Here is a 119,790-nt window from a genome sequence, read left to right as displayed (position 1 = left end):
GTGCACCCTTGGTAGGAATGTAAGATGGTGTGGCCATTATGGAAACCAGTGTGGTGCTTCCTCAAAAAAAAAAAAAAAAAGAATTACCATATGATGCGGCAATTCCACTTTTGGGTATCTACCCCAAAGAATCGAAAGCAGGGTCTTGAAGAGAGATTTGTACACCCGTGTTCACAACAGCATTATTCCCAATAGCTAAAACATGGAAGGAACCCATATGTCCATTGACAGATGAGTGGATAAGCAAAGTGTGGTCTCTCCATACAATGGAATATTATTCAGCCTTAAAGGGGAGAAAATTCTGACACCTGCTACAACATGGATTAATCTTAAGGATTTTTATGTTAAGCGAAAGAGGCCAGTTACAAAAAGACAAATGTCATGTAATTCCACTTAATGAGGTCTCGGGAGTAGTCAAATTCACAGAGACAGAAAGCGGGATGGTGATTGCCAGGGGCTGGAGGAAGGAGACAATGGCAGTTGTTGAATGGGTACAGAGTTTGTTTTACACGATGAAATGAGTTCTGGAGATGGACGGTGCCGGTGAAGCATAACATTAGGAATGTATTTAATACCGCCGACTTTACACTTAAAGGTGGTTAAGATGGTAAATTTTATATTAAGCCTATTTTGGCACAGTAAAAAAATGGGGGAAAAAACCCCTGACAGCTCATATCCAAACTACAAAATGAATGCCTATAAATCAGTAAGAAAGAGAAAATCCCATAGAAAAATGGAGAAAGAAACCCAAAACATTGCATATGCACTTTGCTGAAGGGATTCCAAATAGCCGAAGTAATACCCTATTAGTAATCAGAAAATGCAATTTAATATAATGCTCACATTAGTCAAAATGCAGTTTAACACAATGTTTATATTAGCCCCAAAGTGGAACATTCAAATGCCTGTGAATGGATAAATTGAAGTATAGTCGTACAAAGAATACGACACAAACAATAAAAATAAACGAACTATAGCCACAACACTATAATGTGGATGGATCTCAGAAACATAATGTTGAGTCAGAAAAACTCAGATGCAAAATAGTACGTACTGTGTGGTTTCATTGACAGAAAGTCCCAAAACGGGCAAAAGAGAAACATATACTTAGGGATTCATACTTCATTGATAAAACTATGAATAAAAGCAAAGAAATGATTACAACAAGAGGACAGTGGTTACCTGGAGAGGAGACTGGGAAAGATTGTGATTGGGAGGATGAATGTAGGGGTCTTTTGGGGCCTGGCGATGTTCTTTTTCTTTACCTCCTGGTGGCTACATTGGAGTTTCACTTTTCCTTACGTGTGTTATATTTCACAACAAAAATGTTTCTAATAGCAAAAAAAAAAAAAAAAAAAAATCCTTGCTCATTAGCACATTGCCTAGCACACTGGAGTTTCCTAATAAAGGTTTGTTTATCTTCTACTGTACAATAAAAAGGAAAAGTGAACTTATATTATAAATCGGTACATACAAATGACAAAACCGTGTTCCTGGGGAGAAAAAAATGGGCATCAGCGAGCTATTCTGTGGCCTAAGCCCCACCCTCTCCTCCCGTACCCCTCCAGGGAGATCCTGGGCAGACAGAGGATTGATGCAGTCTAGAGAGATGGATAGATGGACAAAGGGTCTACTTTCAGACATGGACAGTGCTATGGACAGGCACTGAAGAAAGGATGAACTTGGATTGGAAATAGCTATCCTTGAAAATCGTTATCACGTTCACTTAGGAGGAATGGAAGCTAATAATTATATAAGCATCCCTCCCTCAGACAAACCAGAACCCCAAATTAACTTAATTTGTTTATATGAATGCCTTTAAATAATGAGGTACACAGCTCCCGCCCCTTTCTTGGTACGAGGGGAATCTTTGTCACATTCATCTGTACTTGTTTCTATTTTTGCACAATCAGGGTAAGATTAGAGCCTTGCCGGATCTCCGCAGAAAGATGAGTTTGATTCAAACACGTGCAGAATGCAGAGAGCAATGATTTGGTGACTGGTTCAGCGCATCTGTAGGACTGGGGAATTGGGTCACCTCCTTGCCAGCACAAACCCTGGTTAATATTTGTCACAGATGGGCACTTACTACAAGTCTTTTTTTTTTTTTAAATAATTAGTGCAAGAGTGTGTGATTCATGAATTTTCCAGCGAATTCCTTCAGCCTTTCCTCTTGTTAGGAATCCTCTGTCTTCCCATTAGAGTCAGTATGTGCTTAGGGAATCAAAAACCCAACTCTAAATTATTGCTATCAGTTTAATCAAATCAGAGCAAATGTTAGTCTGTTGCCCTCCTTCCCCCATTAGCCATGTGGGGATTGTTCAGTTTTCTTCGTATTAGGGAGAAAGCCCTACTGTGTGTAGTTTGGGCAGGAGGCAGTGGCCCAGTTCCCATTACAAAAGTCAAAGTAGCTTTATCTTCTCCTCCTGTTGTCCCCTGGCAGCTAGGGCTTGGGGCCTGGTCTAGACTCAGTCAATTGGAAACTCTTTCTGGTGCTTACGATGTTGAGACGTACAGACAGATGGCGGTAAGTCCTAGGGGAGCAGGGGTGGCCTCCTGGCCATCCTGGTTCTCATTAAGAAAAAAATCTGCTCCTTGGCTGTTCAGATGTTTTGATCACTGCCCATATTCTATCATGAAATCTAGCAAGGATTCTGTGACACCGCCCCCCCCGCCCCAGAAACTCTTCTAATATATCCCATTTTTGCTTAAGTTACCTGTAGTTGTTTTTGACATTCTGGCCAAAGTATCTTTGCTTTGGATTTTGCACATCGCTGCTCTCTTCCTTAAGTTAGGACAATAGGAAAGTAACCACATGCCTTTCACAGTGGCTTTCAAATGCCAGCCTGTATCAGAAACACCCGGAGCATTTGTTCAACGGTGAATTGTTGGGTCTACCTTCTGAGTTTCTGATGCAGTCAGTCTGGGGTGCTGCCTGAGAATTTGCATTTCTGGCGATGCTGCTGCTTCGGGGACCACACTTTTGAGAACCGTTGGCCTAGAATACGGGAGAGCTCCCTCCGACCCTGTCCAAAAACTAGCAACAGTTTTTAGCCAATAAACAATGATTCAGGGTCTTACTTGGGATTTCCTTTGGTTTGTTGATTTCCCTGGTTATTGTTGCTTTTATATTGCAGAGGAGATACAACAAACTTGGGGAATATGTCTCTTATTTTTCTAGACCAATAGAAATCATGAGATTCTGAGGGAGTAGTAGACCAGAAGTCTGGGTATCACCTTTGTTTATTTACTGTGAATATGTCATATCTGAATTCTTAGAAATGAGGTTATTATATTCTTACTGTCTTAATTACTTTTATTAAGATAGTCAACTTAATTGTTTAAAACACTGCTCATCTAGGTGGGGACTACTCTGTAGACCAAACTACATTTTTAAATGTATAATAGTTCAATCATTTTCTCATTTTCACTATGACCTTATCTGTTTCTGAACATAGACTATGGGGTTCAACTAGGATCTTTTTTTTTTTTTTTAAAGATTTTATTTATTTGAGAGAGAGAGAGAGCAGGAGCAGGGTTGGGGGGGGGGGCAGAGGGAGAGGGAGAAGCAGACTCCCCGCTGAGCAGGAAGTCCAAAGCGGGCATGGCTCTATCCCAGGACCCAATCCCAGGACCCGATCCCAAGACTGGGAGATCATAACCTGAGCCAAAGGCAGATGTTTAACTGACTGAGCCACCCAGGCACTCACAACTAGGATCTTTAAAGAAATTAATTTTTTAGAATTATCCCTAATTACTTGGCCACATATATTTGAAGAAATAATCTAAATCTCAAATAATTCCACAGCCATAAAACACCAGCACATACCTATTAGGATGGCCGAAAGGGAAGACAGTGACAATACCAAATGCCGGCAAGGATGCTGAGAAACGTTGATGGTAGAAAAGTAAAATGCTGGGGTGTCTGGGTGGCTCAGTCAGGTAAGCTTCTGCCTTTGGCCCAGGTCATGATCCCAAGGTCCTGGAATGGAGCCCTGCCTCAGGTTCCCTGCTCTGTGGGGAGCCTGCTTCTCCCTCTCCCTCTGCCTGCAGCTCCCCCTTGTGCGCTCTGACTGTAGAAAGAAAGAAAGAAAGAAAGAAAGAAAGAAAGAAAGAAAGAAAGAAAGAAAGAAAGAAAGAAAGAGAAGAAAGAAAGAAAGAAAGAAAGAAAGAAAGAAAGAAAGAAAGAAAGAAAGAAAGAAAGAAAGAAACAGAGGGTGGGAAGGAGGGAGGGAGGGAGATGGAGGGTGAGGGAGGGAGGGAAGAAAGAAAGAAAAGATAGAAAGAAAAAAAGGAAAGTAAAATATTATAGCCACTCGAAAAAAGTTTGGCAGTTTCTTAGAACACGGGACGTGTAATTTCCATATGACACAGCAATTGTACTCTAGGGCTGTTATTCCAGAGAAATTAAAACTTATGTTCACATAAATGCCTGCATATGAATGTTCATAGTAGTTTATTTATAATAACCAAAAATTGGAGTTAGCCCAGGTGTCCCCCAGTGGGTGAATGGTTAAACAAAAGGTGGAATACTACTTAGTAATAAAAAGGAACAAACTATTGAAACACGTAACAATTTGGATAAGTCTCCCTGGGGGAATTATGCTGCCTGAGAAAAACACGTTCTAAAAGACTATATTGTATATGATTCCATCTATGTAACATTTTCGAATTGGCCACATTTTAGAAATGGAGGCTAGATTAGTAGTTGCCAAGTGGTGGTGGTGGGACGAAAGGACATGAGGATGAGGAGGCTGTGGTGTTTGTGTGTTCAGTAGTTTGTGGTGCTGGACACTTGAACCCACACAGGTGTTAAAAATGTATAGAACTTAATACACATACATATAAATCCAAGTAAAACGGGAAATCTGAATATCGTTGGATTGTATCAATGTCAATATCCTGGTTGTGATGTTATACTATAGTTTTGTAAACTGTTACCATTGGGGAAAGGGCACAGTGAACAAGGGATCTCTGTATTATTTCTTATAGCTGCATGCAAATCTATGATGGCAAGAAACATTTTAATTTAAAAAGATCCTACCGGGGAGCCTGAGTGGCCCAGTAGGTCCAACTCTTGATTTCGGCTCAGTTTATGATCTCAGGGTTGTGAGATGGAGCCCCATGTGGGCTCTGTGTGGAGTGTGGCGTCTGCTTACGATTCTCTCTCTCCCTCTCCCTTTGCCCCTCCCCCACTCATGCATGTGCTCTTTCTCTCTCAAATAAATAAATTTTTAAAAAATCCTATCAAAGATAATAGAGTCTATCAATGATAATAATAGAGTAAGACTTGCATATTGGTAATATTAAGCTTAGGGTGTAATTAAAGGCTTCTGGGCATAGAAGGATAAATAAATGTGCTAATTAATCACAATTTTGTATAGCTGGTTGTTTTAGAAACTTGAGGTTTGGGTGAAAAGCAGAAGAGGCCCAGATCCTAGACCTAGGAACGATCTTAAAGGCTGGTCTGTTCTAGCCACTGGCCATAGAGGCACCAGCTCACGTCCAACAATGTACTCCCGAGAGGTATTTGGTATAGCCACCAGGGACCCTCTGCACAATATCCCCGGTTTCCCTAGGGTATTAGCACTAGTAGGTTTGGGGGAAAGACTAGCGTATGCATTTTGCATGTACTAATAAGAACTGCCATTTACCAAGGGCCTGCTCTAGGTGACTGCTAAATCCACATCTTATTTAAACCTCACAATGACTTTGGGTGAGAGGCACTATTATCTCCATTGTACGGATGAGCAAAGTGAGGCTTGGTGAATTTCATTAACTTGCTCTGGCACGAGCTGGTAACGTGGTGGAGCCAGAGTAGAGTGTGGGTGTGTGGGGGCCACAGCTGTCCTCTTTTCAGGATGCATACCCACTGCCTTCCAAAGGGGCTTCTATTGTATTAGTCCCTGAACACACACATATGGGATAGTCCCAGTGTGATTTGCTTGATCATTTCCTTCAGATTAGGAGTTCTTAATCTAGGGGCTATGGGACCTTACAGGATCCACGAGTTGGTTTCAGGAGATCATGAGCCCACTGAAATTGGACATAAATTTGGTGCATATTTGCACATATGAATTTTTCTGGGCAAAGGAGCCATTGTTTCCATCAGATTCCCTGAAGAGGTTTGGGACTCAAAAGATGGGTTGAGAACCACTGCAGTTAGATCCAAAGAGAGATTTTTTTACAGCCCCCCCTCCCCCCGCCCCGCACCGGAAAGGTGTTTCAAATGCCCAATAACACTGACAAAGGCAAGTGATACATTTGGGAGAAATAAAATAAGCTGCCAAACGCTACACAGAAAGCAGGGTCAAAACTGCTCTTTTGTAAAGTCATTGCAAAGAGGATACTTGAAGACATTCACCAAATTTCATCTGTCTCAGCAGAATTGTTAAACACTTCCCATCTACTTGTTCCATATATCTTTAGAAGACAGTATTTTTTGACAAATTTGATACACTATGAAAGGATATCAACGTACCTTAAGTTCAGGATAAGGGCTGGTCCACAGGCTTAGCACAAAATTGTGGCTGATGAATTTTAGGTGGCCCAATACCTTCTATCATCTTTATCAACCTTTTAAAAAGATTTATTTGAGAGAGAGAGAGAGAGAGAGAAAGAGAGAGAGAGAGCATGATCGCCTGCGTGCAAACACAGGGTGGGGGGAGGGGTAGAGGGCGGGAGAGAGAACCGCAAGCAGACTCCCTGCTGAGCCCAGAGCCTGATGCCAGGCTTGATTTCATGACCCTGAGATCAGGGTCTGGGCCAAAGGCAAGAGTCAGATGCTTAACTGACTGAATCACTGAGGTGCCCCTCATCTTTATCAACTTTTTGATAATTGAGTGTGCAGATAGATCCCACAGCTACGATGTTACTGCACTTGAACTGAATTCTGTGCGGGATAACATTCATTTTCACGCCTCTGCACAAGCCCTTCCCTCTGCCCACGGTGCCCTTGTCGGATGAACTTGAACACTGCATTTAAGTCCTGGATGGAGGTCTTCTGTGACTCTTCTGTGAGCTTCCGCCTTTCTCCTCCCAGGCAGAACGGGCCTGTCATCTACGTTCTAGCCCTCAGTACGCACCTCCGTCACTTCGTCCTTGTCAGTGGTTCCTTGTCTGTTTCACACAGGCCACTGAGCCTCTGAAATGCTCTATCCGTGACTTATTTATTTTGTATTCCTTGTCCCTAGCCTCATAGTAGGTGGCTGGAGTCTGCCGACGAAACAACATTAGCTTCCATTTAGGAAGGCCCTCCTTTGTGCAGGCTGTGTTGAAGGACACCGTTAGGTGTATCTGGTTAAATGACAGCGACAATTTCTTGTTAATGAGTAAATGAAATGCCTTTCAGTGACCTCCAGAAGTGATCTCCTGACTCACGGGTTGAGGAAACAATTAGGAAAAGGAAGGCCCAGACATCTAGGCAGGTAAGAAAACAATGAGGTTAAGAAATGGAAGGACTTTAGGTGAGGAACAGCTAGGGATCAGAACAGGGGCCAGCACTCAGCTAAGCAGAGAAAGAGAGGTTTAGTCTGGTTGAGAGAGAAGGGACTTCTTGAATATGGGAATGAAGAGACGGGAGAGATACTGGGTGGACTGAAAGAATGGGGATCACTGGGGGCAGGGGTTAGAGACTCTAAATGGATTTATTCAGACCCCAGGGACTTACTCTTAGTGACAGCCGCCTACAGAGTAGCATCTAGTTTCTGGGTCTACTGCTCTGTTGCTTAAACATAGCTTGTATTCTTGGGTATTTCACTAGAATTACTGAAAGTCTGAGCAGCAAAGGGCCATAGAAATGATCTGGGCCTGTCTTTTTTTTTTTTTTTTCTTTTTTAAGATATATTTATTTATTTATTTACTTACTTGAGAGAGGGAGAGACACAGGGGAGAGGAGGAGAGACAGAGAGAGAATCTCAAGCAGGCTCCATGCCTAGTGCAGAGCCGGACGCAGGGCTTGATCTCACAACCCCAAGATCATGACCTGAACTGAAATCAAGAGTCAGCCACCCAAGTGACTGAGCCACCCTGGGGCATGTCTTTTTATTTGACTGAAACAGGCAGCTTTGTACCCAGCCCAGGAGACACTCCGATCTCACTGGGTTCAGCCTGAGGCAGGGAATGCCCCAGGGACAGGGCTCTATTCTGAAGACTGTGACCCCAGGAGAGGTCCCTGACTGCGGGGGTGGGGGGGGGGTGGGGGGTGGGGTGGTGGTGGCTGCAATGGCTCAGAGCCTGGTTTCCTTAAGATACAAACCAAATAAAGGCTTTCAAAGAATTAGGTAGTTGGTCAAAAACAGCTTTGGTAAACAAGCCCAGCTTTTCCTCTTTATTAACATAGTATTTCCTCTCCATTACAGGTTAACAAAGAGAGGAGTTTGTTTGCTGGAGAAAGCCTAACGAGCTTTTAGTTCTACCCAGCAACTCTGGGAGGAGGGGAAATGATAGCTTTTAGTTCAACTCTGCAAGTCTGGGAGGTACGGTGTTAGCAGAAGGCCGGAGAGCTGCCTTTTTGTTGTTTTGAATTGTATACAGATTGGATAATAGCAAACATCTACCTCTCAACTTTATCCCCCTCTACCATCTTGTTTACCTTGTCCATATATGGCACTTTCCAGCGATTCTGGCAACTCTTTCACGGGTCAACAGAGCGCACTAGTTGCACAAGAAAACACCTAGGGGACTTTGTGTCTTTGGGGAGTCCCTCCATCGAAATTGCATTCTCTAAAAGCTATTTGCCGCCCCCCCAAGTGTTGCATGACTATTTGTGCAAGGTGCTTGGTGTGTAGTAACAAGCCACGGGTTCACGTAATCCTCTCTTCAATAGCTATCGGGGGCCCAGAGGCTCGAGAGAGACCTGGAAAGTCAATTCCGTCCGCGTCTGCAGACCCGTTCCCTTGGAGAATATGGAGAAGACCGAGGGCGACGGTTCGCGGGCCCGAATGGGGCCCCGCACCCTCGCTTCCCCTTCCGCGGGCCTCCGGGGCTTGCTCCGCTCCCAAACCGGGATCTCCTGCGCCCGGCACTCGGCGGGAGGAAGCGGGAAGCCCGGGCCACAGGTTCCAGACCCCGCGCGCCAGAAGCTGGGCCGGCAACGTAGCCCCGCGCCTCGTCCCGCCCCGCCCCGACGTGCCCGGGGGCGCGCGCACGCACGCAGGCGCGGGGGCGCACGGCGCGGGCGCGCGCAGGGCCGGGCCGGCACGGCGGCGGGAGCGCGCGCGGCTCCGGGAGGCGGCGGCGGCGGCGGCGGCGGAAGCGGCGAGGGCGGCGGGCGTCCGGCTCTGAGGAGGTGGTGGTGGCGGCGGCGGCGGAGGAGGCGGAGGCGGCGGCTCTGGACTGGGCTCGGCTGGGAGCGGGCGAGGGTCGGGGGCGCCGGGTCCAGCGCCGATCCCCTGGCTCGACCATCCTCCCGCCGCCCGGACGCCTGGGCCGCGGAGTTTGTGTCCCGGCTCGGACCCCGGCGCCCAGCCCGGAGCCGTAACCTTGAGGCGGCGGCGGCGGGGCCGGGCCGGGCCGGGCCGGGGGGCGGCGGCACTGGATCCGCGGCTGCCCGATCGTTGGCGGGAGATGTCGAACCCCGGGACGCGCAGGAACGGCTCCAGCATCAAGATCCGTCTGACAGGTACGGCCGGCGGGAGGCCCACCCGCCTCCCACCGCCCCCCCCCCCGCCACGGCCCGGCGCCCCTGGCGCCCCGCACCGCCCCCCCCCAGCAGCCCCGGAATTTCCCGCAGAGCGTCCCGGTGGAGTGGCCCTCCCCCACGCCGGCCGTTGTCCCAGGACCTCGTCACCCCCCTCGGCGAGTGCCCCTCGCTCCTCGTTCCCGGCCCCGCCCCCTCGCTGCTCCCGGCCCCGCCCCCTCGCTTCTCACCCCCCCAACCCCCCCACGGTCTCTCGCTTCCCTCCTTCTCCCCCCACCTGCCCCGTCGTGTCCCCCCTCCTGGCCCCCCGCCCGTTTTCACCCCCTCCGTCCTGGTCGCTCCCCTCCCTCTCCCTGCCTCGTTCCCTCGTTTCTCCCCGTGGCCCCGCCCCCCGCTGCTCAGCCCCCTTCCTCCCCCTCGCTTTCTTCCTCTCCCCTCACCTGCCTCCTCGCTTTCCCTCCTGGCCCCGCCCCTTGCTCTCGGTCCCGCCCCTCTCTTCTCACCACCTTCCCATCCTCTCTTGCCTCCGGGTCTCTCCTCCGACATGCCCCCGCTCTTCTCCCTCCTGTCCCCGCTTCTTACCCCCTCCCCCATACTCTCTACCTTCCTCTCTCTACCCACCTCCCAACTTACCCCCTGACTTCTCCCCTCCCGGCCCCGCCCCTTTATTCTCCCTAGGCCGGGCTCCCTCACTTTCCCCCTAAGCCCCGCCCCTCATTTTCCACCTAGTCCCGCCCTCGCTTATCTCGCAGCCCCGCCCCCTGCTTCTGTCTCGCTGCCTCCACCCTTTCCTTCAGCCTCGAATTCCTCAATCCTATCGTGTCGCTTCTCCCGGTCCTGTTCTCCTCGCTTCCCCTCTGGTCCAGACCTCTTCAGTCTAGTCCACTTCCTTTCTGCCTCAGGCCAGGCCACTATCTACTCTTGACTGTGCTTCTTCAGTTCTTTCTGCATTGCACTTTACCAGCACCGCGCCCCCCAGCCCCGCAACATCCTTGAGCCCTGAGTAGGGCTGAGGGTCCCCCCGCCCCCCACTGGAGGCTTTGGCAGCTGCACTAACGCAGGCTCCTTGATTCACTCTCATTGAGTCTTCAATGAAGTGCCCGTGTCTCCTAGGAGGCTCTGTAGTGCCACCTTGAAGGGTGAGCGCCAAGCTGTGCTGCGGGCCGGCGACGCGGTGGTTTGGCTGAGTGTGGATGCCCGCTGTCTGCTGGAGGCTCCCCTCGCTGGCGGGCCCCGGAGATGTGACCCTGCGCGGGCTCCTCAGGGCTGGGGTGCTGCGGCCTCGCCTCCCAGTTGAAATTCATACCTGAGGCCCGCTTGTAGGGCTGCAGAGACGGTGTCCTGCCGGGGGACTTTCCGAACTCGAGTATTTCCCCAGAAACACTGCCTGCTCGTTGGCGGGAGAACGGAAAGGAAATAAAAAGTTCAGGCTGATTCCTGTCAGGGGGCTTTCCCTTGGATTTTTCTGTTCAGTGGCCAGGCTGGTGAGGACTCCAAAGTCAGAGTCCGGTCAGATCCTTTCAAAGAGCCAATGAGCATTTTGGCACTTTATGGCAGATGCGTAGCCCTAATTCGTCGGTAATTCGTGGGTGATCGTTTTCAAACTAAAGTTTCTTTGAAACTACATAGTTGTTGCATGATTTATTTTTTTTCCAAGAAAAGGGATATATATGTATATTTCTTCTTCTTCTTCTTCTTCTTCTTCTTCTTCTTCTTCTTCTTCTTCTTCTTCTTCTTCTTCTTCTTTCTTCTTCTTTCTTCTTCTTCTTGGTATAAAGATGTCAGATTAGGTTACGATAAGATAATGTGATCCGATAATGATTTGGACCCAAATCCAGACCCTGGTTTTGTGAAGTAACCGCCATATATCCCAGGGATCTTTGCTTCTGGAGGAACATAATCCTTTATTCAGGGCTAGTAGGAAATGCTTCTCACTATGCAGATACAGTATATAACATTGTTATTTTTATGGTTACATGAAAGCCATGTTTTTGACTTTGTAATGCTTGTAAAACTTTAATTCCTGACAACTTTAATTTGATTCTCATTTACAGTGTAATCTGTAATTGACATCAGATTGGTTTCATTTTTCTTGTTAAAAGCAGAAGTAACTGATTTCATGAGTTTGGGTAGAAATGTGATTAATGTTTCAGAAGGAAGAGGTTTTAATTACAATATTTGTGTCAAGTGTATATATATGTATTAATCAACCCTAGTTGGCAGGTCTGGGCCTTTCCCTTGTGAAAGGGAGGGCTTGGTTTATTCTCCCAAATTAATTTTGGATTCAGAAATTTAGATGCCAAAGATATAGAAATGCTTTGAAGAGTTTTGGATGGCATTTGATATTGAAGGATCAGGTGATGAGTGTTATTTCCAAAGCCCCTTTTCCCTTCACCCCTGTTGGTGTCATTGAGAGTCTGGGATGATCTGTGGGTGTGGTCATCCCTGCAACAGGAGTTTAGCGGTGATTGCAGACGCAGGTGACCAGCATGTGTTATCTTTTGAATGTTAATTGATGCTGGAACCAGATATTTTGTTGTAGTTAGAGTGGGTTTTGGCATCATCTTTAAGGTTGTCGGGGAGTTTGAAATCTCTTCGCTTCTGGCGTGTTGGGTAGCCGTCTTTCAAAAGTTGTATACTCTTGTTACAGGTTTCAGAGTTTAGTACTATGCATGATATTTGAAAAAAAAATTTTTTTTAAATCTAGGAACATTCCAACCAGTCAGTAATATCACACAGGGCATAGTAATATCACACAGGGCATAATTCAAGGCAACATCTGAAGACATTGGAGTATGAAAGAGCCTTTAGAACTTTGGGGTCCACAGTTGTATTTGGTGGTGAGTAGAGCATTGGATTTAAAATTAAGAGACGTGATTTTGGTCAGACCTACCATAAACTGCATGATATGGAACAAATTATGTAACCTTGCTGGGTCTCCGTTTCCTCGCATAAAATGAGATTTCAACTTTATTGTAACATTCTTTGATTCTCTTTCTCATTTTGGCTACCTACTTATTCCAAATTACGTGGGGGTACTCATGCTTTCTGTTATTGAATCTCAATGCTGGTTTTCAGAAATTTGTGTTAAAACATAGCACTTGTGTTTGATTTACGAGAAGCGTTCATTTTGTGTATTGATTAGGCATATATTTTTCCTTCCTGGTGAAACCCTTTCTGTTTTTGGAAACTATTGGTTGGTATGTGGAACTGCTTCGGAAGCCTGGCCTACGCAGTAAAAAGAATATTTGAGTCTTTATACTTAAAAGAATTTAACTTTAATGAATGTCTTTGTGGTATTTTAACAGGAATATAGTTTTTTAAAATAGTTTCAGTAGGTTTGGGGCGTAATATGTGCAAAATCAAGTTATCTTAAAGAGCATTATCTTGCAGACATTTAGAGTTCACTGGCAAATCAAACACTTTGGAGACATTTTTATTTTAAATTCAAGAAGGATTTGCAAAAACTTTGTTCTTATGTGGTACGCAGATGAATCCCAGATACGTTATTTAGGCCACTTTGGGTAAAAGAATGGAATTTTGAGCTCTAAGGGTTCCACAGTGCTCTTCAAGCAAATTAAATTTTATTCTAATGTTAACCAGTTAGTTGAAATGGCAAATGCCTATAAACTTTTTTTTTGCGTTTTTATGCCTTGAAATACTCTCAGACCTCCTTGTGTTTTTATAGCTTCTGGAGCGTGACTGCGTGTTGCGAAGAGAGAAAAATTCTAATTCCAAGTAGAGGGGGGAAGAGACCTTCCTTGATAACATGTGGAAATGGAGGCTATTTTTAAAGTTGTAGCACATGGGAAGTAAGGCAGACTTGGGGGTTTGGCCATCCAGATGACACAACTTGAAGAGAAATAGTTGTATTAATAGCTGTTAATAACCCTAATTTATCAATAACAGGTGGCCTAATTGATTTGGACTAGTTCGGTTTCTTGAAAGGTTAAGAAAGCTGTTAAGTGTTGCCTTTGTCAGGTTATGCCAGCAGGGAATCTGACTTATGTAAGGCAGGCAGAACTTTTGGTTTTAACAACCGTTACTGGGATAGGACGGAGTAAGTCATTGGTGTTTTAGCCATGAGCTGCCCCTGAGTTTCTGAACATTTCCTTCAGGGTCAGCCTCAAGCTTCTGAAGGTACAGTCAAGGCACTTCCTCGAGCTGAATTAGCTAAGGGTGTGGGATGGGCTAAATCAAGTAACTATTGCAAAACTTCAGTTTTACTCTAAAAGAAATCACATTCTGTCAAACAGAGGTTGTATTACTGATTTTATTTGTGATTTGATCACATTTGGGTTGTCTTAAGGGACAACCTTTTTTTCCCTCAACTCCATTTTTTTTAAAGCTTCTTAACCCACCTAACTGACCTGAGCAATGAATTATTTTATACACTTTCTTTCTTTCTGTATCTTTATAGCAGTTGTAGTGAAATCCAACTAGAGTTCTTGCCTTCAGGTCTAGCTATTTGAGGTCAAAACTCCTGTTTTTGCAACCATGAAAGTGGTGTCTGAACTTCGATTTGTTCCTTCTCTTCTACAAATTTTCATTTTCTCTGTTCAGTCACGTTGTCGGGTCCTAGTGTAGAACGCTGGGTGTAAGGGGAGGTTCTGGGGGCTGAGTCACTCGGGAAGTTTTTCCTCATGAATAAAAAAAAAGAAAGACTGACCCATAATATTTCAACATCAGCTCAATGATCCACTTAACTAGACTGGCTGTTTTGTAACATGTTTGTGGGCACTGGTTAAAAGTTAAAAGAGCTGAATTGTGCATTTTATTGAGTGCCAAGAGCAAAGGGGAAGTTCAAGAACCTTCCGAAATAGATGAAATAATTTAGTGTCTTGGCAATGCTCTGATTTTCTGGTTGAGAAACCCTAACTTTTAGAATTCTTATTTGGATCAAATTTTTGTACTTTCAAAACTGTTTTAGAGGTTAAGTATTTTTAAACAAATAGAGAATTAAAAATATGTGGCTATTTATTTATTTATTTCTGTCCCTGAACAACTTAAGTGACTGGTTTGCTTGTTGTTCTGTAAGTGAATTTTATTGAGAGAGAGGCCCTAATTTAAATTGGCTTGTCGTCCACTGCACGCTCATCCTAGCTGACCACAGTCCCTAAGGCATGCTACTTAGAGATGAGCTGGAAGAGCTCTGTTGAAAAACAAAACAAAAGCACCTCTCCGCGTGGAGCAGGCATATCTTCTTTTTAAAATGTTAGAATTACTGTTGTGGCGACAGATGCAATTTAATCCATTTGGATATTTAAACTAAGTGGAATGTTGTTTCCATACTTCTGGATTAAAGGGAAAAAAAACCCTTTTATTGTTTTAAAACAAGGCGTAGATAATGTACCATCACTGTGTCTGGCGATGCGCCCCACCTAATTCCAGCTGTGTTCACCTCCATCGCAGCTGAAAGGAATTCTAATTGGCTGAGGAATGTCGGCAACATTGTGTATCACTGAGCGTGAACCTATTGTGCTGGCTGCTGGGTGATGCATTTCAGATGTTTTAAGCTCCTGAGTCCAACTTGGAGGTTGCTTTCAGGAGTCTGGAAGAGAACATCGTGAAGCTTCGGGTTGGAGACGGCAGCCTGCTTTTTTCTTTGTATGTTGGGCATTTGCTAAATTCTCTAAAGGCCGTGGTCCTTTCTTGTGGCTTAAACCCTGGGTTGGGAGTCAGAAGGTCTGAATTTGATTTCTAGCTCACCAAAGTGCCACAATGGGGAAAAGGGGTGGGTGGAATTAGAATCTTTTAGAGACGCAGTTTCCCTATCTGTGATGCGAGATACCTGCCTTTTCATGTCGCACAGGGACTAGATGTGGATTAAATATTTTGAAGAGTAGTTATGAATTATTTATAGAGTAGCGTGGTGTAAATACACAGTCATAAGTTCCTGTTATTTCTTATTCCTAAATAATTATGTAAATGACACTGAAGAAAATCTATAAAACCTATTGATGAACATGAAAAATATACTCAAGAACAAATTGTTAAATTCTCTGTGCACTCGGGGCGCCTGGGTGGCTCAGTCGTTAAGCGTCTGCCTTGGGCTCAGGGCGTGATCCCGGAGTCCTGGGATCAAGCCCCACATCAGGCTCCTCCGCTGGGAGCCTGCTTCTTCCTCTCCCACTCCCCCAGCTTGTGTTCCCTCTCTCACTGGCTGTCTCTCTCTCTCTCTGTCAAATAAATAAATAAAATCTTTTAAAAAAGCAAAAAAAAAAAAAATTCTCTGTGCACTCAGAAAGTTCCTTAGCGAAATAGCGTTAGAAGCCAAAGCCAGCATCATCTTTAGTTGTGAATCCTTGGAAGCATTCCCATTAAAATCAGGGACAATCCTGGGATGTACACCGTCAAAATTGTTATTAATTAGAGAAAGACATCAGAAAGCAAATTTGCTATTATTTGTAAATGATACGATTTTGTAGCTTTAGAAATCTAAAAGAATCAGCTGATAAACAATTATAAACAATTTTAAAAACTTAAGCATTTGGATAGGAAATTTCTCCATGGAAAAAGAAAATGGATAAAAATTAATATGCAAAGACAAACTAGGGGACACAATTGCAATCTATGTGAAAATGAAAGTCTAGCTTCCTTAACATATTAAGAGCTTTCAAAAGCAATTAGGAGTAGGCCAACACCCTGTTTGCAAAGAATATAGACAATTCGCAGAAAAGAAGAAAAAATGGATTTCAAACATGCAAAAAGATAGCCAGCCCTACATACCAAACAAGATACCAGTTAAAACTAGGGGTGCAACCGTTTCTCATTTAGCAGATTGGCAGAGACCAGAGAGTTTGAAAATATGTTAGGGATGACAAAGGTGTGGGAAAGCAGAAACTCTTTCTCACTGTTGGCTGAGAAATATAAAATCACACAATAAGGATGGCAGTTTGGTACTATCAGATAATAAATGTATATCCCCTTTGATCAAACAGTTCTGCCTCTAGGAATTTTTTTTGTTCTAGATACATTCACACGTTTGTGTTAAGTCTTATATGTAGCCGGTACCTGGGTGGCTCAGTCAGAAGAGCATGAGATTTTTGATCTTGGGGTTGTGAGTTCGAGCCCCACTCACATTGGGTGGTGAGATTACTTAAAAATGAATAAGTAAATAAACTTTTTTTTTTTTAAGATTTTATTTATTCGTTTGACAGAGAGAGAGACAGCCGGCGAGAGAGGGAACACAAGCAGGGGGGTGGGAGAGGAAGAAGCAGGCTCCCAGCGGAGGAGCCCGACGTGGGGCTTGATCCCAGAACGCCAGGATCACGCCCTGAGCCGAAGACAAGCGCTCAATGACTACGCCACCCAGGCGCCCCAATAAACTTAAAAAAAAAAAGTCTTATATGCAAAATTATGGCAACATTGAGATTATGAAAGACTGAAAACAACCTAAATGTGTATCAATACAGCACTAAAGAAATTACGTTATATCCCCAGGGATGTGTAGCTGTTTAACAGAATAAGATAGTGCTTTATATATATATATATATATATATTTTAATTTATTTATTTTAGAGAGAGAGAGAGCATGAACAGGGCAGAGGGAGAAGAGCAGACTCCCCATGAGCAGAGAGCCTGATGCAGGAGTCGATCCTGAGACCTTGGGAGTCATGACTTGAGCGAAAGGCAGATGCTCAACTAACGGGGCCACCCAGGCGCCCCGATAGCGCTTATATTCTGATATGGAACAGTTTCTAAGATATATTGTTGAATGGGGGGGAAAGATTCAAGAGAGTGAATATTGTACATAATGTTTGAGTAATAAAAAAATAAGGGAAATTTATATAGATCTCTTTGTATGGAACATTACTACAAGGATACCTCTGAGAATACTGATTGTGATTTTCTCTGGGAAGGAGAACCAGGGCCTGAGGATCCAGGTGAGAGGGACATCTTCTCCCTGTATTCCTCTTTGTATTGTTTGATCTCTCCCCCTCTTCCTCCTTGAGAATAGATTGCTTTTCAACAATTAGAAATGTTAAAAACAAAGAAGCATCTACAGCTCTTAAGAATTTCTTAGAGGGGCGCCTGGGTGGCACAGCAGTTAAGCGTCTGCCTTCGGCTCAGGGCGTGATCCCGGCGTTATGGGATCGAGCCCCACATCAGGCTCCTCCGCTATGAGCCTGCTTCTTCCTCTCCCACTCCCCCTGCTTGCGTTCCCTCTCTCGCTGGCTGTCTCTGTCTCTGTCGAATAAATAAATAAAATCTTTAAAAAAAAAAAAAGAATTTCTTAGAGCAACAAGTACGTTAATTGCCAATAGTAATTGTTTTCAAATGTAGGTTTCTGAAAATTCAAAATAATTGTGCCAAATATATTTTAAAAGGCTTAAATTGCATCTGAAGGCATATATCCATGTTTAGTGTATTTCTTCACAGGAAGATTCCTGGGTTCTGGAGAGTAAAAAATATTCTGTATACTTTGTAGATCTCAACAAACCTATTTTCCCAGAGAATATGTTTATTCTGATACTTAAACACCCCCCCCCCCAAATTGTTCCAGCATCATACTAAGTAAGCCCAAATGATTCTCTCCAGATTCAGAAATCGGGCCTTCCTGAAGCCTGCTTTCTGTAGTGAGTCCTTTGAAAGACTGGGGTCTTGGTTCTTAGCAATAGTGCTGGTTTATATCCTTTATTTGGAATGTCATTTGGGGTTATCTCTGACCTAATTTTAGAAAATGACCTCATCCCCAAAGTGGGGGTAAAAATGGTAGCTTGCATAAGCCATTAACAATAACTTGGAATTTTCCCCAAGTATTTATAATCAGTATGTTTGCTGTAAACTTTTTGAAAGGGCTCGTTTATTAATTTTAGCCGTGCCTGAAAAAGAAATATGTGCCTGTAAAAGTAGGAAAAGTTGTAACCACCTGTAATGTATTGCCTTTTTGTTCTCCTAGATCTTTGGGGTAAAAATTCTAAGTTTTACTGAATTGCGTTTCTACATATAATACCTACAAATTATGGATTTGAGGAGTGCTCAATGCCTACTCATACACAGCAGTGATAGTAATGCCTTCTCCCTGTGTGTCATCATTTTCCAGAGTTCTCCTGCCTGTTTCCTCACTGGAGCCAAGCTATCAAACCAAGCTCGAAGAGGGCGGTGTGTTTTGTTTTGTTCTCTGTGTGTTTTTATTTCTAGGTTAAAAAAAAAAAAACAGCATGGAATTTGTTTTACTCTTTAAAAACACATTTTGCAGGACAGGAAAGGATAGTTTCTCTTGTCCTAAATGGATAATCATACCATGTGCAGTTACGGAAATACTTGGAAGCACACTTAATCCAACTATAAGGAATTCATATCTTTACAATAATCAATAGTTGTGTGTAGGAGAAGGCCCACACGTCCTCATTGGACATTGATTTAACTTGTCGTAGCCTTTTTTTCCTCCTTGACTGTGCAAGGTTGAGAAGGTGGCATTTCTCAAACATGCCTAGTAGACACATTAGGCTTAATGTGTCCCAAACAATCTTCCTGATTCCCTCCTCCCCAGAAGCCTTGCTCTCCCCAGTCTTCCTCGCTTCATTAAATCTACTCAGTTGCTCAAACCAAAAACTGAGACCTGTTGTCGTTCTTCGTACCTAACTTCTCATCGGTCCTCCAGCCCTCTTGACTCTGCCACCACAGTTAGTCAGGAGCGTGTCTTCTCTTCATGCCCGTTGCCTCCCTCCTAGTTCAAGCTGTGACCATCTCTTGCTTGGACAGCTGCTCCGTGCCCTGATTTGATTTAAATGTCACTTGCCTCCAAAACCCTCCTGCTACAGCATCAGTTCTTTCTCTCTTTCAAAGATGCTCAAAGATTAATTATGCAAGTCCTCATTCTGGCTTATTCTAAAGGGGGAGCTGGAAAGCGCCAGCATTGCCCTTTCTCCTGGCTAGTGCAGCTCCTTCACCCTCCACTTCTGTGTTCACTGCCTCCAGCTTCAGCTCCAGGATCACTGGTGAGAATGGCTAGTTGTCTTTGTCAGGGTGCGTGGAGCTTCTCATGGTCTGATGATTTAGGGACAGCCGATGACAAGTTTAATTGTGCGCAACCATGGAGGGAAGTCAGGAAGCCAAACTGAAGACTACTCTTTGAAAGTTTAGAATGGGAGATACATAGTCTTCGTGGTTCACAGCACCTTCCATTCTCTTGTACAGGAACAGAACAGTGGTCGCCTCTGGATAACTCGTGATTTTTATCCTCCTCACCCCCCACCCTGCAGTCATTCCCCAAGATGCTCTGATCCTAGTCTGCCCCGTCTTAGTTAAGTGACATCATCGACCGGGTAGGGTGTTCATTGAATTTTATCCTGCTTCCCTTCTTCAGCCAATTTCACATTTTTACTTCTGTCTTGTATTTACAATCCCATACTTCGTGATACTGATTTTTTTTATTAGTAAAAACAACAACAAAACCAACAACAACAGCAACAAACCCAACAGGATGCTTTCAGATGTAAGTAGCAGAAACCCTAGTTTAAATTGGTTCAGTAGGAAGCATTTTATTCAGTAAGTTAACTGAAAAGTCCAAAAGCAGTTAATAGCGTGGCAAGGACCCAGTTTCTCTTTGGTTCTGAGGGCTGTGACCACAGAGCCATTCTTGGCTATCTCTTTCTCTTATGATCAAAAGATGGCTATTAGAAGCTCCCGTGGCTATTTGCTTCTAGCTGTAACCAGCAGAAATGTTAAAACTCCACTTTCCCAACAGCTCATTGCTGGAGTGGAAGTCCTGGAGTTGAATCCTGTTGTTGGGTTGGCCTGATTTGGGTCATGTGTCCATCTCTGAACCAACAGCTGTGGCAAGGATGATGGGATGTGCTGCTTGGACAGTTAGGATCCATCTTGGAATCTGGTAATGGTGTTAGTCCCACCCAACATGGAGGACTGGGACAGTTTGAGGGAACAGAAAAATGGATGCTAGGAAGACAACCAACAAGTAACTAGACGATACCATTAAAAAAAATTTATAATGCTAGCTTTGTGCATGCTGAGTGTGAGGATGATAAAGCTACCATTTAATGAACTTACGAAAAAGAAGCATGCTTTCTTTGTAGTAGCGTGAAGCAAAAGATGTATTTTTGTAAAGATGCCACATATTTTTCCTGAGAGTTAGGATGGTAGCTTCATATGTAAACTTACCCCAACAAACATCCTTGTTGATTTGTACCGCAGAGAACGTTTCTGGATTGTTTTGTAGTGTTGTTTTATTTGGGACTATTTCAAAACTAAGATTAAAACAAAATTCAGGTACAGATTCTAGAAATTCTTATGTCATTTCTCTAGAGATGATAGGGTATTTTTGAGAGGGGAAAAATGCATGTTAATTGTAATTTGAATTGAGGATGAATAGAAAGAAAAATTGTTTTTATACAAGTGTATAATTTTTTTTAATGATAGGTGATTACCAAACCTTCTTTATAATAAAAGCTTTGGATTAATATGCATTCTTGATACTTGGAGCTCTGTATTTTCTTTGCTCTTTTCCTAAAAAACAGCGAGGGGGGCTTATAAGATGCTTGCTGAGCTTTGAACCCATGTTCCGAGGAGAATATTTGGCTCTCTCAGACCTCCAAGTTCTTTCCTCTGGAGTCAGCCAGGTGGGGTGGTGAGGAGCTGGGCTGAAGCCAGCCTGTGCTTTTAAATGAGTGACCTCATCTCTTAGTTTTCTCAGCTAAAAAAAAAAAGAAAAGAAAAAGAAAAAAAAAGAGGGTGGGAAATAGTTGGAGCCACTTTAGAGTTTGTGGGTATTAAATGAAATAATCCACATACAGTGTCTGGTCCATTGTAAGTGTTCAGTATATGTTAGCTAATATTAACATTGTCATATTTCAGTGAATCTAAGATGACCTTGATTGAAAGTCACACCAGTGTTTTATGTACCACTAAAAAAGAAACACCAGTAATTACACTATAATGTGATTCCTTTGAAGATTTCAGAGATGTTAAAATCAGAAAAAATTTTAGAATCAATGATACATGGTATTATGGCTGCCTTTGACTTGCAAGTCCTCGAAATTGTTTGCATACCCACAAATGAATGCCATCTGTCTTCAGTTTAAACATAATGCAGTGTGACCTGAAGTTCCTTTTCATTTTTTTTTTTTTTTTGTCCTAAACGTACGTTGGTGTTGGTCTCCCGTATTGCAGTATTGGCAATTTAATAATTGCTAGTTCATTCTGTAGGTTTAATAATGGCTTATATAAGACCCGTGGTGGGCTTGGGAACTTTGATAATTTGCTTTTCTTCAGCGAATTAGAAAAAAAGATTGAGACATGTTTTTGGAGATCATTAATATTGGTTGAATAAAGCTATTTGAAGTGAAAGGTAGGTGAAATGATAGCACCCGGAACCTTTCAGAGCACCCAGGTTGTTGGCAGAAAGCCTGCTTAGGGAAACACCTTTCATACACCCAAACACATTCAGTTTAGAAGGCGTAATGTTGATATTTGAAAGCAATGCATGGTATTTGATTTTCCACTGAAATTTAAATGTGGAAGTATATTGTAAAACTTGAGCGATAGTCACAGGCTATTTAAGTACCAACTTAGTGCAGTAAAAAGTCACCATGTAATATGCTAAGTTGGAATTTAGAGTAAAATCCATAAGGATAGCACATAGCCTTGATAGCATTCTGTTTCTCTTGGAGCCTGATATTTCGGGTGTTGTGACGGGTGTAGTAGAAGCCTGTTTTGGCTCTTTTTTTAGACCTGTTTTTGATACTAAGGTTGAAATGAATTATGGAAGTCTTTTTGGAGACTTGACCTACCTGTTTACTGCATTATTTATGGCTTGCTTCATCAGCTGAATGTCAGCGGGATTCCACTTTTGTTTAAGACAACTACAGGAGAGAAGCAGATGTGTCTTTGGGTTACGTTGTCATAAGCCCCAGAGGCTGTCCCCTGGCACATCTGGCACATGAAGTATGTAAATATTATTTGAGGGTGTTGATTAGGATTTTGGAAGAGATGGTCTCTGTGCATCCCATATTTTAATGCATTCTGAGATAGCGGTGCTGTTTTCTTTTTGGAAACCCAGATTTGGTTGCTGTATTTTGCATAGGGTTCAGCCTAGCAGTAGGAAAAAAAATACATTTTTATTTCAGAAAAGGAGTTTTACTTTAGGAAATGGTACCTACATTGAAATAACAGGAAAATTATTTCCAAAAGGAAACCGTTTATCAACGTGAGCACTTTTCTTATCACATGCACAGTAGCATTGTTTATGTTTAGAATAGACAGAAGCCAGTCAAGATCTCTCAGCAAGGCTTTACAAAAGGATACGATGATGTCAGTGTTACTCCAGGTGTTTAATTTCAGGCAGTATGAGTCAAAGGTTTGGTGTTTCTTAGAATAGATGGAACTTTATTCAGAAAAAGCAACCCAGGGGCGCCTGGGTGGCGCAGTCGTTAAGCGTCTGCCTTGGGCTCAGGGCGTGATCCCGGCGTTGTGGGATCGAGCCCCACATCAGGCTCCTCCGCTAGGAGCCTGCTTCTTCCTCTCCCGCTCCCCCTGCTTGTGTTCCCTCTCTTGCTGGCTGTCTCTCTCTCTCAAATAAATAAAATCTTAAAAAAAAAAAAAAGTACCACACCAAAAAAAAATGGAAGCATTTGTTTAAAAAAAAAAAAAGAAAAAACAACCCAGCTCATTAATTTGAAGTGTATACATCACAGTCTAAATATTTCAGTAGAGTTTTTAAATAGATGATGTATGCATATGATATCAAAGGGTATTCATTAAAAATAAGTCTCCTATTCCCTGTCCCTTGTCAACCAGCTTGGCTCTAGAGAAGTTAACTATTATTATCATGGCATTACTAGTTTCTCTTGTATTCTTCCAAAGCTTCTCTGTTCCCTTCCTTTTCTCCGTCTCTCTAACACAGGTGATAGCATATGATGTGCACCGTTGTGCATCTTGCTTTTTCACATACCGTAGATCAGGGATTGCTCCGTTTTCATACACCCACAGCTGCCTCTGTAACAGAAACCTCTCTGCTCTTCAGAAGCCTTGTGGTTAGGTGGGACCACATGACTAGTCCTGGCTAGTGAGCTGTGAGAAGTGATTTGTCCCACGGTGGGGCTGAAGCAGTAAGAGCCTCCAGCTCTTCCGTGGAGCACTGGGAACTCTGTGGCGTATGGTGGAGCCTTTATCAGCCTGGGTCCCTGAATGATTATGTGGCCCCTGCCCCCCCCCCCACAATGACCCAGCCTATGGTGGATGTGTAGTGATAGCAGGGAATAAACCTGTTATGTTAATTTGTTTCTGCATCATATCAACATTTCCTGATTGACGTTGCGTATTTCTTTTTAACAGCTGTGAAATGCTGTTAAACGTAATACCAAATAAACCCAGTTCAGATTATCTGATAGCTTAAGGACAAAAGGGCATCTCATTAAAGAATTATCATTTTAAAGAAATATCAGAGAAAAACGTTGCCCCCCAGTGTGTTACTACACAAATGTAGCATATCTATTTTTTTAAAAGGAATATCTATCTGTTGAAAAATGTGAAGGAAGGGGCGCCTGGGTGGCTCAGTCGTTAAGCGTCTGCCTTCAGCTCAGGGTGTGATCCTGGCGTTCTGGGATTGAGCCCCACATCAGGCTCCTTCGCTATGAGCCTGCTTCTTCCTCTCCCACTCCCCCTGCTTGTGTTCCCTCTCTCGCTGGCTGTCTCTATCTCTGTCAAATAAATAAATAAAATCTTAAAAAAAAAAGTTTAAGAAAAACATGAAGGAGAAATAAGCACTGTATTATTTTAGTGACACTTCATTCTTTAAATTATAGTTCATAATTTTTGCATTTGAATTTGATATTAATTTTCTAGTCAGATTATTTCTAAAGGGGCCATAAGCACCAAAGCCAATACGCTGCATTATTCAGGATTGAGCACAATGCTTAAGAGTGTTAAGGATGAGAGGAATGTTACAAAAATAGTATCTACCGGGAACTTCACAGTACAGTAGGGAGTGAGACAGTCACTAGAAACAGTTGAGCATTTAAAAAAAAAATTTTTTTTTTTAAAGGTGCCAGGTTGAAAAGAGAGCTCCTTGTGGGCTACAGAGGTCTGGCTGCTGGGGAGGCCGAATTTGAAGTGGCTCTGGAAAGATCTGCATGGGGAGAGGGTAATAGCACGTGCAAAGACGGGATGGGGCAAGAGTGTGGGCAGACAGAGGGAACAGAGGACCCAGGCTTCAGTGACAGGCCGAGGGGTCTGGGTGGCAGTAGAGAGATTTGATCAGACAATTCTGATTTTAGAGGCCTGCCCTGTAGGAAGGGGCTCTTTTGTGCCCAGAGGGGCAGCACAAGATCCAGTAAATGGAGTAGTGTAGTGGCTAAGAGCCAGCCACGCTGGAGGCCTGTGTTCCGGTTCTAGTTTTGCCACTTTCTAGCTGTGGAAAGTTCTAGAAAAAGGGTACGCAGGGTAAGTGCTTAGAGGGGGTCAGTTGTGATGCGTCCGGTGCTTGGCTGCTATGGGAGGGGAACTTGGTAACAGTGAGAAAGAACTGTCTAACGAGGGATTAAATTCGGCCGCCTCACAGAGTAGTAAGTGTTGTGTGTGACTCTGTTTATGCAAATGCTGGATGATCATCTCTCTAGGGGCTTTACAAGGAATCCTTTGTTGGGGCCAAGTTTAGACTAAATGTCTACAAAGTTTCTTTTAACAAACATTTATTGCAAAACTACTAAGTGCTAGGTTGCCTGGCAAGTAACATACTGGACATCAGGAAGGGGATAGAGACCAGATGAAGGAAAATACTTGTTATTTATCCAGTCTGTGCATTATTACAAAGTTAACATCAGATTCCCTATTTGGCCCTAGAAAAACCCTTCCAATTAGAAGGGATAAGAAGTGTCTATAAAGCAAGTTAAGTGATGTAAATACTAAATGACGTTGGACATCCTGATAAAATGCAGCGGGAAGGCGGCCTTAGCCCTTCCTCCGATGTACCCACTTTAACATCTTGCTGGTTTATTGCAACATGCTTCCTTAAGACCTTCTTAGAAGTTCTTTTTTTTTTTTTTTAAGATTTTATTTATTTATTTGACAGAGACAGCCAGCGAGAGAGGGAACACAAGCAGGGGGAGTGGGAGAGGAAGAAGCAGGCTCATAACGGAGGAGCCTGATGTGGGGCTCGATCCCAGAACGCCAGGATCACTCCCTGAGCCGAAGGCAGACGCTTAACGACTGAGCCACCCAGGCGCCCCCTTCTTAGAAGTTCTAATTGGAGCCCAACTATGGCTCTTCCAGTATGATAAGTATGATAAGTTGGTGTTTGTGTAGTGATCCTCCCCCCCCCCCCTGCTTTCTGGACACTGAGACTGCTTCCATTCACAGTCAGGTACTGTTTAAAATCTTTTTGTGGGCAGGGGCGCCTGGGTGGCTCAGTCGTTGGGCGTCTGCCTTCGGCTCAGGGTGTGATCCCGGGGTCCTGGGATTGAGGCCCGCATCGGGCTCCTGTGCTGGGAGCCTGCTTCTTCCTCTCCCACTCCCCCTGCTTGTGTTCCCTCTCTCGCTGGCTATTTCTCTCTGTCAAATAAATAAATAAAATCTTAAAAAAAAAATCTTTTTGTGGGCAAAGTAAGGCAAACGTAAAGTGCATAGGAGGAAATCACTCGAGCTGGGGAGGCAGGTCCCGTGGAAGGTCCAGTCCCCCTTCCCCTCCCTTAGCTCTGCCCTGGATCACGGATGCTGGGGCTGTACAACCTTCGCAGCCAGTCTGGAGTCTCTCCAAAGAGATTCTAGAATGAGAGTCTGCCAAATGCGAGCTTTAAGCTTTAGTGTTGGGATGTTACTCTTTGGAGTGCCCCTTCTGCCCTTTGGCTCTTTTTATGGAAACTAGGTCGGGTATACAAACCCCATACTGTAGCGTTCTAAGGTGAACGCTAATGGTTGGTTGACTGTGTTTTAGGATACACCTGACCTTGGTTTTCCTGTCCAGCTTTGCTGCTCAGGATTGGGGGTCCCTGTAGGCAATAATAATGAAGGTATTTGTCAATTCTCGAGGCTTTTATTACTCACCAGGCAGGCACTATGCTAGGCACGTTTCATGCGTTATCCTCTCAATAAACTTACAGAGTAGGTGGTATTCTTGTCCCCATTTTGGAGACTGTGGAGTCAGTTCCACCACGCACCTGTGTCTTTGGGCAAATCATGCATTTCAACTTTGGGCAAATCATGCATTTCAACTTTAAGCCTCAGACAATACCTACCTCGCAAGGTGCTTGTTACAAGGAATAAATGAAGTAATTCGGCACCCAGCTGTTTCCCAGCATTTGATAGGGTCTACCTTGCCAGAGGCTTCCCTCAGTATCTGGCAAGTGATTAAAGTGAACTGCTTTGGAAGTTACCTTTCTTCTTACTTTATAAGTTGGTGTAAACATTGTTTCTGAATCTAGTTCTTTTCTTTTTTTAATCTCCAAATTAAAACCGTCATTAGACATCATTCAGTTAGGAGCTCTCTTTTTCAATCAACCTTTCCGCTTCAAAGGTGGTTTCTGGAGGGGGAAGACGGCACTAGCATTATTGTGACAAAGATAAGTGACAATATAAAAAGGAAAGTGAATGTTCTCAAATTTCCACCTCCTCTTACCAATTTAATATTTATTTTTTATTGCTATTTCTGACTTGGCCTACATTCCTATTATTTACTAAAAATCAGAATAAACTGTGTCTTACTATACATCACGTGTATATCACTGAAACATTACTCTGTGATTACAGTTCCACTAAGAAGATAAATACAGTTGACCCTTGAACAACACGGGTTTGGACTGCATGGGTCCACTTACACATAGATTTTTTTTTATATATATATAAACGCAGTACTGTAAATGTATTTTCTCTTATGATTTTCTGAATTTTTCTCTAGCTTTATTGTAAGAATATAGTATGTAATACATATAACATTATAAAATATATGTTAGTTGACTGTTTATGTTATCAGTAAGACTTCCAGTCAATAGTAGGCTGTTAGTAGTTATGTTTTGGTGGGAGTCCGAAGTTATACACAGATTTTCTTTTTTTTTTTTTTTTAAGATTTTATTTATTTATTTATTTGACATAGAGACAGCCAGCGAGAGAGGGAACACAAGCAGGGGGAGTGGGAGAGGAAGAAGCAGGCTCCCAGCGGAGGAGCCTGATGCGGGGCTCAATCCCAGAACGCTGTGATCACGCCCTGAGCCGAAGGCAGACGCTTAACGACTGAGCCACCCGGGCGCCCTATACACAGATATTCAACTGCACAGGGATGGAGGGTTAAGTGCCCCTACCCCCAAGCTCCCTGTTGTTCAAGGGTCAACTCTAAAATTTTGGTGACTTCTAAAGGTTTGAACTTTTTTTTCTTCTTTTTTTAATGAAGTAGAGTTGACACACAATATTACATTAGTTTCAGGTGTACAACATAGTGATTCGGCAACTCTATCCATTACGCTCAGCTTCCCACAAGTGTAGTTACCACCTGGCACCAGACAGCGCTATCACAATACCATCGACTCTATTCCCTAGACTGTACTTTTAGCCCCATGACTTACTCGTTCCTATACCTCCCACTCCTCTTCACCCATTTTCCCCACCCTCATCGCCTTCCCTCTGGCAACCATCGGTTTGTAAAAGTTTGAACATTCTTCAGGCTACCCCTGTGATATTTTTCTATTGGGATTGGTCCCCAGGCCTCCTCACCACCCACTCTCTGTGGAAGAATTTTATATTCCATTTAATAGTGCCGCGAAGCCATGTGAACTCACGAACCAAGTTTAGGAGAGAATTTGCTAGTATAGATAATTGTGGGGCCTTGGAGACATTTTGAACAGTACCCAACTATAACACCAGCGATTGTCCAAAAGACTCAAGGGAAATGATGTGAAATTATGATTATGTAAAAAGAAATACAGTTGTTATCGGTGTGACTGAGTCCATCTTTTAGGTAGTGCAGGGCTAATAATAAGGACATTAACATTTCAAAAACACTAAAAAAACGAGTCGTTGTGGCTGTTTCTTTGTGTCCTGACAGCGGCAGGCAGCTACCGAGGTGCCCTCGTGGGAAACGTGCTCAGTCAGGGGAGGCTGCTCCCTTCCCGGCTCCCCGATTTCCACAGGGAGTGAGTGCTGTGGGGAGCCCCCTGGAACAATAGTTTCCCCTGAAGTCTGAGGAGCTTGTTCTTGGGTGTGGTGCTTCCCTCCACGACTGTACAGTTGCCAGACGGCAGTGATTTTATCTCTCAGCAATGTTCCAGGAGGTTTTCGTGAAAACATTAAACTGCCTGCCCGCCTCTCAAACGGAGTTTGAAAAGAGGTCTCTTGGGGGAGGACAGACCAAGTCTTCTAAGTGGTCTGTGATCCAAAGCATTTCCTGGGGTACGTGTTTATCAAGGCTGAGCTTTACTTCCAAACTAAGCTTGAGAAGAATCTGGGAATGTTTCCCAGCTGATTGGGGGTGGGGAGAAGAGGAGGATGCAAGCCTGAAAGAACAGAGAAATTTCACTCTCGTTTTTATCTTTTACACAGCTATCTGCCGAAATCTGTCTATGGATATTGCAAAATAGAATCTTTCGGGAGTACGAAGTAGGATAGGCTGTTCAATGTTAATTTTTCTTTTAGTTTTGAGAGAGAGAGACAGAGAAAGCGGCAGAGGGAGAAGGAGAGAGCGAATCCTCAAGGGGACTCCCAACTAAGAGTGGGGCCCGACACGGGGCTCAATCCCAGGACCCTGAGATTTCCTGATCGGAAATCAAAAGAGTCATTGAGCCACCCAGGCGCCCCTGTTGAATGTTAATTTGAAAATTATATATAATTTAATTTTATTTGGGGAATGGAACTTTGGAAAGATTAGCTTTTATTTATTTATTTTTTAAAGATTTTGTTTATTTGTCAGAGAGAGACTGAGAGAGAGTGAGCGAACAAGCTGGGGGAGAGGCGGAAGGAGAGGGAGAAGCAGACTCTCCCCCGAACAGGGAGCCTGATGCGGAGCTCGATCCCAGGACCCTGGCATTATGACCTGAGGCCAAGACAGATGCTTAACCTACTGAGCCACCCAGGCATCCCGGAAGATCAGCTTTTAAATGGATCAGACTTTACTCTTCAAGGTGGAAAAAAATGCAGACAAAAGAGCACTGTCTTCCTGTTAATTGCCGTTAACCTCAAGTTACCCTAGTGCTTTTGCTGTGCCTCTTAGAGTTCAAGGTCTCAATTGACACATTTGGGAAGAGTGAGGTGTTGGGGAAATAGTAGCACGAAGCTGATGGTTTTTCCTTCCTGTCTGACTCGGCGTTAGAGAACTCTTTTTAGACAATATGTTGATCTTAATACTTCAATGCTGGTTTTATGTCATTACAGACATTCTGGTATATAGAGCAGTTCCTTGCTCTCTTAGGAGAAATCTTTTAAAGAAAACCTGTCTCCCTTATATCTGTTTCTTACCCTAAAAGTTTTTGTGGTCACTACTCCTTTTTTGAGAATTCAGATGTTGGTGGTACCAGAAGAAAATTTCTTTGGCCTGAATGATGCCAGCTTCACTTCCCTCAATGATGACACATTCACATGTATTTTAAATTTGTTGCTTTCCCCCTCACTGTGCTGCTGTGCGTGTGGGTTCCGTAGCTGGAGAGGCTGGTATTGGTGGTGAAAGACTTCGATCTAAATTTAGATTCTTTTCAGAGGTTTCATAGAATACTTCCTTAAATTAAGTCACAGACCGCAAAAGCAGCTGCTATGTGGGGCTTCCAGGTTTGGTGGTGGCTTTTTTTTTTTTCCCCCCTGCTCTCTAAATAAAGAAGATGGGGCAGGAAGGGACTGGCTGTCACTCCCAGCTGCTTGGGGTGGGGGGGGGGGGTGGGGTGGTGGTTCTGCCATTGTAGCCAGAATCACTAGCAGCTTCTGTAATGAATTGAAGGCTAAGGGGACAAGATTTGATAGTAACCCGACAAAAATGGAAAACGGTCACCACTCCAAGGAAGTAGGGCTTAAATAAGCACTTTGTTTGGGTTGTATTGTAGGTGGTAGGTAGCAATGGGTAATGATAGGACTCTGTTTGTCCGACACCTGTCAATGTACCTGGAGACTTAGAAGCCGTGAGTTAAAGCAATGCAGTTAATTTTTAGGGAGAGCGATACAGTTGGAAGATCTTCAGAGTCCAGAGAAAGTTGAAAGTGGGGCGTTGATGACAATCATGGGTGCATTACACCATCTCCCTCTCTTTCCTGGAGTACGTGTTTTCACATCCTTTCAATACGAACGCCCTTACCTGTCAGTGCCCACAGGCCGGTGACTAGAGAGCTAGATCTCAAGGGGGAGGAGGGGGAGCCAGGGAGCCTGAGCACTGCGTGCTGGGCAACATACTCAGACAACCTTCCAGTTTCTGCTGTGGAAACATCACAGTATTCATGTGCCCTTATATTTGCGAATGGTGTGTTTGTATTCTAAAACAGTATTCCAGTACCTTCATGGTTAGACCAACATGGAGAATCTCATTCCCGGCCAGTGTTTCTCCCCCAGCATGGATCAGCAATCTTCCCATGAGCATATTTTCATTATATAATCACCCCTTTATTTCAGTATTTCCTCTTTTAGAAAGGTCAATTTGGTTTTTTTGGCGTGAGGGGTGGTAGGGTGGGGGTGGGGGAAGTATCTGTACCTGGTGCAACATGTAAGTTGTGTAAGATGGGTTATTTTAAAAAGGAAGTCTTTTCACACCTGCCCCTAGCCTTGAAATTCTCTTCCCCAAAGACAGTCCAGTGGTAACACTTTCTTGTTTATTTTTGCAAAGATGTGTTAGATAAAAATGCTTATATATTCTTCTTTTTCCCTACCCCCCTTTTTGAGGGGGAGCATAGACTCCGTTCTGTACCTTGCTTTTTTTACCCAATAATATATGTTGGAATGCTTCCATATATATCAGTATATAGAGAATTGCCTTTTTTTTTTTTTTAAGATTTTTATTTAGAGAGAGCATGTGCGCATGAGCGGGGGTGGGGTGGGGATGGGAGGTGGAGGGTCAGAGGGTGAGGGAGAGAGAGACTGTCAAGCAGACTCTGTGCTGAGCAAGGAGCCGGACGTGGGGCTCAATCTCATGATGCTGCGATCATGACCTGAGCTGAAATCAAGAGTTGGGTGCTTAACGGACTGAGCCACCCAGGTACCCCCTTCTTCTTCTTCTTCTTCTTCTCCTTCTTCTTCTTCTTCTTCTTCTTCTTCTTCTTCCTCTTCTTCTTCTTCTTCTTCTTCTTCTTCTTCTTCTTCCTCTTCTTCTTCCTCTTCTTCTTCTTCTTCCTCTTCTTCTTCTTCTTCTTCTTCTTCTTCTTCTTCTTCTTCTTCTTCTTCTTCTTCGATTTTATTTGTTTATTCGACAGAGATAGAGACAGCCAGCGAGAGAGGGAACACAAGCAGGGGGAGTGGGAGAGGAAGAAGCAGGCTCATAGCGGAGGAGCCTGATGTGGGGCTCGATCCCACAACGCTGGGATCACGCCCTGAGCCGAAGGCAGACGCTTAACCGCTGTGCCACCCAGGCGCCCCTCTTCTTCTTCTTTTTTAAGTCGAGGTAAAAGTCATAGTGCCTGGGTGGCTCCGTTGGTTAAGTGTCTGCCTTTGGCTCAGGTCATGATCCCGGGGTCCTGGGATCGAGCCCCACATAGGGATCCCTGCTCAGCAGGGAGCCTATTTCTCCCTCTCCCTCTGCTGCTCCCCCTGCTTGTGCTCTCTCTCTGGCTCTTTCTCTCTCTTAAATAAATAAAATCTTTTTTTTTTTTGAAGATTTTATTTATTTATTTGACAGAGATAGAGACAGCCAGCGAGAGAGGGAACACAAGCAGGGGGAGTGGGAGAGGAAGAAGCAGGCTCATAGCAGAAGAGCCTGATGTGGGGCTCGATCCCGTAACGCCGGGATCACGCCCTGAGCCGAAGGCAGACGCTTAACCGCTGTGCCACCCAGGTGCCCCAATAAATAAATAAAATCTTAAATAAATTGAGGTAAAAGTTGCTATGTATAATTCAGTGGCTTTAGTATATTCCCAGTGCTGTGTAACCATGGTCACTATCATAGAATTCCATAACGTTTTCATCATGCCAGAAAGAATCCAATACTCACTCAGCCATCACTCTCCTTTCCCCAACCCTAGCCCTGGCAACCACTAATCTGCTTTCCATTTCAATGAATTTGCCAATTCTGGGCATTTTCTAAAAATGCTGTCCTACAATAAGTGGCCCTTTTTGTCTGGCTGCTTTTGCTTGGCATAATGTTTTCAAAGTTCACTCATGTTGTAGCATGTATCACTACTTCACTCCTTTTTATGGCTGAATAATATTCCATTGTATGGATGCACCACATTTATCCATCAGTTGATGGACACTTGGGTTGTTCCCACTTTTTGGCTATTATGAATAATGCTGCTATGTGCAAATTTTTATGTGAACATGTTTTCAGTGCTCTTGGATATATACATGAGAGTAGAAATGCTAGGTCTTATGGAATTTTATGTTTAAATATTAAGGAACTGCTAAACTGTTTCCCACAGTGGCTGCACCATTTTACCCTCCCACTAGCAGTGTATGAGGGTTCCAGTTTCTCCACATCCTAGCCAATGCTAATATTTTTTCCTTTTCTTTTCCTTTTCCTTTTCTTTCTTCCTTCCTTTCTTCCTTCCGTCCTCCCTCCCATCCATCCATCCATCCATCCATCCATCCATCCTTCCATCCTTCTTTAGAGCTACTGGTATAGATGTCCTAATGGGTATGAGGTATTATCTTGTGGTTTTGATTTGTATTTCCCTAATGACTAAAGATGTTGAGGATCTTTTCATGTGCTTATTGGTCATTTTTGTATCTTCCTTAGAGAAATGTCTATCAGTTGGGTTGTTTGTCTTTTTCTTTTGAGTTATAAGAGCTTTTAAAATATATTTTGGGTACTAGACCCTTATTAAGTATATAATTTCCAAATATCTTCTTCCAATCTATAGGTTGTCTTTTCACTCTCCTATAGTGTCCTTTGATGCACAAATTTTTAAAATTTTAATAGTCATTTATCTTTTTTTTTTTTTAATTTCGTTGTTGGTGCTTTTGGTGTCATATTTAAGAAACCACTGCCTAATCCAAAGTAATGAAAAATTTACCCCTATGTTTCCTCAAGAGTTTTACAGTTTTTGCTCTTACATATAGGTCCTTCATTCCTTTTGAATTAATTTTTTGCATACGTTGTGAGATAGGGGTCCAAATGTATCCTTTTGCAAGTGGTTATCTAGTTGTTCCAGTGCCATTTGTTGAAAGGACTATTTGTCGAAAGCCCCTATTGATTGGACTTGGCATCTTGTCAAAATCATTTGACCATAAATTTATTGCTGTATTTCTGGACTCTCAGTTGTATTCTGTTGATCTAGAATGTCTCTCTCTCTTTTTTTTTTTAAAGATTGTATTTATTTATTCGGCAGAGATAGAGACAGCCAGTGAGAGAGGGAACACAAGCAGGGGGAGTGGGAGAGGAAGAAGCAGGCTCCCATTGGAGAAGCCTGATGTGGGCTCGATCCCATAACGCCGGGATCACGCCCTGAGCCGAAGGCAGACGCTTAACCGCTGTGCCACCCAGGCGCCCCTAGAATGTCTCTTTTAATGCCATTTCCACACTATATTGATAACTATTGCTTCTTAGTAAGTTGAAATAGGAGAGTCTTCTAACTTTGTTCCTTTTCAACATTGTTTTGACTATTCAGTGTTCCTTGCAATTCGGTATGAATTTTAGGATGAGCTTGTCCATTTCTGTAAAAAGGCACTTGGGGTTTTAATAGGGATTGCTTTGGGTCTGTAGATCAATTTGGGGATTGTTGCCATCTTAATGTTATTGAATATTACAGTCCATGAACAGGGATAGATATTTATTTAGGTCTCTTATAATTTTCTGTAACAATGTATTATACTTTTCAGTGTATAAGTCTTGTACTTTGGTTAAATGTATTGGCAAGTATTTTGTTCTTTTTGATAAGGTAAAATGGAATTATCTCCGTAACTTTATTTTTAGATTGTTCATTGCTAGCGTATAGACATACAATGGATTTTAGTATGCTGATCTTGTGTTCTGCAATTTGGCAAAACTCATTTATTAGCTTTCATAGTTTTTGTATGGATTCTTTAGGGTTTTCTGTAGATAAGATTATGTCACTTGTATGTGTGTGTTTTCATTTCCAGTGTGGATGCTTTTTATCTGGCAAGAGCAGACATTCTAATCTTAGTCCTGTTATTAGGGGGAACCATTCAGTCTTTCACCACTAAGTATGATGTTAGCTGTGGGTTTTTCACAGATGCCCTTTATCCTGTTGAGGGAGTTCCCTTCTGTTCCTAGTTTGTTGAGTGTTTTTTCTTTTTTGGTTATCATGAACCAATATTGGAATTTGTCAAATGCTTTTTCTGCATTAATTCAAATGATATTGCAGTTTTAAAAATTCTCTTAATATATTACATTAAGTGAACTTTTTTTATTTGTTGAGCCACCCTTGCATTTCTGGGATATAAAACCCACTTGGTCCTGGTATAGAATCCTTTTAATATGCTGTTGTTTCAATTTGCTGGTATTTCATTGAGGATTATTTGCATTTATATTCCTAAGAGATATTGATCTGTATATCTTAGTCTGACTGATTAAGGGTGATATAGGCCTCACAGAATGAGTTAGGAAGTAGTCCCTCCTCTTCTATTTTTGAAAGAATTTATGAAGGCTTGGGTTAACTTTTATGGAACTTCCCAGGGAAGCCATCTGGTCCTGGGACTTTTCTTTTTGGGATGTGTTTTGATTCCAGAATCTTTACATGTTCTAGGTTTATTCAGATTTGCTGCTGCTTTTCTAGTCCTTTTCGGTGGTTTCCGTGTTTTTAAGATTCTGCATTTCATCTAGGTTACCTAATTTGCTGGTGTACAGTGGTTCATAGCATTCTCTTATCCTTTCATTTCTGAAGATCAGTAGGAATGACCGCACTTTAATTTCTTATTTTAGTGATATGAACAGTCTTTTCCATTGGTCAGTCTGGCTAAATGTTTGTAGCTTTTTTGATCTCTTCAAAGAACCAACTTTTGGTTTTGAGGATTTTGTTTGTTTTCTACTTCACTTATCTCTACTCTGATCTTTATTGTTTCATTCTGCCTGCTTTGGGTTTAGTTTGCTCTTCTTTTTCTAGTCCCTTTAGATGGACAGTTAGGTTATTAATTTGAGATCCTCCTCTTTCAATGTAGGCATTTACAGCTATCAGTTTCACTCTTTGCACTGCTTTTGCTGCATCTCATATGTTTTGATACGTGGTATTTTTATTTTCACTTATCTCAAAGTATTTTTTGTAATTTTTTCTTGACCCACTAAGTTTTTTTTTTGTTTGTTTTTAAGAGAGCATGTGTGAGTGTGGGATGGGGGAGGGACAGAGAGAGAGAGAGAGAGAATCTCAAGCCCCCCCATTTGGGGCTTGATCTCATGATCCCAGGATCCTGATCTGAGCCAAAATTGGATTCTTAACCGAATGAACCGCCAGGCACCCCATTGACCCACTTGTTTTTAAAAGTATGTTGTTTAACTTCAACATATTTGTGAATTCTGGATTTCCTTCTGTTATTGATTTCCAATTTCATTCCACTGTGGTTGGAAGAGATACTTTGAATTATTGCAGTCTCTTAAAACTTGTTAAGACTTTTTTATGGCCTAATGTATGGTTAAATACTGGAGAACGTTTCACATGTACTTGGGAAGAATGTGTTTTCTGCTGTTGTGAATGTACTGTGTCTGTTAGGTCTAGTTGGTTTATAGTGTTAAGTCTTCTGTTTCCTTGTTAATCTTCTGGCTAATTGTTCTATCCTTCTTTTTTTTTTTTTTTTTGGTCTAAAATGTTCCCTGGTTTGGATGATATGGTCACTGGATATGAAACTTCTTTTTTTTTTTTTTTTTTTAAAGATTTTATTTATTTATGTGACAGAGAGACAGCCAGCGAGAGAGGGAACATAGCAGGGGGAGTGGGAGAGGAAGAAGCAGGCTCCCAGCGGAGGAGCCCGATGTGGGACTCGATCCCGGTACGCCGGGATCACGCCCTGAGCCGAAGGCAGACGCCTTAACGACTGCGCTACCCAGGCGCCCCTGGATATGAAACTTCTGACTGATGTTTAAGCCATCTTCTTGGGTATAGTTCTAAGAAATTCTAAAACGTAACCTCTGGGATGTTAGCTGTGTCACCATGTGGGTAAGTCATACAGAGAGAGGCTAAAGTCTGGGGTTGAGGTAAACAGAAGGGCCCGTGACTGAGGCATATGTAGCTATGTAGGCATAAAACATAAGGACCTTCATTCGACATATGTTGTCACATGATGTGCACGCGTACTTCCAGACGTGCACATCTCTAAAAAGATATGTTTCTCTTTTGGGTGTTGTTATACTTTATTAAAGGAATGATTCTTTTCAAGATGAGAGATTCTATCAATCTTTTAAAAATTGAAAGGCTTGGGTGCAAGGGCGTATCAGGGGATGCCTGGTACGGACCGGTTGTCGAGACTAGCACAGCAACAACGGCCAAGTGTGTTTTAAGCTGCTACCAGTGTGTGAGTTTCACTGCCGTTTGATTAGCTCTGTTCTGTTAGTGCCTTTCACATACTTTAAAGGGATAGTCTTAAAACTTTTGAGTTTGGAGATGTCTGTTATGAATGATTTTTTTTTTTTTTAAAGAAGACTGACTTTTGAAAGTGTTCTCAGGCAAATTCGATTAACGACCTCACTTTTCCTCCTTGTCACACTTTTGGTATATTTGTCACATGTTTTCTGGGACAGGTGTAGGTAAGTGCAAATAAGTTTGCTGTTGAGGGGGACAATCAAATGTCTCACTACCCCGGTGTTGTTACTAATGCTCAAAAGAGCGAGTGAGATTTCGTTAAGGGTAACCTCTTTTCTCTGGGAATACTATTTGGTGCCACTTTGGAATAGGCTTTGGGAAGGCTGGGACCAGCTTAATATTGCTTGCTTCCTATAACTGTATGCTGTTTGGCACAGGCAGCCCTGCAAATGGAACAGAAAGATCATTTCCGGTGGGGACTGTTGGAGGTCGTGTGTACCTAGATTTCTCTGTATCCGAGAATAGTCGTTTTCCTGTTGTTGCGTTAGGTGCAAGGGATTTCCAGGAACTCTTAGTGAGTGTGGGTTATAAGGAATCAACCAAGCCCCATTAGAAAGATCTCAATGTAGGTTTTATATTTTTAAAAGCGAGGGGTACCTGGCTGGCTCAGTCAGTAGAGCATGTGACTCTAGATTTCGGGGGTTGTCAGTTTGAGCCCCATGTTGGGTGGAGAGATTACTTAAAAATAAAATCTTAAAAAAAAAATAAAGGTGAGGCTTTAGTTTTCTGAAAAGAATGCGTTCTTTGAGGTGTTCCCACTGGTGAGGGCTCCTCATGGTGGCAGAGGAATTAATGGGTCAGGTGGTGAGGGTGGGTCTCAATTCTCTTCCTACAGATGGCACGGGAGAGCTCCTTCTGTGTTTGATCCGCAGGTGGTGTGGGCAGCGAGTTGCCTTTTTTGAGTCTTACTTCTTTTGGTGATGCAGGAATGTACCTTTCCCCAAAACTTCGCATGGAATCTACAGTTCATTAGTTCTATTTGGTTAATGATTATAAGTATGTGGATTTCTTCCTAGCATTTTCCACTAATGCTTATCCAGTATACGAAAAACACAGGGGGAATATTTCATCTTCCCTGCAGCAATGAGCAGGTAACTCAAAAAATGCAAAGAGCTTCTTAGCTTTGATTTAGCCCATAAATCACTTAAGGAAAACCAATAGAAGGAAGACAAGAGCTGCAGAAGGCAATGGGATTCTTGGAATGAGAGCTGGCCACCTGTCTGATTTGCCTGCAGTTATTGCCCTCACTGCTTCCTATAGTGGCGGCCAGAGTTTAGGCTTTTTCTTCGTGGTTCATGTGACCTCGTGTTGCCCGTATTTACCAAATATTTTAAATAGTTTTCCAGAAAATTTCCTTGTTCATTTCCACAGTGTGCACATTCAGACCATAAAAGGACCTATTGAGACACATGTTAAAATCCCACAAATGATAGTGTCTCTTAACGATAGGTTTTTAGATTTTGATTTATGGGGATTTTGAGTGGTTTAATGATAGGCTAAGTTTTTCTAGATCTTTGATATTTCCTGATTTGCTCCCTCGGGATAGTCTGTCTTCATAGACTTCAACACCCTGATTCCCTTCACCTCAGTAGTCATTAATGGAGCAACTGCTTTTTGTGATAACTTTTCTCTGTACGGTGGAGGATGCCAAAGAAAAGAAGGGAATTTATCAGATGTAGTCTCTGCTTTCTAGAATCTTAACATTGAGAAGAGAAGAATTGGGAGGAAAACTAGCAGATTGCAATACATGCCCTTTGGGAGGCAAACAGAATCCCAGGAATATGGGGACAGGCAGAGTCCGTCATTCCATCTAGCGGGCTTGAGGAAGGTCTGTGGAGGATGTGGTGTTTGAGCTTGCCATTGCATTACTGGGTGGAAATAGGCAGATGGGTGATGGGTTTGAAGGGGATTTTAAATAATGGAAATCGCTTGAGTGAAGACTTAGGAGGGGAACGGCATATGGCATTTGTTGGAGGAGGAAGGGGAATGATACGGGCTTCTGGGTACTGGGATCATAGTCTTAGTGGGAGAAGCTGTAGTAGAAGATGAAGTATTTATGGGAGCCCATCTGTGTGGTAAATATCCTCTTGCCATTTACATATCAATTTTGATACCAACATCATAATAATGACAATGTAATTAATATATGATCACAATTTAAAAATCTGTTCTGAGACAAAAATCAAGAAGCAGTATATATGGTGGTTGAGAACAGAGATTTTGAAGCTGGATGGCCTGGGTTCAAATCCTGGATAGCTGTGTGACCTTGGGCAAGTTACTCAGTCTCTCTGATGCCTCACTTTCCTTGCATATGATGTGGGGATGATAATAGTACTTACACATTTATTGTGATGATGAAATGGCTAATAGGTAAAGTATTTACAACAGTGCCTGGCATATAGTAACATGGTATACGAGGATTAGTAATTATTATTATTAGTAATGATAGTATTAGTTTTTGCAATTTGATTTTTTCCCCCTGAGAAAGATTGGATTATAGAATCCAGTCTTTATATACTCAGTGTAATTTTGCATGAGTGAAATTGTAGCATCCCAGGCCTATAAATACATGAAGAATCTCATAGCAGAATTTTCATTGGAATAAAAAATTCTTTCAGAGAACTTTTGTGCTTTGCATTATAGCTGTCTGGCTTTATTGACTGCTTCTGGGGACTTAGCTGACCTGGGAAGGTTTGTTGGTTGTGTACTCGTGTGTGTGTGTGTGTGTGTGTGTGTGTGTGTGAGTGAGATGGAATAGTATAGGAAAGAATGAGGTCTTGTATATCAGTAAAATGTTTTGGTTACAAGCAACAGAAATGGACTTCGGCTAACGTAAGCATAAGAGAATTTATGCTTTATGCAAAAGGTTGTTGGGAACTTGTGGAATGGCTAGAAGGCTGGGCACCAAACTTGAGAGAAAAGACAAAAACTAAGGTAGCTCGGGTGGCCAGGGGGCACATCAGTCGTCTCCTAGGCTAATGGCCCGGTCTGGGTGTTTGTCCTGTCGCTGTCACCGAGCCTTAGAACATCTGCCTTCCAGCCATTCCTGGTCCTTTCGTGTAAGTGCCCTGTTGGAATAGCAAAAAGATTGGAGGTGGTTTAAATGCCTGGCTGTAGGGATCAGAATACCTTGTGGAACAGCCGTGTAACGGAATGACTTGTGGCCCTTAAACATTTTATAGAGGGATGTTTAATGACACGGAAACTGTTCACACATTTTATTAAATGAAAAAGGCAGGTAGCAAAACTGTATGGGTTGGATCATTATACTTAAAAATTGGATGGAGGAGCTACTATTATTCCTGCTGGACAGACAGGCATAGAACTACTGTTGCCCCTGGTCACTCCGCCAGGAAGTAGAAGGGGCAGGACATGAAGCCGCGAGTGAGGCTCTGGAACCGGGCCCTCAGCCGCTTCACGGCTCGCTCTCTGACATACCCAGAAAGGCTCCATAGGAGAACAGTAGAGGAGATTATACGAGGTGCTAAGATTATGGGCGCTTCGGTTCCTTACTGATTTCTCTGTTGAGCATATGTTACTTCTATAGTGAGCAAACCGATGAAGTTACTATAAAAATGGAAAGGTTTGGAATACTTCTCTTCCAGTTGAAAAGTTGCGTCTAGAGGTATCCACTGCAAATTTCTTTCTTTTTTTTTTTTTGATGTAATAAGAAATCCTGATAATCACCTCCATTAAGAGATGAATATCCTCGGAACTTGTATGTGGCATGCAGTGTATATTTACCATTAACTGGACAAGCGATTGCCATCATCAAAACCAGAAAACGTTACTGGGATTTGAAACCCCGTGGTTGCTGCATTTTCAGGATTACATCAAAGCATTGATAAAATAGTTTGTGTTTTAAATGGAAGATTTAAATCTGTGAAGCTTTTTAAGATTTGTGTTTGTCACGTCTTGGCCTGAGTTTCTCGTTTGTAGTCTAGTTATGAAAAGATTCTGGTTTCCATATGTATATTTAAAATACTCTGAGTCATGGATCCAAATGAGTAATAGACATTATATCTGTATTAGATTTCTGCTTTGTCATACGTCCGCATGAAGCCAGTGCATTTCTTTTGGTACTTGCAGTGGCAAACACATTGAATGGGCAAAATGGCATTCATTTTAAATATTCTTCCTGCTGTTTTTTAAAATTAATTTTCAGAAATGATTGTATTGGAATGAAAATGTATGTTTGATCTCACAGGACGCTTAGGGAAAGTGGCCACGTGTGTACGCGCACGGGCGGGTGTGTATATGGTGCTGTGAGTGGCGTATGCACATTGATTGTGAGACGCGCCATTATGGGCGCCCCTAGGCGAGACAAAATGCTGTGAATTAAACAATGACAGAGCTTTCTTTTTTTTTAATTTAATTTAATTTAATTTTTTTTGTTTTTTATTTTTTTAAAGATTTTTAAATTTATTTATTCGACAGAGATAGAGACAGCCAGCGAGAGAGGGAACACAAGCAGGGGGAGTGGGGGAGGAAGAAGCAGGCTCCCAGCGGAGGAGCCTGATGTGGGGCTCGATCCCATAACGCCGGGATCACGCCCTGAGCCGAAGGCAGACGCTCAACCGCTGTGCCACCCAGGCGCCGCTTTAATTTTATTTTTTAAGTAGGCTCAACATGGAGCCCAACACAGGGCTTGAACTCAGAACCCTGAGATCAAGACCTGAATGGAAATCAAGAGTTGGACGCTTAACCAACTGAGCCACCCAGGCGCCCTGTCAGAGTTTTCTTACTATCTGTCATTTTTATTTATACTCTTGCAAGGGTAACTTACTTAAGTATAGCTTTTTATTATGTAGTATTCTTGTGCATTATAATTAAAAAGTATAAGCAAAACAGATGAAAGAAATCCAAAAATATCTTCACATTGTGTCCATCTCTCATGAATCAGCTGTTTGACATGGAATCAAAAATATGTATGTATTTCCATATACCGTGTCATAAATAATGTTGACAGAGCACCTTTTTTAGAAGAGTGGGCCATTCTTAGCTCTGTAAGTTTTTAAAAACCACTGTATTGAGATACAATTTACATATCATGCAATTCACCCACTTAAGTGTAAAATTCAGTGGTTTTTGATATATTACATTATTAATTTTTAAAAAATTATAAAATACATATATAACAATTTACCATTTTAACCGTTTTTAAGTATACAGTTCAGTGGCATTAATTCCATTCGTAATACTGTTATAACTGTCACCACTATGTTATCTCTAAAACTTTTTTAAAATCACCCCAAACAGATGTTCTGTAACCATTAAGTAATAACTACTTATTTCCCCCTTCCCCAACCTCCTGGTAGCCTCTCATCTACTTTTTGAATGAATTTGCCTGGTTTAGATATTTCATAAAAGTGGAATCATACAGTATCTTTTTGTGTCTGGCATCTTTCGACTTAGCATAGTGTTTTCAAGGTTCGTTCATGTTGTGGTGTGTGTCAGTTTCTTTCTACGTTATGACGTTCTATGCTGTGACTTCATTGCACGGATATACTATAATCTGTTTATCTGACACCTGGGCTCTTTCTACCTTCTGGCTGTTGTGAATAATGCTACGATGAACGTGGATGCACAAATATGTACTTGAGCCCCCACTTTCAGTTCCTTCGGGTGTATACGTAGGAGTGGAATTGCTGGGTCATATGATCATTCTGTGTTTACCTTTTGTTGTCTAAGTTTTAATGCTGGTACTTTTGATCTCCACACACGTACAGGCAATGACAACTAAATCCCACCTGTCACTGGCTGGTTGTAAGATGCATCTTGATTTCAGAGTGGTTAAGATGCAGGACTTAGAATGATGAAATACTGTATTTTGATATTTCATAAAGCTGGATACCTTTAAGGAAGTGGTCGGTCAACATGTCTCTATTAGAAGATTTTCATCTGAATATATTCTTAAAAATCATTTGTTAAAAATACAAGTTCTCTGTTATAAAGGAATACATCTTGTTTGTACAACGTTTGGGGCAAAACCCAAGAAAATAGGAAGGAAAAAAATAACCTGCCTACACTCTCTTTCAGAAATACTGCTATTAATCTTTTACACTGATTTTATTTCTCAGTTACTTTTCCAGACATACATGTTTTAGTTTAATTCTTCACCTTTAGGATCCCTGACAAAAGTCATATATATTCAATTTTGAAGTTATGTAACATTTGCTGTAGAAAGTGAAAGCTGTCTGCTTGTTGTTCCCCTCCCCCATGCTCTTGCCCCTTTAACCCATAAGGTAACTTGGTATATGAGTTAGAAATGGGAGCCTACAGATTTTGTTCTATGCCTGTATCAACATTTATTACTATCATTTTATTGTCATTGTATTCCATTGTCATGGGGTCATACTAACATTTTCTAATTTGTTTTCCAAATTAGAAACAGATCTACTGTATACATAAGGAGCACTAACAATGTCATTTTATCCTTAATTAAAATTTTTACTCTTAAAAATTGAATACCTGCATATGGTAACAAATAAAATACTAAAATGGTACAGAAGAGATTCGGTTGAAAAATTGACAGTACCTTTTCTGGCCTTTCTTCACGCCCCTGAGTTTCTATCTTTAGTTCCTTCGGTAACTCCAGATAATACAAATACGCTTCTCAGTGTTTACTTAATTTTGCAGAACAGTGTGACTCTGCTGTGAGAACTTCCAGGTTTGCCTAGATTCTGTTAGAAGGTAGCTGGCATCTGTGGTTCTGATTTTCCATTACTGCCCCCTACCCGCTTTTGTTTATATGGGTCACATCTGCTGGTCCAGCAACACATAGTCTCCTCCATTACTGAATTTCCGCCAGATCTGTTTTTCCCTATACCTTGGTTTCTTTCACCAGTGAGTCCAGGAATTTACCCACCCCACCCCCTGCCACCATCTAGGGTGCCTTTGTTGTAATATTGATATGACTGTAGTAGGTAAATTCTCCCTCAAAACTCCTAAGAGACAGATGTATGGGATGTTAGTACTATGTACAAAGAGTAGAAAAATATTGAGATGATTCTGTTAAAATGTTAGTGCGATTTTAGAATAAGATCTAAAAATGTCAAGCTCCTGTTTATAGAAAATCATATTCTGCCTGTATTTTGTGCAGAGTGTAGATTTAAATGGAATCAAAATTCATAATCCTAATATGCTCCTAAAGGAGCTAACTTAGGATTCTATCTTTTTATTTCAAATACACACCAGAAGATATGTACTTTTATTCCCCTCCACCCTCCCCAGTATCATATTAAAATAGTCCTTAAGCTTGTCTAGACATGGGAATGCAAACTAAGAAAAACGAAGTTACTGTATATTTTTGTATATATTATTTTCCCCCTTTAATGTGAGATTAAAACGTTTGGATCTTTAGATGTGGAATTCCCACTTGTATTACAAAAATTGATGGCACATCATACAATAAATAAATCTATTGTATTTCAGTTTGAGATTTAATTGTGCATGTCTCCTGTAGTGTATTCATTTGTATGTTTATTTATTTTTTATGCAATTTTTTTTTTAAGATTTTATTTATTCATTTGACAGAGATAGAGACAGCCAGCGAGAGAGGGAACACAAGCAGGGGGAGTGGGAGAGGAAGAAGCAGGCTCCCAGCGGAGGAGCCTGATGTGGGGCTCGATCCCATAACGCCGGGATCACGCCCTGAGCCGAAGGCAGACGCTTAACCGCTGTGCCACCCAGGTGCCCCTCATTTGTATGTTTAAACCTCTACTCAAATATGAGCCAGGAACACAGTATCTCAGCTTTTAAATTCGTGGAAACAGCATGTTAGCATTGCTGGAACATGCTTACCACGACTTCCCTCCCCACCCCCACCGCCAGTTTCTTTAAGGACATAATAATAGCATTGCTCCTTATCAAGAATCAGGTTCATAGGGGCGCCTGGCTGGCTCAGTCAGTTTAGGCAGGTGACTCTTGATTTCGGCTCAGATCATGATCTTAGGGTCCAGGGATCAAGGCCCACGTTGGGCTCCATGCTTAGTGGGGAGTCTGCTTGAGGATTCTTTCTCTCTCCCTGTGCCCCTCCCCCTGCTCAGGCTCATGCTCTGCTCTCAAATAAGTAAATAAATCTTAAAAACAAACAAAAAAAAAAAGAATCGTGTTCATAGGTATCTTTTCAGAAGATTGAACTGAGTTCTAAAATGAAAATAAATGGCTGGAAAACTTGCACATGGTTAAAAATTGGATACCTCTTCGTCTAATTATTTTTTAAAAAGTCTAAAAAGTCACTTTACTAAGTGAAGAGTTCTTTTGCCTGCCAGATTTATCTCTGGACTTGGTTTCCTGGATTTGGGTTTAAGATTCGATGAGTGTTATGATGTGTCTCTCTTTGACTCTGAATATTCTTGTTGCTTTAGGAGTCTATCTACATTTCTTCTCTGCTCCACATCCTGTGGTCTTCCTTGTCCACAAGCTCAGTCTCAATTTGATCATTGATACAATGTGTCTCATAGTAACTTATCAACTGTTACTGGGAGCTAATAATTGTCATTCTAACAAAGATACAAACCTCATTCAAATAAATGTGCTTCTTTTCACGCATCACCTGGGAAGGCTGGATATATATTTCTATAATGTTTGGCTCAGAACTTGCAACTGCATTTTTTTTTAAAGATTTTATTTATGTGACAGAGAGACAGCCAGCGAGAGAGGGAACACAGCAGGGGAGTGGGAGAGGAAGAAGCAGGCTCCCAGCGGAGGAGCCTGATGTGGGACTCGATCCCGCAACGCCGGGATCACGCCCTGAGCCGAAGGCAGACGCTTAACGACTGAGCCACCCAGGCGCCCCAGCAACTGCATTTTTAAATGGAGGTGCTTGTTGCTCTCTTCCTTTCTTACTAGATAAAATACAACATCTTTCCAGCGCTAAATTCATAGATATTCTGCCATCTGGCCTGTTGTTAACGTCAGTGTTTTTAAGTGAACATTTGAGTATGTTAACCTTAAAAATAAAAGTCATTTGTTTTACCCTCAAAAATAGTTTTGTTTGGTAATAACAGAATTGCAGTGCAGGGCAAGCAAGCGATGATAAAACCACAGGCAAGTCCAACAAAGGACAAGAATGTTATTTTATGGAGAAGGATGAGGAAGTTGAGAAGGGGGTGTTTTGGACAAAAGTCCAATGGAGAAAAGCAAGAGTTCAGAGTGATGGTGGTTTCTCATTGGCTGAGTTGCCGGGATTATTCATTTCTTGTAGGGGATGCAATGTACCTTTCAGTATCAGGGCGTATAATTGAGGATTCTTTCCTGTTAAGGATTCTTCTGTTCGGAGTCCGTAATTGACAGTGAGTGGTATGTCTCCACCTTCCAGCCTCCCCTCCTGGCATCCTGAGTCTGCTTTGGCTGGGTTTCCCTTTATTAATTTTCACAAGTATTTATAAGCTTCAGTTATTACTAATGATCCTAGACCAGTTGTTTAAAATACAAGGCAGAGACTCTCAGTTTCAAGCATTGTTTCCTTCAGTCCCTCGGAAACCATTCTGGTTTAATTGTTACAGCTCTCGTTTTCACCATGTGCTTTTCCCCCTTTGGTGTGAGTTAGCCCACATCCTTGAATAGCTCTAGACTTCATAAAAACAGAGTCTGTGAATCACAGTGAAGAGATTAACCTGACAGTTTTAAGATCAAATCCATCTTATTGTATATATTTAGGAAGAGTATAACACCTTGGCATTAAATAAGGATTAAAATCTTCATGGAATGTTATCTCTATGCTATTCAACCCACCTTTGTGACAATGTTTTGGTTCAGTATTTTTCTAAATAATTTTTAAGCTGATTGAGTACACGGGTTATTTTTTGCCTCTATTAACAGGTGCCAGTCAAATTGATAAACAACAGGGAGGTATAGTCTCAAGAATAAATACGTGTGTAACAGCTTTATTAAGATCTAATTCATACACCATAAAATTAACTCTTTAAAAGTATACAGTTCAGTGGCTTTCAGTATATTCAGTGTTGTGCAGCCATCACCACTATCTTCTTTTATTTTTTTTATTTTTTTTTTATTTTATTTTATTTTTTTTTAAAGATTTTATTTATTTATTCGACAGAGATAGGAACAGCCAGCGAGAGAGGGAACACAAGCAGGGGGAGTGGGAGAGGAAGAAGCAGGCTCATAGTGGAGGAGCCTGATGTGGGGCTCGATCCCATAACGCCGGGATCACGCCCTGAGCCGAAGGCAGACGCTTAACCGCTGTGCCACCCAGGCGCCCCTACTGTCTTCTTTTAGAACAACTTTTTCTTTCTTTTTTTTTTTTTTAAAGATTTTATTTGTTTATTTGACAGAGATAGAGACAGCCAGCGAGAGAGGGAACACAAGCAGGGGGAGTGGGAGAGGAAGAAGCAGGCTCATAGCGGAGGAGCCTGATGTGGGACTCGATCCCGGAACGCCGGGATCACGCCCTGAGCCGAAGGCAGGCGCTTAACCGCTGTGCCACCCAGGAGCCCCTAGAACAACTTTTTCTTAAGTTTTTATTTTAATCTCCCAGTGCTCGTCATGACAGGCGCATTCCTTAATCCCCACCCCCTATGTCACCTGTCTCACCACCCCCCCACCTCTGATAACCATCAGTTCTTTATAGTAAAGAGTCTGTTTCTTGGTTTGTCTTTTTTTCCCGACTTTGCTCGTTTGTTTCTCAGATTCCACATATGAGTGAAATCACACGGTATTTGTCTTTCTCTGACTAATTTACTTCACACAGCATTATACTCTCCAGGTCCTTCCATGTTGTTGCAAATGGCGGGGAAAAATACGGAACATTTCACAAGTGTGCATGTCCTCCTTGTGCAGGGCCCATGCTAATCTTGTCTGTATCATTCCCATTTTATTTATTTATTTTTAGAGGGAGTTCAGGTACGTGGTGAGGGAGAGGGAGAGAGAGAATCTTAAGCAGGCTCCACGCCCAGCACGAGCCCCACTTGGGGCTTGATCTCACGACCCTGAGATCATGAGCTGAGCCAAAATCAAGACTTGGATGCTTGACTGATTGAGCCACCCAGGTGCCCCAGTATCATTCCGATTTTAGTGTATGTGTTGCTGAAGTGAGCTCAAACATTTTCATTACTCTAAAAAGAAACCCTGTACCCATTAGCAGTCGTTTCCCAAACCCCCATCCCGAGCCCCTGTCATCACTAATCTATATTCTGTCTATATGGACATCATCTATTCTGGAGATTTCATAACAATGGAATCGTACAATATGTGGGTTTTTCTTTCACTTAGCATAATATTTTCAATATTTCATCTGTGTTGTAGTATGTATTAGCACTCCATTCCTTTTCATTGCTGAATAATATTCCATCGTATGGGTCTACCATATTTTGTTCATTCATCAGTTGATGGACATTCGAATTGTTTCACTTTGGGGCTGTTGTAAATAATGCTGATGATAAAAATTCATGTACCAGTTTTTATGTAGACCTGTGTTTTCAGGTCTCTTGGGAATATACCTAAGTGGGGAATTGCTGGGTCCTATGCTACTCTGTGTTCAACATTTTGATAAACTGCCAAACTGTTTTCTGAAGTGGCTGAACATTTTACAGTCCTACCAGAAAAGCCTAAGTGTTCTGGTTTCTCCACATCCTCACCAGTACTTGATATTGTCATACTTATTTTAATCATCCTAATGGGTGAGAAGTAGTATCCAACTGTGGTTTTGATCTGAGTTTCTCTGATGACTAATGATGTCGAGGATCTTTTCACGTATTTCCCATTTGTATGTTTTCTTTTGAGAAAAATCTCTTCAAATCCTTTGCCCATTTTTAAATTGATTGCCTTTTTATTACTGATTTTTAGGAGTTTTAAAAACATTTTTATTGAAGTATACAATGTTACGTTAGTTTCCGGTGTACAATAATCCAGCAATTCTGTACATTACTCATTGCTCACCATGATAATTGTAGTTACCATCTGTCACCAAACAGCATTATTAGAATATTATTGACCCGATCCCCTCTCTCCTGTGCTTTTCATCTCTGTGACTTATTTATTTTATAACTTGAAGTTCATACCGCTTAATCCCCTTTATCTTTTTAAAAAAAATTCTCTTTATCTATAAATAGATATAAAGATATCTATGTCTTGTATCCCTGTACAGAAAAGGGATTGTAGGACTTTTTAAAAAAATATATTCTTTATACAAGTCCCTTATCAGATATTTTCCAATAGTTTTGAAGTATTCTATGGATTGTCTTTTTACTTGATAGTGTCCTCTGAAACACAAAACTTCTAAATTTTGATCAAGTACAATTTATATATTCTTTTTTGTCACTTATGCTTTCGGCATCATATGTAGGTAACTGTTACCAAACCCAAGATCATAAAGACTCAACGCTTATATATTCTTTCCGTAAGAGTTCTATAATTTTAACTCTTGCGTTAACTTTGCAAGGTCTGTTTTGAATTAATTATTATGTACGGTTTGAGGTAAGGCTGCAAGTTTGTTCTTTTGCCTGTGGATATTTGGTTGTCCCAGCACCATTTGTTGAAAAGACTATTCTCTCATTAACTTATTGTGCACTCCTTGTTCCCAACCAGGTGACATAAATGTAAGGGCTTATTTGTGGACTTCCAATTCTCTTTCATTTACCTATGTATGTCCAGCCTTACGCCAGTCCCACATCATCTTGATTACCATAGCTTGGTTGTGAGTTTTGAAATTGGTAAGTGTGAATCTCCATCTTTATTCTTTTTCTCTCAAGATTGTTTTGGCTTCTGAGTCCATTGAATTTCCATACAAATTTTAGGATCAGCTTGTCAATTTAGGCAAAAAAAACTACCACCGCCACCAACAAAAAAAAACCCCAAAACCCCAACTCCCAAAAAACCCCCAAAACCCAGCTAGAATTTTGAAAGGGAATGCATTGGGTAGATGCCATCTTATTTTAAGTAGTCTACCAAGTCTTGACTATTCATCGCATTCAACTTCTGGAACAGGTCTCAGGTATTGGGAGTATTCATTGAACATTTATATCTTGGTGGGTAAGTCAGTGCACATCCGAAACTAGGTTATTTGGAGAAACACTGAACTGGCACGATCTATATATTGAAGCCCTTGCTTGGTTTCATTATTAAAAATGTATATGTGGCATCCTGTGGTCAGCGTATTGGCTTTGCAGGTTTTTTCAAAACTCTTTCCACCAGTGTTTTGAGATCAGTGAAAACGTGAGAACATGAAGACAAAGCGAATCTGTGAGAACCCGGGTTCTTCAGGATCTTAGCTGTGTTTTAGAATGGTGTGAAAGGTGTTGGTAGTTTTAGCAGAGGGTAAATGGTGTTGTGGCAACCCCGCCCCCCCATCACCTCCCCTCCCCGGCCCCAAATCTTGAGGAAGGAGTTGTCTTAGAAAGCAGGAAAGCACTTTGTAAGAAATTTAGGTGTTTTTCTGTCAGGTCAGTCCAGCATTATTCTCTTGCTATACGTAAGGCACTGAGCTTGCTGCCTCGGGGCGGAAATCAGGCGAAGCCCTCCTTGGACTATTTCAACAGCCTCCAGATCAGTCTTCTTGCCTCTTCCCGTTCCTTCTCATTTTCTACTCCAGTGCCAGAGTTTATAGCTTCCTAAAAAAGCCAACCTGATCCTGTTTGACTTCTCGTTGCCTACAGGGTAAAGTCCAAATTCCTGAGCAACTGCAGGTGAGACTTTTCTAGTCTGGCCCTAGCTCTTTCTCTTCCTGCTAAACCAGACATCCCTTAGAAGCACACCCCTGGCCCTGAATGCATGTGCCTCTCCAGCATGTCCTCTCCAGCATGTCCTTGTCCACGTCCCTCGTCCACGCAGAGTGACGTCCCCCAGTGCCTCCTGCCTGGCAGGGGCTAGTCCCTCTTTCTCATCTTCCTATGGCAGGGTCTGCACAACCTTATTTGTATTCTGCATGTCCTTGTCTTTGCTGCTGCTAAAGGTGAGAGGCAGAGACTCAGTCCCCTGTCTCCCATGGCGCAGGGCCCGGCCAAAGCAGTTCTTAAATGTTACTCTAAGTGAATGAGGTAGAGTACCTGCTCAAAGGACCCCATAATTCAATGCGCTGGGAAGACATGCAAAGGGCTGAAAATCCCTAATACGTGGCTGGATGGAAAACCATGTATTATGCGGCTAAACTCTGCAGTTTCTCTGGACCGGGTATGGTACAAATATAAATCTGTCCAGTTTTACTCAGCCACAGAGCTTAGTGTTCCGTGCACTTTCTAGGCTCACTGTGTTGTTTTCTGGGGCTGTCCCTTGTCCAGTAAAGCTCCCGGCAGAGCATCTGTGTGACGAGGGGGCTGATGTGTGGTAACACAGGACAGAAATAGACATCAATTAGTGGTGAAAACAAGAAAGTGGACTCTTCTGTATTATAGGCCGGGTCATGTCCTATCAGATTTTTAGGGACTGTTCCCTCTATGTTGTGAGACCACCCGGCACACCGTGTTTGCTTATTATCTAGTTTTGGCGCGCGTGTTTATAAACAGGGGTCCGTCTAATGCAGCTGCTTTTTGTAATGACCATAAGATGTTCATTTGGGACTAATAGAGTATAGTTTCCCCGTCCCCACCTCAGTTTCTGTACCTTACCAAAAATAACATAATTATCTGTTACAGTTCAGACTTGAAGATCAGCTTGAACTCCTGAATAGAAGGGGAAGAGGGTACATTTCTTTTCTTTATTCTTGTAGTAAATTTAGCTTTATTGTATAATGACTTTATAAAATTTCACTGGTTGGAAACTTTTTTGTGTTTTGATTTATGTCTGTTTTAGACAGAGGCGTCTGAGGATGGTAACGATGAAAAGTGTCCCGGGGGCTAACTCAGGTTTTGTCCAAAGAGACCTTTACTTCATCTTGGTTCTTAAAAGGTACTTTTTGCTGGGTAGAGAGTTCTAGGTTCGCAGTTATTTTCTCGAAGATGATCTGTTGTTTTCTGACTTCCCCCATTGCTTTTGAAAAGTCCATTGTCAGTACTCGGAAATGAGTAATCGTTCCTTTTTTGTGGCCACGTGTAAGATTTTTCTTTTTGTCTTTCGTTTCCTGCAGTGTCACCGTTATATACCCCCATGTGTGTTCCTTTTATTTATTCTGCTTGGGCTTTCTGAATTTATGGGTTGATGTTTCTCATCACTTCTCGAAAATTTCCCAGCCAGGATCTCTCTCTCATTGTTGCCCCATCCTCTCTTACTCTCCTTAACATGGAGTTTCTCTCTGTAACTGTTTATTTTGCTCTTTTTCCAATTTCTTAAGGTATAAAGTTGGATTTTTCATGTGCGTCTTTTCTAATAAAAATTTGTATATGTGGCATTTTATGGATAACTATCGTGACCTCTGGTTATTTATTTTAAAAGGTGCAAATTTGTTTTTTGTGTATTTAATCACAAGAAACTAGCTAATGGACATGTGTTTTTTCAGATTCCCGTGCCAGTTTTTCCTATTTTATTCTTTTTTATTTAGTCTGATTGGAAACAGCCTATCACATAGCTTGAGTTGAAAATTTTAAGCCAGATTGGTTAAGACACTCTTTGGACATTGAGGCACAGAACAGAAGATACTTTAAACCTTCTGTTACAGTTTTTCTTAGTGGCTTAGGTTTGTTAGTGATTTTTGACAAATTGTAGAAGTGCTGCTTAAATTAGAGTTAGTGGGTATCGATTTCTTAATCTTAATGTGTTTACCTAGTCGTGGGTCCTGTGCCCACTTTTACAGTATGGGGTATCAAGTCCCAGAAAGTGACTAAATTTCAGTTTCCAGATATGACCCCACTGTGTCCTTTACATTAGAAAAATAGAGAAAAAATTTCTAAATTTCCTTCTAAGTACTGCTTTAGCTGAATTCCACCGATTTTGATATGTTAATTTAAAATTTTTCTTTCAGTTCTAAATGTTCTTTAATCTCCCTTAAGATGTTCCCTTTCACCCATGAATGATTTACAAGTGTGGTGTTTACTCTCCACGTGTTTGGAGATTTTCCTGTTATCTTTTTGTATTGCTTTGTAGTTGAGTTCCCTTATGATTAGAGAACATAATTATACAATTTCAATTTTTACATTTGTTCAGATTTTTTCATGAAGGTTCCATGTGTGTTGAAAAGAATGTGTCAACTGCTGTGCTTGTGTGGAGTGCTGGGAAAATGTCAGCTGATGTGGTTAGTTGATGGCACTCGGTCCTCTCTGTCTACCAGTTCTGTCGATTACTGGGAGAAGTGCTGAAGTCTCCAGCTGTAATTTTGGATTTTTCTATTTTTCTTTGCAATTCTGTCAGTTTTTGCTCCTGTGTGTTTTTGAAGCTCTGTTGTAAGATTCATGTACATTGTTACGTCTTCTTGGCAAATTAACCCTGTTGTCATTATGGAATGTCCCTCTTTATCCCCTCTGGTTTTCTTTGTTTTGAAGTCCACTTTGTCGAATGTTAATAGAGCCACGCCAGCCTTCTTACAGTGTTTGCATGGTGTATCTGTCTTTCCCCCAGGTGAGTGGCAGTTTTCCTTGTCCCTAGTACACTAATTCTGGATTATATCCCAAACATTATGAATGTTCTGTTAGGAGGCTCTGCATGTTGTTCATATCCCGTGGTGAATGTTGATGTGTGTGTTTTAGCAGGCATTGACCTCCTTGGGTTTAGGGTATGTGTTCATAACCTTTGCAGTGTTATTTGTCTCTGACCTGTGTGCCACTGGTGGCCCCCTGGAGCGTGGCCAGCGGTCTACCCCGTTGTTCAGGTGTGCCGGACGTGTGTATTTGAAAGTTGTCACTAGTAGTCCAGAATCAAAGGCTTGAGATTTTCTTGGTCCCCAAGCTCAGAGGAAGCTGGGCACTCTCTGAAGTCCTACTCCCAGCCTGCTGCCTTTCGAGGGCTAGCCCAAATGGAGGTACCCTTCATCAGGACCCCGTCCTTGGCAGTTAACAGATCCCAGCCCTCATCCCCCAAAGTCCTAAAAGGACACCTCTTAGCAGATGACTGGAGGGCAAAAGGCAGCAGGACTTCCTCGTTCTCTCTAGGGCAAGTACTGACCGGAAGCTGGGTTCAGTGCCTCCTCACTACCGTGTTAGCTATTAGCTTTTATGGTTTCCAGCAGACTGACCGACCTCATCTGCCGTTACCAGGGGCTGGAAATCCTGGCAGTTTTTAGATCAACTTTGTGAATCAGAGGTCGTTATGGATTGCATTTTGACCCTCCCGTATTCATATGTGAAAGTCCTCAGCCCCCCTGTACCTCAGAATGTGGTTTCCCATGTAGAAATAGGGTCATTGCAGACACAGTTAGTTGAGATGAGGTCATACTGGAGTAGGGTGGACCCCTAACCCCATTGTGACAGGTATCCTTATCAAATGGGGAAATTTGGATGCAGACGAGCAGAAAGGGAGGATGCCATGTTTACATGAAGGTGGAGGTTACGAGATGCATCGTCAGTCCTCCAAGAACACCAGCGAGTGCCAGCAAACCACCAGAAGCTAGGAGAGAGGGGAGCCGCGGATTCTCCTTCACAGCCCTCAGAACGAACCAACCCTGCCTGCACCTCGATCTCGGATTTCGAGTCTCCAGAAATGTGAGACAAATCTTCTGTGGTTTAAGCCCCCCAGCACCTAGTACTTCATTCTGGCAGCTCAAGCAAACTAATGAAGAGATGTTCACTTCTCTAAGTTGAGATCTTTAAGAAAACCTGTTCCTTTTAGGTCCTGAAGTGTAACTTTATTAAGTACCTGGCCCATTGCCTGTGCCTAGAAGGTAGGCACTTGAGAAATATTTGCAGTTCTTTCTACTATAATGAAATATTTATGTTCTTGGAAAGTCTTGCATTCTGCAAATCACGCACTTAAAGTAGTATCTTACGGGAGCAAATAAGGTTGGGGCAGATCTCTCAAAATCTACACAGCTTGGTAGCTACTAGCAGAAGCAATAATTGGTACCTCAGGTGATTACCTGGACCACGTAGGCGCACATCTCAGTGTGGCTGGACATTGCTGAAATGGCTATTAAAAGTATACAAGGACAGCAAAGTGGAAATCCTAGCAATGCTTGCATTGGTGCATGGATGGTGTGTGTTGAGTTCTAAGCCAGTGGGGTTGCCATTACAGGGGGCCGTGACGGAAGCCAGAGCCACAACCCAGCCGAGAGAGACCTTGGTGCGGCCGTGACTGCACCTGTCCAGGGAGCGAGGCCTGGGTGCGGGCTCCCTTTTGCAGCTTGCTTCAAATACAGCTTCTTGCGAAGGCCAAGTTAGGTAATGGGCTGGTTTTTTCTTGCCCAGGATCTCACATAATTCCATTCCCTCCACTTCTTTGCTTTGGAAACTCAACAAATGAATCAGCGAGACTTCCATGCTGTGCTGATGTCATTCCCGCTTACCAATCAAACATGAGCTCATCTGTGTTACAGAAACTCCCAGCAGAACAGATGGTATTTGAATTGAATTGAATTCCCCTTTGTATTCTTCAAATTCACCTGTTAGTCTCCTGTGCAGCTGCTTATGTTAACGTGACACGGATTTAGTCAGAGCTGTATTTTAAAAATTAGTTATGGCGTTATTTAAAAATTGATACAAGTATTGCCCTCAACTAACTTGTTCAGTTATAACATTCTCCATTAGTGGGAGATATTCTCTTTATGATCCATAAAGCTATTCATTGTTCTTATAAAGCGGTTATTTATGAATTTTTTGGGTTTTTTTGTTTTTTTACTTATTGTAATTTAATTATTATTCCTTCACTGTTTCAATTAACTGAGTGTGCGTGCACACAAATAATGAAGAAAATGTCTTCAAGAGCAGCTCTTTACATGAGGGGAAAAGAAATCAAACTCTTCAGCTCGGCATGAAATGATTTTTGCATGAGAATTTTAGGAATGAAATTGCAAAAACTCCTCAAAATTTGGGTGCCTTTTTTGCAGGGCTCTGGCAATTTGGTGATAATTTAATGTCATGATAGGGTGTTTGCTTTGTTGTATTTTATTGAATGTGGGGGGAGTAAATTCCAGGGCAATCTTTGTTTTCGAAACACAGTACCTCTCTGTCGTGGTAGTACTGTCCACCTTCTCTCCTAATTGCTGTAGCTAGAGCCGAAGACAGAGAGGAGATTGGCTTTGCAAGGAGAGGAGAGGAAATTTGACAGTTATTGAGGAGGCCAAGACTGAAGGAGCTTTAAATTTGATTAATTCGTAATTCACTTTTGGAAATGTTTTCTGAGCATAGAGATTTCCAAGATCCCCAAAGCTTATAATTTTGGAAGTAGGAAGGAGCAGAGAGTAACAAGCTTATGGTTTTGGTGTGTAGCTTGCATTCCCTCCTCACCTTTTTTGAGCAGATTATTGGGACGCCATGTTTGCTCTACCTTTTCTTCATTCTCCTCTTGTTCTTTCCTCCACCGGTGCCCACCCCAGCCTCCCACCAGTGTGTCTGATGGGCGGTGTGCGAGTGGCCGTGGGAGTGAAACCGTCTGGGGAGGGTATGTGGATAGTATCTGAGGTGTGGATAATACCACTGGCCCTGCCAGTGGAACGAGGCCTATCCCGTCGTTTCCCGTTATTCATGGTAGCTGTGTTCTTGGAAGTCTCCAGGAACCCTGAGTTAGTGACCCGTGACCCTTTGCTCCTAAGGAATACAGAATTTGGTTCCTGTGAACTTCTGGTCATGTTGTCGTCAGCTGAGCAATAGCATGTTTCATGTGTGCTCCTGTTTAAAGACACTGTATCTAGTATGTATTAATAATAATGGATAATAACGCTGATTCATTAGCATTTAACTTGTGGCCAGCAGTGCTGTAAGTCAGGCCTGGACGAAGCTGGTCTAATTACATGTATTTTTTCTGCGAGGCACATCATTGCCAGGGAACACTAGGCAGCACTTCAACACTAGGGGCTATTTTAAATAGCAAAATCACCAACAAAAAGCACAAAAATGTGGAAAGGAGTCACTAAAGAGACTGCAAAAAGCATACTCATTTGTAGCATGAAAGTTGAAAGAAGGGGGCAAAATGTCGCCTCGTTCAGCCACAGCCAGGAGTGTGTACATTGGGTACTCGAGTTCTTTTTACTCTGCGCGTGTCTGTGAATGACCGGGAAAGTGCCAGGAGTCTTGATTTTGGGGTTTAATTAATTAATTAATTAATGAGAGAGCGTGAGCAAGCAGGGGGAGAAGGAGAGAGAGAATCTCAAGCAGACTCCTCATTTAGCACAGTCTGACTTGGGGCTTGATCTCAATGACCAGGAGATCGTGACCTGAGCCAAAAATCAAGAGTCGGATGCCCAACGAACTGAGCCACCCAGGCACCCCACAAGTAAATTTTTAAAAAAGTAAACGTTATACCCAATGTGGGGCTTGAACTTAGGACCTTAAGATAGAGAGTCACATACTGTACTGACTGAACCAGCCAGGCACTCCAGTAAATTTTACCAAGTAGGCAAATTCACAAATACAGAACTCATGACTAATGAGGACCAACTGTACTTGCACGCCTGGGATTGGGTCCTGACCCCACCATGCAATACAAGTATTGTTATCTTAAGCCAGTTAACCTCTCTGGGTCTGTTTTCATATTTGTAAATTGGGGATAAATATTACTTACATCAGAAGTTAGTGAATTTAAAGAGTAAAGTTGCTGTCATATTGCCACATATACAGTAAGCCCTTGATAATTAGTGGTGTTGGTAGTAATTAGTAAGACAAGTTAATACTGATAGCAACTGTCTTTATCGAGTACCTATTCTGATGTTCACGGAAACCCTGAAAAATAGGAAATATCATCTCTGTGGTACCGATGAGAAAGGCCCAGAGAGGTTGAGTACTTTGCTCCATGTTATCCATCTGCTAAATAGCTGAGCTGCAGTTTGAGCCCAGGGCGTGATCGTTTTAAGTGAAGAGACATTATATACGGCATCAGGTCCCTAGTGATCCAGCTGGGATCTGTGTACATCCCGGTGAAGTGTGGAGGGGGTCAGGCAAAGAGGACTGTGTTGGAAGGGCCGGAGCTTATGCTTCCTGCCCAGAGTGGGAGAAATTAGGGTGAGATAGAGCCCAGAGTGACCCACATAACAAGTCTTGGGCTGCAAAGGATAGAATTTTTTTTTTTAAGATTTTATTTATTTATTTGACAGAGACGGCCAGCGAGAGAGGGAAGACAAGCAGGGGGAGTGGGAGAGGAAGAAGCAGGCTCCCAGCGGAGGAACCTGATGCGGGGCTCGATCCCAGAACACTGGGATCACGCGCTGAGCTGAAGGCAGACGCCCAACAACTGAGCCACCCAGGCGCCCCTGCAAAGGATAGAAGTTTAACACACATTGCGGTAGAGGCCGAGGGACGCTCCAAAGAATAGAGGCCTTAACTAGGGTTCAGCTGGCAGGAGGACCTGGGCAGGGAACACTTACATCTGAGGGAGGTGATGACTTTGAGACTCTTTGGTCATCTTTGTAGCTGTCCAGAACTGGACTTGTAAAGAAGAGCACTTACAATCGCTTCTCCATGTGTACTGCTGGCCTTCGTAAGCCCTCGTATCTGTAGGAAAGTGAGCACGTAGGGAAAGCCCTTTGTGTCTCCAGTGCTCCAGATGACTGGCTTAAGAGGTATTTTCCTCAGTCTTCTTTCAGAGATGGGTTCTTTATTTTTTTTGGATGGTTCTGGAGAAGGGCTTCCCATATTCACACAGTTCGTGTTTGTAGGTGGAGTGAATTGGGAACCATCCCAGTTCTCAGAGCCCGAAGGGTCTGGTGCTTTGGTACGTGAAGGCCTCCGAAAGGCAGTTTCCACTCTCCCCTCCGCCAGTGACATAGAGATTTTTCTGAGCCAAGGCTGAGCTGCGTGCTGTGAACACCCAGACTCTGAGAGACACATGGAAGTTTTCTATCATTTTCTACTTGTAGCCTGCAGATGTGTTTCAGTAGACGACAACACGGCCGTTTGAGAGGAATGCTTCATGGTGTTCTTGTGGAATGCGTATTTCTTACATCTGGTTCAAGTTTGGTGGGAATGCACTGCATAAATTTCAAATTGTGCTTGTATTTAGCGTCCATATAAATAAGTGAGTAAGCAGTCAAAAGCTAGGGTAGGTATTTTGGGGATATGTTATTCTTCGTGGATCCCCAAGAAGCTTGTCCACTGAGGTTATTATGTCTATACAGTCAGTACTATTATAGATTTGGAGCGGGGGCCAGCAAGCTTCTTCCGAAAGGCCCAGAGAGTAAATATTTTATGCTTTGTGGGCCATATGGTCTTTGTCACAACTCTTCAGTTCTGCCATTGTAGCCACAGACACTGAGTGAACAGACGAGCGTGGCTGTGTTCCATGTAAACTTTATTTACAAAAACAGGCAGGAGGCCCATTTACAAAATTTGGCCCAGGAGCCATCGTTAGCCAATCCCTGGTCTACAGCAAAGCTCTTACTTTAAGACCTTCATAATTTCTTCATAGGGTTAAACCCTGGCAGACTTTTGTGTGTGCAGCGTTTGATTTAGCTATTTTTATTTTGTGTGTGTGTGTGTGTGTGTGTGTGTGTGTGCACATTTTAAAATTTGCATTGTAACCTTGGGCAGTGAAAATAAAGTTATATAGAAAACCTGTCATCTCTTACGAATCTTGCTGATTCTGATACCAAGATATTAAGTTGGGGCTCGAACTCAAAACTGTGAGATCAAGACCTGAGGTAATATCAAGAGTCCAACCAGTTAACCGACTGAGCCACCCCAGTCGCCCCACCAAGATATTAGGTCTATTGAACATTTTTTGTTGGTGATAGGAAAGGAAAATTGAAATGAAATACCAGGAAATACCAGGAACTGAAACCGCTTACTCACATTTCACTAGTTTTTCTTTTGTTACAAATTGTGCATTTAAGGATAAACTTTGAGGGTATTTAATATCTCAGGACAGAAGGCAGAGGTTGCTAATTAATTTTCCCCCTAAAATGCAGTGTATTCTCTCTTTCCCTTTCCTACATGTCCCACATGTTGGGTTAGAGAAGCTGACTGTAAGAGGCTTGGATTTATGTGGGAAGACGAGACGGGGGAGAGGGGAACGGGGAGGGGGGGGTTGGTCCTGACAGCACGCTGGAGCAGCTAGCTCTAAGCTGCAGGAAAGGGGGGGCAGGCTGAGTGCTCTCAAGCCCTGAGCAACATGTTTAACCCCGATGGTTGGTCCATCATGATGAGCGAGTGCAGGATCCATTTTGTAAGAGCTTTGTTTCAATGCCCCCTTCTCAAAACATCTGAGATTACACCAGAACCCCGCACCAAGTGCTCTTGGCCACCGAGGGGTCACGTGTTTGTCTGCTGGGAAAAGTAGTACGCGCTCGAGAAGCATCAACTTTTATCCACCTGGCTTCCACCACCTCTTTCTTTCTTTCTTTCCTTTTTTTTTTTTTTTTTTTAAAGATTTTATTTATTTGACAGAGATAGAGACAGCCAGCAAGAGAGGGAACACAAGCAGGGGGAGTGGGAGAGGAAGAAGCAGGCTCACAGCAGAGGAGCCTGATGTGGGGCTCGATCCCATAACGCCGGGATCACGCCCTGAGCCGAAGGCAGACGCTTAACCTCTGTGCCACCCAGGCGCCCCTCACCACCTCTTTCTAAACTGACGGTAATTTATATTCATGAATATCTTTTTTTGTAGTTGCCAGTCTTCATAAATTCGTGGTTGTGGGTTTTTTTTTCTTCTCAGGAAGTAAGCGCTTTTCTTTTAAATCGCGTCCTATGAAGGCCAGTGTCCTTTAAGCATTTGTGGTAATATTATACTGTGAAGAATGAGCCCTTTCCTACCACACACACACACACACACACACACACACACACACACACGATCTGTTCGGAGATTTAAACTGAGCAGAAGATAGTAGTGTGATAAAAAGATCCACGTAGGTGCATTTACAGAAAAGTTAACCCAAATCTTATTACAGGTGAGTAACAGGCTGAAAACGTAGACTTCCGGGTCAGCGCAAGCATCAGGTTGTTCAGGGGATCTGTGCTAGTTTACTTTCCCATGTGATTTTCACGAATACTGTAGAATTCTGGAAGGCTTTGAAGACCAAAAAACCCCAACGAGTTGTACTTTCAAGAGTCACTTTGTTATCAGTGTCTGGATCCTCCCGGCGAATGCGAGCATTTGGCACATGGATCCTGGGATACGCCTCCCTCCCCCCGGCCCACCCCATCAGATTTCTGACTTCTCTTCAGACACCCAAAGCCCACCCGCCCTTTGAAATTCAGCTTGTCACCCCCAGAGAAACAAGCAAACACGACCTAAGCATTCCCGCGATAATACTGTTTCTCCGAATTCTGGTAGTCTGACTGTAGAGCTCATTTGGAAGTTCGATTCCATATGGCAGTGTTTGTGGAGTGAGATGTTAGGCTTAGATTTACCTCTGCCGTGGGTCCTACTTTCCATGAGTTTAAAATCTGCTTGGAGACTTATATAAGTAACTAATAAAAAATGTGACTTCAGGGCACCTGGGTGGCTCAGTCAGTTAAGCAGCTGCCTTTGGTTCAGGTCAAGGTCATGATCTCTGGGTCCTGGGATTGGCCCCTGCTTAGAGGGGAGTCTGCTCCTCCCTTCTCTGCACCTTCTCCTCCCCTCCCCTCGTGTTCTTTCTCTGTGTCTCAAATAAAGACATTAAATCTAAAAAAACCCTGTGACTTCACAGGGCCCTACAGGATAGGGGAAGGCTGATAGAGGAAGGGAGGCTTGAACTAGGCTGAGAAGCACAGATCTGGGTGATGAAGAGGAGGAGGAGGGGCTGGTGGGAGGGACCCCAGCAAAGAAGTTGGGGGGTGGGGAGGGAATGCATGAGCCAAATCTAGGAGTGACCAGAGAGGAAGAGTTGGTGGGTGATGAGACCAGAAAGTGAGAGGGACAGGATTCTGGAATCCAGTTTTTAATAAGCTTAGCTGCTAGGAGGTTTATACTTTTCCTCCCTCTCTATTTTTGGGCAGAGGGGTGTGGGTCAGGGAGAAATGTACGCTTCACATTGGAAGTGGGATTAAGCTCAGAGGTTTATGGGTAGGGCAGTTTACGTAATGAAGAGTGTTCTATTCACTTACCCAACAAATAATTATTTCATGATTAAAATGAATTAGAGAAAAGAGATGCCAGAGCCTGTTGTAATAATCCAGACACGAGACAGGAGTCGCCTGCAATTGAGCAGTGGTGCTGGGACCGCAAAGAATGGATTTAAGATACTACAAAAGACGAATTGATATGACTTGATGAGTAATTGAATGTGGGTTGGCAAAAGTAAGCGGCTTTGCACTATTGTTTGGTTTTCTTGTTGATGCGTTTTGTTTCTCGAGTTAAACTGTAAACTCTTTTGTAACAGACTCTACATCTTGTCCTTTTGTCGTAGGTGGCCAGTATCTTTTTATTCCTGTTAGAGAATTTATGTAACACATATTATTCTCCACAGCATGCATGACATTTTAAACAATGGCCTGTAACTCACTAACAAGATAAAGCTAAGGCCGAAGGGTTTGTCTTATGAAAAACCAGTATTAACTTAGTCTTCAAACTACTATTGTATTTTACATTTTAATTGGGATATAATGATCATACCATAAATTTTACCCTTTAGAGTGTACAATTCAGTGTTTTTAGGATGCTCAGAGTTGCACGATCATAACCAGGTCCTTTCAGGGTATTTTCATCACCCCCAAAGCAGACTCCACATACTTGGACAATCAGGCCCTATTGACTTTGCCCTCAGCCCCTAGAGCCACTAACCACTTATTTATCACAGGCTGGAAAGTCCAAGATTAAGGTGTTGGCAGACTTGGTGAGAATGGCTTCCTGGTTCCTAGATGGCATCTTCTTGCTATGTCCTCACTTTATTTATGTATGTATGTATTTAAGAGAGAGAGAGAGAGAGGAGGAACAGAGGGAGAGGGACTGGCAGACTCTGCGCTGAGCATGGAGCCAGACGTGGGGCTCCATCCCGCGACCCTGAGATCATGACCAGAGTTGAAATCAAGAGTTGGCCACTTAACCGAGGGAGCCACCCAGTTTCCCCTGGGATCCCTTTATAAAGCCCTAATCCCATTCAGGAGGACTCCACCCCATGACCTAATCACCTCCGAAAGGCCCCACCTCCAAATACCATCACATTGGGAATTACGATTTAACATACGAATTTTGAGGGGACAACAAACATTCAGTCTATAGTAATAGACTTGCCTATTCTGGACAGTTCATATCAATGGAATCATGCAGTATGTAGCCCTTTGTGTCTGGCTTCATTCACTTGGCGTAATATGTTCAAGGCACATCTATGCTGTAGCATTTATCATATATCTGTATTTTTGTAGCTGAATAATATTCCGTCGTATAGATATACCACATTTTACTTATTCATCGATGGTAAACAGTTGCGTTGTGTCTACTTTTTGGCTGTTGTGAATAATGCTGCTATGAACATCTATGTACAAGGTTCTGTTTTCAGTTCTCTTGAGTATACTTAGGAGTGGGTTACCGGTTCATACGGCAACTGCACGCGTAACATCTTGAGGAACTGCCAAACTGTTTTCCAAAGTGACTCCACCATTTCTCATTCCAACATCAGTACATGAGGGTTGTTTTTTCTACATCCTTGGCAACACTTGCATTTGTCGACTTTCTTCATTTTAGCCATCCCAGTGGGTATGAAGCGGTATCTCCTTGTGGTTTTTATTTGCATCTCCCTGATGATAGCTTATGATGCTGAGCATCTTTTTGGACTTACTGGTCATTTGTATGTATTCTTTGAAGAAATATCTAATCAGGTCATTCGGCCATACCTTAATTGGGTTGTCTTTTATTGTCAATTTATAAGAGTTCTATATAAATTCTGGATTCAAGTCCCTTACCACATTTTGCAAATATGTGATTTATAAATATCTTCTCTCATTCTGTAGTTTGTCTTTTCACTTTCTTGATAGTGTCTTTTGAAACAGAAAAATTTTTAATTTTGAAGTTCAATTATATACTTTTTTCTTTTGCTGCTTATACTTTTGATGCTGCATGTAAGAAATCACTGCCTAGTCCCAGGTCATGAAGATTTATGCCTACAGTTTCTTCTAATTTTTTTTTAAAATATTTTATTTTATTTATTTATTTATTTATTTATCTATCAAATAAATAAATCTCTCACACAGTGAGAGAGGGAACACAAGCAGGGGGAGTGGGAGAGGGAGAAGCAGGCTTCCTGCTGAGCAGGGAGCCCGACACGGGGCTTGATCCCAGGACCCTGGGGTCATGACCTGAGCCGAAGGCAGACGCTTAACAACTGAGCCACCCAGGCGCCCCTAATGTTTGCATAAGGTGTGAGGTAGGGGGTCCAGCTTCATTCTTTTTTCCTGTGCATATCCAGTTGTCCCAGCACCATTTGTTGAAAAGACTATTCTCTTCTCATTGAACTGGCTTGACACCACTAGTAATTTTAATTTTCATAAGTTTGACAAATGCATGAAATAAGATGCAGACATCTACCATTTTAACAGATGAACTTTAAGTAAAATTGATTGTTTATTGGGTTTGAATTTTACAGAGGTTGCTTAAATTAGTGGTGATTGTAAATTTGGAGAGTATTGGGACTTTTTCAAGCAATACTGTGGGAACTATCGATAGTGTCATGAAACCTATGGTCCTTTCCAAAGCCATAATATTTGCAGCCAGGCGATGTCTTGCCACCCATCTGCTTGTGTTTATGGATTGGCTTGGTGATACCTTTGATGTCTTCTGATAACTCTGGTATGCATCAATAAGGGTAACTTCAAAGAATTTGTGTATGGAATTTTCACCAGTTCAGTAGGAGTTCGGGGACTCTTAGGGCTCCATTGGTGGCCAGTTCAGGCTACATGCAAGCTGCAGGTGGTTGGTACCGATGGTGGCTAGGTTTGCTGTGGGTTACACCCTCAGGAACTGGGCACTTGCATGCACGACAACAGACACAAATCTCCCTGAGCTCCCACGCCTCTTTAACCCCAAGCTAACCCAATAAAGCCCAGGTACAGGCCTCGTCCAGATGTAGTCATTTAACAGATTTGTGGCTGCTGTGGTGGTTGCAAGTCCCCGTATCCTAAGGGTGCGACCCTTAGCATGCAAGCCTGTGTTCTCCTGCATAGTTCCTGGTGCGCCGTGTGTCACCCACCTGATAATTGATGCTTTCCACTAAACAGAAAGGCTACCCGTGGTCTTTTATGTGGCAGATAAGAATTTTCATTAAAGCTACTTTAAATATTAGGTGGTGTTACTCCCAAGGTGAGGAGCGATATGGCTACTCCAAATAACTTTGATACATTTAAGCCCGGGGCGCCTGGGTGACTCAGTCAGAAGAGCATGCGACTTTTGGTTTTGGGTTTGTGAGTTCGAGCCCCACATGGGGCATAGAGATGAAAAATCTTTGCTTACAAAAAAAAGTAAAAAAAATATTTAAGCCCTATTTTATAAGACATAAAAATGTGAAAAATAAAAAATAATGCAGGGGCCACAGACAGGGAGAAAATATTTTCAGAAGCTATATTAAAGGACTGTTAATCCACAATATACAGAGAATTCTTAAAACTCAACAATAAGAAGGCAAGCCAATTAAAAAATGGGCAGAAGACCTGAACAAACATCTCACTGAAGATATACAGATGGCAGATAGGCATATGAAAAGATCCTTCACACCATTTGTCACCAGGGAATGCCAATTAAAACAGCAGTGAAATACCACGACACACCTGTTAAAATGGCCACAATCCAAAACACTGAAAACAGGGCAGACGAGGTTGTGGAGCAATAGGAACTTTCATTCATTGCTGGTAGGAGTGTAAAATGGTACGTCCACTCTGGAAGATTGCTTAGCAGTTTCTTATAGCACCAAACACTCTTATCATATGATCCAGTCCTCCTGCTCCTTGATATTTAACCAAAGAAGTTGAGAACTTACGTCCACACAAAAACTTGCCACACATGTCTGTAGCAGCCCTGTTCCTAATTGCTAAAACTTGGAAGCGACTGTGATGCATCCAGACAATGGGATGTTATTCGCTACTAAAAAGAAATTAGCTATCAAATCATGAAAAGACAGGGAGGAACCGTATATGCCTGTGAATGAAAGAGGTCGATCTGAAAAAGCTACATACTGTATGATTCCCACTATATGACATTCTGAAAAAGGTGAAACTGTAGGAAAAAAGATCAGTGGTGGCCAGGAGTTAGCAGGGAGGGAGGAATGAATAGGCAACACACAGGAATTTTAGGACAGTGAAACTATTCTGTGTGCTACGACGATGGTGGATACATGTCATTGTACGTTTGTCGAAACCCACAGCATGGAGAACAATAAGAATGAAGCCTGATGTACAGTGTGGACTTCGGCTGATAGTGATGTGTCCGTGTACGTTCATCAGTCGTAACCGGTACAGCGATCTGGCGGGGGACTGGATAGTGGGGGGAGGGTGCGTGGTGTGTGGGGGCAGGGAGGATATGGGAAATCTCTGTACTTTCCACTCAGTTTTGCTGTGAACGTAAAACTGCTCTAAAAATAAAGTCTCCTTCCAAAATACAATTCAAGGTAGTGTGGATTTATGTGTCAAACGCAGGAAGTACTTCAGAAGTTCAGAGAAAGGACAAATCACTGTCAGTTATCAGGGAAGGGATCGCATTTCAGCTATAACCCGAGAAAGAATAGAATTTCAGTCACCGGACAGGGGTTCAGTGTGTGTAGCCTTGGGCAAGTAGCCCTTCGGACCCTTCGTTTCGTCATAGGGTTTGTGGAAGGATTTTAGGAGATAACATATGTGAAATGCTTCGGGTGGAGTCTAGCATAGAATAGGAAGTGGGGTTCTTCAACAAGTACTGTGTTGTTTTTTTTTTTTTTAAGATTTTATTTATCTATTTGACAGAGAGAGAGCAAGCACAAGCAGGGGGAGCAGGAGAGGAAGAAGCAGGTTCCCTGCTGAGCAGGGAGCCCGATGCGGGGCTCGATCTCAGGACCCTGGGATCATGACCTGAGCCAAAGGCAGACGCTTCACCGACTGAGCCACCCAGGCGCCCCGGCAAGTGCTGATTGAGCACCGACTGTGTGCATGCACTGTAGTTAAGCCCACATTCTAACTCAGGAAGCATTGGTTCGATGTCATAGAGGACAGCATGTGACGTGAAGAATGACCCGGAGGTAGAAAATTGCTCTGCTGTCTACAAACAGTTAAACGAACCATAGTTGGGTAAGAAAGTTGGCAAAGTAGATCAAGAGAAGCTGTATTTTGTGTTTTGAACTCCAAAGAAAGCAGTTTGTAGGTGGCGGAGACTCTTCAGGCATTATCAAAAAGGATTCTGATAATGCTTTATGAATAATTGGGTTTGAATCAACAGAGGAAGCAGGGATTTTAATTGAGAGGCTATTCCAACAATTTTGAAATCATCACTGCGGTCATTAGGTCGTTTGCTTAATGGGCAGGTTACTTACTTGTCTCTCTAAAATGTACCTGATCAACTGTAGAAAGCGAACAGTGGAAGTTTTCTTTTCCCCCTTCCCCTAGTTTAAGATTATGGCAGTCATGCCAAGCTTTGTTTGAGACCGATTTAATAGGAGTTAATGTTTCCAAGCAAACCGCCAGTGTGTTAACAATGTCTTTGACATTGGCCTGGGGAAGTGGAACGTCTTTCCTTTTGATATAAATGGAAAAGTACAACATGCTAAGAGTCTGTTCATGTACCTGATAGGGTTTGTTCTCTCTCTCTCTTTATTGAGATACAGTCCACAGACTATAAAATCCACCCATTTACCATTCAGCGGTTTTAAGTATATTCACAGAGTTGTGCAACCATCACAACAGTCCATTGTAGAACATTCTCACCACCCCTGAAAAGAAACCTTATTACCCCTTAGCTGTCATCCTCACCTTTCCTATGCAACCACCCATCTACGGGAAAAGAAATTTAAAAACCACTCCCTTTAAAGTAGCATAAACAGTTAAGCAAGAAATTCAACAATAGAAGTGCAAGACTTGTATGCTGAAAACTACAAGACATTGTGGAAAGGAACTGAAGAAGACCTAAGTAAATGGAAAAAGTCCCATGTTTGTAAACAGGAAGACCTAAGACAGGAGTGCTCCCCAGATTCCTCAACAGATGCCGCATCTCGCCAAATCCCAAGAGGCTTTATTTGCAGAATTTGACAAGCTGATTGTAAAATTCATGGAAATGCAAGAGATCCAGAATAACCAAAACAGTCTTGAAAAACTAGGACAGAGTTGGAAATACTTCCCAACTTCAAAACGTTCTACCGAGTGATGGTAATCAAGATGGAATGTTACCCACGATAAGTACAGACATACGTAGGTCAATGGAATGGGACTGAGAGTCCAGAAATCTACACATTGATAGTGGACTGATTCTTGATGGTGGTGTCAAGACCATTAGATGGGATGAAAGAAGGGTCTTTTCAACAAATGGTGCTGGGACAACTAATAAGAGGTGAGAAATTAGAACCTTTATGCGCGGCTGGTGGGCGTATAAAATTGTGCGGCCACTTTGGAAAACAATTTGGCGGTTCCTCAAAACGTTGAACATAGAGTTACTCTGTGACCCCGCAATGCTCCGCCTACGTATAGACCCAAGAAAATTGAACACGTAGGTCTGTATAAAACCTTGTTAGACAAGTGTGCATCAGCAGCATTGTTAGGGCAGCCCAAACAACTTCTGAAATGTGGTAATAACTGAAATGTCTGTTCTCTGATGACCTCTGGTGACCGGATAAGCAGAAGACGCTGTAGCCATACGGCTGCGTGTTACCTGACCACAGAAAGGAGTAAAGGACTGACGCTTGCTGCAACGTGAACGGACCTTGCAGGATGAAATGTTGAACATTTTGCTGAATGAAAGAAACCAGTCAGAAAACATCCCACATGGGGCGCCTGGGTGGCTCAGTCGGTGGAGCGTGCGGTTCTTGATCTTGGGGTTGTGAGTTCGAGCCCCACGTTGGGTGTGGAGCCTACTTAAAAAAAATAAATAAATAAAATGTTACATACATGTGATTCCGTTGCTGTGACATGTCCAGCATAGGCAAATCCATAGAGACAGCAGGTCAGTGGTTGCTGGGGGCTGGGGAAAAGGGGATTGGGGAGTGGCCACTCACAGGTGTAGGGCTTCTTTGGGGGATGATTAAAGTGTTGTGAAATTAAATGGTCATGGTTGTACAGCGGAATATACTAAAACCTACTGAATTGTATTCACACTTTAAAAGTACGAGTTTCATGGCTTGCGAATCCTGTCTTAACAGGGTGGTGTATTTTAAAACGTACGCTCAATGAGATACCACTACTTTACAATTTTTTCCCCATTCTCTAGTTAGAAGCAAGAGTTCCCTTTTTATTTTAAGTCATGTTTGTTTGCTTTTTTAAAAATACAGGTTTCTCTGGAGTAGTCTGGCTTCCTTGTGTTGTATGTCAATTTGTCACCATAATTATACCTTTTCAAAACATGCTGTCTCAGAGTCTGGTGCCGTGGAGAGCTGGGCCTTCCGGGTCAGACAGATTCCAGATTTTCCTCCTACAGGCTCTGTGGTCTTGGGCAAATAACTGAAGCTCACCTAAGCTTGGTTTCCTTATCTGCTGTGAATACTAGGTAAAGTGTAATCTGTAGAGTGCTATTAATAGCGTTTGGCACAGAGTAAGCTCGCTAAATATCAGAAATTGTTGTTGTTAGTTTTATAGTTAATAATTATTAAAGCTACCCCTAGATGTGTGTCCACACCAGGGACATTGCTTCCTACAAAATCAAACCTAGAAACTTTTTAATTTTTTTTTAAACCTGGAAACTTTTTTGAAAAAGTGATCTTATCATGTTTATTTCCCCCCTGGTTTAAAAAGAAGATAAACGGCGGGGGTGGGGTGGGGGGGCAGCACCAATAATAGTTTAGATGGTCTCCTAGCTGTTAAAAGGGTAGTCTCAAAAGTTCTTCTAATCCAAGCTTCTACATATACTATGAGGTTATTCTCCAGATGTTGAATGAATTTCTGGTCTCTTTCACATTTTTCTTCTTCCCTCTCGTGTGTCTATTGTCTCTTCCTTTTTCTCTTTTTTTCTGGGACCTATGAGATGTATTTTTTTAAAAAGCAATATATAAGTAAATATATCCTTCTTCTGGAACAATGCACGTGTCAGGCTAAAGGCCCCCTAGTCCGCCAGTTCCAAGCCTGGGGTTCTCCCCATACCGCCCTCAGGTTGCCATGAATTACTTTGCGTTCATGTTAATTGTGAGTTGGTGGGGGCTGTTTTCCACATGGTCGTTCAGTGATCCCGGTGGATAGGGGTTCTGCTGGTCCGCGGTCTCATGGAGGCACGGAGATCTCTTAGCAGCTCTTCTGTACTTTGGCCTGGAAGAGAGACACACCACCGTCACACGGTCCCGGCCAACTCAAGGGAGCGGAGAAGTGTGGTCTTCCCTCCGTCGTGAGGGAAAGGAGGACTAGATGTGGGGAGCACTAGGGATGTCTATTACAGTCTGTCATTTTCTTTGCTCATAGTTTCTTGTTTTGATGTCAGCCTCATGAACTCGGTTGGAGTGGCTTCCCTTGTTATTTATAAGGTGGGAATTATCCGTACCTTGAAATCTTGGTGGAATTCTCCCATAAAAACCGTCTGGGCTTGATGCCTTGTTCTTGTGGGCAGATTTTCAATGACATTTCAGCTAACTAGGGTTAATGGTCAGGGTTTTGAAGCCCAATTTTGGCAACTTATATGTTCCTAGAACAGTTTTCATTTTAGCCATTGGTTTAATTACTCCTGTGGTGTACGGTTGTGATTCGTAAGACTGTTCGTCGGCTTTTATCTCCTCCTTTTGTCTTTGCCTGGGTTATGTATGCTGCCGTTCTTTTTTCTTGAGCTTACTTTAAACAGATTTGTTCATTAAAAAAAAAAAAGACTAATTATTTAAAAGAACTGGCTTCTGGTTTTTTTGGCAACTCTCCTGTTTTCTTTTTTAATTAGTGCGCACTGTTATCTTTACTAATTCCTTCTTTTCGCTGCCTTTGCATTATTTATCTTTTTTGGTTTGGAAGCTTAGTTCATGTATTTTCCGTCTTTCTGGGTTTTTAATGAATGAAGTTAAGCCTATGCATTTATAGTATTTTTTGTTTTCATTTGATTGTAAATAGGTCCTCGTTTCCACTTTGACCGCAAGGGCTATTTAAGAATAGGTTGTAAATTTTCCAGATGTGTGGATTTGTTTAGGCTACATATTTGGTATGAATGTTCTATTACATTATTGAACGAATGTGGACTGTTTATCAACTTGGGAAATTTAAGTTTCCTTTGTAGCTTAGAACACAGTCTGCTTTTCTAAATTCCATGTGTGTTTGAAAAGAATGTGTGTTCTCTGTTTTAGGAGGAAAACAATTTTATTGAGTTTATTTTCTCTTTCATAGTGTGACTTCCTGTAAACGTTTAGTGATTCTTAGTTATATATTTTTGCAGCTGGGCTTTCCCGCTTCTTGGTCAAGGTGCGAGAGGGATGAGGGATGAGGGGGAGATGTGCTGCAGGCGGGGCTGTTACTCTGTGCACTGGATGAGCCCTGAACTTGAGTCACCCATTCCCTGCCGACGCACCGTCCTGTGTCCCAGAGCCACGTGCTGCAGTCACTCTTGCAGCTGGAGGCCGAGCCTGGCCCTGGGTCGCTGGCTCCCACTGGACGGTGTGCACGCCTGATGGGAGCCTAGCTGCACCTGCCAGCCACAGTGGCTCGTCATATCCTCGCCTGAGATGCCACGATGTTGGTGCCACCTTCCTTGGTCACGGTTGCCCACGTGTGGCTGTGTCCTCTGTTTACAGCTAAGGTTTCCCTCTTTTTCTTGCTTGTTCTCCATCTTTTAGAGGTTCCTTTAATTTGTGAGCAGAGCTATGGATGTATGTGTCTTAACTATCTATTTCCTGTTGGTTTTGGAGGAAGGGGCAGATAGCAGCATGAGTTCCGTCTGTCAGTCTGGAAACCTAATAACATGTCAGTTTTATTCAAGTTGGAAGTGTGGTGGGATTCTTTCACTTTACTTTTTTTTTTTTTTTTTTTTTGAGCATTTTCTTACCTCTTCATTACAAGGTACTCACCTTATGTATTATGTGCCCCGGTCCTAGAAGCATACATTTCTCCATGGAGCACTTTTTTCCTTTAATGGATGATGATATTAGAGATGTGACTTTTTCCCAATTAAATATACTGATGATCTTCTCATGTCATTGTAGATTCCTGTACTGCACTATGACTTGTTTTTACTTTTAAAATAGGCTTTATTGAAATATAATTTACCTATAATAAAATGCTCTCATTTTAAGTGTATAGTTCAGTGAGTTATAACAAATGTATGGCACTCTTATAACCACCACGCAACTCACAATCTATAACCTTTCCATCATTCCAGAAAGTTCCTGATGACCTTTTGCAGCTAGTTTGCCTACCTAGCTCCTGGACCCACTCACCCAGTGATTGGCTTTTTTTATCGATTAATTTTGCCTATTCTAAAGTTTCATATACATGTAGTCATATAGCATATACTCTTAAGTGTTGCTTTTCCTTTTTTTTTTTTTTTAAGACGTTATTTATTTATTTGAGGGAGAGTGAGTGAGAGAGAGCACGAGCAGGGGCAGAGGAAGAGGGATTCATGTGGGCCTTGATCCCAGGACCCCAGGATCACGACCTGAGCCGAAGGCAGACACTTAACCGACTGAGCCACCCAGGTGCCCTACTCTTAAGTGTTTCTTAATGCTTCTAAGATTTATCCATATTTTGCTTGTATCAGTAATTCATTCTTTTTAATGAATATACTACCATTTATCCATTCACTAGTTGATGGATAATGGGTTATCATTTTAAGCTATTATGAATAAAGCTGTTGTCAGCTTTCAGACACACACCCTTTTGTGGCTATCACGTTTTCATCTGGATAAGAATCTGGGAGTGGAATTGCTAGGCCATGGGGTAAATGTCTCCTAAAGAGTGCTCCGAAGTGGCTGTTCTGATTTCTGCTTCCACCAGTGACATATGAGAGTAGTGCCTCCACGTCCTCGCCAACCCGTAGTATTGTCAGTCTTTTTAATTTTAGCTGTTTTAGTTGGTGTGTAGTGACTCCTTATTGTAGTTTTCATGTGCGTTTCATGTGCATTTCACTGTCATTAGTGATGCTGACCCCGTTTCATTGTGTTTACTGGCCATTTGATATCTTCTTCAGTGAAGTGTCCCAGTTTTCTTTGCCCGGTTTTAAGTTGGGCTGTTTTTCTTTTGATTATTTCATTGTAAGAGTTCTTTATATATTCTGCATACAAATCTTTTGTCAGATATATGTATGATGAAGATTTTTCCCCAACTGGGGGACAGTGCCTTTTACTTTTCTTAATGGTACCTGATGTTTAAGTCTGTGCTTCATTTCAAGTCTGTTTTTGCGTATGATGTGAGACAAGATTTGAAGCTTGTTTATTTTTACGCTGAGGATATCCCATTTCTTTTAACTGGATATCCCATTTTCCAGGCGGGAAAAGACTATCTTTTTTTCCCCCTTATTGAATTATCTTGGCATCTTTGATCCAGATCAGTTGATCTCATACCTGTGGGTCTATATTTGGACTTTCTATTCCGTTCCATTGATTTGTATGATTGATGTATAAATATTTAAGTGTATAGTTCGCTGAATTCTCACAAACTAAACATACAGGTGTCATCAGTGCCCACGTCAGGAGGCAGAGTCCGGCCAGTTCCCCAGACGCCTTCTCATGATCCCTTCTGGTCCCTATCTTGTCTCTGTTAAGGTTAATCACACTTGACTTCAACAGTATATATTAGTTCTGTCTGGTTTTGTATAACTGGTGTTGTATAACATATGTTGTATATGTTACGTGATGTATATTATATCTTTCATTCAATATCATCTCAATTTATGAGATTCCTTCCTAATTTTGTGTGTAGTTGGTTTGTTTCTCTTACTGCTATCTAATATTCCATTTTGTGAATACTACAACTTCTTTATTCATTGTAGTTAATGGGTGTCTCATTGGTTCTCGGCCTTTGGCTCTTGCTAACTGCTGCTATAACCATTCTATGTGGTGAGCGTATCTATATGTATGCATTTCTGTTGATTAAAATCTTGTTGTTCTGTTGATTAAAGTCCACCTAAGGGTGGACTTGCTGGGTCTTTTTTTTTTTTTTTTTGGAGAGAGAGTGAGAGCGGGGTGGCGGGAAGGAGAGGAAGAGAGAATCTTAAGCAGGTTTCACGCTCAGTGTGGAGCCTGATGCAGGGCTCCATCTCACGACTCTGAGATCATGACCTGAGCCAACAGCAAGAGCCAGACACTTAACTGACTGAGCCACCCAAGTGCCCCTGATTGATCTATCTTTCTTTCTTTCTTCCTTTCTTTCTTTCTTTCTTTCTTTCTTTCTTTCTTTCTTTCTTTCTTTCTTTCTTATTTAAATGATCTTATGAATCCAGTGTTGGCCACATTGATTTGAAATTTTTGATGTTCTAACAGATTGTTTCCTTCTTCACACTCTGTTCAGTCTTAATGAAGGAGCGTAATTCAGTGAACTGTGTGGCTTTCATTCATGCCTGGCTCAAGTTCTTGTCTCCATCACTAACTTTGCTGGGTCACTTTGAGCAAGTTGCTCAATCTCCTGAGCTCTTCTTTTTCTTGACTAAATCAAGCATAATGATTTTGCTCTGACTTACCCTGTGATGCAAATAATGATTAGCTAAGTAATTATAAAAGATTTTATGATAAAATCCTGCAGAATAATACCTTTAAATACTTCAGTGCTATAGAAATTGGTGCTGTAAAATGATAAATAGGAAAGAAATTATAAGGGACTTTGTTCTAGAAGATTATGGGTTTTTTATAACCGTGCATGGGGATATCTGCAATGGGTTACCTTGCTCACTTTACAGTTTTCTGTTGACCCTTATATGCATCAAATTAATAAAGCCTCATTTGTCAGGTTAGTAACTGAAGGAGAGAAAATGCTCAGAGAACTTTCTCCTGCTATTATTTGTTAATTATTACTCCCCCCCGCCATGCCTGTTTGTTTTATGTCTGGTCCAATAATCAGGCTGTAGACTAATTTGCTTACTTCTAGCTTTCTTCCCCCTAAGTCCCTCAATTTCCCTCCCTCTCAGTGGTTATCACCTTGTTTAAAATGACTTCATCAGAAGGACACGGCTCAGGTAGGTGAGGATGTTTGGAAACCTGTGGGGTTCTCCTCTCCATTAGCCCTGGATCACCTCCTATTAACAGTGTTCATTCCTTTCCTTCTAGGGTGACAATCAGATATAATTTACTTAATGACAGGCTTTTTTGGGGTTAAAATTCATTTCCTTCCTGACAAAGTAGAGTTTTATTTTATACTGTATAACCTTAGGAAGATAGTCCACACTTGAGAAGTTGGTTTTAAGCAATTGCTATTTAAAAAAAAAAAAGTTTATCTTAATTTCCTTTCCTTTCCTTTTTTTAAAAATTAATTTACTTTTCTTAAACGTCAAACCCTCAGGAAGTAACCTGACGGCAAGCAACAGGGTTTTTTTTTTGTGGTTCATGGAATCTTCTGAGTCAGGACAGGGCTCCGCCTGCCGTCGTGATCACCAAACATTGGTTAAGAGGATAAATGGGTTCACTGCTCGGAAGCAGCAGCTTTTATGGACTAGCCTGACTTGGTGGGGCGGGGGTGTCAAGTTATATGATCTTCTAAAGCCTTAGCTTTCTCCTCAGGAAAATGAACATAAGGACAGTAGCTACGTCGTGGAATTGTCATGTTGAGTAAGTGCAGTCGTGCACGTCAGATAGCTAATACAGCGCCCGGTTACCTGGTGAGCATTCAATAAATTTTAGCTGCTGTCTTTATACTAAAGGGACTTAGATTGTATTTTTAAAGTTTCAACAAAGCAACAGCAAAGTTTCCAGATCTTCCAAACTGTCCCCTTTGATTCCATGGAGAGGTTTTATCGGGTGGTTTTGGTCCGATGGTTGCCTGGGAGATAGTCTGCTTGCCAGGGCGGTTTGGGAAGCTCACGTGGCAAAGTGCTCCTTAATTCCTGGCTGTTAAATCACCACGCGCTTTGCAGGAGCTGAGACAGTAGACGCTGGGGGCTCAAGTGTTGGAGTTAATAAATGTCATTGCGTATGGCATTTGAATGAGGACATTTGAAGGAAAAACAAACCTGTTTAGAGAGACAACATTGATAATTACCCGATCTAGGAACTGATTACTTTTGGAATAGAACCTTAAATATTGAGATAAAACTGTCTCTAATAACAACCTGGATTTTCCTGTGTTCTAAGGCAAGGAGATACCCTTCTACCTGGTAAGTCCTGACTATTGATGCCCTAGGTCCACGCTACTGGTTGGAAAATATTCCGTTTGGTTGGTTTAAGACAGAAACATGATCTTGGAGGTAAAAGAGACTTTAAATGACACGCACTTGTCTAGCCTGTGATGCTTGGGAAAAACTCAGAGCGAAGCCAGCAGTAGCTTTGGAAAATGCTTCCCGTGAGGCTGGCTTGGTCATTCTTCCCACAGGAAGGCGTCTTCCTCGTGTCCATTCCGCAGGGGCAAATCCAGGGTGTCAAGAAAAGCAACACTTTAAGATTAAAAATTAAAAATAGGGGTGCCTGGGTGGCACAGTGGTTAAGCGTCTGCCTTAGGCTCAGGGCGTGATCCCAGCGTTCTGGGATCGAGTCCCACATCAGGCTCCTCCGCTAGGAGCCTGCTTCTTCCTCTCCCACTCCCCCTGCTTGTGTTCCCTCTCTCGCTGGCTGTCTCTATCTCTGTCAAATAAATAAATAAAATCTTAAAAAAAATTAAAAATAAAATATGTTATACCTCTTCTTGGAATTCAGTGGCCTGATCGATCCCTGAAAACCATCCCTTAAGATGTAAAAATGACTTTGTTCATTAATGGGGGCTTTGTTCAAATGAGAAGTTCCAAATACCCTCCAGACTTTTATTACTGGTTTTTTTTGACATATACTTAATTTCTCCTTCATTGAAATATTACCTCTGGCTTGAAACTGCAGGGGAACATTTTTTTTCAATCAGATGTCCCTAAGAGATACCTTAAGAAATAGCATAAACTTGTTCCAAAGAACAGGACTTGCCGGGTATATGCACGAAGCTGCCAGGCGTGGGGCTCCGGGGATGGCAGCAGACGCACTGTGGCGAGGGCTCCGGCTCCTTCCTTCATCTGTTGCTTCAAGCACGGACTCATTTATTTCAGCAAACATTTCACTTATGCCAGGCCCTGTGCTCCATGGCAGGGATGTAATCATTCAGGAGACTAGTCTCTGCCTTCTTGGTGTGTATGTTCTAGTGAATAGTTAAGGGGGAGAAAAAAAGTTTATTACAAGGGGCACCTGGGTGGCTCAGTCCTTTAAGCGTCTGCCTTCGGCTCAGGTCATGATCTCAAGTCATGGGATCGAGCCCCATGTTGGGAATCCCTGCTCAGCAGGGAACCTGCTTCTCCCTCTGCCCCACTGCCCCCCCCCACTCCTGCTCTCTCTCTCTCTCTCTGTCTCAAATAAACAAAATCTTTGGAAAAAAAAAAAAAGATTTTCTCCCACCCCCGCCCCATCCCTCCCCACTTAACATTCTCTCTCTCTCAAAAAGGAAAGCAGAAGAACCCAATTTATTTATTCAGCAAACACTCTAAAAGTAACCTCTGTGTGCCAGGCACCATACCAAGCTCTGGAGACAGTGGCGAATATAAAAGACACAGTTCCTTGCTCCAGTGGGCACTTTTGTGAGGGAGAAACAGAGACGAAGCAGCATACGAGGAGAGGATTTAATTTTAACCTAATAACGGCTATGACGCTGCTGTGAGAGCGTAACGTGGGATGGGCTGGAAGTGGGGGATGGCTACGGAATCTTTCTGAATCTTAATTTCACCAATAAAGTGGGGAAAAAATGACAGCTGCCCTGTTTGTCCACTTGCCGCATCCCGTGAGGAAGAGGTAGAGACATAGAAGAGCCGCTGAGCCTCTGAAGTCACGAGAATGCCGTTAGTGTTGCTGCTGGGGGGGACCCGGGGTGGCAGGCAGAGGAGCAGGCCAATCCCCTAGTCCCCGGAGCTGAGCTCTGCTGAGGCTGGTGTGTGTGTGTGTGTGCTGGGGGGGGGGGGAGTTCGGGGTTGGGGGAGCTCACAGAGTTTCTGTCGTGGCAGCCCTGCCTCCCTCTTCAGGGTGCGAGCCCAGCTCTGCTACCCTTCCAAGTTCAAATAATTCACACCATTTTGTCGTTTATTTCTTAATTTAACACATTTATAGAAGACGAAGCTGCCACCCCCGGATTTTAAGCAAGGAGGTGCTTGGAAAACCCAAGGATTGTAGTTGACCAGAGTCACCCCACCCCCAAAGCCAGTACGGACGGCTGGTGGCTGCGAAAATGTATTTGGGTCACTTGGACAATTTTCCCTGCAAAGAAGAAATTTTCATCTGATGGTGTGTGAATAGTGGAAATGTGTATGTGTGTGTGTGTTAGCTTATTGAGAAGGGTTGGGAAAAGTCGTTTATTCCATGAAGCATATAATGGCACAGAGTTCAGTTCTATATGGATTTAAAGGTTTGGGCATTTTGATGTAACTGAAACGTGACTTTTTTCCCCCCTCCTCTTAATACAAGTTTGAGGATTTCTTTTTTTTTTTTTAATTTTTTTTTAAAGATTGTATTTATTTATTTGACAGAGAGAGACAGCCAGCGAGAGAGGGAACACAAGCAGGGGGAGTGGGAGAGGAAGAAGCAAGCTCCCAGCGGAGGAGCCTGATGCGGGGCTCGATCCCAGGACTCTGGGATCACGCCCTGAGCCAAAGGCAGATGCTTAACGACTGAGCCACCCAGGCGCCCCATTTTTAAATTTTTTTTATTATATTATGTTAGTCACCATACAGTATATCCCTGGTTTCTGGTGTAAAGTTCGATGATTCATTACTTGCGTATAACACCCAGTGCACCATGCAATACATGCCCTCCTTACTACCCATCACCAGCCTATCCCATTCCCCCACCCCCCTCCCCTCTGAAGCCCTCAGTTAGTTTGAGGATTTCTTAAACTGGTATGAGAGTTGACAGATGAGTGACTCTGGTTCAGGGCCTGTAAAGTGACATGCTGGTGACACACTGACCAGGAAACCTTCTGCTTTGCCTTGAGCAGGGACTCTGTTTTTCTCCCTTTTTTGTGGCTTAAAGGATTGTTCCCCTCAGTTGATTAAAAAACTGCATTTCGGAGTTAAGAGTTAGGTGAGGTAAACGGCTGATGGCATACGTTACCTGCATATCGTATGTTGGCAGCTATCCCACATGGCAAGTGATATTTTCTAATAGAGGAACATCTTACTTAGATGTTTTAAATTATTAAAATACCTTAATGGTCTACATTCATATCCCTGTTCCTCTTTCGGGCCTTTCGTTTCTTGTTCATCAGGGTCTGTGTCGTGTGGCTGTCGAGGGGCCTGCTCCACATGAAACTCCGGTCTGAAGAGAACCTCACTTACCTGGGGGGACAAAGCCCACCTGTGTGAAAAGTAACGGACTGCTCAGCCATCTGGTTCTTAAAGTAAATAGGAGAATAAGAGCGAAGAGGTTGTTGGTGGTTAAAGCGGTGATGCTCGGATCAGTCAAAACATTTCTGTAAACGTGGCTTTCAATACAAAATCTCCAGCTTTTTATTTGCAGAGTCATTGGTGAGACTATCACTGTTTTATCTCATTTCATTAAAGACAGGATATTGTGGGGTGCCTGGGTGGCTCAGTCGTTAAGCGTCTGCCTTCAGCTCAGGTCATGGTTCTGGCGTTCTGGGATCGAGCCCCGCATCGGGCTCCCTGCTCAGCAGGAAGCCTGATTCTCCCTCTCCCACTCCCCCTGCTTGTGTTCCCTCTCTTGCTGCCTCTCTCTCTGTCAAATAAATAAATAAAATCTTAAAAAAAAAAAGATATTGTGACATGAAAAAATATAGAAAAGACCTAACGCTAGAACGAAGGACAGGCATTTGAAATGATTTCATTCCGTTTTTACAAAACCCCCACCATATTGGCCTCACTCTTCTCATTTTGGCATGAGTGGGAGTGTTATCATGGGGTGACGTTCCGGAAACACTGGCCTGAATGAGGCCTCACTGAGAAAGGAGGCTTGGCCTGGACTGTGAAGATGGAGCACAGCAAAAAGAGCGGGGTGTCGAGTGGGTTGAGAAGCAAGAACAATTGCCTAGGGGTGGGAGGAGGGGGTGATGAACCAAGCTGTGCTCTGAAGAATGGTGGGAAATAAGGGCGATGCTAGGGGATGGCACACTTTAGAACCCAGGGAGAAATTTAGATTTGCAGTAAAACGTAAAACAGAGCCGTTGGAGCTTTTTGGGTCTCAGAACATGAAAATAGAGTTTCAGATGATTGATCTGGTGGCTGAACGTTGTGTGGCCTGGGGAGGCTTGAGGAGAGAGGGGGCGCCATTGCTCTTCAATTAAGCTGTGAGGCAGTGAAGCCAAGAATGGGAGAGTGCGTCCAAAAGGAGGGGAAAGGGCAAAATCAAGAGACATTTAGAAGAAGGAAAAGATAGGACTCGGTGACACGTGTAAATATAGGAAGAGAACGGGATCAAAATGACAGCCAGAGGCTCTAGCCTGGGAGAAGAGAAAAGTCGCAGATGTGATGACACAAATTAGAACTTTTCTTCAGTTGATTATTATAATGAAGTACTATATTTGTGCCATTGCAGCTTGTCCTGGGAGGGTGGGGGAAACGACAAGTCATTTTTGGGAAACTGCCTTTGTCGAGGACCTGGTAAAGACATTGTCTTACTAACTGAATCTACCTCAAGTTAGCACTTCCCTTCCGTGTATTTTCAGATGCAGAATGAGCTTTATGTAATTTGCTGTTTCTTATCCCCAACATTAAGAATTCTGGCATGTGATTAGGAAATCATGGGATGTAAGAGACATGATGTGTCCAAAGTAGGGGGGTACCTGAGAGTTGGAGTCAAAGGAACCAGGCGGTGGTCTATGCTGAGAGAAATAGACTTTGTTTTCTGTTCATTGTTGTATCCTCAGAAGCTCACTCAGGATTGGTGTCACTGGATAGAGTGGGATTTTAGGCTGAGATAAATTACAGTTTATCATTTTATCTCCTAGAGTGGACGAGATCACAAAATTATTCTAGTAGGAGAAATCATAATTCCCTTAACCAAGCCAGATTCAGTATGGCCCTACAGGATCTTAGCACAAAATGGAGGCAAGGTTATCTTTGCTGACACTATTGAGACTTTCTCCACTTTATGATGTAATCAAATTCCACAGGAATGAGCCTTAAATTAAAACATTGCTAGTCTTGTAAATATGAACAGAGATTCATCTTTTTGAGATGTGAGCAGAATTCTTCCAGTCAAAAGCAGCCCAGCACCAGCACCTTAGAAAAACGAGGGCTGGGAGCTGGTAGCTAATGTTTGAGGCTGAAGAGGTGAGGTTGGTCGGGGTTAGAGCATGACAGGGATGGAGTTTTGCAATGGGAAGCCAGTGTGGAAGGAGACAGGAGGTTTAAATTTTGAAAAGGTTACTAGGTGATGGCTGATGTTGGGGACTTGAACAAGGGTGGAGATGGTGAGGAGTCGAGACATTTGAGAGAGACCGAGAAGTAAAAGCATGACACATAGATTTCTGGCTTGTGCAACTGATGGGTGTAGCTGATGATCTCTGAAGTAATGGATCCTGGGAGAGAACCAGGTTGTTACGCAGAATGGGAAGATTTCAACTTCAGTTTTGGACATTTGAGTTTGATGTGAGAGCTTTTGAGACATTCAAACTGTGGGAAAGAGAAAAGAAGTCGAAGGAAACAACATCGCAGGTCTATTTGAAGAGAGTTGAAAAAGGTGGCCGATTTTAAATTAATGTAAGAAAATTAATAGCTTTCCTATATTCAAGTAACAGAAAATGCAGTGAAAGGAACACTCCCATTCACAATATTACAAAAAATCACTTAAGTATAAACCAAATTAAAAATGTGGGAAACTTTTATGAAATACTTTAAAACGTCACTTAAGAGCATTAAAGAAGAATTTAATAAATGAATCAATGTACTACATTCAAGAATGTGAATACTAAGTATTGTAAAGAGATAAATTCCCTCAAATTTATTTATTAAGTGATTTTTTTAAACTTGCTTAAAATGATTCTAAAGTTAAATGAGAATAATAAGCATGTGAAAGTAGCCAGGAGAATCCTAAGCAAAGAGTTAATGACGAGATTTCAGGGTCATGAATTTTCTACTTACACAATTCCAGGTTTTCATTTTTTGTAAGTATTACTTCTGTAATTACAGAAACAAAACAGCAGCAGGAGCTGTAATAAATTATGATCTTTCCATGAAAGAGACTAAAGAGAAAGTGTGTGTGTGTGTGTGTGTGTGTGTGTGTGTCTGTCCGTCCCTTGGAAAGGAAGGACATAAAAATTATAATGAAGAGAAAATATTACTACTGACTATATAGAAATAAAAAGGATTATCAGAGGATACTGTAAACACCTGTATGCCAACAAATTGATAACCTAAGTGAAACTGACAAATTTCTAGAAAGACACAAACTACCAAAGCTGATTCAAGAAGAAATGAAAAATCTAGGTAGACCTATAAAAAGTAAAGATTGGATTAGTAATTGAAAACACTTTCTACAAGGTAAAGCTCAGGCCTAGATGGCTTACTGGCAAATTCTACTAAATGTTAAAGAAAAGTGAATACCATTTCTTCACTTAAAAAAAAAAGAACAAGGGGCGCTTGGGTGGCACAGTCGTTAGGCGTTTGCCTTTGGCTCAGGGCGTGGTCCCAGCGTTCTGGGATCAAGCCCCACGTCAGGCTCCTCTGGTGGGAGCCTGTTTCTTCCTCTCCCACTCCCCCTGCTTGTGTTCCCTCTCTCATTGGCTGTCTCTGTCAAATAAATAAATAAAATCTTAAAAAAAAAAAAAAAACCAAGAGTGAACACCTCTCAACCCATTTTATGAAGTCAATATCACCCCGATTAAAAAAAAAATTCTATAGACCAATATCCATTATGAATATAGACAAAAAAATTTTGACAAATTACTAGCAAACTAAATACAGCAGCACATAAAAGAATTATGCTCCATAACCAAATAGAATTTATCTCAGAATGCAGGGTTGGTTTACCATCCGAAAATCAATGTACTATATCATACCAATGGATATAGGACAAACACTAAATGGTCATCTTAGTAGATGCAGAAAAAATATTTGACAAAAGCTAACAGCACTTCATGATAAAACACTCAACAAACTAGGAACAGAAGGAAACTTCCTAAGCCAAATATAGGGCATCTCTGAAAACCCCCAGCTAACATCATACTCAATGGTTGAAAGTGTGAATGCTTTCCCCCTAAGATGAGGACCAAGATAAATGCCCACCGCTGCTCGTCAGTATTGTATTGGAGGTAGTGGGGAGTTAGGCATGAGAAATTTTTTTAAAAAGCATCCAGATTGGAAAGGAAGAAGTAAAACTATATCTGCAGATGGTATGATCTTTATACAGAAAATTCAAAATAATAGAAGTATTAGAGCTAATAAATGAGTTCAACAAAGTTACAAGATACAAAAAGTTGAATATACAAAAATCAATTGTATTTTTTGTACACTGGAAATGAATAATCTGAAAATGTAATTAAGGGAACAATTCCATTTGCAATAGCACCCAAAAGATTAAAATACTTGGGGGGGGGGTGCCTGGGTGGCTCAGTTGGTTACACATCTGTCTTCTGCTCAGGTCATGATCTCAGGGTCCTGGGATCCAGTCCCATGTCAGGCTCTCTGCTCAGCAGGGAGTCAGCTTCTCCCTCTCTCTCTGCCTCTTCCCCTCCCCTCATGCTCTCTTTTTCTTTCTCTCAAGTAAATTAAAAATCTTTTTTAAAAATGCTTAAAATACTTAGGAATTTGTTTAATAAAGAAGTATAAAACTTATAGTCTGACAATTACAAAACAAAGTTAAGACTTAAATGAATGGGGGGTGGCATCCCATGTTCATGGAGTAGAAGATTTAAAATTGTTAGGATGACACTACTCTCCACATTCCCTGCAGATTCAATGAAATCCTTATCAAATTCCAGTCTGGCTCCCCCCCCCCCCCCGCCCAAATTAACAAGCTAATCCTAAAATTCATGACAATTTGACAGATCCAGAATAGCTAAAACAATTTAGAAAAAGAACAAAGTTGGAGAACTCATGCTTCCTGATTTCTAAATTTACTACAAAGCTATGGTAATTGGTATGGTCTGAATGTTTGTGGCCGTCCCTTCCAAAAGGTGATGGTATTAGTAGGTGGGGCCTTTGGGGGTACTTAAGTCATGAGATTGGAACCTTAATGAATGGGATTAGCACCTTATAATAGAGATTCCAGAGAGATCCCTAGCCCCTTCTGCTGAGGATTTATAAGAAGTCTGCATCCTCACCAAACCATGCTGGCATCTTGATCTCAGACTCAGAACCGTGAGAAGTAAATGTTTGTTGTTTATAAGCTACCTAATTATTGTATTTTGTTATAGTAGCCTGAACAGACTAAGACAGTAATCAAGACAGTGTGGTCATGGCATGAGGAGAGACGTGCAGATGAGTGGACTAGAACTGAAGGACCACAAATAAGCTGTCACATTTACAGGGAATTAATTTTCAGCAAGGGTCTAGACAAGTCAGCGGGGAAAGAAGAGTCTTCTCAACAAATTGTGCTGGTACAACTGGATACTCACCTGCCAAGGAATGAACTTGGACCCCTTCTTCACATCACACTCAAAAATGAACTCAAAATAGATTATAGGCTAGATGTCTAGTTAAGAGTTGAAAGTGTAAAAAAGCTAAAAGTATTAAAACCCTTAGAAGAAAATATAGGAGTAAATCTCTAACACCATTGGTTAGGCAAAGCCTTCCTAAACATGATACCAAAAGCACAAGCAACCAAAGAAAATAGATGCTTTGGACTTTCTCAAAATTAAAAGCTTTGTTCCTTCAAAGAGCACCATCGGGGTGCCTGGGTGGTACAGTCGGTTAAGCGTCTGCCTTTGGCTGAGGTCATGATCCCAGGGTCCTGGGTCCAAGCCCCGCTTCCGGCTCCCTGCTCAGCGGGGAGTGTGCTTCTCCCTCTCCCTCTGCCTGCTGCTCCCCCTACTTGTGCTCTGTCAAATAAATAAATAAAATCTTCAACAACAACAACAAAACATCCGGAAAGGGAAATCCCATAGAATGGGAGATTATGCAAGTCCTATATCTAATAAAGATATCCTATCTATAGATACCTCTATATTTAGAAAAACGAATTCTCACAGAAAAAGGCAAATCACCCAATTTAAAAAAATGGGCAAAAAAGTTTAAATAGAAATTTCTCCAAAAAAGATTTACCAATAGCTAATAAGCACATGAAAAGATGCTCCAAGTCATTCATTAGTCATCAGAGAAATGCAAATTAAAACCACAGAGATGAAAAACCGCAGAGACAGACAATAACAAGTATTAGGGTGTGGAGAAATCCGAGAGCCCTCAGACGCTGCTGGTGGGACGATGAAATAGTGCAGATGCTGTGGAAAACAGCCCGGCACTTGCTCAAAATGTTCGATGTAATGCCTCAGAGGTTCCACCAAGAGAAATAAAATCTAGGTCTACACCACAGCTGGCACGGCATTATTCACAATAGCCCCAAATTGGAAACAGCCCAAATGTCTCTGAGCTGATGAATGGATAAAGACATTGCGGTCTCTCCGTACAATGGGGTATCACTCAGTTAGGAAAAAGAATGAGGTACTGATTCATGCTACAACGTGGGTGAACTTTAAAAACACGCCCAGTGGAAGAAGCCAGCCACAAAATGCCACATACGGTAGGATTCCGTTTATCTGAACCGTCCAGAAGGCAACTCCACAGAGACATAAAGTCGATCAGTGGTTGCCTAGGAGTAGGGTGAGGGGTAGTTGAGGAGTAACGGCTAAGGGGTATGGAATCTCTTCTGGGGGATGAGGAAAATGTTCTAGAATTGATTGCAGTGGTTGTGCAACCCTGTGCATGTACTAAAAACCATTGAATGAGATGCTTGAAATAGACGAATTGCATTATATCTGATAAGGCTGTTATATAAAAATATACTGAGTGAAAAGTTTGCAGAACCACGTATTTGCATAGACATAAATAATATGTTTATAATAAAACACTGTCTTTTTAAAAACTGGCAAAATTTGTGAAGCGCTGTAAAAGTGACATTGGTGTGTTTTCCCTTGCGATGGTAGCTTTAATCGTGTAACAGAGCTGGTGACAAAATTTCTTCGCAGTAACTGATGCCACCTCATTATTAAGATGATAGCATTTACTGTATTCTCTCCATATGCCAACATTGTGCTAAATTAACTTTTTAAAGGATTTATATAATTTTAGAGAGAGCAAGAGAGCATGAGCGGGAGGGGCAGAAAATCTGTCCTCTTAGCACAGAGCCCATTGCGGGGCTCGATCTCATGACCCTGAGATCATGACCTGAGCTGAAACCAAGAGTCGAGTCGGACGCTTAACCGGCTGCGTCCCCCAGGTGTCCCTGTGCTGAATTCTTAATATGCATTTTTTCATTTGTGTTTCACGACACTTGATGGTGGCCCCATATTTTCTGTCAGTCTCCTCTTGCTTTCTATTATGTAGCATTTGCAAAATTCTATTATTTTCCGAATGTCCAAAATGCACAGTTCCTTCTATTGCTGTTAGCAGTAGCTATAAAGTAAATATTGTGGGTGTTAATTCGAATTGGCATTCATGTGATCCTATGTGGTTATAAGAGCATATTGATAAATTTATCTCTGTATGTTTAACATTTAAAGTTTAAATGAAAACATCTTATATTTGTTATACTTGGTTCTCAATTGGAGGAGAAGATACTTTCTAGTTCCTTGTCAGGTTTTTTTTTTGTTTAGTGTCGCACTAAACTTGAAAAATAATCATTGGCAGAGATAATTTCTAGGGTTTTTTTTTCCATTGCAAATACAGACCTGTGTCTCAGTCGTTTGTGCTGCTGTATAGTTCTGGAGGCTGGAAAAGTCCAAGGTCAAGGCGCTGGCAGATGGGGGTCTCGGCGAGGGCCCGCTTGTGGCATAGAGATGGCCACGTTCTTGCTGTGTCCTCTCGTGGAGAGCAGAGCGAGAGCAAGATGTGGGGTCTCTTCTTGTCAGGGCGCTAATCCCACCATGAGGGCCCCACCCTGATGACCTCCTCTAAATCTGAGCATCTCCTAAAGGTCCCACCTCCAGACGCCGTCACATTGGGTTAGGGCTTTGATATTAATTGAGGGTCCTTTGGGGGAGGGGGCAACACAATCCAGTCCTTAGCAACTAGCTGTGAACATCTCCATAAATGCTAACCCTAGATTTCTGTTTGTTTTCAGTATTATGTGCCAAGAACCTTGCAAAGAAAGACTTCTTCAGTAAGTACACGCCCGCTTTTGCTGTCTTACAATATTAATATTCCTCACATGTTTTTGCAACATAAACTTAAAAAAAACAAAACAAAAAACAAAAAACAAAAAACCCTGGGTATATTCCCCGGAAGAGCTCTGCCCTTTGCTGAATAGATCCATGGTTTGACCAGCTTCGTTTCCAAGTTGACTACCACGCAGAGGCTTCCTTAGCTGCTAGGCACGGAGTTCATACTCATTCCCTGTGCCAGCCGCGCCCCGTTTTCTGTCTTTCCGCCCATTAATAGATTGCTTTCTTTTGAAGTGTTCTCAGCTCAAATACACACGAGACATTTTTTCTATAAAATAGCTGCGTTCGAGTCAAATTGTTAGTCAAATTTTAGAAATTAAATCACATTTTGAAAGCCTCATAATGAAAGGAAGTGTAAAAAAAAACCAAAAGTGCAAAAAAGAGCAAGAGGATCCTTTTCTGCAGGAAGAAATGACCGCTTAACTTAAAAAAGCTCACCTGCTACGAAGCAAGTGCCTGCAGCATGAAATTTCTCACTCTTTCCGATGCTCACAAGAGTGCTGCTCGGTTCGTAAGTGGTATTATTCACGCTTCAAACTCAGGCTCCCGGGCTTTATTCGAATAGCCGGGAAGCTCCAGAGGAGTGGCGCCCATGCAGGCGTATCTTGAAAGCCCTAACCTTGCGACCTCTCAGATCGTATGAATCCGTGTGATTCATACACCAGCACTGAGGAATCTACCGGATTAAGACTTGGTGAACGCTTTTGTCCATAAACTAGACAAAGATCAGTCAACAAGATTTCTAGGTATTATTTTTTAGAAAGTTTAAATACAATTAATTATAGACCCCTTTTCTTTCATTTAATTAGACCACTTAGTGATCATCAGAAATGGAAGTTTGAATTTAAGCCTATTTTTTGTTATCATTTTCTAGCCTCTAAAAATCTGAGAATGATGTCATACTGGGTTGCCTTTCTTAGGAAGCTCACTAGCAATAACTTATTTTGCTGATCAAACTAACCCTAATAGACAATAAAATGCCCTGGGGTGATCGTCACCAAATTAGATAATCTTGAAGCTCTCTGCAGCCTGTAACACCATGTTCGGTGTCCCATGGATGGATCTGTAGTCTCATCCAGGCGTGGCTGTCCCCTCTCCTCCAGGACTCCCCGACCCCTTTGCAAAGATTGTGGTGGACGGATCTGGGCAGTGCCACTCAACGGACACTGTGAAAAACACGTTGGACCCCAAATGGAACCAGCACTATGATCTGTGAGTTGAATATTCTATAAGCCATTTGGGGAACCCCAGGAAAGTAGGTATCTAGCTTTTAAGAGAAGCATTTAATAATAAAGATAAAAATGATTTACCAGTTTCTTATTGATAACAAAAGTGGATGGCCAAATGGATACATACTGCCTGATTTTAAAATCCAGGTATTTCTTGCATTTGACATTTTCATGGATTTTTTAAAAAGATTATTTATTTGAGACAGAGAGAGAGAACGCATGAGATGGGGGAGGTCAGAGGGAGAAGCAGACTCCCCACTGAGCGGGGAGCCCGACGCAGGACTTGATCCTGGGACTCTACGATCATGACCTGAGCCGGCAGTCTAAGCGACTGAGCCACCCAGGCGCCCCTTCATGGTTTGCTTCCATAACTGCGGTTTTCAAACTTTACTGTCTCTTGGCCATGCTAACAGGAAAAAGGGGGCCATAGTTCAGGTCCTCTGTATGCTACTCTGTTTTGTTTTTTGTCTTTTCCAGTGAAGCTCTAAACCTGGTTGTAGAGCTTTATTATTTTTTTTAAAGCTTTTATTTATTTATTTGAGAGAGAGAGAGAATGAGAGAGATCATGAGCAGAGCAGAAGGGTAGAGGGAGAAGCAGACTCCCTCTGAGCAGGGAGCCTGATGTGGGGACTCAATCCCAGGACTCTGGGATCATGATCTGAGCTGAAGGCAGACATTATTAATTAATTAGTGCATTATCTGGGGGGCATCTGACTGGCTCAGTCAGTGGATCATGGGACTCTTGACCTCGAGGTTGTGAGTTTGAGCCCCATATTGGGGGTAGAGTTTACTTACAAATAAAATCTTTAAAAAAATGCATTATTGTGCATATTTATTATGCAAATATGTGTTATATATATTTCCATCTTTTGAAATCCCACTTTTTAGTACAAGTAGATTTTCTACAAGAGAAAATATAGTTTGGCATGGTTGAACGTCTACCAGGCTATGCAACCATCAGGCAATGTCTTACGTTCATTCCTCAGATGGATTGCACGTTGAAAACCACTGTTTTATATACACCTAAGTTTTCACGTCCCTGCTGAGAAGTTTTCATCGAAGGAACGAGGAGTGATTCTTGGTTTTATATGATACAGATTGCACTGAGTTTGGGTGGGATTTTTAGTTAACTGGATTCCAAGACTCATTGCAGTTACACTCAAGAATCCCAAGTGGCTTGGAAAGTGGTGGTCACTCCTTGTCCCGAAAGCTGCCCTCTGTGGCTGATTTGCACGGAGAAGTAGGTGGGGGTGTAATGTCTGAGTTGGTGCTCTGTAGTGTGCTTCCGGTGGACCTGTGGGTTTCTAAGCAGCCCTTGGTGCAAACTGGTATTCAACATTAAAGCCTAATTGGTGGGAATTTATGAATCATGTCGTCGTCCTTTGAAACTATGAAAATACAGCGAATCTCCGTTCTAAGATTATCAGCATGATGTAGTTCTGCCCATTTGCTTCTTCTATAACTGGCCGTCGCCCTTTTCCCAGACCACCGAAGGGAGTAGGTGTGTATTTATTGAGTGCCTGTTAGACATGGAATAGGGAGCCCCCATCCCGTTAAAAGGACTCTTTCGTACTAACAAGTCAGTCAGATTAAATCTCAGTGGGCTATCCTAATCCGGAAAGACAATTAAAAAGGACCTTGCACGTTTGCAGGTATGTTGGGAAGACGGATTCGATCACCATCAGCGTGTGGAACCACAAGAAGATTCACAAGAAGCAAGGAGCTGGCTTCCTGGGCTGTGCGCGGCTGCTGTCCAACGCCATCAGCAGACTGAAGGACACTGGCTGTAAGAACACATGCTTTCCCGCCTCTCAGTACAACTGAGGAAGGCTTCTGAGGCATCTTTTTTGGGGTTTTTTTTCTTTTGAATACTGAAATACGCAATTCCTGCCTTCCTCCCTAGTTAACGTTTCCCTGGGTTAAGTTTTGAATTGTTTGTTTGCAGACCAGCGTTTGGATCTATGCAAACTAAATCCCTCAGATACTGATGCAGTTCGTGGCCAAATAGTGGGTAAGAACTTTCTCATCTGTATAAAGAGATGCTTTTACAGACGTTAACATTCGACGCTTCATCACCGAGAAAGCGCACGCAGGCAGTGACAGTAGTGACAGATTTCAAAGGACAAGCCACATCCGGGGCCATCTTTTCAGCACCAAAAACGTTCATCTTGTGTGCTTTTATGATTTTTCCTAATTCCCTTCATCCCGTCATCCCAAGTTGAGTTAAAATGACAAGGCTCCAAAAAGATTTCGGGTTTTCATTTCGAATACAATTTTAAGCACCTCATTCATGGACGATTAATTTGTCATTGTCTCCTCCAAGCATACATGGTAAGAATGGTGGCCACACATGCGAGGGCTGAGAACTAGTTTCTTCAGGAAGACCTATCGTGTATGTACAAAGCAAGGATGACTTCGGAAGACTTCCGTGTGATAGGAATTTTATAGAGTCAGGATTGAAGTATGGAGCAGGAAAAAAAATCAAATGTGCTGAAGTTACAAATGTTGACTGGAGGTATCCTGTTGGAAGCAATTTATCTGTCAAGTGGCTTGTTTTATTATCTACCCCATCTTATTAGCATTTTAGGGTAATTCCAGTGTTGACTGTATACACTGCAAGGAGGCGGAGGAAACCTGGTATTTCAGCAGCATACCAGAGTGAGTTAGGACCCCAAGTCTTTCAGGCATTGTCTTGAAGAGACTTGACTCAAAATAAATGAACAGCGGGTACGCATCCTGAAAACTGTCATAATGAGAAAGTTCTCACTTAATGCTTTTCTGTTTGTGATTTCTTTTTCTCCGTGAAGTGGTGTGCCAGGAGAAGAACGAGTAGAAGCAATCTTATAAATGTCTTTGTTATTCACAGTAGGGATAGAGGATAAATATTTAAGTTCATCCAGACTTCGCAGATACTGAAAGTGCTCTCTGAGTCCTTATTAAAAATCTTCTTTAAAAATGAGGTGACTTAGAGGAAGTGACTGTTGTGAATCTGTTATTTTTATGGGGAGGGTGAAAACACAGCACCCCCTTCTGCACATTTACCAGGAATGTTCCAAGCGGTATGCGGAGGCATGCAGCTAATGGAGTAAATGTTTCACACTTGAGAGCCTAGCAGTAGATACGTTTCTGTATATACACGTCCCTCGCTTTGTATAATAATATTGTACGTAAGTGACACATTCGCAATGGCTCACTGTATTACAATTGTATGACATGCCACTGGATTTTAACGCAAGATGTTCTTTTCTGTTTTAGTCAGTTTACAGACGCGAGACAGGATAGGCACTGGCGGCTCTGTGGTAGACTGCAGAGGACTGTTAGAGAATGAAGGGTATGTATCCCCATGGCAGTGCCCACTCACGTCTCTGCTGCCTTGGGCTCTCGCGCTCCCTGAAAGTAGCTTTCACACCTTCGTGCTGAATGCTCGACACACGGGAAAGGACTTTGGGATAAAGGCGGGGTCTGGTTTCCCTGTTTATAAAGGAAGCTGTAAAGATTAGTGGGGTTGCACCCACAAGACTTGGGATCCAACTGAAAGAGATTTTCACTGGCCAAAGATGGGAGTTTGAGTGTCAATAAGAGTTATAATTACAATGGATGGAAACACATTAAATATATTAAAAATTTTTTGAGTTTACCATGACACTGAGCAAAAAAAACACTTAAAAAAAAACCCTTAAAAACTCATTGGTCACTATCACAGTTTTGTGATCCCCAGTGCCTTAATGGAGCGGGGCAGTACTCATTCATAGTTTCTAAAACACCACAGAAGAGAGGTAATCTGACATTAAGACACCTCTTGGAAATCAAGAGGATGGAGGCCTGCTCAGCCCCAAGGGAAGGCACTAAGCAGCATCCAGAAGGGGGCGCTCTGTAGACAACTGCGTCGCAAGAGAAGAAAATAAAAAGGAAGAGAATCTACAAATTAATAATGAAAGAGACTTAAGAGGTTCACCTACTAAACGCAGTGTGGGGACCTTGTTTAGATCCTGATTCATGAGACCACTGGAGAAATTTGGACACTGATATTCGATGATATTTAAAAAAATCAATATCCTTTTTTTTAGTTGTGATAATGGGAGAAGTCCTTATCTTCTCAAGATGCACTCTGAAATATTTAAGGATGAAAGGGAAACACTCTGGGATTGGTTTCAGAATAATCCAGTGGAGGGGAGAGAGTGGAGGAGTAGCTGGGCTGGCCATTGTTGTAGCTGGGTGAGGAGTCCCGGGTGTGGTATGGGGGGGCGGTTGTGGAGATAGTCTCTCAATTTGTGTATATTTGGAAGTTCTCAGTGTAAGATGTTTCTTTAAAAATACTTGTGAGGGGAATAGCCTTTTAAGGTAAATTGTCTTCAGAATTGTTCAGGAGGTGGAGACGTATGTTCGAGAGGACTTAAAGTCATTGCAGTACTTTATATAACCAGGACTTCTATTATAGAGTAAAGTAGCAAGGAAAATGGAATATTTGGATTTGATTTTAAAGCAAGAAAAATGAAGTCTCATTTCACGAGCTCCTTATAGCACAGGGTTGGGTGTTTTAATCCTTCAGCCCTCCCCGAGGATGGCATCCTGCACGTGCCTCGGTAGCACTCCACATATGGCTCCCTTTGGCTGCTTGTGCCTCATGGAGAAGTCTGTCTTTCTGTATAAATAGGACGGAACGAATTCCATACAACTAGGCGCTGGGGGCATCTCTACTGAGGGAAAGCCCAGTAAGCGGGTGTGGGGGCGTCGCGGTGGGGTTTTAGGTGCGCACCTCGGGCCGGGGTCCCCATGCGCGCCGTGCCCCTCTCCTTTTCAGAACCGTGTATGAAGACTCGGGGCCTGGAAGGCCACTCAGCTGCTTCATGGAGGAGCCGGCCCCTTACACGGACAGTACCGGTGCTGCTGCGGGGGGAGGGGACTGCAGGTTCGTGGAGTCCCCGAGTCAAGATCAAAGACTCCAGGCGCAGCGACTCCGAAATCCCGAGGTCCGGGGGTCCCTCCAGACGCCTCAGAACCGACCCCACGGCCACCAGTCACCAGAACTGCCCGAAGGCTACGGTGAGAGAATAGGCCCCGCCGTCCCGCGTGGTGGCTGCCGTGGCTCCTTGTTGAAGCCTTTTGTAGTGACTGTCCGCGCCCTGAGTGCTGACGTTGGCGGAGCCGTGCCCTACGCCGGCTGTGTCAGGATGCAGACAAGTAAAGAAGGTGGTGATAAATCATGGATTTGTCAGCAATTGCTCCACTCTCCCAGTTTAGCAGTGGTGTGAACATTTTAGGCAAATGAAGACCCAAAAAAATGCAGGATGATGCGTGGGCTGGATGAGGGTACGTGTAGCGCTCTGCGATGTGAATGGGGGGGGGGGGCTGCGCTGGGTACGAGGGAAAGAAGGGCGCATCGGACCGCCCCGGAGAGGAGAACCCAGTGAAGGAGAAATATAATGGAGATGTGCAGATAATAGCGGACGGGAGCGCGGCCGGGGGTGACCGGGGGCGGGACCAAGGTGGCTACACATCCGGGTCTCATGGGGTGTGGCCGGGGAAGGGGAGCACCGTCTCCGCAGGTGTGAGCAGGGAGCAGGGCCAGCCGCCCAAATATTCGCACAGGGCTTGTGAAGTGAGCGGGTCCGGCAGAAGCTCACCACTCTCCTCTCGTCTCGGTGATTCAAAAGAATACCGAGAGGGAGCTTAGACTGCGCGCTGAGAGGATTCTTTGACAACTCTCCTTGGAATTGAATCTAACTAGCCCCCTCCTCTGATTTCTTGTGCAGAACAAAGAACGACGGTGCAGGGCCAAGTTTACTTTTTGCACACACAGACCGGAGTTAGCACATGGCACGACCCCAGGATACCAAGGTGGGTTTTCTAGAACGTGCATGGTCAGAGCCCTTTCTCCAGCAGCTCTGGGGGACACCCCCCTGCCCCCACCCCTCTGCTGGATGGTAGCACCCCTTGGGCGGGAAGAAGAGTGGCAGCACAGAGAGGATGAGTCACAAGGGCTTGGACTCAGGCTCTGGGTTAGAGTCGCCCTAGCTCCGCTGCCCCCTTCAGACTCCTCTTGGTACCTGGGCAACTGCTCTTGTCACACAAGCGGGTCCTTAAGAGAGCAGGCCTGGGTCTTGAAATCAGATCACGTAACTAGAAAGACCCTCGCCCCTATATGAAATCAAACGTGCTCTTGCTTGAAAAGCCAGTGAGCCCTTCAAGGTGTGTTGCTGTCATTTTCAACCAAAAATAATCGATGGATGAAATGATAGGATGGCTGGGGTTTGCTTCAGATAATCGGGGCTGGGGAGGGGGGAGCGAGTAGGGGCGTGTTTGAAACAGGTGGACGATGAGTTGGTAATGGTCAAAGTGGGTTATTCATTAATGGTCTCTCTCTACTTTTTATGTGCTGAAAATTTTCCGTCAGAAAATGTTACCAAGGAAATATAAAGACTCTATTACCCTTTCTCTCTTCTACTTTACTGTCCCTATTGCCTCAGTCCCTTGGGGACCATTCCTGGGGGAGATGAAGCTTTTCTATACGAATTCCTTCTACAAGGCCATACATCTGAGCCCAGGTCAGAGAGACCCCCGCCCCTCCCCCATCCCGTAATGGAGTTTCTTTTTTTTTTTTTCTTTGTTTTGCCTTTCTTTTCAAAATTTGTTTTGGTTTAGAAAAGCATTACTACCTAATAACATTTTTAGTAATGCTCATTTCCTTTCTATTCATAATTTGTTTCATCTGAGAACAAGCTTCCTGTTGCTGACTTTCCGAGTCTCTGTTGAATTTAAGATTCAGTATCTATAATTAGAATGGAAATATTACCTGCAAATGAATGAGGTGTCTCTTTAGTACCCACTGTAAGAACTGTCAGGTTTTGTGCTAATTAGACAAGCGACCTGGTCAGTGATGTTGTGCTCCCACGTGACTGGACTGTATTGAAATCAGTAACTGCGAGATTAGGGTCAGAACCACTTGGGGAACAGAGCCCACGAAAGCACGAGAACGCCGCTTCCCAGTGCCCCTGCTCGGAACTGAGCGATTCTGAAGGTGTGTTAATATGTCCCCCTGAGCTTTAAACTTGTGCTTCTGGGAGCTTTTCAGTGAAGACACCTCTGTGACCTTGGGGCGTTTAACGTAACTTGTAAAATTAGGTAGTTTTCCGACAGCAATCGGCTACTTCCTGCTACTTGGCCCTCTTTTGTGTAAGAAATGCTGTTCCCCGGGTGGACCAGGTTCCCCATCACGGTTATAGGCTCTGAGGGCTCCGTTTTTATCTCTTGGGTGTCGCTGCCACTCGCAACGGACTCAGTGGGAGTTCGGCGTAAGTAGCACCATGACTGTCCCTCTTAGCGGAACTGGGCCATGGCCGCACTGATCAGGGACTCCTGTGGTTCCTCTCGCTGAAGCTTTTGGTCTTATGCCTCGACATGCAGATGGACAAACCTCTCTGTTATCTTCCATTTTGGTAGAGACCTTAACAGTGTGAATTGCGATGAACTTGGACCACTGCCACCAGGTTGGGAAGTCAGAAGTACAGTTTCGGGGAGAATATATTTTGTAGACCATAATAACCGAACCACCCAGTTTACAGACCCAAGATTACATCACATCATGAAGTAAGACTTTTTACACAATCTTTGTCGACCTCTTACATTTATAATTTAATGTTTTCTAATATTTCTCTCAGTTTACCTACTGCCTTGTTTGTTAGTGGGGAATAAGCGTTAAGGAAAATAGGATAAATAGTTGGTGGACAGGTGCATGTCTCAGACTCTCAAGTAAGCTGTGAGCTGTTCTGAGCTGTATTGTTGCCACCTTTTCTTGCTTGCAGCCTAATTAAAATTCACTGAGAGGGCGGTCTTAGTACAGCTCCATTCTCGAAGCTTCCGCACGAGGCGCTCTGAGGGAGTGCGTGGCCCTTCGAGCAAGGGGCAGGAAGGGCTGCGCTGTCCGCAGTGCTCCTCGCCGGAGCCTTTTCTCGTGCCCGTCATTCCCAGACACCTTGGAACTGGGAGTTATCTTGGATCCCACGTTCAGTGTCCCAGGTTTGTCATGTTCTCCAGAACGTAAGAGCCCACGTAGCCCTTCTCATTGATAGCTGACCTTGGTGGCAGAACCTGAACCAGACAAATGCCACTTCATCCCTCTACTCGTCCTCGTCCTTGATTTTCCTGGAATTTTGTGAGTGGCCTTAGAGTTCTGTGTAACGAACTCTCACCTGCTCAGAGTGGGGGGCATTGCTTGCAGCTCCCTTGGCCGCTACGTGGAGTGACCTTGATGCTTCTCTTCCTCTCAAGTCACCAGTGCCAACTAAAGGAGCCCAGCCAGCCGCTGCCATTGCCCAGCGAGGGCTCTGTGGAAGACGAGGAGCTTCCTGCCCAGAGATACGAAAGAGATTTAGTCCAGAAGCTGAAGGTCCTCAGACATGAACTTTCACTCCAGCAGCCCCAAGCTGGTCATTGCCGCATCGAAGTGTCCAGAGAAGAAATATTTGAGGTATGGAATTCAGTGCGAGCAGCAGTGAGGCATAGACTGTTCAACCCTGTTCACAGACAGTGAGTTCTTTCTGTCTGGTGTTTCAGGTCTTGATTTTTGTTTTTTTTTTAAGATTTTATTTATTTGAGAGAGAGAGAGACAAAGATAGTGAGAGAGAGCAGGAGCAGGGGGGAAAGGGAGAAGTAGGCTTCCCGCTGAGCAGGGAGCCCGACACGGGGCTCGATCCCAGGACCCTGGGACCATGACCTGCAGACACTTAACCGACTGTGCCACCTAGGCGCCCCTTCAGGTCTTGATTTTATTACTCAGTGAATTGCAGGGCTTTTTCACGACCAATGGCCACGTAGGGAGACAGATTATTTTCTCCTTTGGTAGGAGTTTAAAAGCTCAAGAGCTTCTGAAGTGAAAATAAAGAGATTTATATGGAAACTAGTACTAAATAATACTGTCAGTCCTCTTATCTGCTCTGTGCAGGTTATATATTCCCGCAATCTGCACGGTTTCTTCAGAACCAGCCATTCCTTCTATTGCCTTGCACGGAGTTTCACCCAATGGCTTTGCCTCCTCGGAGAAGCTTAGTGGCCAGCTGGCCACCATACTTGTAATGTGTTTTCTGGAAATAGGAAGATCAGGTGGTTCCTGAAAAGGGTGCTGTGCCCTTCATACAGCCCTCTGGTGGGATCAAGGCCACTAAACAGGCAGGACCCTCTTGCAGACAGGCCCCTTTCCTCAAGGACGATGATTGGAAGGTAAAATCTCAGTGATGTTTGGGCCATATCTTGCCTGCCTTTGTGGAGTCACTGGCAGAAGTGATCAAAGGAGGGGCGCCTGGGTGACGCAGTCATTAAGCGTCTGCCTTCGGCTCAGGGCGTGATCCCGGCGTTCTGGGATTGAGCCCCACATCAGGCTCCTACACTGGGAGCCTGCTTCTTCCTCTCCCACTCCCCCTGCTTATGTTCCCTCTCTCGCTGGCTGTCTCTCTCTCTGTGTCAAATAAAAAAAAAAATCTTAAAAAAAAAAAAAGTGATCAAAGGAAACTGGGTAAGAACTGAACTCAGGTCCCCATTGGGCTGCAGCGGCTGGGGGAGGGGCATGGAGGGTGAGGACCGGGGCTGAGGGAGCCCAGTGCGGTCTGCACGGTGAGGGGCTCTGAGGAAGCACCTAGGGCCAGGCTCGACGCCCGTGTGCAGCCAGTATTGGGTAAATGGACGGATTGGCCAGAATGGCCATTGAGCAGTCTTAAGTGGTTGTCGGGGAGAGAAAAGCGCTGAATTATTGACATGTTGCTGCCAGATCATTTCCACTCAGCATCCGCTTTCCCTCTTGGGATGCTAAAGCTTGAATTACATTAAATTTAAAGCGTGAAAAGATTCTCAAGTGCCTTATCATTGAAAATATCTGCAAACATTCAGCTAGTTCCACTCAAAATACTGAATCTGGGGGAAGGCTAGGCTGGCCACCTGTTCTCTGTGTTTTGGGTAAGCTACTGTATGTCTTACTTAAACCCTTTTTTTACTTTTTTGACTCTGTGGAAATCTTGTGATTCTTCACTTCAGATATGAAAACAGGCTCAGAATTCTTTTACTATTCAGATTCCCTAGGGACATCTTCATTTTGGTTAAATCATATAAGTTGGGGCGCCTGGGTGGCTCAGTTGGTTAAGCGTCTGTCTTCGGCTCAGGTCATGATCCCAGGGTCCTGGGATCGAGCCCCGCATTGGGCTCCCTGCCCAGTGGGGAGCCTGCTTCTCCCTCTGCCTGCCGCTCCCCCTGCCTGTGCTCACCCTCTCTGACAAATAAATAAATAAATAAAATCTTAAAAATAACTAAAATACATAAGTTATTCTTAGTATGGCCACATTAAAATTAATTTGTGCGGAGAACATGGGCTCTAGTGAGGATGTTTGCTGTTAAGCCTTTAGCAATTGTGCTGAAAACGGGTGTGTGTGTCCCCTTTCGGTGCGGTGCTGCCCGGCACGGGCTGCCTTGTTGTTTCTGAGGGAGACCCGGGGAGATCAGGCGACAGGAGCCGCCACGTACGGGACACCGGACACCGAATCAACAGTCTGAATAGGAACCGGATCAGACTCAGATTTAAATGAATGTGCACCCCGATTTGGGCTCCATTACCGGCAACCGTTCAGCTTTCTTAGCTGTAAGAATGCCATCTGTTCTTGTCTCTGACACTGTCATCTTGCCGAGCAGGAGTCTTACCGCCAGATCATGAAGATGCGGCCGAAGGATCTGAAGAAGCGGCTGATGGTGAAGTTCCGGGGAGAAGAAGGCTTGGATTATGGCGGCGTGGCGAGGTGAGGTGCTGGGCCGGCCCTGCTTATGCTCTGCACTGCCGGGACGGGAGGTGTTCGTAGGGCGCTTGTCCTGGGCTGGTCAGGACCCCCGCGTGGCCTTCAGCACTCCTGGGAGCGAGGCTGTGTCACAGCCACTGGAACGCACATCTCCTTCACCTTGAATTTACTTCTTGGAAAGACAGGTTTAAACTTTTCAGCCCCCCTCCCCATCCCCCACTTCATCTGGGAGCTCCGAACCTGAAACACGAGGGACCTGGTCAGTCTGGGAGTCAGGCAGCCTTGCTTTTCCCTGGAGAGGACTTCCGGGGCACTTGTGTCAAAGGAATTTTGCACAGTGACACGTAGGTCCAAATCATTCCTACGAATGATCTTAAAAATAGAAGGATAAAAAACTGCTATTTCCTATCCTAGCTCTTTACACCTTTGAGACAACTGCCTTTTTTGCTCTTTCCACTGTCTCTTCTAATAGGTAACTTTAGGTCACTAAACTGGCCACGTTCAGACATTATGCGTTGACTTGAGGCTGTAGGGTCATAGACACAGGTAGGCTGGGTAGTGCCCGTGGGGAGGATCTCCTGTCATACTCTCACTTCCTGGTTTGGTGCTGTTGCGGTTTGTAAATCTTCTTTCATTGTCTTTGCAACTCTACGTAATGTGTTCTCACCATTATTTTTGGTTTGTCAACTAGAGACATGGTCTCTTGACCTCTTTTTCATAAGCAAAAAGGACGTAAATCACCCTGACTTCCCCGTCAGGAGCCCTTCCCCCTTCACCGCCTCCATCCTGGCATCTGGCGTACTTCTGCACGGTCAAGGTTGGAGACTGACAGTCTGTTCTGTAGCCTGTGCTTGTCTACCTGTTATTTTGAAGAGCTGAAAATCAGTGCGTCGTTTGTATTATGATGACCACGTAAATATTGTTCACTGAGGCGTTAAGTGGTATTCTCGAGTTTATTTTAGCCTTTTGAACAAATTTTAATTTTTCCAAGAATTTCTTCATGTTTGTCTTCTTTTTTAAAAAAAACCAGGCTTTGTCTTTATTGCCTCATTAAGCTTCATCTTTGCCATCCCCCACCCGCCCTCTTCCTTCATGTGTCTCCCTCGTGGAGAGTGTCCAGTCCTGACCGGTGGTTCTCTGGGCCTTCTGCACAGTCGTTGTCATGGGCCTTCACTGCTTTCCTGGGTGAGAGCATTGTTTTGTGGATCCCATAGCTTCCTCTTCCTTGGTTTACTCCCTAGTGTCACTGGAGTATATCCTTAAGTAGCTTTCTTAGGAAGGGCCTGCAGGAGGTGACTCTTCCAAGGTCTTATGGAAAATGTCTGTTAATTTGCACTTTGACTAATAGTTTGCTTTCTTTTATAGACTTCTAGAAAGAACATAATTTTCATTCAGACCTTTGAAGGCATTGCTGTCCTGTCTTCCAGCACCCAGTGTCACTGAGCGGTGGTCTGATGACAATCTGATTTTAGTCCTTCCTTCTCCAGAAGTTATTTAGCCCCATCCAGGACCACCCATCATCCAGAGTCTACCGCCTTCTCTCTGTTTCTCTATTTTTCTCCCTCCTTCCCGTCCGTCCTTCCTGCCGACTTGAAATCCACCACCATCATCACTCCCTTGCTCCTCTTCCCATTTGTTGCACTTGTCCGGCAAAACCTCGACTCCACACGGTCCCATCCTGGGGCTGCCGAGCCTCTGCTGAGCAGTGGTGGGTGGCTGGAGGAATATGCCCTCCACGCCGCTGGCCTCTCTCCACCTCGGGGCCCCAAGCCTCCGGGACGCCTCAGCAGCCTCTGCAGCCGCGCTATGCTTCTCTCGATGCTTCTCTCGCATCCCGCCTATGCGCTTCCTCAGACCTCTCGTTTGCTCCCGCCCACCTTCGCTCTCTTGATGCTGACTTGGCTTCACTTTAACTGAGGACACAGAAGCAAAGTAGAGTATTTCCTCACTGCCACCAAATACCCAGTCTGCCAGCATCTAGACCCGTGTGGCCCCATATGCCCTGTGTGGTCCTGAATGGCCCAGATGTGTTCCCGTAGGAGAGCAGCCCTGCCCCTCGCACACCGCGGCCAGGTCCTCGTGCTCCTCCTGTTCTCCACGTCTCTCTCATTTCCTCAGAATGTTCCTTTCTCTCGGGTCAGTCTCATCCCCACACGCGTGCGCCACGACGACGCACTTCTTTTGTGTGCCCCCCACACCTTCCCTGGACACTGTATCCCCTTCCTGTCTATGCTTTAAGGAGACACTAAAGGCAAATAGAGCAACGTAAAAGGAAAAACAATGAGAAATTCCAGGAAAAGCAAAAATTCGTTCAAAAATGCTCCTCCCTCAGTCACTGACCTGTTTCTCCGCTCTTCTTAGAGCAGAACCCCTCGCAAGAGTTGTGCGCATCCCCAGCCCTGCTTCCACATCCCTCGCTTCCTCTGCACACCTGCCCCCACCACCCTCCCCAGCAAACCTTTATGCCCTCTGAAGCCCCTTGTGTCAAGGGCTCCCCTGGGCCTACATCTCCCCAGACCCTGTGCCGACTGTGCGGCCTTTATCTCTCCTGGTGTGTCAGCAGCACCTGACGTCGTTGGTCACTCCCTGTTCTCGAAGCACTTTTTCCATTTGGTTCTGGGACATCACCCTCTCTTTGTTTGCCTCCTGGCTCGCTGCCGGTCCCCTATGCGGGCAATCCTCACCCTGGAGCACTGGCGGCCCCCCGGCTCAGTCCCGGGGTCACCTGAGTTCGCCCTGGGTTCTGTTTCTGCACCTGTACCCCGCCCCTCACTTCCCTCAACACCACACTTGTTTGCTCTGGGCTTTTCTAGGGGTTTGTAAAGCCTCCAAAACCTAATGCCTGAATCTCTGATGGCCCCTCATACTAGCTTCTTGTTTCTCCTTCCTTAGTGCCCAGCCCGCCCTCACCCCCTCCCAGAGCCCATCCATCCGCGGTCCTCCCCAGAGAACCCTGCCCAGACCACCGGTGGCCCCTCTGCCTCCCCGGCTCCCCGTTCAGGCTCCCTGTCCTCGCTCCTGACTGCTGCGTGGCAGCCGCTGCCCCCCGCCCCCCACTGCTTCTCACTGTCCTGCATAGGCCACTGCAGCTTTCTGGAGACTCTGCCGGTCCTCCCCTGATCCCAAGCCCCCAGCTTACCCCCTACAGGTGCCCTCAGGCCTGGCCCACGGCCTCTCCCCTTTGGCCGCTGCAGTCTGTGTTCTGCCTTGGGCCTTTGCCTTCACGTCCCCTCTGCCTAGAGTGTCCCAGGATTGTCACATAGCTTTTCCCTCTGTAGTCTGGGGTCTGCACACACGTTCCACCCACCCTGGGTCCTTCCCTGCCCTTGAGTTCCCCACATCACCCCTGGCCCTGGCCTGCGTGGCCCACAGCCACGGCCCGTGCACTCGGGAGCTGTCCCATTCTCACCGAGTCCCCAGTTCCCAGAAGAGCCCCTCTCGACAAGGGTCTGCCGAAGCAGCGGTTCTTTCCTGCTCTCAGTTTCCTCTCCTCTGTTTCCTTGCCTTGCTCTTGCTGAAGTGCCTGTTACTCCGAGCTGGACTTCGTGGATGGACCCTTCAGGTCTCCTCTTTTCCTTTTAGTTCCCGTCTTGGCTTGTTTTCCCCCGACTTCTGGGAGATTTCGACTTCCAGGCCTCAGCACGTTTTCTTTTCTTTCTTTTTTTTTTTTTAAAGAATTTATTTATTTGACAGAGAGAGAGACAGCCAGCGAGAGAGGGAACACAGCAGGGGGAGTGGGAGAGGAAGAAGCAGGCTCCCAGCGGAGGAGCCTGATGTGGGGCTCGATCCCAGAACGCTGGGATCACGCCCTGAGCCGAAGGCAGATGCTTAACCACTGCGCTACCCAGGCGCCCCAGTCAGCACGTTTTCTGAGCGTGAACAGCAGTGGCGGCTCTGAACAGTTCAGCTGTTTAGTTTTACTTGCTCACCTCCGAGTTGGTTTTTTCATCGCAGTGTAGCCGACGCGGTGTGACACTAGTTCCAGGTGTACAACGTAGTGTTCCGTAAACACTTACGCTCCGCTCACCACAGTGTGGCCACCTCCTGTCACCCACAGCGAGCGCTGCCGCGCTGCACTGACCGTGACCCCGTTCTGTGCCTTTCCTCCCTGTGACGTTCTCATTCCCGCACCTCCCACCCGCCTTCACCCATTTCGTGCCCCCCCAGCCCCCTTACCTCCGGCAGCCATCTGTCCTCTGTCTTCACGGGTCTGTTTCTGCTTTGTTCGTTTGTTCTGTTGTTATTTTGTAGATTCCATGTATAAGTGAAATCGTATGGTATTTGTGTTTCTCTGACTCAGTTCACTAAGCATCGTACGCTCTGGGTCCATCCATGTGGTCACAGATGGCCGGATCTCATCCTCCTTTATGATTCACATTCCCTGGGGTGCGTACACCACGTCTCCTCTCGCTGTTCGTCTGTCCGTGGACACCGAGGCTGCTTCCATGTCTTGGCTGTCGTGAACAATGCTGCCGTCAGCATAGGAGTGCGTAAGACGGCTTGAATTAGTGTCTTCATTTTCTTTGGGTAAATACCCAGTAGTGGAATTACTGGATTACACGGTGTTTCTATTTCAAGTTCTTGGGGGGACCTCCATGCTGTTGTCCACAGCGGCAGCACTGCTCTGGCACTTTTTTATATTTTGATGTTATCGTAACATATTCATTTATTGATTCCATGGTCACAAAATATAAAATGAGAAAATTAAATTCTCATCTATCGTCTATGATGGGGTCTTCACATGACCGAATCTTCTTCAAGGACACCCCTGTAATTTGTAGGCTCTTGTAAGAATTAAGTGTTCGCCCGTTAACCATTAAATGTCGAGACTCTACCGTGTACTAGGCACTAGGGATACAACAGTGAGCAAAGTAACGTGTTCTCTTCCCCCTTCACCCCTCCAAAGCCCCCATCCAAAGGTCTTCTCAATCTGATGAGGTACAGACATTAATGAAAGAATTACAGAAATTATTCTAAAACCCCAGTTCTGGTAGAGGCTACCAAGGAGGCCCCGTGCTCCCATGAGGACGTATCTTGGGAAGTCAGGGGACGGGACAACGTCATATGCTCTCCATTTGGGGCAAATTCTCAGCCCTACAGCAGTTACCCCAAGAAAAATTACGTTCTGATAAGCATTACAGGTAGTCTCATTGGTTTCTGGGTAGAGCTGGGATATTTTTTTTTTTTTTTTCAGCAGCCTAAAGAAAAGAATTAAAAAGCAAGAAGTCACAATCTGCCCTTTGGCCCTGGATGGACTCATTCCTCCACCTTTTTCCCACTTCCTGTCTCTGCCCTCCTCCCACACTCTCGCCGAGCCCACCTGGGATAAAGGTGCAGAAAGGCACGCCTCGCGGCGAGCGCACGTCGGCTCCAGCTCTCCGTGGGGATCATTTTTCCTTTCAAGACTGTCCCAAGATTCTTCCTTGAACTTCTCGATCTTGATTCCAGAAACCATCTTTCTCTTAGCAAATCTATCTTCTGTTTGCCCTTGATAACACAAGTTGTCTCCGGGCAAGAGGATTAGACTTTCTGTCCCCCTTTGTAGCCGAGAATTTTCCTACTTACACATTCATATTTGCCCCAGCAATTCAAATCAGACTCCTTGCATTTTCTCTTCTATGCTATTTCATTTATAGTCTCAGAAATTCAGTATCCGGAACTGTGTCAACCTACCATTGTCGCTTTGCATGGTGGGTATTACATGTGAATAGCTTGGTTTCATGTGGTCGGAGTTCTGTTCTTTCTGTGTATCCCGTTTTTATCGTCTTCCACACGAGGAGAAGTCTTTGTGGTGCTCCCTTGGTTGACACGGTGCTCTCGTGGGAAGAGCTGTGAGTTCTGGCTTCTTGCCTCCAGTTGGGTCTTGCATTGTTTCACCCCTCAGATGTTTCCTCACGTCTACAGGGGGTCAGACGTATCTCAGAGAGCTGTAGAGAGATTTAAATCCCACGTATGTGTGCCTGCATTCATTATCTGGTCCATGAGAATCAGTCTACACTCACTTCCCCAGGGTTTGGTTCTGAACCATTTCCTGTATTGTTAAAGAGCCATTTTGCCTGTATAGTTAGCTCTCCCCTTACCACTTCCTTAGTATACCCAATATGCCTCCCTACCTCGCACGTGACGCGGTCAGAATGTTTGCTTGTATTTTAATCACTTCCTGTCTAGACAGTTGTAGGTTCTTGGCTTTTGAAAATGACTCTTCTCAAACCCAAACTCTAAAACTTGGGGATGAATCCAGGTCTTATAGGGATTATATAGGGAACTCTGCCTTTCTAGTAAAGAATTTTGTAACATTTGGAGTCTCGTTCCTTCCGGCACTTCCTTTCTGTTCTTTGGAATTTGATACATAATTTTGTTGTGGTCTGAACCTTTTTTGTGTATCCTCTGCATTTTCTTGGATTATTTGCACATGTGTTTATCCTTTCATAATCTTTCTCCATTCGCTGCCTTTTCTATTTAACAGAGTAAGAAATTCCAGAATAGAACTTGGGGCTGTTTATCTTAGTGAAATTTATCCATTTGAGAGGAGTTTTGAATAGAAAAAAGAAAAGGGTCTTTGTAAGAAGTGCCACAGGTGTTTGTATACGGTTTTCCCCATATTTTCCCCGGAATCCTACAGAATCTATTGAGAGTGCTTGTTTTGTTTGATTGGTTCTGATTTGGGGCTTTTTTAAAATAATGAAATGATTGAAATATACAGGAATTCTGAAAATAATTTATTCTTAGATATCCCATCCAGATTTTAGAACTCTTAGAATTCATCTTAGTAAGTATTAAGCTTATTTTTTAAATTATAAAAGCAATAAATGTTGGGGCACCTGGGTGGCTCAGTCAGCTGAGCGTCTGACTCTTGATTTTGGCTCAGGTCAGGATCTCAGGGTCATGAGATCAAGCCCCGCGTCGGGCTCCGGCTCCGCGCTGGGCCTGGAACCTGCTTAGGATTCTCTCTCTCCCTCTAGCTCTGCCCCTTCCCTGTTTGTGAGCAACACACACACACACACACACACACACACACACACACACACACACACTCTCTCTCTCTCAAAAAAAAAAAAAAGCGCAATAAATGTTTATGGCAAAAGATAAGAATTCAACAAGATAGAAGATTATGAAAGGCAAAAGTCATTCTTAATCCATCTCCCCAGACTGTAAAATATCTTCTCCTCACTTAAGTGTTGATAACATGTTACAATTGGAAATTTAAAAACTTTCTAGAAAGAAGCAAAAGAGGGGCGCCTGGGTGGCACAGCGGTTGGGTGTCTGCCTTCGGCTCAGGGTGTGATCCCGGCGCTATGGGATCGAGCCCCACATCAGGCTCCTCCGCTATGAGCCTGCTTCTTCCTCTCCCACTCCCCCTGCTTGTGTTCCCTCTCTCGCTGGCTGTCTCTATCTGTCAAATAAATAAATAAAATCTTTAAAAAAAAAAAAAAAGCAAAAGAAAACTGAAAATGCCCCAGAATGCTAATTCTCAAGTTAACTACTGTCAGTGTGCCTGTGTAAGTCCTCCAGCTCTTTCCCTGCTCTGTGTAGATATCTTTACTGTTCTGTGTCTATGTGCACGCACGCTCTTCCTAAAATAAAAGTAGGATCTTAGTCCTTCTTATTGCACTTTTGTCCGTTATTACTGCGTCATGAACGTCATCACCTGAGATGTGGATCTTTGCACAGTAGCAGAGAGAATCCTAGCTGAGGTGCAGGAAAGCGGACAAGGTAACTGTCGAGAACACTGCCTGACTCTCGTCTGCCGCAGGTCTTCCTTGGCTTCAGAGCTGTGGGGGTCTGGGCCAGAAAAGCCATCTCTCATTCCACCAGAAGCACATTGTTACTTCCCAGTCTGTGCAAGTCACCTTCTCTCAGAGCAGGGTATCCCGCCAGTGGCCTTCTAGGGACAGAGAATCCGTCCTTTTGGTAAGACCTAAGACCAGACGTTTTCACACGTATAAAATGGCTTTCCTTGCTGTCGTCCTAGGGAGTGGCTTTATTTATTGTGCCATGAAATGTTGAATCCGTATTATGGACTCTTCCAATATTCTACGGACAACATTTACATGTTGCAGATTAATCCAGATTCTTCGATCAACCCCGTAAGTATTCACGAATGAAGAGGAAGCAAATTGGAACATTTTCTTAAAATGGATTTTCAGGTTTGGTCTCTAGGTTTATTCGTTGTAGACTTACTCAGAGTCTCTGGTAAATAGATGCTGAAAGGTACAGTGGGAACTGGATTAAGATGGGTGATTTCTCTCCTGTGTGTTTTGTGCCTGGGATCACTGGGTATGTTATTTTCAAAGACAGCAGGAGTGAAACTGAGCTGCCCAGAATACTCAAAGCCCTTTATCGCCAGTTGGGGGAATCGAGATGTATGAGGACTGTATTTGTTGACCGTGTCATTCTGAGACGTGGGCTCTGAAGTCTGTCCTCCTCCCAATCAAAATTGGGATTGTCCATAATTGGCCTTTTTTGGCCACCAGTGCTGACACTCTTAGCTGCTGGCTTGAGAGGATGACTTAAGCCCAGAGTGTTTGAGTGACCGGCCCAAGGTTGGGCAGCAGGCGTGTGGAGGACTCTCCCCGTGGGGCTGTGTCCCATGGTCACTGCTGCCGAGCCCACGGCCCCTGAGCAAGGTCTGGGACCAGCTCTGCTCTACAAGCATTCAAATGCACCAGAGCCTTTTACCAAAATGGAAATGAGGTTTTGATGAATTCTGATTACAATTCCGACTGAAAGCAGAGATGCGTGTTTCCCCATTAAAAACCAGAACAGCTCTGGTTTTAGAATGCTTCATGTGCAGAGAATTTTCCTTTATGTTCCTTTTTTGTTTTTTCTTCCTTCTTTGGATTTTTTCTCTTCTGCTTTCTCCAAGGACTCAGGGAGGGATGGTAGAAGAGGGAGGGGAATTGCTCTCTGCTCTCTTTCTTGGTAGCGCCGTGGGAAGGAGGAGGGGGGCCGGCTTCCCTGGGCGTCCTGCACTTAGAAGGGCCTGTGCTTGGTTTGATTCTACGGTTGCTGTGTTGAAAGTCTTCATTTTTGAGTAAGGGGTTCTGCATTTTCCTTTTACACTGAGTGCCACAAATGATGTAGCAATCCAGAGGAAGTGTTTGAACTAAGGGCCGGTCAAATGCTCAGATGATCTGTACAAAAGACATGCTCCGGGGTTGACGACCCAACCAGCCTTCTTCCCTCTGTCCATGAGCACAGCCTGTGAGGAACTGAGTCAGTATGCAGTTGGGATGGGACAGTTCTCCCAAGAAGCTTGGAGAAAGCACAAAGTATCCACTTCTGCTGGTTCTTTTTCTAATGAATTCGTGTTCTCTGGTGCCCCCTACAGGACCATTTGTCTTATTTCCATTTTGTGGGCCGGATCATGGGTCTCGCCGTGTTCCACGGACACTACATAAATGGGGGCTTCACGGTTCCCTTCTATAAGCAGCTACTGGGGAAACCCATCCAGCTCTCGGATTTGGAGTCGGTGGACCCAGAATTACATAAGAGCTTAGTGTGGATTCTGTAAGTACAGCCTCACTGTTGGGAGAATGGCAAATTCGCGCACAGCCACCGACTCGTACGCCAGATACAGTCGTTCTGTATGCGTGTGTGCGTGTGAACGTTTTTGAGGGATGGGTGTGAAGTTGGAGAAGAGAAGTAAAGATAATGCTGTTTTACAACCAGAAACGTAAAAGTAGATTGAGAAAAAGTAGGCTTATGTTCATGTTTGGCCAGTTTCACTTCAATGGTCTAATTTCATTTGCTGTTTCCTCAAATGATTAAGGAAGGATCACAGATGTTAGTCCCCAGGCCTCATAGATGGGCAGGTGGTTTGCTTTTGACTCTCTAGGGGGTCTCCGGTGAATGTCCGAACGGAAAGTATCAAAAATAAAATTACTATCGAAGTATCTTGTATCAAAGTATTTGATACAAGAAAAGGATCAAGAAAAATTCTACTTGGTCACCTTTATTTTAGAATTCTCCTAAAATGCTCTTGAAAGCAGTCGGCCCCATTGCCCGGCACCCGAGGGTGTCGTGGGTCCTGGGGGGTGAACTGATTGCACGGGGGAGAGAGAACCAGGCTCTGGCAGAGGCCGGGCGCGCCAAGGAGCTGGACTCAGTTGCGTCCTGCGCTCTGTCGGCCTCGCTTCTTGCGTCCCGCTGGGAGTGGGTGGTCTGCCAGGGGTCGGGCCTCTAGCCCGGAGGAGATCTCTCCCTCAGTCTGTGTTTCAAGAAGCGTGGTGGGTGGAGGAGTCAGATTGAGCTCTCCCAAATGCTACTTTGTATGTGTGGCTGCCTTAACGGGGGGGACGGTGTCGTCTTGCTGTGTCTCCCTGCAGCCTGCTTTTTCCTTTGACTCAGGTGACTTCGCGAATCCCTCTCTTCTGTTCAGAGACTCAGTTGACAAATCAGGTCACTGTGTCTCGTAAAATCACAGAATGATAGAGCTACCGTCACCTTCCTGTGAAGGGGGAAGCCAAGAGTCAAGAGCACACCTGGCTGTGGAGCTGGGGTCCCCCCGCTCCTCCCAGTACCCGCGTCCCTGCCCGGCCACAGGCTCTGTGTCTGCCCACGGCTCCCGTCTTCTCCCTCCTGCAGCTCTGGGGTGGCAGGCAATAAATGCCGTCTGTCTGTCCCCTGGATCGTTCCCGCTTGTGTTCTGTTCCCTGCCATATTGCGGCAAAGGTCTGACATCCATCTTCTGTCCTAACTTTGACAGAGAGAACGATATCACCCCTGTGCTGGACCACACTTTCTGTGTGGAACACAATGCTTTCGGGAGGATTCTTCAGCATGAACTGAAACCCAATGGCCGAAACGTTCCTGTCACAGAGGAGAACAAGAAAGAATATGTCCGGTAATGTTCCAGGGAACCTTGGTAGCCGCCCGTGGGGACATCGAGGGGCCCAGAACCGTCCTGGGCACGGCTGGGTCCACATTTAGATTGTCAAGGCTCCTTTGCTGTTAGAGCCTTCCCTGTCCCCGCCAGCACGTGTGACCAGAGTCACAGTAACTGAACAGTCGGGTTCAGCCATGGGAGCTCTGCGTGAGGAGCCCCGATGCCACCAGACCTGACCTGTTGAGGGACAATAATGACCCCAGAGCCCGAGTGGCAGAAGGAATTACAAGTAGCCTCCCGATTCTGGGTGCGAAGGTGGTGAGCGCAGGAGAGAATTAGAGCCTAGAAATTTCCTTGAGATCAGTCTCAGGAAAGTCTACTCCATCGTGGTCTGTTTTCCCACCTCTGATGGCAAAGAAGTGATGAATCGCTTACACTGGAAATCTGGAAGCATATGGGCGTGTCAGTGTGCTTGGGCGGCCAGCCTGGGGTGTGGCTCCCACGGTGTCCCCGTATCTTATTTTCAAATCTACTTTTAAATGATGGCACTTGCCGTAACAGGTCAGGTTAATTCCTACTGCTATTTTTAGCAAAGCATTAGAATGTGTCATGGTCTGTGCTGACTTATTTTTAACCCGGTCCTACCAGCTGCTGGGGCTTTCGTTCCCCCTCCCCCGGGGAGGCCTGGCGGGCAGGGCGTTCGGTTCGGCAGATGGTGGCACAACCTAGACGGAGGACACGTTTTCTCGTGAACCGTTTGGTATTGCCTCCAACTTGTCGATTTGTCTTCCAGGTTGTATGTAAATTGGAGGTTCATGAGGGGGATCGAAGCCCAGTTCTTAGCGCTTCAGAAGGGGTTTAATGAACTCATTCCTCAACACTTACTGAAGCCTTTTGACCAGAAGGAACTAGAGGTATGTGCTCCCCGGGCGGAGCCAAGTCCACATTCAAGGTCTCGAATGTGATCAGTGTTTTCTTGTTCTGCACGTGGCTGCAGAGTGAGGCTCGCCTGTTGCCCAGCAAGGCCGGGGGTTTTCGGGGGTCCAGAGTAACAGGGCTAGAGCGAGCGGGGAGTCGAGGGCGTCTGAGCCTGTTCAGGACCAGGCCGGGTGTCTGTCCGCTTGGCGCAGCCAGTCCAGAGCCTTCTCTAGACATTGTGCAGGGCGTTTGTGGCTTATCCTGTTTTTCAGACTCTCTAACCCCCTCCCGTGTATTCACCTCAGATCGAGGAAATTATCTCGCGTGTAACCAGAATCTCCCAGCACGTCCGCTTCCTGTGTTTGTGCTAGCTCTGATCAGACACGGGTCATCATGCTTCATGCTTGAACGTAGCGTCTCATTCATCTCTTATCCACCTCCGATGCCAAGTGGCTCAGGGCTCTGAAATCCTTCTGTCTTTTTGTCCCCCGTGCGGCATCTCCCACCCCGGGCAGACGCACGCACACGACTCCGCTGCGGTCCCTCCGCTCCCGCCTTCCAGCTCCGCCTGCCCCAGCCCCCGAGGTCCCTGGGATGTGGCCCCATTTTACGGTCCACCCCTTCTGTCTTGCCGTTTGGTCCTTTTGTACCGACTCCTCGCCGAGGCGGCTCAACACGGCGAATGCAGACATGGTTGTGAGAAGACCCCCAGGCTGGGGGTCAGAAAGCCCACGGTGGCAGCATCGGGCACACCGCTCATCTCCCTGCCTGTCCAAGTCGGGGGCCGGTTTGTTCAGACGCGATCAATTCCCTCCTCTCGTGTCCTGGGAACCTGGGGGGCGCGTCGCGACCCTGGTCTGTACGCTGAGCGCTAACTTGCTGCTGAACGCCTTCACAGCTGATCATCGGCGGCCTGGATAAAATCGACGTGAGCGACTGGAAGTCCAACACTCGGCTGAAACACTGCGTGGCCGACAGCAACATCGTGCGGTGGTTCTGGCAGGCCGTGGAGACCTTCGACGAGGAGAGGAGGGCCAGGCTCCTGCAGTTCGTCACCGGCTCCACTCGGGTCCCTCTCCAAGGCTTCAAGGCTTTGCAAGGTGACTGACGTGGAGGCAGGGCTCCCGGCCCCACGTGGCTCCCCTAGGCGCGTCCCCCACCAGGCCGCGGTGGGAAGAGCCGGACCACCGTGGGGTGGTTTTCTGGAAACGTCCGGTAGGAAATGGCGTGGCCTGTGTTCCTTCATAACAAATGCTCAGCGTCGCAGAGGGGCACGGCTGGCAAAGGGGCCGAGAGACCCTCTTTCCGTCACAGATGATGCTAGGCTCTAGTTGTTCTTTCTCCTGGCCCCCCGGGGCTCAAGGCTGTGCGATCCTTTGCCCAAGAAAAAGTCTGTAAACACAGGGGAGAATGTCAGCAAAGCCAAGTCCAGACTTTCGTCAAACCCGCCTTCCCAGCATCCCTGCAGGCCACAGGCTCAACAGGCGGGACTTGGCCCGGGTTGGGGGGGGGCAGTCTGCAGCCCCCGTGGTGGGTGCTAGCCAGCTGGGTGCTTGCTCAGGGCTGAGTCGGGCAAGACCTGAGCGAGGAAGGGCCCCGTGGAGCCATTGCCTCCCCTTCCCCTACAGACTTGGTTGACGGAGAGCAGGTATGAAGAGCAGCAAGGCTTTGGGGAAAGAAATCAGAGTTTTTAAAGTGCACCGTGGATTTGTTTCTGAATCTTCTGATAGCAGCTCTCAGAGCTGTCCTGAGTGTGAGGGACAGAGGCCTGGCCTGGGTATCAGGAGGTGGAGTCTCTGGCTACCCTGTCGATCATTAATGCCAGGGGTCCTCCCTGGGCCTCAGTTTTGTCCTCTATGCAAATGCACTGCCTGATAGGCTCCACTGTCCAGTTTGGGTACCCATCCTCTCTCGTCCCCTCCGACTGTGATAAAAAGAATCTGATATCCAGATTTCTGATAACCCTGAGAGCCGGAAGGGAAAAGTTGAAGAATAATAGTATATTAAATCTTAGTAAGTGGAATTTTGCATATTAATAGTGATGGCAGATCTATTTCACGTATAGAATATTCCCTGTAGACTTCTCCGTATTTCAAGGACTTCTCTGAGTGACAGAAGTTCTTTCTATCCCCTTGAGCTTTTGTCCTAGGTGTTTGTGTCTTTTTCTCTCCCCGTCGTACTTCTGCCTGGGGAGATTCCATAACTGTGTATCTTGCTTTTGTTATAACTGCTGTCCTCTGCCAGTAGTGGGCCTGCTTGCTAAAAATTTCTGTTTAAAAAAAAAAATCACTGGTAGTTCAAGGATTTTACCCTCCAAATACCCCCACCTGAGTGGGTTTGTGGCCAGGGTACAGGAGGAGAGTTCTCATCAGTCTTTGCTCTGCCCCAGGCATTTTCTAGAATGTCTGATCTAGGTCCCTGGATGGCCACTGTCAGCAGATGTTAAGCCAGGTGGCGGCTCATGCTGCCACGTAAAGTCCGTGACCCTCCGGCAGGACGGGCCGCCCGGGCGTTGGGCCGAGGGTGTGGTTGGCAGTGGGGCCCGGGCCCCGCCTCTGAAGTGCATTAACTAGAAGGTTTTCTCGTAAGGTTCTACAGGCGCGGCAGGGCCCCGGCTCTTCACCATCCACCTGATTGACGCCAACACGGACAACCTTCCGAAGGCCCACACCTGGTAAGGCCCGTCCCCGGGGAGCCTGTCTCCGCGGTGTGTCGCCCTTCGCGTGACTCGTCTAAGCTCTTTTCTTGGATGGAGCACTCCGCTTCCTTTATGAGCGTCCCAGGACCACTGGCGACTGGCCCCAGTGTCAGAGGAAGGGGCCCTCGGCAGTGGTCAGAGGGGGGTTATCAGAAGTCTCTGCTGTGAAACTGGTGTCGTGAGATGGGATCCCTGTCGGCTGGCCCTCCAGCAGCTGGTCTTCACTGGGTCTTGCGTGTGCGTGCGTGAGCACACACGTCCCTCTCAGGAGGAAAACTAGTTTGTTTGTTTAATTTTTCTTATTTTTTAGAGAGATCGAGTGAGCGAGCATGTGCGAGTGGTGGGGAGGGGCAGAGGGAGAGGGAGAATCTTAAGCAGGCTGCACGCTCAGTGTGACACAGGGCTCGGCATCATGACCCTAAGACTGTGACCTGAGCTGAAATCAAGAGTTGGACGCTCAACCGACTGAGCCACCCAGGCGCCCCAAAAACTACAGTTATTTATTTTTAAAGACTTATTTAGAGAGAGAGTGTGTGTGCGAGAGAGAGCAGGGGGAGGGGCAGAGAGAGAGGGAGAGAGAAACCCAAGCAGGCTCTGTGGTGAGCTCAGAGTCGGACACTGGGCTTGATCGCATGACCCTGAGATCAGGACCTGAGCCCAAACCAAGAGCCAGATGTTTAACCGACTGGGCCACCCAGGCGCCCCAAAACTGTAGGTTCTAATCTGGAGTTACCAGTCTTCACTTCCTGGGTCCCCATTTTCCTTCTTGGAACTTAGTCTATGATGATGCGTCTTGTATACTGAAAAATGTTTCTTCCCCAAATTTCAACTTAAATAATATCTGTAGCAGATTACTTCCTTTATGATTTAAAAATGAAGTTACTGACATAACACTTTGTCTCAGAAACCATGTATGGAAAAGACCAGCGTGTCTAGTTCAGGAGAGCCAGGTCCTGGTCATCGAGAGGCGTCAGGGTATAACGGAAGGTTCCTGAGTGGGAACCCAGGGGTGTGGCTTCAAATGCTTGCAAGGTCCCCAGGCCCTGGGGAGCGACAGGGCCCTGCCCAGTGTGGCTGTTACAGAAACAACACCGTGTTGGTGCTTGGCAGGTGCTTTCCTCCCCATAAGGCTCTGTCCTTTCACAGCTCAGTGTCGAGAAGAAAACAGATATGAGAGGTGTTCTCTGATGCTAAAGCCTCCCCTCCCCCACCGCCAAAGACTATCCCAGCAGTCAGCCCAATTCTTTGAGAAAAAGCATCCTTGTAATTCAGTAAGTCACTATATGGCCTCTCAGTCAGAATTCTGTATTTTTTTGTTAGGAGAGAGTATCCTTCTTAAAGGGTAGTTTTTTTGTTTTTTTGTTTTTTTTTTTTGCTTTTTAATACAAAAGTAGAAATGAATGTCCCCAGGCAAATCTTGATTCATCTCATCACTCATTTCATCTGTTCATTTCATTTTAGTGTCAGGGATTTGACATTTTATTAGTTTCAAGATATAACTTGTTTTTGCAAGAAATATTCCAGACTGCCCCATTTGGTCTCAGATAAGGCACGGGCCTCAGCTAGACATGCGGTCAGCTGTTAGTGGTGAGTGGACCGTTGGCCGGTCTGGATTACAGTGCTCTCCGCAAAGGTGGGATTTTGTACTGACAAATAATTTCTCCCAAAAAGACAACAACCAAATGAGCTGAGAGCTTTATCCTGATATAACCAGGAAATAATAATTGGTTTAATTTTGGTTTTCAAGATCTTAGGGTTTGTGTTGCTGTGTGTTCAATGAAAAATCTTTGCTTTCAGAGCAGAAGAGGACTGCGGGGGGCAGGGGGGTAGTGGAAAACGTGCTCTTACCCCAGCGAGGCGATGAGGTGCTTTCCCCCTTCTCTCGGCTCCGTCCTGCCCATCCATATGCACACGTGTGCGAACACACACACACACACGCACGCACGCACACACTCACTCTCTCTGCCGGCTCGGGGCCACGAGTGCTCTGCTCCCACCTGTCCTTGTCCTTGAAGCAGGTCCTAGGTCCGGATCACCCCCAGCAGTGACTCTCTCGCTCTTTTGTCCTGTTCCAGCTTTAATCGGATTGACATTCCACCTTACGAGTCGTACGAGAAGCTCTATGAGAAGCTGCTGACAGCCGTGGAGGAGACCTGTGGGTTTGCTGTGGAGTGAAGAGCCACCCAGACCACAGATTGTAGCTCATGACCACCAGACCCAAAGCGAGCTTTCTGTGTGCCTCCTGCGAAGCCGGCTGAGGCCCGGGAACCCTAGATAACCGGAGGGAAAGCGTGGTCTCCCCTCCTTTTCGTTGGGGGAGCGAGGGGGGTGGGGGGACTTCGGTTGGTGGCGCCCACCCATACTTTCCTCCTTTATGACAGTACTCCCACCCCCTTCCATCACCCATCCAATAAAATGCAGCCAGGTTTAGCATTTGGCTTCAGTCACACAGGATATTCTGCTCTGACTGTAACCCCTACGGTGATAGGCTCACAGCCCTGGGGTCTTTACGGGAGGATCGACCCACAAGGTGTGGACCTGAGCTTGGCTTACTGAGGGTTTGGAACTGGTAGCTCTACTTCTTCTGTGTCACAACAGTCCCGAGGCCCCTTTACAAGTTCAGCAGCTCAAATTCCAGTCACATCCTAGAAGCCTGCTCCGGGTAGCAGATGAGTTTCTAACCGAAAAATAACCCTACTGTCTATGGGAAGTCTGCCGCAGCAGGAAGCCTGCATCAAAAGCGTGCTGCCCTTCTGGAAAGGTAAAGGAACGGGGGAAGCTTTTGCTGGAGGCCTGGGGTATGTTTCAGGGTATCCTGGCTGAAAACTTTGTTTTGCATAGAGAAAAATGATCTTTCAAGAGTCCCTTTTGCCACATTATCTATCTAATTCGAGATATTTTTCCAGTGAAAATACCACATAACAGAGCTTATAAAAGAACAGACCAGACCAGCCTCAGATGCACGCAGCCAGACAGGCTGGGGCCCCTGCACCGCCTGTGTGCGGCCAGGTCACCGATACTAAGTCTCGTGCAGAAATTGCTAAGAGCTGAACTCACAGCGAGAAGCCTGTTGTTCTAGCTGCTGGCTTGGTGCCGACGCACCTCAAAGGGAGAGGGGGAACGGATAACCTCACTGACTTAACTCTCCCCCCCCCACCCACCCAGTTACTGTTTAAGTGCAAACCTGACAGTTGAGGGGGGGACACGGTTCCACTCTGGCTCATTCTGGTCATCTTCCGAGTGTCAGAGGGCAACACTGACAGTCACTGCTCAGTTCACGTGCCCAAACGGCTTCACGTGCTGAGCGAGGCCAAAGCAAGTCTGGACCCTGAGTTTCTAACACCACTTTCCAATTTGCACAAAGAAGTTCAAGCAGTGTTTTAACAAGGTGGCTTGAGTGGAGACTGACTTCCGTGAAGGGCAGCGGCAACAAATTGTCCTGTTTGGTTTTTGTTGTTTTTGTTTTGGGGGGCAAGTGGGCTACTGTTGAAATTTTGCTGTTTGGTTTTGGAGTTAGGCGTTGGCGTCCAGCTGTGGGCCTGAGAGGGGTTTGGAAGGAGCTTTTTGGACGACTCTCTCTCTTACTAACACCTTTGGACGGTGGTGGGTTTGGAGGCATGCTTACCGTTCTCATCGGCCCTGAAGCAGTGTGGGCTTATGTGAGGAGCTCCGGGACCTCCTGGGAGCTAGACCCCCCCTTTGGAACGAGGTCTGCTGGTTTGGTGGGCTCTGGCTTGCCGGCTGTGGGTTCCAAGAGCTGTGAGAGAGCATGCTTCTGGCTACTTCCGGAGGTTCCAGGGTAGAAAGGATGCCCGGTGTGACTAGCTGCAGAAGGAACATTACATCCATTCAGGAAGTCCAGGCCAAATCGTGGGCTTGGCCTTTCGGAAATTCTGCCTTGCCCCAGTTGGGCTTATCTTGTGTCTCGTTTACCATGATCCTTCTGAGGGCGTTCTAGAAGCTGGCTCCCCCTGACTCTCTAGTCCTCCCTCGTAATCTTCCTTGGAAGAGTGAGGAAATGTCAAGTGCAGACCTTCCCCCAGACAGGCCTCCTCTTGAAGGCGAACCTCAACCGTGTGAGGGGGAGACCGCCCCGGGAGAGCTGAGAGCCCCTCCAGATCGAGGTGGGAAGAACCACCGATTCTCCCTGTGGCGTTGGCCAAGATTGGCAGGAATTAGTGAGGAGATGAGGGTCTAGCAGGAATGTTGTGTCTGGCTCCTCTAAGACGATCCTCCTGCTGTTGGGAGGAACAGGGGAACAAAGCTTAGAAAGCGCACCTGCCGGCCTGGGCTGCCCCGTGTGTCCGGCGTCAGCTCCGCAAGCATTTCCTGTCTTGTAAGGCCTGGGTCTCGGCTTTTCTCCTCACACTTGCACGTGGGTCCCCTCATCAGCTGTGTGTTGCAGTGGAGCCTGAAAGAGCAGAACGTTCCAGAGCCCTGGTTTACTCTCCCCAGATGGGCCTGTCAGTGGCACTGCACTTCTAGAACCTTCACTATCACCGGTGGATTGGGCCACCCAAAGAGTAGTGTGGCAGACACTTGGTAACAGCTCCCGATCGCTCCACTTTGGGTCCGCGTGGACCCCGTTTCCCACAAGCTCTCGTCCGTCGCCCTCCGCGGTAGTCCCCGGCCGCCTGCCCGTTCCCCCTCACCTCTTGGCCCAGATGCTTCAGGGGCCCAGCTTCCAGGCTTGCCCTCACCAGCGGTCATCCGCCGACCCTCAGGGAAGTAGCAAACCACCGCTCTGCCAGCGCTGTAGGTAGGAAAACAAAGGGGCTGCTTGGGGGACAGCAAGGACCGATCTCTTCTGAGGGGCGTCTGCCCACCAGGTGGACAGTGTTCCCTAAGCTCGCTCAGCCCCGTGGTCCCCATTCAGGTGAGGTGGTCCCCGGCCCGAGCTGTCAGGAATGGCCTTCCGCAGAGAAAACGCCCCGCCCCCAGCCCCATCTGCAGCCAGGTGGGGGCCACACGGCAGCCTTCCCGAAACATAGTAGGAATTTTTAAAATTTGTTTATTTTTGTTTCTCAACCACTTTATAATGTATTTTTTAATTTATTTTGTAATGTCTTGTTTTTAAGTGTTGCTGCTATCCTTGTTATTCTTCCCACTGTTTTTATTGCTGATTTATTTTGTGAAAATTGTACACTAATGTTCTGTTTTATGTCAAAATCAAAAGTATTTAAAGAAATACTAGTTCTATTTAATGTGGTTATGGAACCAGCTGGAAACACAACAAACAGTGATTGTACAGTAGGCTGGACCCGGGAGGTCAGGTTCATTTTGTTACATATGCAATAAACTCACGACTTTACATTTTTTTGCTGTGGAAATGAGATTTTTTTTTTTTAATCCCATAAAAAAGAAAGGCAATGGTTTGAGATACTGGCAAGGGTCCTCTAAGGAAAAAGGACAAACTTTAGAATTCTAGAAAGAACTAATAAAAATGTGGCAGGCAGTTGGAAGTGCTCTGTATCCGGCAAAAACTTGTGAGATCGAGAAAGTTTTGAATCTGTTAACTGGCGTCTTCACACACTGGTCATACTTGTTGGTTTGCCTTTTTCTCTCTTTCTTTTTAATGTATTTTTTATTGTGGTAAGATACCTATAATATCAAGTGACCCATTGGTAAACGTACACTTCAGTGGCATTAAAAATTCACAACCTAGTGCAGTAATGACCACTGT

The 119,790-nt window shown here is 44.2% G+C and overlaps 1 protein-coding gene and 1 non-coding gene across 5 annotated transcripts; one reads left to right on the top strand and one right to left on the bottom strand.

Annotated features, from left to right (window-relative positions):
• The first annotated feature begins 9,300 nt into the window (after positions 1 to 9,300).
• SMURF1 (SMAD specific E3 ubiquitin protein ligase 1) lies at positions 9,301 to 119,424 on the top strand. 4 transcript variants are annotated; one of them, XM_045813385.2, is made up of 19 exons: positions 9,301 to 9,622; positions 87,563 to 87,601; positions 88,766 to 88,874; positions 90,544 to 90,677; positions 90,837 to 90,902; positions 92,147 to 92,222; positions 93,693 to 93,934; positions 94,645 to 94,729; positions 95,359 to 95,436; positions 96,332 to 96,478; positions 97,160 to 97,358; positions 99,563 to 99,666; positions 107,636 to 107,750; positions 108,995 to 109,173; positions 110,372 to 110,509; positions 111,285 to 111,405; positions 112,308 to 112,509; positions 113,999 to 114,083; positions 116,183 to 119,424. In XM_045813385.2, exons 1-19 carry the CDS (start codon positions 9,568 to 9,570, stop codon positions 116,280 to 116,282), a joined length of 2,274 nt encoding a protein of 757 aa, XP_045669341.1. In that variant the 5' UTR covers positions 9,301 to 9,567; the 3' UTR covers positions 116,283 to 119,424. The 4 variants fall into 4 exon arrangements, with proteins under 4 accessions (XP_045669341.1, XP_045669339.1, XP_045669338.1 ...); XM_045813383.2 differs by lacking the exon at positions 95,359 to 95,436 and having other exon boundaries at positions 9,303 to 9,622; positions 114,008 to 114,083; XM_045813382.2 differs by lacking the exon at positions 95,359 to 95,436 and having other exon boundaries at positions 9,304 to 9,622.
• LOC123802594 (U6 spliceosomal RNA) lies at positions 47,995 to 48,099 on the bottom strand. Its single transcript, XR_006782581.2, has one exon. It is a non-coding gene; the product is annotated as a U6 spliceosomal RNA (small nuclear RNA).
• Positions 119,425 to 119,790: the final 366 nt, after the last annotated feature.

The sequence above is a fragment of the Ursus americanus genome, chromosome 2 (genome assembly GCF_024610735.1).
Source record: "Ursus americanus isolate L20-20 chromosome 2, mUrsAme1.1.p, whole genome shotgun sequence".
In the NCBI taxonomy this organism is placed as follows: Eukaryota; Metazoa; Chordata; class Mammalia; order Carnivora; family Ursidae; genus Ursus; species Ursus americanus.
The sequence above is the reverse complement of the archived record's forward strand: the minus strand, read 5'-3'. Positions and strand labels throughout refer to the sequence as shown.

Bases quoted from the DNA above. Each gene is read 5' to 3' on its own strand.
- SMURF1 (XM_045813385.2), top strand. From the start codon at position 9,568: ATGTCGAACCCCGGGACGCGCAGGAACGGCTCCAGCATCAAGATCCGT. The intron at 107,751-108,994 runs GTAAGTATTCAC...TGCCCCCTACAG, and splicing joins CAGATTCTTCGATCAACCCC to GACCATTTGTCTTATTTCCA. The intron at 109,174-110,371 runs GTAAGTACAGCC...TAACTTTGACAG, and splicing joins AAGAGCTTAGTGTGGATTCT to AGAGAACGATATCACCCCTG.